A 144,179-nucleotide genomic window follows, 5' to 3' on the forward strand; every position below is an offset into this window, starting at 1 on the left:
CAAAAAACTACGAGTTTCCTGAAATCTCAGCAAATGTTATTTCACCCAATCTTGATGATACTTGGAGGTAATGATCAGTACACCATTCCCACTTGACTCACCAAATTTCGTTCTTATAGCTTGAAGCATTCCTCTGCAGTAACAGTTTGAATTTTTAGGTTTCACTCTGTTTTCTCCTATATTGATAGATGAATTTGGAACTCTAAATCCAACACGGTTTGTGCTAGCTCCTTGAAACTTGACACAATAAAATAGTTCTAAGTTCTAAGTATACAGTTTGTTTCCTATTCAAGTAACCCTAAGCACAGCCTGAGAAAAACCACTTTCGTCAGAAAGGGGTTGCCTAGCTTCCAAAAAACTACGAGTTTCCTGAAATCTCAGCAAATGTTATTTCACCCAATCTTGATGATACTTGGAGGTAATGATCAGTACACCATTCCCACTTGACTCACCAAATTTCGTTCTTATAGCTTGAAGCATTCCTCTGCAGTAACAGTTTGAATTTTTAGGTTTCACTCTGTTTTCTCCTCTATTGATAGATGAATTTGGAACTCTAAATCCAACACGGTTTGTGCTAGCTCCTTGATACTTGACACAGTAAAGTAGTTCTAAGTTCTAACTATACAGTTTGTTTTCTATTCAAGTAACCCTAAGCACAGCCAGAGAAAAACCACTTTCATCTGAAAGGGGTTGCCTAGCTTCCAAAAAACTACGATTTCCTGAAATCTCAGCAAATGTTATTTCACCCAATCTTGATGATACTTGGAGGTAATGATCAGTACACCATTCCCACTTGACTCACCAAATTTCGTTCTTATAGCTTGAAGTGTCGCGACCCCCTTGCCCGCAAGGAAGACGCAACACCGGGAATCTTCTTACAGCTGTTTATTCAAGCTCTCGAGAGTTCTTCTAATCTTCCAGAAGCCCCTCCCAGCCTTAATAAAGTATCCAAACACCCAATGCGAAGCTGCCACGTGGAGCTTTCTCGTAGGGTGTCAAAGAACCATGTGCCAACTCTCCCAGAGAAGGAGTTGTTTATCACAGACCACCACAAGGCCAGCGCCATCTTGTAATGGCGACCACAGTCCGCAGAAGCGGCTCGCCACAGTTCCCCCTTTCGTTTACTAAAAACAAAACAGGCAAGAGTAGAGGTGAATCGCCATTACTCATACGAAGCCTTCAACCAGGAACCTCATCAGACCCAAGCAGGTCAGGACGTTCCCACATGACCGTTATTGGCTGAATATGAAAACAGACACCACAAAGCTGTTAAGGCCCTGTGAGCTGGCCTCCTTGACGTGCATACAAATCAGGGCTGGATCCAAGCCCTGGGGGCCGGGGGGAATCCACTGCCAGCAGTTTTTTCCTTCTGTTTATAGCACGTCAAAGGGAATCAAGTAGCCCCTGTCTTAGGTCGTTCACTGCCCTTACATTGCTTACCCGTCTTTGGGGAGGCCCCATTCCCCTGTCTTAGGTTGCAGTGCAAGCGTGAAAGTTGCCCGTCTCTGGGTACTACAAGATCAGCTCGTTGTTGCCAAGGCGTTTAATGGTATCTACTCAGCCAGTCATGATTAGGTCTCTGAGGCTGAACTGTGGCTGTATAGAAATACAACGACAAACAAGTTGGCAACACCCTAAAAGAAAGGCACGGGTCATAGAGCGATAGAAAAGTACTAGCGTGGAAACCCATCTGTGTGCAATGGCAGTAAAGCCGGCAGAGTGCAAAGGCTTTCCAACACTAGGAGAATAACAAGGAAGGACATGTCGTTTCCAGTGCAATGTCCATAAAACTTGGGGTGCAACGACCATGTCAAAGGTTTACTGTTTAATTTGTGCAAGCCAAACTTGAGGTGAGTTGCCAGTTTCTAAAGCTGCAAGTGCTTGTATAATCATAGCTTTATCGCGAGCATTGCGGGCCTTAAGGCGGCAGAGAAACCACAAACAGAGAACCATACTGAAGCAACACATTGCGCCAAAAATGCCTACCCCCACCCACTCTTTAAAAAAGGAAAAGGCAGAAGATATCCAATCAGTGAATTGACCCAACGTTATGGGATCAACGCGGGTACTATTCAAGACAGCTATCTGGGTTAGTTGAGACTGGATCATGTCTTCCGCTGCCATGGACCAATTTCCGGCCAAGTATTCTCCGATGATACGGGAGGCATTCCTGGAATCATTAAATCTGACAGAGGTTATGCATAAATGTGCACGTTGATCAACACAGCCCAAAAGCACCAAATCAGCCAATTCTTCTACCTGAGCTTGGAGTAAATCTATTCTTTGGTTGGCAGCTAAGATCCCTGACAAAATATGTTGATTAATTGCATTTTGGGACTCAAGTATCATAGAAGTTTGTTGAACAACTTGATTAACGGAGGCAGCAGTCTGCACTTGATTGGCCATGGCCACTCCGGCCGCGACCGCTGCAGCAGCAGATACCGCCACGGCTGTCACTATAGCAGCTGTGATTCCAAAATCCCTGCGGACTCTAAGTAGCTCAACAATGGGGAATTTATCAGGGTCCGCAATAACTGGGATTGGAACAAAGGTTGGAATTTTCATAACCACTGCTACAGCCGAAGAACCATCCCAACATTCAGATAAGAAACAATTAACATTAAAACAATCCAGCATTTCTGACGAGGTGACATTAGCCAAAAGGAGTAAGAACGGAGATTGAACACAAACCGCTGCAGGGGGCAATGTGGCATTATCCAACAGAGAGTTGAACGAAACAGATGTGAGTCTACTACCTCGCTCACTCTCGTAAACAGTGCCAGAAACATTAGCCAACCAACTTTTGGCTCCCAGCAATTGAGCCAGTGCAGAAATATCAGCTGAAGCCCCCTTTGTGTTGGAAATCAGCCATTGAAACCAGGACCAACCCACTCCTGTAGAGGAGTTGGCACTGTTGCTAAAGTCATAAACATACCTCTTAAGAGAGGGGGAAAGGGAGAAACCTTTAGCAACTTGACGTTTCTCCCAAGAATAATCCTGACAAGGCGTGAATGTTGGGGGGAAACCAAGATTAGGGGTACAGTAAGGAGAAGCCTTAAAATGAGTGGCACAAGGAAGTCCACTAGAATATGGGGGCATTGGAATTAGTACCTCGGAGATACTAGCCAAGGTAGTTATGGTTAAAGCAGAGCTATTTACAGAGGTTCCTGAGCCTGATTGTTCCCCTGAGACTACTTGGCCCAATACAGTACTGAGAATGCTCCCTGAGACTTGACTGGACTGCAATGGATTGTCCCAGTTAGTCAAATTCTTGGTCTTAAGACGGATACAATGAGCGTTCCCAAGGCTAAAACAAAACACTCCTGTGAGATTAACTTGAGATTGATTGTAAATGCGTTCCACGTCCCCTCTAGGAGAGGCACAGGGCGCAGACATCTCACACGAGGTAGAGAAAAGAGTGGGAAGGACACTGGAATTACCGTGAACCGGCATCGGCATTGGCCAAGCCCGTGCCACCGCCCACCATTGCATTGGTGTCGTCTGTGTCATCGGCATCAGCACCAGAGCCAGAGCACTCAGCAGAATGAAGATCCTCATCACGGGATTGCTGTGGTAATTCTTGTTGCTGAGTAGCTGGCGTCAGGACTCTTCTTGTCAGGCGTTCAGGGACCCACAATGGTTCCGTGCGATCCTGGGGAAAAACACATACGGATCCTCGTGCCCATGTCAGCACGGGGTCGGGGCTGTTCCATTGGCCCGTAAGAACATCTTTCCACTTAACATAGCCAATCACAGAGGGCTGAGGGAACACATGTCTATCGGCCGCAGAGCGACCATGAATATCCAAAGTCAAAAAATTAATAGTAAAGAGAGCTAAGGACAAGCATTCTTTAGGAGTATGTCCAGCTCCTATTCCCCCTTTTTGTTTTTGTAAAGTTTCCTTTAAGGTGCGATGAGCACGCTCAACAATGCCTTGTCCTTGAGGATTGTAAGGCAGACCATGAGTAAGTTGCACTCCCATAGTAGAACAAAAGGACGTGAATTGTCTGCCAGTATAAGCAGGTCCATTGTCAGTCTTAAGGGACGTGGGCGCACCCCACGCCGCCCAGGCTTCCAGGCAATGAGTGATGACATTACGTGCCTTTTCTCCTGATAACGCAGAAGCATGAATAACTCCAGAGCACGTATCAACAGAAACATGGACATACTTGAGGTTACCAAAGTCAGGTATATGTGTCACATCCATTTGCCAGACAACCAGTGGCTTCAACCCCCGTGGGTTCACTCCATAAGTAGGGGGATGAAGAAATGTGACACAATGGGGACAGTGCAATACTATCTGCCGAGCATCTGCTCTAGAAATGGAAAAACGCCTGCGCAGTGTTAAAGCATTAACATGGAAATTTTGGTGAAACAATTTAGCCTCTTCTAAGGAGGAAGCCAAACAGATCAACTGACCTCGAGTGGCTGAGTCCGCACAGGCATTACCCTGTGATAATGGACCAGGGAGAGAGGTGTGAGCCCGGATGTGCATTGGATAAAAGGGAGCAGTGCGGCTACAGATAAGCCGTCGAAGCTGATTAAAGTAAGCAGATACATTACGGGCATCACTAATAGCTCCCACAGCCTCTAGGATTTTTAGTGCTTGCACCACATAGATGGAGTCCGAAATGAGATTAAAAGGAAAAGAACACTGTTTAAACACCTCAATAACAATTTGCAGTTCTACCCATTGTGGATTTCCAGGAGCAAATTGATGCTGGACAGGGGGAGAATCATTAATGACATAAGCTCCCATTCCAGACTTGGAACCATCAGTAAAAATATTAACAGCCCCCGGAATTGGACTGGATGAAGTTACTTTAGGGAAAATAATAGGATGTTCCTTAACAAAATGGAGTAACGGATGAGAAGGGTAATGATTATCAATAACCCCTTGAAACGAACAACATAGAATAGCCCAGTTATCTAGAGTAGCACACAAAACATTAAGTTGAGCTTTAGTATAGGGTATAATAAGAGAAGAAGGTGATTGTCCGAAAAATTGAATGCTTTGTTGAATCCCTTTAAGTGCTAATGCTGCAACAGCATCAGGATAATATTCTAAGGATTTTCCTGGGGATACATGTGGGTGTATCCATAGCAAAGGTCCATCTTGACATAGTACTCCAGTAGGCTGCCGCATAGTGGCAAGCACACATAATTGAAAAGGGTTATCACTCTGGAGCCTGCATAAAGTGGCATGTTGTATAGCTTCTTCTACTGTCATAAGGGCCGCTCTAGCCTCTTTGGTGAGGCTACGAGGGGAAGTAAGATCTGGATCACCTTTAAGAGTAGCATACAAAGGCTGTAGTACAACATTAGAAATATGTAAATATCCTCGTATCCAATTAATATCTCCCAGCAGTTTCTGAAAATCATTTAGAGTTTGAAGATCCTGAGTTCGTATGGTGATTTTTTGTGGTTGTAATTTGTCATACCCAATTGTTGCTCCCAAATACTTAATAGAATCTCCTGTTTGAACCTTTTCAGGTGCTATATGCAGCCCACATTGTGCTAACAACTTCACGAGGTCGTCATAGGCCTCATGAACTGTTTGTTCTGATTTAGCAGCCAATAATACATCATCCATATAATGAATGATCTTGATGGAGGAGTACTTTTGTCTGAGGGGCACAAGTGTCTTCCCTACATACATCTGACACATTGTGGGACTATTAGCCATTCCCTGCGGCAACACTATCCACTCAAACCTTTGATCTGGTTCCTCGTGGTTACACGAGGGAAGGGTAAAGGCAAAACGCTGCGAGTCTTTAGGATGTAAAGGAATAGAAAAGAAACAGTCTTTAATGTCAATAACAATAATGTGCCAGCCTTGAGGAACAGAAGAGAGCAGAGGCAGCCCTCTCTGAATGGGCCCCATAGGTTGCATTTGAGCATTAACCGCTCGTAGATCATGCAGTAGGCGCCACTTCCCTGATTTTTTCCTAATGACAAATATGGGAGTATTCCATGGAGAAGTAGAGGGTTGGATGTGACCCAAGTCAAGTTGTTCTTTAACTAGAGCATGGGCTGCTGCCAGTTTAACCGAGGGAAGAGGCCACTGAGGCACCCAAACAGGCTCCTCGGTGAGCCATGTTATGGGTATTTGAGCCTCAGCGGCCCCTAGGAAAAACCCAGACCAAATCTGTCAAGCTTTTGATGACCTTGTACAGGATGCTTACGTCCCTGTAAATGTTTTCCTAGTCCTAAACCTGGCCTATACCCCATATTGTGCATAATTTGTTGGGACACTGGGGAATAGTCATTACTAAGAGTGAACCCCATGTCTTTCATCAGGTCACGGCCCCATAAAGAGATAGGTAAATTAAGTACATAAGGCTGAAAAGTACCATGATGTCCTTCCGGGTCCTTCCAGGAAAGATGTCTACAGCTAACCTGAGGAGCCTGGGCATATCCAAGTCCTCTCAGAGATTGATCAGAAGTCTGCACTGGCCATCCCTTAGACCAGTCCTTAAGTGCAATGATGCTACGATCTGCACCTGTATCAAGTAAGCCCACAATTGATTTACCTTCTATGCTTAATTCCAAAGTAGGGCGATTACTCATATCTAGTGACAAATAAGCACAATTCCCTCCGGTGGTACCAATCTCATTCCCTGTCCGTGACTTTGAGTCTGCAGGGAAATGATCATGTAAACTAGGCAAAACCAGTAATTGAGCAATCCGATCTCCTGGGGAGATGGACACAATGCCTTTTGGAGCTTCCACCATAACCTTTACTATCCCTACAGTATCAGGACTTATGACTCCAGGGAAAACATGAAGACCTTGCAAAATGGAAGATGCACGTCCAATTAGCAAACCTACAGTGCCAGGTGGTAGAGGCCCTTTGAACTCAGTTTCCACCAATTGGACTCCCATCTTAGGTGTTAACACGAGTCTGGAGGTGGAACAGAGGTCCAATCCCGCGGCACCTGTAGTGGCTCTCCGCGTTTCATGGGATGGCGTAGAGATGGCCATGTCTCGGGTTCGGGTGTGACATTCTCCACTGCCCCATATATTTGCGGGCCCTGGGGTCGGGGGCCCCGTCGGCCGTTTTTTGGCCCAGCTGAAATAAGCTGTCCATGGATGTCCCTCACTGATGTACACTCTTTTGCCCAATGCTTCCCCCTTTTGCACCTTGGACACAATCCCGGTGATCGAAGGCCAGTGGAAGGGCCACCGTGAGGAGGTCCAGTAAAATTGACATTTTTGGGACACTCACGTCTGATATGACCGGGTTGACCACAATGGAAGCATGTTCTGGCGGCAGGATTGCCCCCTTTTGCAATCCGAAGGACAGCAGCTGCAAGACCTGCATTAGTTAAAGGCCCTCCAATCTCTCTACACACTTTCATCCATACTTCTATGCCTTTGTTCTTATAAGGAGCGATTGCTGCTTTACATTCCTTGGTGCATTGCTCAAAGACCAATTGCTTAACAAGGGGCATGGCTCTATCAGGATCCCCAAAAATCTTTCCAGCAGCATCCACCATCCTTGCTACGAAATCTGAAAAGGGTTCTGTAGGGCCTTGTAAAATCTTGGTCAAATTACCAGACACTTCTCCTCTATTTGGAAGTGACTTCCATGCCCGAATGCAAATGTTATTAATTTGATCATATACCTCAGGAGGGAATCCTGTCTGTTGATTAGCAAATCTACCTTGCCCCAAAAGCATGTCCTTATCCCAATGAGGATGTCCTGCTGCATGGTTTTGGGCGGCCTGCTCTATTGCGCCCTCTAGCATAAATGCTCTCCAGTCCAAATACTTGCCCGGAGAAACACAAGCCCGAACAAGGCTAGCCCAATCAGAGGGAGTCATACAGAATCTAGACAGACTCTCCACCTGAGTTAATGTGAAGGCGGCATCCACCCCATAAGTGCGTACAGACTCTGCCAGGGTCTTCACAATTTTGAAATCTAAAGGCTCCGAAAATCTTCCCCTATTCTCATCCTGAAAAACTGGATAAGCAAGACCCATCTCAGCGTTAACAGCCTTCCATGTTTGAGCATGGAAAGCTCTCCCCGAAACACCCCCACCATACGGCGGTGGGTCCGGAGGATCACATTTCTTGAGCCCCGGTCTATCTTCGTTCCCTTCTCCAGCAGCTAAACTCCCTAGCTGGCGAGACAGCCTCCCAAGCTCCTCCTCCTCATCCTCCTCTTCTTCTGACCCGCTTCCACATGGGGGTGTGCGCAGCGCACTGAGATCTGGATACAAGCGTTTCCTCCCCTGCTTCACGCTCCGCACGCTCCCATCCTCCCGAGATACCTCACCTTTTGTCAGAGATAATCGTCTCCTCCCCTGTTTCACGCTCCGCACACTCCCATCCTCCTGAGATATCGCACTGCCTGCTGTCTCCGATTTCTCCTCATGTAACTTTTCTAAAACCTCCTGTCCTTTAGCAAGTGCGTCATGACATCTGCCATCTGTGAGGCAACTACGGACTATCTTCCAAAGGGGAATCACCCCACCCTCCAATATGCCCTGCTCACAAGCAAAGTCAAGATCCTTGCCCAATTTATCCCAACAAGGCATAGTAAGGCTGCCCGAATATGCAAACCACGGTGCAGCAACATCTACTTTCTGCAAAAATCTCTGTAAGATACTATGTTTCACTTTCAGGCCTTTGGAACGTAACAGGCCGTCTAGTGCCAGAAGAAGCGGGCTTGAAGATGTGACACCCATGACACAGCAACAGAACAGATACAGAGGACAAAACGAAAGTACACAGAAACAAAAGAAAAGTACACAGTGCAGCTGCAATAAAATATGAGGCTCTCTCTGTCTTTGTAGAGGAGCTGACTCCGCTTTGATTGCGGGTCCCACTAACCGGGACTATCAGGTCCCGCCCACCGGGACTATCGGGTCCCACTCACCGGGACTGTCGGGTCCCACCCACGGGGACTATGGGGTCCCACTTACCGGGACTGTTCAGTGCACCACCTCTGACGACTTGCAAGTTTTGATTTTCCCGGGTTTCGGCACCACTTGTCGCGACCCCCTTGCCCGCAAGGAAGACGCAACACCGGGAATCTTCTTACAGCTGTTTATTCAAGCTCTCGAGAGTTCTTCTAATCTTCCAGAAGCCCCTCCCAGCCTTAATAAAGTATCCAAACACCCAATGCGAAGCTGCCACGTGGAGCTTTCTCGTAGGGTGTCAAAGAACCATGTGCCAACTCTCCCAGAGAAGGAGTTGTTTATCACAGACCACCACAAGGCCAGCGCCATCTTGTAATGGCGACCACAGTCCGCAGAAGCGGCTCGCCACATTGAAGCATTCCTCTGCAGTAACAGTTTGAATTTTTAGGTTTCACTCTGTTTTCTCCTATATTGATAGATGAATTTGGAACTCTAAATCCAACACGGTTTGTGCTAGCTCCTTGAAACTTGACAAAATAAAGCAGTCTAAGTTCTAACTATACAGTTTGTTTCCTATTCAAGTAACCCTAAGTACAGCCTGAGAAAAACCACTTTCGTCAGAAAGGGGTTGCCTAGCTTCCAAAAAACTACGAGTTTTCTGAAATCTCAGCAAATGTTATTTCACCCAATCTTGATGATACTTAAAGGTAATGATCAGTACACCATTCCCACTTGACTCACCAAATTTCGTTCTTATAGCTTGAAGCATTCCTCTGCAGTAACAGTTTGAATTTTTAGGTTTCACTGTTTTCTCCTATATTGATAGATGAATTTGGAACTCTAAATCCAACACGGTTTTTGCTAGCTCCTGGATACTTGACTCAATAAAGTAGTTCTAAGTTCTAACTATACAGTTTGTTTCCTATTCAAGTAACCCTAAGCACAGCCTGAGAAAAACCACTTTCGTCAGAAAGGGGTTGCCTAGCTTCCAAAAAACTACGAGTTTCCTGAAATCTCAGCAAATGTTATTTCACCCAATCTTGATGATACTTGGAGGTACTGATCAGTACACCGTTCCCACTTGACTCACCAAATTTCGTTCTTATATTTTGAAGCATTCCTCTGCAGGAACAGTTTGAATTTTTAGGTTCCACTCTGTTTTCTCCTATATTCATAGATGAATTTGGAACTCTAAATCCAACACGGTTTGTGCTAGCTCCTTGAAATGTGACAAAATAAAGCAGTTCTAAGTTCTGTCTGTACTGTTTGTTTCCTTTTCAAGTAGCCCTAAGCTGAGACTGATGAAAACCAAATTCGTCTGAAAGGGGTTGCCTAGCTTCCAAAAAAACTACGAGTTTCCTGAAATCTCAGCAAATGTTATTTCACCCAATCTTGATGATACTTGGAGGTAATGATCAGTACACCATTCCCACTTGACTCACCAAATTTCGTTCTTATAGCTTGAAGCATTCCTCTGCAGTAACAGTTTGAATTTTTAGGTTTCACTCTGTTTTCTCCTATATTGATAGATGAATTTGGAACTCTAAATCCAACACGGTTTGTGCTAGCTCCTTGAAACTTGACAAAATAAAGCAGTTCTAAGTTCTGTCTGTACTGTTTGTTTCCTATTCAAGTAGCCCTAAGCAGAGATTGATGAAAACCAAATTCGTCTGAAAGGGGTTGCCTAGCTTCCAAAAAACTACGAGTTTCCTGAAATCTCAGCAAATGTTATTTCACCCAATCTTGATGATACTTGGAGGTAATGATTAGTACACCATTCCCACTTGACTCACCAAATTTCGTTCTTATAGCTTGAAGCATTCCTCTGCAGTAACAGTTTGAATTTTTATGTTTCACTCTGTTTTCTCCTATATTGATAGATGAATTTGGAACTCTAAATCCAACACTGTTTGTGCTAGCTCCTTGAAACTTGACAAAATAAAGCAGTTCTAAGTTCTGTCTGAACTGTTTGTTTCCTATTCAAGTAGCCCTAAGCAGAGACTGATGAAAACCAAATTCGTCTGAAAGGAGTTGCCTAGCTTCCAAAAATCTACGAGTTTTCTGAAATCTCAGCAAATGTTATTTCACCCAATCTTGATGATACTTAAAGGTAATGATCAGTACACCATTCCCACTTGACTCACCAAATTTCGTTCTTATAGCTTGAAGCATTCCTCTGCAGTAACAGTTTGAATTTTTAGGTTTCACTGTTTTCTCCTATATTGATAGATGAATTTGGAACTCTAAATCCAACACGGTTTTTGCTAGCTCCTGGATACTTGACTCAATAAAGTAGTTCTAAGTTCTAACTATACAGTTTGTTTCCTATTCAAGTAACCGTAAGCACAGCCTGAGAAAAACCACTTTCGTCAGAAAGGGGTTGCCTAGCTTCCAAAAAACTACGAGTTTCCTGAAATCTCAGCAAATGTTATTTCACCCAATCTTGATGATACTTGGAGGTACTGATCAGTACACCGTTCCCACTTGACTCACCAAATTTCGTTCTTATATTTTGAAGCATTCCTCTGCAGGAACAGTTTGAATTTTTAGGTTCCACTCTGTTTTCTCCTATATTCATAGATGAATTTGGAACTCTAAATCCAACACGGTTTGTGCTAGCTCCTTGAAATGTGACAAAATAAAGCAGTTCTAAGTTCTGTCTGTACTGTTTGTTTCCTTTTCAAGTAGCCCTAAGCTGAGACTGATGAAAACCAAATTCGTCTGAAAGGGGTTGCCTAGCTTCCAAAAAAACTACGAGTTTCCTGAAATCTCAGCAAATGTTATTTCACCCAATCTTGATGATACTTGGAGGTAATGATCAGTACACCATTCCCACTTGACTCACCAAATTTCGTTCTTATAGCTTGAAGCATTCCTCTGCAGTAACAGTTTGAATTTTTAGGTTTCACTCTGTTTTCTCCTATATTGATAGATGAATTTGGAACTCTAAATCCAACACGGTTTGTGCTAGCTCATTGAAACTTGACAAAATAAAGCAGTTCTAAGTTCTGTCTGTACTGTTTGTTTCCTATTCAAGTAGCCCTAAGCAGAGATTGATGAAAACCAAATTCGTCTGAAAGGGGTTGCCTAGCTTCCAAAAAACTACGAGTTTCCTGAAATCTCAGCAAATGTTATTTCACCCAATCTTGATGATACTTGGAGGTAATGATTAGTACACCATTCCCACTTGACTAACCAAATTTCGTTCTTATAGCTTGAAGCATTCCTCTGCAGTAACAGTTTGAATTTTTAGGTTTTACTCTGTTTTCTCGTATATTGATAGATGAATTTGGAACTCTAAATCCAACACGGTTTGTGCTAGCTCCTTGAAACTTGACAAAATAAAGCAGTTCTACGTTCTGTCTGAACTGTTTGTTTCCTATTCAAGTAGCCCTAAGCAGAGACTGATGAAAACCAAATTCGTCTGAAAGGAGTTGCCTAGCTTCCAAAAATCTACGAGTTTCCTGAAATCTCAGCAAATGTTATTTCACCCAATCTTGATGATACTTGGAGGTAATGATCAGTACACCATTCCCACTTGACTCACCAAATTTCGTTCTTAGAGCTTGAAGCATTCCTCTGCAGTAACAGTTTGAATTTTTAGGTTTCACTCTGTTTTCTCCTATATTGATAGATGGATTTGGAACTCTAAATCCAACACGGTTTGTGCTAGCTCCTTGAAACTTGACAAAATAAAGCAGTTCTAAGTTCTAACTATACAGTTTGTTTCCTATTCAAGTAACCCTAAGCACAGCCTGAGAAAAACCGCTTTCGTCAGAAAGGGGTTGCCTATCTTCCAAAAAGTATGATTTCCTGAAATATCAGCAAATGTTATTTCACCCAATCTTGATGATACTTGGAGGTAATGATCAGTACACCATTCCCACTTGACTCACCAAATTTCCATTATATAGCTTGAAGCATTCCTCTGCAGTAACAGTTTGAATTTTTAGGTTTCACTCTGTTCTCTCCTATATTGATAGATGGATTTGGAACTCTAAATCCAACACGGTTTGTGCTAGCTCCTTGAAACTTGACAAAATAAAGCACTTCTAAGTTCTAACTATACAGTTTGTTTCCTATTCAAGTAACCCTAAGCACAGCCTGAGAAAAACCACTTTCGTCAGAAAGGGGTTGCCTAGCTTCCAAAAAGTATGATTTCCTGAAATATCAGCAAATGTTATTTCACCCAATCTTGATGATACTTGGAGGTAATGATCAGTACACCATTCCCACTTGACTCACCAAATTTCGATTATATAGCTTGAAGCATTCCTCTGCAGTAACAGTTTGAATTTTTAGGTTTCACTCTGTTTTCTCCTATATTGATAGATGAATTTGGAACTCTAAATCCAACACGGTTTGTGCTAGCTCCTTGAAACTTGACAAATAAAGCAGTTCTAAGTTCTGTCTGTACTGTTTGTTTCCTATTCAAGTAACCCTAAGCACAGCCTGAGAAAAACCACTTTTGTCAGAAAGGGGTTGCCTAGCTTCCAAAAAACTACGAGTTTCCTGAAATCTCAGCAAATGTTATTTCACCCAATCTTGATGATACTTGGAGGTAATGATCAGTACACCATTCCCACTTGACTCACCAAATTTCGTTCTTATAGCTTGAAGCATTCCTCTGCAGTAACAGTTTGAATTTTTAAGTTTCACTCTGTTTTCTCCTATATGGATAGATGGATTTGGAACTCTAAATCCAACACGGTTGTGCTAGCTCCTTGAAACTTGACAAAATAAAGCAGTTCTAAGTTCTGTCTGTACTGTTTGTTTCCTATTTAAGTAGCCCTAAGCAGAGACTGATGAAAACCAAATTCGTCTGAAAGGGGTTGCCTAGCTTCCAAAAAACCACGAGTTTCCTGAAATCTCAGCAAATGTTATTTCACCCAATCTTGATGATACTTGGAGGTAATGATCAGTACACCATTCCCACTTGACTCACCAAATTTTGTTATTATAGCTTGAAGCATTCCTCTGCCGTAACAGTTTGAATTTTTAGGTTTCACTCTGTTTTCTCCTATATTGATAGATGAATTTGGAACTCTAAATTCAACACGGTTTGTGCTAGCTCTTTAAAATTCGACACAATAAAGTAGTTTTAAGTTCTAACTATACAGTTTGTTTCCTATTCAAGTAACCCTAAGCACAGCCTGAGAAAAACCACTTTCGTCAGAAAGGGGTTGCCTAGCTTCCAAAAAACTAGGATTTCCTGAAATGTCAGCAAATGTTATTTCACCCAATCTTGATGATACTTGGAGGTAATGATCAGTACACCATTCCCACTTGACTCACCAAATTTCGTTCTTATAGCTTGAAGCATTCCTCTGCAGTAACAGTTTGAATTTTTAGGTTTCACTCTGTTTTCTCCTATATTGATAGATGAATTTGGAACTCTAAATTCAACACGGTTTGTGCTAGCTCCTTGAAACTTGACAAAATAAAGCAGTTCTAAGTTCTAACTATACAGTTTGTTTCCTATTCAAGTAACACTAAGCACAGCCTGAGAAAAACCACTTTCGTCAGAAAGGGTGGCCTAGCTTCCAAAAAACTATGATTTCCTGAAATGTCAGCAAATGTTATTTCACCCAATCTTGATGATACTTGGAGGTAATGATCAGTACACAATTCCCACTTGACTCACCAAATTTCGTTCTTATAGCTTGAAGCATTCCTCTGCAGTAACAGTTTGAATTTTTAGGTTTCACTCTGTTTTCTCCTATATTGATAGATGAATTTGGAACTCTAAATCCAACACGGTTTGTGCTAGCTCCTTGAAACTTGACAAAATAAAGCAGTTCTAAGTTCTGTCTGTACTGTTTGTTTCCTATTCAAGTAGCCCAAAGCAGAGACTGATGAAAACCAAATTCGTCTGAAAGGGGTTGCCTAGCTTCCAAAAAACCACGAGTTTCCTGAAACCTCAGCAAATGTTATTTCACCCAATCTTGATGATACTTGGAGGTAATGATCAGTACACCATTCCCACTTGACTCACCAAATTTCGTTCTTATAGCTTGAAGCATTCCTCTGCAGTAACAGTTTGAATTTTTAGGTTTCACTCTGTTTTCTCCTATATTGACAGATGAATTTGGAACTCTAAATCCAACACGGTTTGTGCTAGCTCCTTGAAACTTGACAAAATAAAGCAGTTCTAAGTTCTGTCTGTACTGTTTGTTTCCTATTCAAGTAGCCCAAAGCAGAGACTGATGAAAACCAAATTCGTCTGAAAGGGGTTGCCTAGCTTCCAAAAAACCACGAGTTTCCTGAAACCTCAGGAAATGTTATTTCACCCAATCTTGATGATACTTGGAGGTAATGATCAGTACACCATTCCCACTTGACTCACCAAATTTCGTTCTTATAGCTTGAAGCATTCCTCTGCAGTAACAGTTTGAATTTTTAGGTTTCACTCTGTTTTCTCCTATATTGACAGATGAATTTGGAACTCTAAATCCAACACGGTTTGTGCTAGCTCTTTAAAATTCGACACAATAAAGTAGTTCTAAGTTCTAACTATACAGTTTGTTTCCTATTCAAGTAACCCTAAGCACACCCTGAGAAAAACCACTTTCATCAGAAAGGGGTTGCCTAGCTTCCAAAAAACTATGATTTCCTGAAATGTCAGCAAATGTTATTTCACCCAATCTTGATGATACTTGGAGGTAATGATCAGTACACCATTCCCACTTGACTCACCAAATTTCGTTCTTATACCTTGAAGCATTCCTCTGCAGTAACAGTTTGAATTTTTAGGTTTCACTCTGTTTTCTCCTATATTGATAGATGAATTTGGAACTCTAAATCCAACACGGTTTGTGCTAGCTCCTTGAAACTTGAAAAAATAAAGCAGTTCTAAGTTCTGTCTGTACTGTTTGTTTCCTATTCAAGTAGCCCAAAGCAGAGACTGATGAAAACCAAATTCGTCTGAAAGGGGTTGCCTAGCTTCCAAAAAACCACGAGTTTCCTGAAATCTCAGCAAATGTTATTTCACCCAATCTTGATGATACTTGGAGGTAATGATCAGTACACCATTCCCACTTGACTCACCAAATTTCGTTCTTATAGCTTGAAGCATTCCTCTGCAGTAACAGTTTGAATTTTTAGGTTTCACTCTGTTTTCTCCTATATTGACAGATGAATTTGGAACTCTAAATCCAACACGGTTTGTGCTAGCTCTTTAAAATTTGACACAATAAAGTAGTTCTAAGTTCTGTCTGTACTGTTTGTTTCCTATTCAAGTAACCCTAAGCACAGCCTGAGAAAAACCACTTTCGTCAGAAAGGGGTTGCCTAGCTTCCAAAAAACTATCATTTCCTGAAATGTCAGCAAATGTTATTTCACCCAATCTTGATGATACTTGGAGGTAATGATCAGTACACCATTCCCACTTGACTCACCAAATTTCGTTCTTATAGCTTGAAGCATTCCTCTGCAGTAACAGTTTGAATTTTTAGGTTTCACTCTGTTTTCTCCTATATTGATAGATGAATTTGGAACTCTAAATCCAACACGGTTTGTGCTAGCTCCTTGAAACTTGAAAAAATAAAGCAGTTCTAAGTTCTGTCTGTACTGTTTGTTTCCTATTCAAGTAGCCCAAAGCAGAGACTGATGAAAACCAAATTCGTCTGAAAGGGGTTGCCTAGCTTCCAAAAAAACCACGAGTTTCCTGAAATCTCAGCAAATGTTATTTCACCCAATCTTGATGATACTTGGAGGTAATGATCAGTACACCATTCCCACTTGACTCACCAAATTTCGTTCTTATAGCTTGAAGCATTCCTCTGCAGTAACAGTTTGAATTTTTAGGTTTCACTCTGTTTTCTCCTATATTGACAGATGAATTTGGAACTCTAAATCCAACACGGTTTGTGCTAGCTCTTTAAAATTTGACACAATAAAGTAGTTCTAAGTTCTGTCTGTATGTTTGTTTCCTATTCAAGTAACCCTAAGCACAGCCTGAGAAAAACCACTTTCGTCAGAAAGGGGTTGCCTAGCTTCCAAAAAACTATGATTTCATGAAATGTCAGCAAATGTTATTTCACCCAATCTTGATGATACTTGGAGGTAATGATCAGTACACCATTCCCACTTGACTCACCAAATTTCGTTCTTATAGCTTGAAGCATTCCTCTGCAGTAACAGTTTGAATTTTTAGGTTTCACTATGTTTTCTCCTATATTGATAGATGAATTTGGAACTCTAAATCCAACAAGGTTTGTGCTAGCTCTTTAAAATTTGACAAAAAAAGTAGTTCTAAGTTCTAACTATACAGTTTGTTTCCTATTCAAGTAACCCTAAGCACAGCCTGAGAAAAACCACTTTCGTCAGAAAGGGGTTGCCTAGCTTCCAAAAAACTATGATTTCCTGAAATGTCAGCAAATGTTATTTCACCCAATCTTGATGATACTTGGAGGTAATGATCAGTACACCATTCCCACTTGACTCACCAAATTTCGTTCTTATAGCTTGAAGCATTCCTCTGCAGTAACAGTTTGAATTTTTAGGTTTCACTATGTTTTCTCCTATATTGATAGATGAATTTGGAACTCTAAATCCAACACGGTTTGTGCTAGCTCCTTGAAACTTGACAAAATAAAGCAGTTCTAAGTTCTGTCTGTACTGTTTGTTTCCTATTCAAGTAGCCCAAAGCAGAGACTGATGAAAACCAAATTCTTCTGAAAGGGGTTGCCTAGCTTCCAAAAAACTACGAGTTTCCTGAAATCTCAGCAAATGTTATTTCACCCAATCTTGATGGTACTTGGAGGTAATGATCAGTACACCATTCCCACTTGACTCACCAAATTTCGTTCTTATAGCTTGAAGCATTCCTCTGCAGTAACAGTTTGAATTTTTAGGTTTCACTCTGTTTTCTCCTATATTGATAGAGGAATTTGGAACTCTAAATCCAACACGGTTTGTGCTAGCACCTTGATACTTGACACAGTAAAGTAGTTCTAACTTCTAACTATACAGTTTGTTTCCTATTCAAGTAACCCTAAGCACACCCTGAGAAAAACCACTTTCATCAGAAAGGGGTTGCCTAGCTTCCAAAAAACTACGAGTTTCCTGAAATCTCGGAAAATGTTATTTCACCTAATCTTGATGATACTTGGAGGTAATGATCAGTACACCATTCCCACTTGACTCACCAAATTTCGTTCTTATAGCTTGAAGCATTCCTCTGCAGTAACAGTTTGAATTTTTAGGTTTCACTCTGTTTTCTCCTATATGGATAGATGGATTTGGAACTCTAAATCCAACACGGTTTGTGCTAGCTCCTTGAAACTTGACAAAATAAAGCAGTTCTAAGTTCTGTCTGTACTGTTTGTTTCCTATTTAAGTAGCCCTAAGCAGAGACTGATGAAAACCAAATTCGTCTGAAAGGGGTTGCCTAGCTTCCAAAAAACCACGAGTTTCCTGAAATCTCAGCAAATGTTATTTCACCCAATCTTGATGATACTTGGAGGTAATGATCAGTACACCATTCCCACTTGACTCACCAAATTTTGTTATTATAGCTTGAAGCATTCCTCTGCAGTAACAGTTTGAATTTTTAGGTTTCACTCTGTTTTCTCCTATATTGATAGATGAATTTGGAACTCTAAATTCAACACGGTTTGTGCTAGCTCTTTAAAATTCGACACAATAAAGTAGTTCTAAGTTCTAACTATACAGTTTGTTTCCTATTCAAGTAACCCTAAGCACAGCCTGAGAAAAACCACTTTCGTCAGAAAGGGGTTGCCTAGCTTCAAAAAACTAGGATTTCCTGAAATGTCAGCAAATGTTATTTCACCCAATCTTGATGATACTTGGAGGTAATGATCAGTACACCATTCCCACTTGACTCACCAAATTTCGTTCTTATAGCTTGAAGCATTCCTCTGCAGTAACAGTTTGAATTTTTAGGTTTCACTATGTTTTCTCCTATATTGATAGATGAATTTGGAACTCTAAATCCAACAAGGTTTGTGCTAGCTCTTTAAAATTTGACAAAAAAAGTAGTTCTAAGTTCTAACTATACAGTTTGTTTCCTATTCAAGTAACCCTAAGCACAGCCTGAGAAAAACCACTTTCGTCAGAAAGGGGTTGCCTAGCTTCCAAAAAACTATGATTTCCTGAAATGTCAGCAAATGTTATTTCACCCAATCTGGATGATACTTGGAGGTAATGATCAGTACACCATTCCCACTTGACTCACCAAATTTCGTTCTTATAGCTTGAAGCATTCCTCTGCAGTAACAGTTTGAATTTTTAGGTTTCACTATGTTTTCTCCTATATTGATAGATGAATTTGGAACTCTAAATCCAACACTGTTTGTGCTAGCTCCTTGAAACTTGACAAAATAAAGCAGTTCTAAGTTCTGTCTGAACTGTTTGTTTCCTATTCAAGTAGCCCTAAGCAGAGACTGATGAAAACCAAATTCGTCTGAAAGGAGTTGCCTAGCTTCCAAAAATCTACGAGTTTTCTGAAATGTCAGCAAATGTTATTTCACCCAATCTTGATGATACTTGGAGGTAATGATCAGTACACCATTCCCACTTGACTCACCAAATTTCGTTCTTATAGCTTGAAGCATTCCTCTGCAGTAACAGTTTGAATTTTTAGGTTTCACTATGTTTTCTCCTATATTGATAGATGAATTTGGAACTCTAAATCCAACAAGGTTTGTGCTAGCTCTTTAAAATTTGACAAAAAAAGTAGTTCTAAGTTCTAACTATACAGTTTGTTTCCTATTCAAGTAACCCTAAGCACAGCCTGAGAAAAACCACTTTCGTCAGAAAGGGGTTGCCTAGCTTCCAAAAAACTATGATTTCCTGAAATGTCAGCAAATGTTATTTCACCCAATCTGGATGATACTTGGAGGTAATGATCAGTACACCATTCCCACTTGACTCACCAAATTTCGTTCTTATAGCTTGAAGCATTCCTCTGCAGTAACAGTTTGAATTTTTATGTTTCACTCTGTTTTCTCCTATATTGATAGATGAATTTGGAACTCTAAATCCAACACTGTTTGTGCTAGCTCCTTGAAACTTGACAAAATAAAGCAGTTCTAAGTTCTGTCTGAACTGTTTGTTTCCTATTCAAGTAGCCCTAAGCAGAGACTGATGAAAACCAAATTCGTCTGAAAGGAGTTGCCTAGCTTCCAAAAATCTACGAGTTTTCTGAAATCTCAGCAAATGTTATTTCACCCAATCTTGATGATACTTAAAGGTAATGATCAGTACACCATTCCCACTTGACTCACCAAATTTCGTTCTTATAGCTTGAAGCATTCCTCTGCAGTAACAGTTTGAATTTTTAGGTTTCACTGTTTTCTCCTATATTGATAGATGAATTTGGAACTCTAAATCCAACACGGTTTTTGCTAGCTCCTGGATACTTGACTCAATAAAGTAGTTCTAAGTTCTAACTATACAGTTTGTTTCCTATTCAAGTAACCGTAAGCACAGCCTGAGAAAAACCACTTTCGTCAGAAAGGGGTTGCCTAGCTTCCAAAAAACTACGAGTTTCCTGAAATCTCAGCAAATGTTATTTCACCCAATCTTGATGATACTTGGAGGTACTGATCAGTACACCGTTCCCACTTGACTCACCAAATTTCGTTCTTATATTTTGAAGCATTCCTCTGCAGGAACAGTTTGAATTTTTAGGTTCCACTCTGTTTTCTCCTATATTCATAGATGAATTTGGAACTCTAAATCCAACACGGTTTGTGCTAGCTCCTTGAAATGTGACAAAATAAAGCAGTTCTAAGTTCTGTCTGTACTGTTTGTTTCCTTTTCAAGTAGCCCTAAGCTGAGACTGATGAAAACCAAATTCGTCTGAAAGGGGTTGCCTAGCTTCCAAAAAAACTACGAGTTTCCTGAAATCTCAGCAAATGTTATTTCACCCAATCTTGATGATACTTGGAGGTAATGATCAGTACACCATTCCCACTTGACTCACCAAATTTCGTTCTTATAGCTTGAAGCATTCCTCTGCAGTAACAGTTTGAATTTTTAGGTTTCACTCTGTTTTCTCCTATATTGATAGATGAATTTGGAACTCTAAATCCAACACGGTTTGTGCTAGCTCATTGAAACTTGACAAAATAAAGCAGTTCTAAGTTCTGTCTGTACTGTTTGTTTCCTATTCAAGTAGCCCTAAGCAGAGATTGATGAAAACCAAATTCGTCTGAAAGGGGTTGCCTAGCTTCCAAAAAACTACGAGTTTCCTGAAATCTCAGCAAATGTTATTTCACCCAATCTTGATGATACTTGGAGGTAATGATTAGTACACCATTCCCACTTGACTAACCAAATTTCGTTCTTATAGCTTGAAGCATTCCTCTGCAGTAACAGTTTGAATTTTTAGGTTTTACTCTGTTTTCTCGTATATTGATAGATGAATTTGGAACTCTAAATCCAACACGGTTTGTGCTAGCTCCTTGAAACTTGACAAAATAAAGCAGTTCTACGTTCTGTCTGAACTGTTTGTTTCCTATTCAAGTAGCCCTAAGCAGAGACTGATGAAAACCAAATTCGTCTGAAAGGAGTTGCCTAGCTTCCAAAAATCTACGAGTTTCCTGAAATCTCAGCAAATGTTATTTCACCCAATCTTGATGATACTTGGAGGTAATGATCAGTACACCATTCCCACTTGACTCACCAAATTTCGTTCTTAGAGCTTGAAGCATTCCTCTGCAGTAACAGTTTGAATTTTTAGGTTTCACTCTGTTTTCTCCTATATTGATAGATGGATTTGGAACTCTAAATCCAACACGGTTTGTGCTAGCTCCTTGAAACTTGACAAAATAAAGCAGTTCTAAGTTCTAACTATACAGTTTGTTTCCTATTCAAGTAACCCTAAGCACAGCCTGAGAAAAACCGCTTTCGTCAGAAAGGGGTTGCCTATCTTCCAAAAAGTATGATTTCCTGAAATATCAGCAAATGTTATTTCACCCAATCTTGATGATACTTGGAGGTAATGATCAGTACACCATTCCCACTTGACTCACCAAATTTCCATTATATAGCTTGAAGCATTCCTCTGCAGTAACAGTTTGAATTTTTAGGTTTCACTCTGTTTTCTCCTATATTGATAGATGGATTTGGAACTCTAAATCCAACACGGTTTGTGCTAGCTCCTTGAAACTTGACAAAATAAAGCACTTCTAAGTTCTAACTATACAGTTTGTTTCCTATTCAAGTAACCCTAAGCACAGCCTGAGAAAAACCACTTTCGTCAGAAAGGGGTTGCCTAGCTTCCAAAAAGTATGATTTCCTGAAATATCAGCAAATGTTATTTCACCCAATCTTGATGATACTTGGAGGTAATGATCAGTACACCATTCCCACTTGACTCACCAAATTTCGATTATATAGCTTGAAGCATTCCTCTGCAGTAACAGTTTGAATTTTTAGGTTTCACTCTGTTTTCTCCTATATTGATAGATGAATTTGGAACTCTAAATCCAACACGGTTTGTGCTAGCTCCTTGAAACTTGACAAATAAAGCAGTTCTAAGTTCTGTCTGTACTGTTTGTTTCCTATTCAAGTAACCCTAAGCACAGCCTGAGAAAAACCACTTTTGTCAGAAAGGGGTTGCCTAGCTTCCAAAAAACTACGAGTTTCCTGAAATCTCAGCAAATGTTATTTCACCCAATCTTGATGATACTTGGAGGTAATGATCAGTACACCATTCCCACTTGACTCACCAAATTTCGTTCTTATAGCTTGAAGCATTCCTCTGCAGTAACAGTTTGAATTTTTAAGTTTCACTCTGTTTTCTCCTATATGGATAGATGGATTTGGAACTCTAAATCCAACACGGTTGTGCTAGCTCCTTGAAACTTGACAAAATAAAGCAGTTCTAAGTTCTGTCTGTACTGTTTGTTTCCTATTTAAGTAGCCCTAAGCAGAGACTGATGAAAACCAAATTCGTCTGAAAGGGGTTGCCTAGCTTCCAAAAAACCACGAGTTTCCTGAAATCTCAGCAAATGTTATTTCACCCAATCTTGATGATACTTGGAGGTAATGATCAGTACACCATTCCCACTTGACTCACCAAATTTTGTTATTATAGCTTGAAGCATTCCTCTGCCGTAACAGTTTGAATTTTTAGGTTTCACTCTGTTTTCTCCTATATTGATAGATGAATTTGGAACTCTAAATTCAACACGGTTTGTGCTAGCTCTTTAAAATTCGACACAATAAAGTAGTTTTAAGTTCTAACTATACAGTTTGTTTCCTATTCAAGTAACCCTAAGCACAGCCTGAGAAAAACCACTTTCGTCAGAAAGGGGTTGCCTAGCTTCCAAAAAACTAGGATTTCCTGAAATGTCAGCAAATGTTATTTCACCCAATCTTGATGATACTTGGAGGTAATGATCAGTACACCATTCCCACTTGACTCACCAAATTTCGTTCTTATAGCTTGAAGCATTCCTCTGCAGTAACAGTTTGAATTTTTAGGTTTCACTCTGTTTTCTCCTATATTGATAGATGAATTTGGAACTCTAAATTCAACACGGTTTGTGCTAGCTCCTTGAAACTTGACAAAATAAAGCAGTTCTAAGTTCTAACTATACAGTTTGTTTCCTATTCAAGTAACACTAAGCACAGCCTGAGAAAAACCACTTTCGTCAGAAAGGGTGGCCTAGCTTCCAAAAAACTATGATTTCCTGAAATGTCAGCAAATGTTATTTCACCCAATCTTGATGATACTTGGAGGTAATGATCAGTACACAATTCCCACTTGACTCACCAAATTTCGTTCTTATAGCTTGAAGCATTCCTCTGCAGTAACAGTTTGAATTTTTAGGTTTCACTCTGTTTTCTCCTATATTGATAGATGAATTTGGAACTCTAAATCCAACACGGTTTGTGCTAGCTCCTTGAAACTTGACAAAATAAAGCAGTTCTAAGTTCTGTCTGTACTGTTTGTTTCCTATTCAAGTAGCCCAAAGCAGAGACTGATGAAAACCAAATTCGTCTGAAAGGGGTTGCCTAGCTTCCAAAAAACCACGAGTTTCCTGAAACCTCAGCAAATGTTATTTCACCCAATCTTGATGATACTTGGAGGTAATGATCAGTACACCATTCCCACTTGACTCACCAAATTTCGTTCTTATAGCTTGAAGCATTCCTCTGCAGTAACAGTTTGAATTTTTAGGTTTCACTCTGTTTTCTCCTATATTGACAGATGAATTTGGAACTCTAAATCCAACACGGTTTGTGCTAGCTCCTTGAAACTTGACAAAATAAAGCAGTTCTAAGTTCTGTCTGTACTGTTTGTTTCCTATTCAAGTAGCCCAAAGCAGAGACTGATGAAAACCAAATTCGTCTGAAAGGGGTTGCCTAGCTTCCAAAAAACCACGAGTTTCCTGAAACCTCAGGAAATGTTATTTCACCCAATCTTGATGATACTTGGAGGTAATGATCAGTACACCATTCCCACTTGACTCACCAAATTTCGTTCTTATAGCTTGAAGCATTCCTCTGCAGTAACAGTTTGAATTTTTAGGTTTCACTCTGTTTTCTCCTATATTGACAGATGAATTTGGAACTCTAAATCCAACACGGTTTGTGCTAGCTCTTTAAAATTCGACACAATAAAGTAGTTCTAAGTTCTAACTATACAGTTTGTTTCCTATTCAAGTAACCCTAAGCACACCCTGAGAAAAACCACTTTCATCAGAAAGGGGTTGCCTAGCTTCCAAAAAACTATGATTTCCTGAAATGTCAGCAAATGTTATTTCACCCAATCTTGATGATACTTGGAGGTAATGATCAGTACACCATTCCCACTTGACTCACCAAATTTCGTTCTTATACCTTGAAGCATTCCTCTGCAGTAACAGTTTGAATTTTTAGGTTTCACTCTGTTTTCTCCTATATTGATAGATGAATTTGGAACTCTAAATCCAACACGGTTTGTGCTAGCTCCTTGAAACTTGAAAAAATAAAGCAGTTCTAAGTTCTGTCTGTACTGTTTGTTTCCTATTCAAGTAGCCCAAAGCAGAGACTGATGAAAACCAAATTCGTCTGAAAGGGGTTGCCTAGCTTCCAAAAAACCACGAGTTTCCTGAAATCTCAGCAAATGTTATTTCACCCAATCTTGATGATACTTGGAGGTAATGATCAGTACACCATTCCCACTTGACTCACCAAATTTCGTTCTTATAGCTTGAAGCATTCCTCTGCAGTAACAGTTTGAATTTTTAGGTTTCACTCTGTTTTCTCCTATATTGACAGATGAATTTGGAACTCTAAATCCAACACGGTTTGTGCTAGCTCTTTAAAATTTGACACAATAAAGTAGTTCTAAGTTCTGTCTGTACTGTTTGTTTCCTATTCAAGTAACCCTAAGCACAGCCTGAGAAAAACCACTTTCGTCAGAAAGGGGTTGCCTAGCTTCCAAAAAACTATCATTTCCTGAAATGTCAGCAAATGTTATTTCACCCAATCTTGATGATACTTGGAGGTAATGATCAGTACACCATTCCCACTTGACTCACCAAATTTCGTTCTTATAGCTTGAAGCATTCCTCTGCAGTAACAGTTTGAATTTTTAGGTTTCACTCTGTTTTCTCCTATATTGATAGATGAATTTGGAACTCTAAATCCAACACGGTTTGTGCTAGCTCCTTGAAACTTGAAAAAATAAAGCAGTTCTAAGTTCTGTCTGTACTGTTTGTTTCCTATTCAAGTAGCCCAAAGCAGAGACTGATGAAAACCAAATTCGTCTGAAAGGGGTTGCCTAGCTTCCAAAAAAACCACGAGTTTCCTGAAATCTCAGCAAATGTTATTTCACCCAATCTTGATGATACTTGGAGGTAATGATCAGTACACCATTCCCACTTGACTCACCAAATTTCGTTCTTATAGCTTGAAGCATTCCTCTGCAGTAACAGTTTGAATTTTTAGGTTTCACTCTGTTTTCTCCTATATTGACAGATGAATTTGGAACTCTAAATCCAACACGGTTTGTGCTAGCTCTTTAAAATTTGACACAATAAAGTAGTTCTAAGTTCTGTCTGTATGTTTGTTTCCTATTCAAGTAACCCTAAGCACAGCCTGAGAAAAACCACTTTCGTCAGAAAGGGGTTGCCTAGCTTCCAAAAAACTATGATTTCATGAAATGTCAGCAAATGTTATTTCACCCAATCTTGATGATACTTGGAGGTAATGATCAGTACACCATTCCCACTTGACTCACCAAATTTCGTTCTTATAGCTTGAAGCATTCCTCTGCAGTAACAGTTTGAATTTTTAGGTTTCACTATGTTTTCTCCTATATTGATAGATGAATTTGGAACTCTAAATCCAACAAGGTTTGTGCTAGCTCTTTAAAATTTGACAAAAAAAGTAGTTCTAAGTTCTAACTATACAGTTTGTTTCCTATTCAAGTAACCCTAAGCACAGCCTGAGAAAAACCACTTTCGTCAGAAAGGGGTTGCCTAGCTTCCAAAAAACTATGATTTCCTGAAATGTCAGCAAATGTTATTTCACCCAATCTTGATGATACTTGGAGGTAATGATCAGTACACCATTCCCACTTGACTCACCAAATTTCGTTCTTATAGCTTGAAGCATTCCTCTGCAGTAACAGTTTGAATTTTTAGGTTTCACTATGTTTTCTCCTATATTGATAGATGAATTTGGAACTCTAAATCCAACACGGTTTGTGCTAGCTCCTTGAAACTTGACAAAATAAAGCAGTTCTAAGTTCTGTCTGTACTGTTTGTTTCCTATTCAAGTAGCCCAAAGCAGAGACTGATGAAAACCAAATTCTTCTGAAAGGGGTTGCCTAGCTTCCAAAAAACTACGAGTTTCCTGAAATCTCAGCAAATGTTATTTCACCCAATCTTGATGGTACTTGGAGGTAATGATCAGTACACCATTCCCACTTGACTCACCAAATTTCGTTCTTATAGCTTGAAGCATTCCTCTGCAGTAACAGTTTGAATTTTTAGGTTTCACTCTGTTTTCTCCTATATTGATAGAGGAATTTGGAACTCTAAATCCAACACGGTTTGTGCTAGCACCTTGATACTTGACACAGTAAAGTAGTTCTAACTTCTAACTATACAGTTTGTTTCCTATTCAAGTAACCCTAAGCACACCCTGAGAAAAACCACTTTCATCAGAAAGGGGTTGCCTAGCTTCCAAAAAACTACGAGTTTCCTGAAATCTCGGAAAATGTTATTTCACCTAATCTTGATGATACTTGGAGGTAATGATCAGTACACCATTCCCACTTGACTCACCAAATTTCGTTCTTATAGCTTGAAGCATTCCTCTGCAGTAACAGTTTGAATTTTTAGGTTTCACTCTGTTTTCTCCTATATGGATAGATGGATTTGGAACTCTAAATCCAACACGGTTTGTGCTAGCTCCTTGAAACTTGACAAAATAAAGCAGTTCTAAGTTCTGTCTGTACTGTTTGTTTCCTATTTAAGTAGCCCTAAGCAGAGACTGATGAAAACCAAATTCGTCTGAAAGGGGTTGCCTAGCTTCCAAAAAACCACGAGTTTCCTGAAATCTCAGCAAATGTTATTTCACCCAATCTTGATGATACTTGGAGGTAATGATCAGTACACCATTCCCACTTGACTCACCAAATTTTGTTATTATAGCTTGAAGCATTCCTCTGCAGTAACAGTTTGAATTTTTAGGTTTCACTCTGTTTTCTCCTATATTGATAGATGAATTTGGAACTCTAAATTCAACACGGTTTGTGCTAGCTCTTTAAAATTCGACACAATAAAGTAGTTCTAAGTTCTAACTATACAGTTTGTTTCCTATTCAAGTAACCCTAAGCACAGCCTGAGAAAAACCACTTTCGTCAGAAAGGGGTTGCCTAGCTTCAAAAAACTAGGATTTCCTGAAATGTCAGCAAATGTTATTTCACCCAATCTTGATGATACTTGGAGGTAATGATCAGTACACCATTCCCACTTGACTCACCAAATTTCGTTCTTATAGCTTGAAGCATTCCTCTGCAGTAACAGTTTGAATTTTTAGGTTTCACTATGTTTTCTCCTATATTGATAGATGAATTTGGAACTCTAAATCCAACAAGGTTTGTGCTAGCTCTTTAAAATTTGACAAAAAAAGTAGTTCTAAGTTCTAACTATACAGTTTGTTTCCTATTCAAGTAACCCTAAGCACAGCCTGAGAAAAACCACTTTCGTCAGAAAGGGGTTGCCTAGCTTCCAAAAAACTATGATTTCCTGAAATGTCAGCAAATGTTATTTCACCCAATCTGGATGATACTTGGAGGTAATGATCAGTACACCATTCCCACTTGACTCACCAAATTTCGTTCTTATAGCTTGAAGCATTCCTCTGCAGTAACAGTTTGAATTTTTAGGTTTCACTATGTTTTCTCCTATATTGATAGATGAATTTGGAACTCTAAATCCAACACGGTTTGTGCTAGCTCCTTGAAACTTGACAAAATAAAGCAGTTCTAAGTTCTGTCTGTACTGTTTGTTTCCTATTCAAGTAGCCCAAAGCAGAGACTGATGAAAACCAAATTCTTCTGAAAGGGGTTGCCTAGCTTCCAAAAAACTATGAGTTTCCTGAAATCTCAGCAAATGTTATTTCACCCAATCTTGATGGTACTTGGAGGTAATGATCAGTACACCATTCCCACTTGACTCACCAAATTTCGTTCTTATAGCTTGAAGCATTCCTCTGCAGTAACAGTTTGAATTTTTAGGTTTCACTCTGTTTTCTCCTATATTGATAGAGGAATTTGGAACTCTAAATCCAACACGGTTTGTGCTAGCACCTTGATACTTGACACAGTAAAGTAGTTCTAACTTCTAACTATACAGTTTGTTTCCTATTCAAGTAACCCTAAGCACACCCTGAGAAAAACCACTTTCATCAGAAAGGGGTTGCCTAGCTTCCAAAAAACTACGAGTTTCCTGAAATCTCGGAAAATGTTATTTCACCTAATCTTGATGATACTTGGAGGTAATGATCAGTACACCATTCCCACTTGACTCACCAAATTTCGTTCTTATAGCTTGAAGCATTCCTCTGCAGTAACAGTTTGAATTTTTAGGTTTCACTCTGTTTTCTCCTATATGGATAGATGGATTTGGAACTCTAAATCCAACACGGTTTGTGCTAGCTCCTTGAAACTTGACAAAATAAAGCAGTTCTAAGTTCTGTCTGTACTGTTTTTTTCCTATTTAAGTAGCCCTAAGCAGAGACTGATGAAAACCAAATTCGTCTGAAAGGGGTTGCCTAGCTTCCAAAAAACCACGAGTTTCCTGAAATCTCAGCAAATGTTATTTCACCCAATCTTGATGATACTTGGAGGTAATGATCAGTACACCATTCCCACTTGACTCACCAAATTTTGTTATTATAGCTTGAAGCATTCCTCTGCAGTAACAGTTTGAATTTTTAGGTTTCACTCTGTTTTCTCCTATATTGATAGATGAATTTGGAACTCTAAATTCAACATGGTTTGTGCTAGCTCTTTAAAATTCGACACAATAAAGTAGTTCTAAGTTCTAACTATACAGTTTGTTTCCTATTCAAGTAACCCTAAGCACAGCCTGAGAAAAACCACTTTCGTCAGAAAGGGGTTGCCTAGCTTCAAAAAACTAGGATTTCCTGAAATGTCAGCAAATGTTATTTCACCCAATCTTGATGATACTTGGAGGTAATGATCAGTACACCATTCCCACTTGACTCACCAAATTTCGTTCTTATAGCTTGAAGCATTCCTCTGCAGTAACAGTTTGAATTTTTAGGTTTCACTCTGTTTTCTCCTATATTGATAGATGAATTTGGAACTCTAAATCCAACACGGTTTGTGCTAGCTCTTTAAAATTTGACACAATAAAGTAGTTCTAAGTTCTGTATGTACTGTTTGTTTCCTATTCAAGTAGCCCTAAGCAGAGACTGATGAAAACCAAATTCGTCTGAAAGGGGTTGCCTAGCTTCCAAAAAACCACGAGTTTCCTGAAATCTCAGCAAATGTTATTTCACCCAATCTTGATGATACTTGGAGGTAATGATCAGTACACCATTCCCACTTGACTCACCAAATTTCGTTCTTATAGCTTGAAGCATTCCTCTGCAGTAACAGTTTGAATTTTTAGGTTTCACTCTGTTTTCTCCTATATTGACAGATGAATTTGGAACTCTAAATCCAACACGGTTTGTGCTAGCTCTTTAAAATTTGACACAATAAAGTAGTTCTAAGTTCTGTCTGTATGTTTGTTTCCTATTCAAGTAACCCTAAGCACAGCCTGAGAAAAACCACTTTCGTCAGAAAGGGGTTGCCTAGCTTCCAAAAAACTATGATTTCATGAAATGTCAGCAAATGTTATTTCACCCAATCTTGATGATACTTGGAGGTAATGATCAGTACACCATTCCCACTTGACTCACCAAATTTCGTTCTTATAGCTTGAAGCATTCCTCTGCAGTAACAGTTTGAATTTTTAGGTTTCACTATGTTTTCTCCTATATTGATAGATGAATTTGGAACTCTAAATCCAACAAGGTTTGTGCTAGCTCTTTAAAATTTGACAAAAAAAGTAGTTCTAAGTTCTAACTATACAGTTTGTTTCCTATTCAAGTAACCCTAAGCACAGCCTGAGAAAAACCACTTTCGTCAGAAAGGGGTTGCCTAGCTTCCAAAAAACTATGATTTCCTGAAATGTCAGCAAATGTTATTTCACCCAATCTTGATGATACTTGGAGGTAATGATCAGTACACCATTCCCACTTGACTCACCAAATTTCGTTCTTATAGCTTGAAGCATTCCTCTGCAGTAACAGTTTGAATTTTTAGGTTTCACTATGTTTTCTCCTATATTGATAGATGAATTTGGAACTCTAAATCCAACACGGTTTGTGCTAGCTCCTTGAAACTTGACAAAATAAAGCAGTTCTAAGTTCTGTCTGTACTGTTTGTTTCCTATTCAAGTAGCCCAAAGCAGAGACTGATGAAAACCAAATTCTTCTGAAAGGGGTTGCCTAGCTTCCAAAAAACTACGAGTTTCCTGAAATCTCAGCAAATGTTATTTCACCCAATCTTGATGGTACTTGGAGGTAATGATCAGTACACCATTCCCACTTGACTCACCAAATTTCGTTCTTATAGCTTGAAGCATTCCTCTGCAGTAACAGTTTGAATTTTTAGGTTTCACTCTGTTTTCTCCTATATTGATAGAGGAATTTGGAACTCTAAATCCAACACGGTTTGTGCTAGCACCTTGATACTTGACACAGTAAAGTAGTTCTAACTTCTAACTATACAGTTTGTTTCCTATTCAAGTAACCCTAAGCACACCCTGAGAAAAACCACTTTCATCAGAAAGGGGTTGCCTAGCTTCCAAAAAACTACGAGTTTCCTGAAATCTCGGAAAATGTTATTTCACCTAATCTTGATGATACTTGGAGGTAATGATCAGTACACCATTCCCACTTGACTCACCAAATTTCGTTCTTATAGCTTGAAGCATTCCTCTGCAGTAACAGTTTGAATTTTTAGGTTTCACTCTGTTTTCTCCTATATGGATAGATGGATTTGGAACTCTAAATCCAACACGGTTTGTGCTAGCTCCTTGAAACTTGACAAAATAAAGCAGTTCTAAGTTCTGTCTGTACTGTTTGTTTCCTATTTAAGTAGCCCTAAGCAGAGACTGATGAAAACCAAATTCGTCTGAAAGGGGTTGCCTAGCTTCCAAAAAACCACGAGTTTCCTGAAATCTCAGCAAATGTTATTTCACCCAATCTTGATGATACTTGGAGGTAATGATCAGTACACCATTCCCACTTGACTCACCAAATTTTGTTATTATAGCTTGAAGCATTCCTCTGCAGTAACAGTTTGAATTTTTAGGTTTCACTCTGTTTTCTCCTATATTGATAGATGAATTTGGAACTCTAAATTCAACACGGTTTGTGCTAGCTCTTTAAAATTCGACACAATAAAGTAGTTCTAAGTTCTAACTATACAGTTTGTTTCCTATTCAAGTAACCCTAAGCACAGCCTGAGAAAAACCACTTTCGTCAGAAAGGGGTTGCCTAGCTTCAAAAAACTAGGATTTCCTGAAATGTCAGCAAATGTTATTTCACCCAATCTTGATGATACTTGGAGGTAATGATCAGTACACCATTCCCACTTGACTCACCAAATTTCGTTCTTATAGCTTGAAGCATTCCTCTGCAGTAACAGTTTGAATTTTTAGGTTTCACTATGTTTTCTCCTATATTGATAGATGAATTTGGAACTCTAAATCCAACAAGGTTTGTGCTAGCTCTTTAAAATTTGACAAAAAAAGTAGTTCTAAGTTCTAACTATACAGTTTGTTTCCTATTCAAGTAACCCTAAGCACAGCCTGAGAAAAACCACTTTCGTCAGAAAGGGGTTGCCTAGCTTCCAAAAAACTATGATTTCCTGAAATGTCAGCAAATGTTATTTCACCCAATCTGGATGATACTTGGAGGTAATGATCAGTACACCATTCCCACTTGACTCACCAAATTTCGTTCTTATAGCTTGAAGCATTCCTCTGCAGTAACAGTTTGAATTTTTAGGTTTCACTATGTTTTCTCCTATATTGATAGATGAATTTGGAACTCTAAATCCAACACGGTTTGTGCTAGCTCCTTGAAACTTGACAAAATAAAGCAGTTCTAAGTTCTGTCTGTACTGTTTGTTTCCTATTCAAGTAGCCCAAAGCAGAGACTGATGAAAACCAAATTCTTCTGAAAGGGGTTGCCTAGCTTCCAAAAAACTATGAGTTTCCTGAAATCTCAGCAAATGTTATTTCACCCAATCTTGATGGTACTTGGAGGTAATGATCAGTACACCATTCCCACTTGACTCACCAAATTTCGTTCTTATAGCTTGAAGCATTCCTCTGCAGTAACAGTTTGAATTTTTAGGTTTCACTCTGTTTTCTCCTATATTGATAGAGGAATTTGGAACTCTAAATCCAACACGGTTTGTGCTAGCACCTTGATACTTGACACAGTAAAGCAGTTCTAACTTCTAACTATACAGTTTGTTTCCTATTCAAGTAACCCTAAGCACACCCTGAGAAAAACCACTTTCATCAGAAAGGGGTTGCCTAGCTTCCAAAAAACTACGAGTTTCCTGAAATCTCGGAAAATGTTATTTCACCTAATCTTGATGATACTTGGAGGTAATGATCAGTACACCATTCCCACTTGACTCACCAAATTTCGTTCTTATAGCTTGAAGCATTCCTCTGCAGTAACAGTTTGAATTTTTAGGTTTCACTCTGTTTTCTCCTATATGGATAGATGGATTTGGAACTCTAAATCCAACACGGTTTGTGCTAGCTCCTTGAAACTTGACAAAATAAAGCAGTTCTAAGTTCTGTCTGTACTGTTTGTTTCCTATTTAAGTAGCCCTAAGCAGAGACTGATGAAAACCAAATTCGTCTGAAAGGGGTTGCCTAGCTTCCAAAAAACCACGAGTTTCCTGAAATCTCAGCAAATGTTATTTCACCCAATCTTGATGATACTTGGAGGTAATGATCAGTACACCATTCCCACTTGACTCACCAAATTTTGTTATTATAGCTTGAAGCATTCCTCTGCAGTAACAGTTTGAATTTTTAGGTTTCACTCTGTTTTCTCCTATATTGATAGATGAATTTGGAACTCTAAATTCAACATGGTTTGTGCTAGCTCTTTAAAATTCGACACAATAAAGTAGTTCTAAGTTCTAACTATACAGTTTGTTTCCTATTCAAGTAACCCTAAGCACAGCCTGAGAAAAACCACTTTCGTCAGAAAGGGGTTGCCTAGCTTCAAAAAACTAGGATTTCCTGAAATGTCAGCAAATGTTATTTCACCCAATCTTGATGATACTTGGAGGTAATGATCAGTACACCATTCCCACTTGACTCACCAAATTTCGTTCTTATAGCTTGAAGCATTCCTCTGCAGTAACAGTTTGAATTTTTAGGTTTCACTCTGTTTTCTCCTATATTGATAGATGAATTTGGAACTCTAAATCCAACACGGTTTGTGCTAGCTCTTTAAAATTTGACACAATAAAGTAGTTCTAAGTTCTGTATGTACTGTTTGTTTCCTATTCAAGTAGCCCTAAGCAGAGACTGATGAAAACCAAATTCGTCTGAAAGGGGTTGCCTAGCTTCCAAAAAACCACGAGTTTCCTGAAATCTCAGCAAATGTTATTTCACCCAATCTTGATGATACTTGGAGGTAATGATCAGTACACCATTCCCACTTGACTCACCAAATTTCGTTCTTATAGCTTGAAGCATTCCTCTGCAGTAACAGTTTGAATTTTTAGGTTTTACTCTGTTTTCTCCTATATTGATAGATGAATTTGGAACTCTAAATCCAACACGGTTTGTGCTAGCTCCTTGAAACTTGACAAAATAAAGCAGTTCTAAGTTCTGTCTGTACTGTTTATTTCCTATTCAAGTAGCCCTAAGCAGAGACTGATGAAAACCAAATTCGTCTGAAAGGGGTTGCCTAGCTTCCAAAAAACAATGAGTTTCCTGAAATCTCAGCAAATGTTATTTCACCCAATCTTGATGATACTTGGAGGTAATGATCAGTACACCATTCCCACTTGACTCACCAAATTTCGTTCTTATAGCTTGAAGCATTCCTCTGCAGTAACAGTTTGAATTTTTAGGTTTCACTCTGTTTTCTCCTATATTGATAGATGAATTTGGAACTCTAAATCCAACACGGTTTGTGCTAGCTCCTTGAAACTTGACAAAATACAGTAGTTCTAAGTTCTAAGTATACAGTTTGTTTCCTATTCAAGTAACCCTAAGCACAGCCTGAGAAAAACCACTTCCGTCAGAAAGGGGTTGCCTAGCTTCCAAAAAACTACGAGTTTCCTGAAATCTCAGCAAATGTTATTTCACCCAATCTTGGTGATACTTGGAGGTAATGATCAGTACACCATTCCCACTTGACTCACCCAATTTCGTTCTTATAGCTTGAAGCATTCCTCTGCAGTAACAGTTTGAATTTTTAGGTTTCACTCTGTTTTCTCCTATATTGATAGATGAATTTGGAACTCTAAATCCAACACGGTTTGTGCTAGCTCCTTGATACTTGACACAGTAAAGTAGTTCTAAGTTCTAACTATACAGTTTGTTTCCTATTCAAGTAACACTAAGCACACCCTGAGAAAAACCACTTTCATCAGAAAGGGGTTGCCTAGCTTCCAAAAAACTACGAGTTTCCTGAAATCTCGGAAAATGTTATTTCACCTAATCTTGATGATATATGGAGGTAATGATCAGTACACCATTCCCACTTGACTCACCAAATTTCGTTCTTATAGCTTGAAGCATTCCTCTGCAGTAACAGTTTGAATTTTTAGGTTTCACTCTGTTTTCTCCTATATTGATAGATGTATTTGGAACTCTAAATCCAACACGGTTTGTGCTAGCTCCTTGAATCTTGACAAAATAAAGCAGTTCTAAGTTCTGTCTGTACTGTTTGTTTCCTATTCAAGTAGCCCTAAGAAGAGACTGATGAAAACCAAATTCGTCTGAAAGGGGTTGCCTAGCTTCCAAAAAACCACGAGTTTCCTGAAATCTCAGCAAATGTTATTTCACCCAATCTTGATGATACTTGGAGGTAATGATCAGTACACCATTCCCACTTGACTCACCAAATTTCGTTCTTATAGCTTGAAGCATTCCTCTGCAGTAACAGTTTGAATTTTTAGGTTTTACTCTGTTTTCTCCTATATTGATAGATGAATTTGGAACTCTAAATCCAACACGGTTTGTGCTAGCTCCTTGAAACTTGACAAAATAAAGCAGTTCTAAGTTCTGTCTGTACTGTTTGTTTCCTATTCAAGTAGCCCTAAGCAGAGACTGATGAAAACCAAATTCGTCTGAAAGGGGTTGCCTAGCTTCCAAAAAACTACGAGTTTCCTGAAATCTCAGCAAATTTTATTTCACCCAATCTTGATGATACTTGGAGGTAATGATCAGTACACCATTCCCACTTGACTCACCAAATTTCGTTCTTATAGCTTGAAGCATTCCTCTGCAGTAACAGTTTGAATTTTTAGGTTTCACTCTGTTTTCTCCTATATTGATAGATGAATTTGGAACTCTAAATCCAACACGGTTTGTGCTAGCTCCTTGAAACTTGAAAAAATAAAGCAGTTCTATGTTCTGTCTGTACTGTTTGTTTCCTATTCAAGTAGCCCAAAGCAGAGACTGATGAAAACCAAATTCGTCTGAAAGGGGTTGCCTAGCTTCCAAAAAAACCACGAGTTTCCTGAAATCTCAGCAAATGTTCTTTCACCCAATCTTGATGATACTTGGAGGTAATGATCAGTACACCATTCCCACTTGACTCACCAAATTTCGTTCTTATAGCTTGAAGCATTCCTCTGCAGTAACAGTTTGAATTTTTAGGTTTCACTCTGTTTTCTCCTATATTGACAGATGAATTTGGAACTCTAAATCCAACACGGTTTGTGCTAGCTCTTTAAAATTTGACACAATAAAGTAGTTCTAAGTTCTGTCTGTACTCTTTGTTTCCTATTCAAGTAACCCTAAGCACAGCCTGAGAAAAACCACTTTCTTCAGAAAGGGGTTGCCTAGCTTCCAAAAAACTATGATTTCATGAAATGTCAGCAAATGTTATTTCACCCAATCTTGATGATACTTGGAGGTAATGATCAGTACACCATTCCCACTTGACTCACCAAATTTCGTTCTTATAGCTTGAAGCATTCCTCTGCAGTAACAGTTTGAATTTTTAGGTTTCACTCTGTTTTCTCCTATATGGATAGATGGATTTGGAACTCTAAATCCAACACGGTTTGTGCTAGCTCCTTGAAACTTGACAAAATAAAGCAGTTCTAAGTTCTGTCTGTACTGTTTGTTTCCTATTTAAGTAGCCCTAAGCAGAGACTGATGAAAACCAAATTCGTCTGAAAGGGGTTGCCTAGCTTCCAAAAAACCACGAGTTTCCTGAAATCTCAGCAAATGTTATTTCACCCAATCTTGATGATACTTGGAGGTAATGATCAGTACACCATTCCCACTTGACTCACCAAATTTTGTTATTATAGCTTGAAGCATTCCTCTGCAGTAACAGTTTGAATTTTTAGGTTTCACTCTGTTTTCTCCTATATTGATAGATGAATTTGGAACTCTAAATTCAACACGGTTTGTGCTAGCTCTTTAAAATTCGACACAATAAACTAGTTCTAAGTTCTAACTATACAGTTTGTTTCCTATTCAAGTAACCCTAAGCACAGCCTGAGAAAAACCACTTTCGTCAGAAAGGGGTTGCCTAGCTTCAAAAAACTAGGATTTCCTGAAATGTCAGCAAATGTTATTTCACCCAATCTTGATGATACTTGGAGGTAATGATCAGTACACCATTCCCACTTGACTCACCAAATTTCGTTCTTATAGCTTGAAGCATTCCTCTGCAGTAACAGTTTGAATTTTTAGGTTTCACTCTGTTTTCTCCTATATTGATAGATGAATTTGGAACTCTAAATCCAACACGGTTTGTGCTAGCTCTTTAAAATTTGACACAATAAAGTAGTTCTAAGTTCTGTCTGTACTGTTTGTTTCCTATTCAAGTAACCCTAAGCACAGCCTGAGAAAAACCACTTTCGTCAGAAAGGGGTTGCCTAGCTTCCAAAAAACTATGATTTCCTGAAATGTCAGCAAATGTTATTTCACCCAATCTTGATGATACTTGGAGGTAATGATCAGTACACCATTCCCACTTGACTCACCAAATTTCGTTCTTATAGCTTGAAGCATTCCTCTGCAGTAACAGTTTGAATTTTTAGGTTTCACTCTGTTTTCTCCAATATTGATAGATGAATTTGGAACTCTAAATCCAACACGGTTTGTGCTAGCTCCTTGATACTTGACACAGTAAAGTAGTTCTAACTTCTAACTATACAGTTTGTTTCCTATTCAAGTAACCCTAAGCACACCCTGAGAAAAACCACTTTCATCAGAAAGGGGTTGCCTAGCTTCCAAAAAACTACGAGTTTCCTGAAATCTCGGAAAATGTTATTTCACCTAATCTTGATGATACTTGGAGGTAATGATCAGTACACCATTCCCACTTGACTCACCAAATTTCGTTCTTATAGCTTGAAGCATTCCTCTGCAGTAACAGTTTGAATTTTTAGGTTTCACTCTGTTTTCTCCTATATTGATAGATGGATTTGGAACTCTAAATCCAACACGGTTTGTGCTAGCTCCTTGAAACTTGACAAAATAAAGCAGTTCTAAGTTCTGTATGTACTGTTTGTTTCCTATTCAAGTAGCCCTAAGCAGAGACTGATGAAAACCAAATTCGTCTGAAAGGGGTTGCCTAGCTTCCAAAAAACCACGAGTTTCCTGAAATCTCAGCAAATGTTATTTCACCCAATCTTGATGATACTTGGAGGTAATGATCAGTACACCATTCCCACTTGACTCACCAAATTTCGTTCTTATAGCTTGAAGCATTCCTCTGCAGTAACAGTTTGAATTTTTAGGTTTTACTCTGTTTTCTCCTATATTGATAGATGAATTTGGAACTCTAAATCCAACACGGTTTGTGCTAGCTCCTTGAAACTTGACAAAATAAAGCAGTTCTAAGTTCTGTCTGTACTGTTTGTTTCCTATTCAAGTAGCCCTAAGCAGAGACTGATGAAAACCAAATTCGTCTGAAAGGGGTTGCCTAGCTTCCAAAAAACAATGAGTTTCCTGAAATCTCAGCAAATGTTATTTCACCCAATCTTGATGATACTTGGAGGTAATGATCAGTACACCATTCCCACTTGACTCACCAAATTTCGTTCTTATAGCTTGAAGCATTCCTCTGCAGTAACAGTTTGAATTTTTAGGTTTCACTCTGTTTTCTCCTATATTGATAGATGAATTTGGAACTCTAAATCCAACACGGTTTGTGCTAGCTCCTTGAAACTTGACAAAATAAAGTAGTTCTAAGTTCTAAGTATACAGTTTGTTTCCTATTCAAGTAACCCTAAGCACAGCCTGAGAAAAACCACTTCCGTCAGAAAGGGGTTGCCTAGCTTCCAAAAAACTACGAGTTTCCTGAAATCTCAGCAAATGTTATTTCACCCAATCTTGATGATACTTGGAGGTAATGATCAGTACACCATTCCCACTTGACTCACCCAATTTCGTTCTTATAGCTTGAAGCATTCCTCTGCAGTAACAGTTTGAATTTTTAGGTTTCACTCTGTTTTCTCCTATATTGATAGATGAATTTGGAACTCTAAATCCAACACGGTTTGTGCTAGCTCCTTGATACTTGACACAGTAAAGTAGTTCTAAGTTCTAACTATACAGTTTGTTTCCTATTCAAGTAACACTAAGCACGCCCTGAGAAAAACCACTTTCATCAGAAAGGGGTTGCCTAGCTTCCAAAAAACTACGAGTTTCCTGAAATCTCGGAAAATGTTATTTCACCTAATCTTGATGATATATGGAGGTAATGATCAGTACACCATTCCCACTTGACTCACCAAATTTCGTTCTTATAGCTTGAAGCATTCCTCTGCAGTAACAGTTTGAATTTTTAGGTTTCACTCTGTTTTCTCCTATATTGATAGATGGATTTGGAACTCTAAATCCAACACGGTTTGTGCTAGCTCCTTGAATCTTGACAAAATAAAGCAGTTCTAAGTTCTGTCTGTACTGTTTGTTTCCTATTCAAGTAGCCCTAAGAAGAGACTGATGAAAACCAAATTCGTCTGAAAGGGGTTGCCTAGCTTCCAAAAAACCACGAGTTTCCTGAAATCTCAGCAAATGTTATTTCACCCAATCTTGATGATACTTGGAGGTAATGATCAGTACACCATTCCCACTTGACTCACCAAATTTCGTTCTTATAGCTTGAAGCATTCCTCTGCAGTAACAGTTTGAATTTTTAGGTTTTACTCTGTTTTCTCCTATATTGATAGATGAATTTGGAACTCTAAATCCAACACGGTTTGTGCTAGCTCCTTGAAACTTGACAAAATAAAGCAGTTCTAAGTTCTGTCTGTACTGTTTGTTTCCTATTCAAGTAGCCCTAAGCAGAGACTGATGAAAACCAAATTCGTCTGAAAGGGGTTGCCTAGCTTCCAAAAAACTACGAGTTTCCTGAAATCTCAGCAAATGTTATTTCACCCAATCTTGATGATACTTGGAGGTAATGATCAGTACACCATTCCCACTTGACTCACCAAATTTCGTTCTTATAGCTTGAAGCATTCCTCTGCAGTAACAGTTTGAATTTTTAGGTTTCACTCTGTTTTCTCCTATATTGATAGATGAATTTGGAACTCTAAATCCAACACGGTTTGTGCTAGCTCCTTGAAACTTGAAAAAATAAAGCAGTTCTATGTTCTGTCTGTACTGTTTGTTTCCTATTCAAGTAGCCCAAAGCAGAGACTGATGAAAACCAAATTCGTCTGAAAGGGGTTGCCTAGCTTCCAAAAAAACCACGAGTTTCCTGAAATCTCAGCAAATGTTCTTTCACCCAATCTTGATGATACTTGGAGGTAATGATCAGTACACCATTCCCACTTGACTCACCAAATTTCGTTCTTATAGCTTGAAGCATTCCTCTGCAGTAACAGTTTGAATTTTTAGGTTTCACTCTGTTTTCTCCTATATTGACAGATGAATTTGGAACTCTAAATCCAACACGGTTTGTGCTAGCTCTTTAAAATTTGACACAATAAAGTAGTTCTAAGTTCTGTCTGTACTCTTTGTTTCCTATTCAAGTAACCCTAAGCACAGCCTGAGAAAAACCACTTTCGTCAGAAAGGGGTTGCCTAGCTTCCAAAAAACTATGATTTCATGAAATGTCAGCAAATGTTATTTCACCCAATCTTGATGATACTTGGAGGTAATGATCAGTACACCATTCCCACTTGACTCACCAAATTTCGTTCTTATAGCTTGAAGCATTCCTCTGCAGTAACAGTTTGAATTTTTAGGTTTCACTCTGTTTTCTCCTATATTGATAGATGAATTTGGAACTCTAAATCCAACACGGTTTGTGCTAGCTCAATGAAACTTGACAAAATAAAGCAGTTCTAAGTTCTGTCTGTACTGTTTGTTTCCTATTCAAGTAGCCCAAAGCAGAGTCTGATGAAAAACAAATTCTTCTGAAAGGGGTTGCCTAGCTTCCAAAAAACTACGAGTTTCCTGAAATCTCAGCAAATGTTATTTCACCCAATCTTGATGATACTTGGAGGTAATGATCAGTACACCATTCCCACTTGACTCACCAAAGTTCGTTCTTATAGCTTGAAGCATTCCTCTGCAGTAACAGTTTGAATTTTTAGGTTTTACTCTGTTTTCTCGTATATTGATAGATGAATTTGGAACTCTAAATCCAACACGGTTTGTGCTAGCTCCTTGAAACTTGACAAAATAAAGCAGTTCTAAGTTCTGTCTGTACTGTTTGTTTCCTATTCAAGTAGCCCTAAGCAGAGACTGATGAAAACCAAATTCGTCTGAAAGGGGTTGCCTAGCTTCCAAAAAACTACGAGTTTCCTGAAATCTCAGCAAATGTTATTTCACCCAATCTTGATGATACTTGGAGGTAATGATCAGTACACCATTCCCACTTGACTCACCAAATTTCGTTCTTATAGCTTGAAGCATTCCTCTGCAGTAACAGTTTGAATTTTTAGGTTTCACTCTGTTTTCTCCTATATTGATAGATGAATTTGGAACTCTAAATCCAACACGGTTTGTGCTAGCTCCTTGAAACTTGACAAAATAAAGCAGTTCTAAGTTCTGTCTGTACTGTTTGTTTCCTATTCCAGTAGCCCTAAGCAGAGACTGATGAAAACCAAATTCGTCTGAAAGGGTTTGCCTAGCTTCCAAAAAACTACGAGTTTCCTGAAATCTCAGCAAATGTTATTTCACCCAATCTTGATGATACTTGGAGGTAATGATCAGTACACCATTCCCACTTGACTCACCAAATTTCGTTCTTATAGCTTGAAGCATTCCTCTGCAGTAACAGTTTGAATTTTTAGGTTTCACTCTGTTTTCTCCTATATTGATAGATGAATTTGGAACTCTAAATCCAGCACGGTTTGTGCTAGCTCCTTGAAACTTGACACAATAAAGTAGTTCTAAGTTCTAACTATACAGTTTGTTTCCTATTCAAGTAACCCTAAGCACAGCCTGAGAAAAACCACTTTCGTCAGAAAGGGGTTGCCTAGCATCCAAAAAACTACGAGTTTCCTGAAATCTCAGCAAATGTTATTTCACCCAATCTTGATGATACTTGGAGGTAATGATCAGTACACCATTCCCACTTGACTCACCAAATTTCGTTCTTATAGCTTGAAGAATTCCTCTGCAGTAACAGTTTGAATTTTTAGGTTTCACTCTGTTTTCTCCTATATTGATAGATGAATTTGGAACTCTAAATCCAACACGGTTTGTGCTAGCTCCTTGTTACTTGACACAGTAAAGTAGTTCTAAGTTCTAACTATACAGTTTGTTTCCTATTCAAGTAACCCTAAGCACAGCCTGAGAAAAACCACTTTCGTCAGAAAGGGGTTGCCTAGCTTCCAAAAAACTATGATTTCCTGAAATGTCAGCAAATGTTATTTCACCCAATCTTGATGATACTTGGAGGTAATGATCAGTACACCATTCCCACTTGACTCACCAAATTTCGTTCTTATAGCTTGAAGCATTCCTCTGCAGTAACAGTTTGAATTTTTAGGTTTCACTATGTTTTCTCCTATATTGATAGATGAATTTGGAACTCTAAATCCAACACGGTTTGTGCTAGCTCCTTGAAACTTGACAAAATAAAGCAGTTCTAAGTTCTGTCTGTACTGTTTGTTTCCTATTCAAGTAGCCCAAAGCAGAGACTGATGAAAACCAAATTCTTCTGAAAGGGGTTGCCTAGCTTCCAAAAAACTACGAGTTTCCTGAAATCTCGGAAAATGTTATTTCACCTAATCTTGATGATACTTGGAGGTAATGATCAGTACACCATTCCCACTTGACTCACCAAATTTCGTTCTTATAGCTTGAAGCATTCCTCTGCAGTAACAGTTTGAATTTTTAGGTTTCACTCTGTTTTCTCCTATATGGATAGATGGATTTGGAACTCTAAATCCAACACGGTTTGTGCTAGCTCCTTGAAACTTGACAAAATAAAGCAGTTCTAAGTTCTGTCTGTACTGTTTGTTTCCTATTTAAGTAGCCCTAAGCAGAGACTGATGAAAACCAAATTCGTCTGAAAGGGGTTGCCTAGCTTCCAAAAAACCACGAGTTTCCTGAAATCTCAGCAAATGTTATTTCACCCAATCTTGATGATACTTGGAGGTAATGATCAGTACACCATTCCCACTTGACTCACCAAATTTTGTTATTATAGCTTGAAGCATTCCTCTGCAGTAACAGTTTGAATTTTTAGGTTTCACTCTGTTTTCTCCTATATTGATAGATGAATTTGGAACTCTAAATTCAACACGGTTTGTGCTAGCTCTTTAAAATTCGACACAATAAAGTAGTTCTAAGTTCTAACTATACAGTTTGTTTCCTATTCAAGTAACCCTAAGCACAGCCTGAGAAAAACCACTTTCGTCAGAAAGGGGTTGCCTAGCTTCAAAAAACTAGGATTTCCTGAAATGTCAGCAAATGTTATTTCACCCAATCTTGATGATACTTGGAGGTAATGATCAGTACACCATTCCCACTTGACTCACCAAATTTCGTTCTTATAGCTTGAAGCATTCCTCTGCAGTAACAGTTTGAATTTTTAGGTTTCACTATGTTTTCTCCTATATTGATAGATGAATTTGGAACTCTAAATCCAACAAGGTTTGTGCTAGCTCTTTAAAATTTGACAAAAAAAGTAGTTCTAAGTTCTAACTATACAGTTTGTTTCCTATTCAAGTAACCCTAAGCACAGCCTGAGAAAAACCACTTTCGTCAGAAAGGGGTTGCCTAGCTTCCAAAAAACTATGATTTCCTGAAATGTCAGCAAATGTTATTTCACCCAATCTTGATGATACTTGGAGGTAATGATCAGTACACCATTCCCACTTGACTCACCAAATTTCGTTCTTATAGCTTGAAGCATTCCTCTGCAGTAACAGTTTGAATTTTTAGGTTTCACTATGTTTTCTCCTATATTGATAGATGAATTTGGAACTCTAAATCCAACACGGTTTGTGCTAGCTCCTTGAAACTTGACAAAATAAAGCAGTTCTAAGTTCTGTCTGTACTGTTTGTTTCCTATTCAAGTAGCCCAAAGCAGAGACTGATGAAAACCAAATTCTTCTGAAAGGGGTTGCCTAGCTTCCAAAAAACTATGAGTTTCCTGAAATCTCAGCAAATGTTATTTCACCCAATCTTGATGGTACTTGGAGGTAATGATCAGTACACCATTCCCACTTGACTCACCAAATTTCGTTCTTATAGCTTGAAGCATTCCTCTGCAGTAACAGTTTGAATTTTTAGGTTTCACTCTGTTTTCTCCTATATTGATAGAGGAATTTGGAACTCTAAATCCAACACGGTTTGTGCTAGCACCTTGATACTTGACACAGTAAAGTAGTTCTAACTTCTAACTATACAGTTTGTTTCCTATTCAAGTAACCCTAAGCACACCCTGAGAAAAACCACTTTCATCAGAAAGGGGTTGCCTAGCTTCCAAAAAACTACGAGTTTCCTGAAATCTCGGAAAATGTTATTTCACCTAATCTTGATGATACTTGGAGGTAATGATCAGTACACCATTCCCACTTGACTCACCAAATTTCGTTCTTATAGCTTGAAGCATTCCTCTGCAGTAACAGTTTGAATTTTTAGGTTTCACTCTGTTTTCTCCTATATGGATAGATGGATTTGGAACTCTAAATCCAACACGGTTTGTGCTAGCTCCTTGAAACTTGACAAAATAAAGCAGTTCTAAGTTCTGTCTGTACTGTTTGTTTCCTATTTAAGTAGCCCTAAGCAGAGACTGATGAAAACCAAATTCGTTTGAAAGGGGTTGCCTAGCTTCCAAAAAACCACGAGTTTCCTGAAATCTCAGCAAATGTTATTTCACCCAATCTTGAAGATACTTGGAGGTAATGATCAGTACACCATTCCCACTTGACTCACCAAATTTTGTTATTATAGCTTGAAGCATTCCTCTGCAGTAACAGTTTGAATTTTTAGGTTTCACTCTGTTTTCTCCTATATTGATAGATGAATTTGGAACTCTAAATTCAACATGGTTTGTGCTAGCTCTTTAAAATTCGACACAATAAAGTAGTTCTAAGTTCTAACTATACAGTTTGTTTCCTATTCAAGTAACCCTAAGCACAGCCTGAGAAAAACCACTTTCGTCAGAAAGGGGTTGCCTAGCTTCAAAAAACTAGGATTTCCTGAAATGTCAGCAAATGTTATTTCACCCAATCTTGATGATACTTGGAGGTAATGATCAGTACACCATTCCCACTTGACTCACCAAATTTCGTTCTTATAGCTTGAAGCATTCCTCTGCAGTAACAGTTTGAATTTTTAGGTTTCACTCTGTTTTCTCCTATATTGATAGATGAATTTGGAACTCTAAATCCAACACGGTTTGTGCTAGCTCTTTAAAATTTGACACAATAAAGTAGTTCTAAGTTCTGTATGTACTGTTTGTTTCCTATTCAAGTAGCCCTAAGCAGAGACTGATGAAAACCAAATTCGTCTGAAAGGGGTTGCCTAGCTTCCAAAAAACCACGAGTTTCCTGAAATCTCAGCAAATGTTATTTCACCCAATCTTGATGATACTTGGAGGTAATGATCAGTACACCATTCCCACTTGACTCACCAAATTTCGTTCTTATAGCTTGAAGCATTCCTCTGCAGTAACAGTTTGAATTTTTAGGTTTTACTCTGTTTTCTCCTATATTGATAGATGAATTTGGAACTCTAAATCCAACACGGTTTGTGCTAGCTCCTTGAAACTTGACAAAATAAAGCAGTTCTAAGTTCTGTCTGTACTGTTTATTTCCTATTCAAGTAGCCCTAAGCAGAGACTGATGAAAACCAAATTCGTCTGAAAGGGGTTGCCTAGCTTCCAAAAAACAATGAGTTTCCTGAAATCTCAGCAAATGTTATTTCACCCAATCTTGATGATACTTGGAGGTAATGATCAGTACACCATTCCCACTTGACTCACCAAATTTCGTTCTTATAGCTTGAAGCATTCCTCTGCAGTAACAGTTTGAATTTTTAGGTTTCACTCTGTTTTCTCCTATATTGATAGATGAATTTGGAACTCTAAATCCAACACGGTTTGTGCTAGCTCCTTGAAACTTGACAAAATACAGTAGTTCTAAGTTCTAAGTATACAGTTTGTTTCCTATTCAAGTAACCCTAAGCACAGCCTGAGAAAAACCACTTCCGTCAGAAAGGGGTTGCCTAGCTTCCAAAAAACTACGAGTTTCCTGAAATCTCAGCAAATGTTATTTCACCCAATCTTGGTGATACTTGGAGGTAATGATCAGTACACCATTCCCACTTGACTCACCCAATTTCGTTCTTATAGCTTGAAGCATTCCTCTGCAGTAACAGTTTGAATTTTTAGGTTTCACTCTGTTTTCTCCTATATTGATAGATGAATTTGGAACTCTAAATCCAACACGGTTTGTGCTAGCTCCTTGATACTTGACACAGTAAAGTAGTTCTAAGTTCTAACTATACAGTTTGTTTCCTATTCAAGTAACACTAAGCACACCCTGAGAAAAACCACTTTCATCAGAAAGGGGTTGCCTAGCTTCCAAAAAACTACGAGTTTCCTGAAATCTCAGCAAATGTTATTTCACCCAATCTTGATGATACTTGGAGGTAATGATCAGTACACCATTCCCACTTGACTCACCAAATTTCGTTCTTATAGCTTGAAGCATTCCTCTGCAGTAACAGTTTGAATTTTTAGGTTTCACTCTGTTTTCTCCTATATTGATAGATGGATTTGGAACTCTAAATCCAACACGGTTTGTGCTAGCTCCTTGAATCTTGACAAAATAAAGCAGTTCTAAGTTCTGTCTGTACTGTTTGTTTCCTATTCAAGTAGCCCTAAGAAGAGACTGATGAAAACCAAATTCGTCTGAAAGGGGTTGCCTAGCTTCCAAAAAACCACGAGTTTCCTGAAATCTCAGCAAATGTTATTTCACCCAATCTTGATGATACTTGGAGGTAATGATCAGTACACCATTCCCACTTGACTCACCAAATTTCGTTCTTATAGCTTGAAGCATTCCTCTGCAGTAACAGTTTGAATTTTTAGGTTTTACTCTGTTTTCTCCTATATTGATAGATGAATTTGGAACTCTAAATCCAACACGGTTTGTGCTAGCTCCTTGAAACTTGACAAAATAAAGCAGTTCTAAGTTCTGTCTGTACTGTTTGTTTCCTATTCAAGTAGCCCTAAGCAGAGACTGATGAAAACCAAATTCGTCTGAAAGGGGTTGCCTAGCTTCCAAAAAACTACGAGTTTCCTGAAATCTCAGCAAATGTTATTTCACCCAATCTTGATGATACTTGGAGGTAATGATCAGTACACCATTCCCACTTGACTCACCAAATTTCGTTCTTATAGCTTGAAGCATTCCTCTGCAGTAACAGTTTGAATTTTTAGGTTTCACTCTGTTTTCTCCTATATTGATAGATGAATTTGGAACTCTAAATCCAACACGGTTTGTGCTAGCTCCTTGAAACTTGAAAAAATAAAGCAGTTCTATGTTCTGTCTGTACTGTTTGTTTCCTATTCAAGTAGCCCAAAGCAGAGACTGATGAAAACCAAATTCGTCTGAAAGGGGTTGCCTAGCTTCCAAAAAAACCACGAGTTTCCTGAAATCTCAGCAAATGTTCTTTCACCCAATCTTGATGATACTTGGAGGTAATGATCAGTACACCATTCCCACTTGACTCACCAAATTTCGTTCTTATAGCTTGAAGCATTCCTCTGCAGTAACAGTTTGAATTTTTAGGTTTCACTCTGTTTTCTCCTATATTGACAGATGAATTTGGAACTCTAAATCCAACACGGTTTGTGCTAGCTCTTTAAAATTTGACACAATAAAGTAGTTCTAAGTTCTGTCTGTACTCTTTGTTTCCTATTCAAGTAACCCTAAGCACAGCCTGAGAAAAACCACTTTCGTCAGAAAGGGGTTGCCTAGCTTCCAAAAAACTATGATTTCATGAAATGTCAGCAAATGTTATTTCACCCAATCTTGATGATACTTGGAGGTAATGATCAGTACACCATTCCCACTTGACTCACCAAATTTCGTTCTTATAGCTTGAAGCATTCCTCTGCAGTAACAGTTTGAATTTTTAGGTTTCACTCTGTTTTCTCCTATATGGATAGATGAATTTGGAACTCTAAATCCAACACGGTTTGTGCTAGCTCAATGAAACTTGACAAAATAAAGCAGTTCTAAGTTCTGTCTGTACTGTTTGTTTCCTATTCAAGTAGCCCAAAGCAGAGTCTGATGAAAAACAAATTCTTCTGAAAGGGGTTGCCTAGCTTCCAAAAAACTACGAGTTTCCTGAAATCTCAGCAAATGTTATTTCACCCAATCTTGATGATACTTGGAGGTAATGATCAGTACACCATTCCCACTTGACTCACCAAAGTTCGTTCTTATAGCTTGAAGCATTCCTCTGCAGTAACAGTTTGAATTTTTAGGTTTTACTCTGTTTTCTCGTATATTGATAGATGAATTTGGAACTCTAAATCCAACACGGTTTGTGCTAGCTCCTTGAAACTTGACAAAATAAAGCAGTTCTAAGTTCTGTCTGTACTGTTTGTTTCCTATTCAAGTAGCCCTAAGCAGAGACTGATGAAAACCAAATTCGTCTGAAAGGGGTTGCCTAGCTTCCAAAAAACTACGAGTTTCCTGAAATCTCAGCAAATGTTATTTCACCCAATCTTGATGATACTTGGAGGTAATGATCAGTACACCATTCCCACTTGACTCACCAAATTTCGTTCTTATAGCTTGAAGCATTCCTCTGCAGTAACAGTTTGAATTTTTAGGTTTCACTCTGTTTTCTCCTATATTGATAGATGAATTTGGAACTCTAAATCCAACACGGTTTGTGCTAGCTCCTTGAAACTTGACAAAATAAAGCAGTTCTAAGTTCTGTCTGTACTGTTTGTTTCCTATTCCAGTAGCCCTAAGCAGAGACTGATGAAAACCAAATTCGTCTGAAAGGGTTTGCCTAGCTTCCAAAAAACTACGAGTTTCCTGAAATCTTAGCAAATGTTATTTCACCCAATCTTGATGATACTTGGAGGTAATGATCAGTACACCATTCCCACTTGACTCACCAAATTTCGTTCTTATAGCTTGAAGCATTCCTCTGCAGTAACAGTTTCAATTTTTAGGTTTCACTCTGTTTTCTCCTATATTGATAGATGAATTTGGAACTCTAAATCCAACACGGTTTGTGCTAGCTCCTTGATACTTGACACAATAAAGTAGTTCTAAGTTCTAACTATACAGTTTGTTTCCTATTCAAGTAACACTAAGCACACCCTGAGAAAAACCACTTTCATCAGAAAGGGGTTGCCTAGCTTCCAAAAAACTACGAGTTTCCTGAAATCTCGGAAAATGTTATTTCACCTAATCTTGATGATATATGGAGGTAATGATCAGTACACCATTCCCACTTGACTCACCAAATTTCGTTCTTATAGCTTGAAGCATTCCTCTGCAGTAACAGTTTGAATTTTTAGGTTTCACTCTGTTTTCTCCTATATTGATAGATGGATTTGGAACTCTAAATCCAACACGGTTTGTGCTAGCTCCTTGAATCTTGACAAAATAAAGCAGTTCTAAGTTCTGTCTGTACTGTTTGTTTCCTATTCAAGTAGCCCTAAGAAGAGACTGATGAAAACCAAATTCGTCTGAAAGGGGTTGCCTAGCTTCCAAAAAACCACGAGTTTCCTGAAATCTCAGCAAATGTTATTTCACCCAATCTTGATGATACTTGGAGGTAATGATCAGTACACCATTCCCACTTGACTCACCAAATTTCGTTCTTATAGCTTGAAGCATTCCTCTGCAGTAACAGTTTGAATTTTTAGGTTTTACTCTGTTTTCTCGTATATTGATAGATGAATTTGGAACTCTAAATCCAACACGGTTTGTGCTAGCTCCTTGAAACTTGACAAAATAAAGCAGTTCTAAGTTCTGTCTGTACTGTTTGTTTCCTATTCAAGTAGCCCTAAGCAGAGACTGATGAAAACCAAATTCGTCTGAAAGGGGTTGCCTAGCTTCCAAAAAACTACGAGTTTCCTGAAATCTCAGCAAATGTTATTTCACCCAATCTTGATGATACTTGGAGGTAATGATCAGTACACCATTCCCACTTGACTCACCAAATTTCGTTCTTATAGCTTGAAGCATTCCTCTGCAGTAACAGTTTGAATTTTTAGGTTTCACTCTGTTTTCTCCTATATTGATAGATGAATTTGGAACTCTAAATCCAACACGGTTTGTGCTAGCTCCTTGAAACTTGAAAAAATAAAGCAGTTCTATGTTCTGTCTGTACTGTTTGTTTCCTATTCAAGTAGCCCAAAGCAGAGACTGATGAAAACCAAATTCGTCTGAAAGGGGTTGCCTAGCTTCCAAAAAAACCACGAGTTTCCTGAAATCTCAGCAAATGTTCTTTCACCCAATCTTGATGATACTTGGAGGTAATGATCAGTACACCATTCCCACTTGACTCACCAAATTTCGTTCTTATAGCTTGAAGCATTCCTCTGCAGTAACAGTTTGAATTTTTAGGTTTCACTCTGTTTTCTCCTATATTGACAGATGAATTTGGAACTCTAAATCCAACACGGTTTGTGCTAGCTCTTTAAAATTTGACACAATAAAGTAGTTCTAAGTTCTGTCTGTACTCTTTGTTTCCTATTCAAGTAACCCTAAGCACAGCCTGAGAAAAACCACTTTCGTCAGAAAGGGGTTGCCTAGCTTCCAAAAAACTATGATTTCATGAAATGTCAGCAAATGTTATTTCACCCAATCTTGATGATACTTGGAGGTAATGATCAGTACACCATTCCCACTTGACTCACCAAATTTCGTTCTTATAGCTTGAAGCATTCCTCTGCAGTAACAGTTTGAATTTTTAGGTTTCACTCTGTTTTCTCCTATATTGATAGATGAATTTGGAACTCTAAATCCAACACGGTTTGTGCTAGCTCAATGAAACTTGACAAAATAAAGCAGTTCTAAGTTCTGTCTGTACTGTTTGTTTCCTATTCAAGTAGCCCAAAGCAGAGTCTGATGAAAAACAAATTCTTCTGAAAGGGGTTGCCTAGCTTCCAAAAAACTACGAGTTTCCTGAAATCTCAGCAAATGTTATTTCACCCAATCTTGATGATACTTGGAGGTAATGATCAGTACACCATTCCCACTTGACTCACCAAAGTTCGTTCTTATAGCTTGAAGCATTCCTCTGCAGTAACAGTTTGAATTTTTAGGTTTTACTCTGTTTTCTCGTATATTGATAGATGAATTTGGAACTCTAAATCCAACACGGTTTGTGCTAGCTCCTTGAAACTTGACAAAATAAAGCAGTTCTAAGTTCTGTCTGTACTGTTTGTTTCCTATTCAAGTAGCCCTAAGCAGAGACTGATGAAAACCAAATTCGTCTGAAAGGGGTTGCCTAGCTTCCAAAAAACTACGAGTTTCCTGAAATCTCAGCAAATGTTATTTCACCCAATCTTGATGATACTTGGAGGTAATGATCAGTACACCATTCCCACTTGACTCACCAAATTTCGTTCTTATAGCTTGAAGCATTCCTCTGCAGTAACAGTTTGAATTTTTAGGTTTCACTCTGTTTTCTCCTATATTGATAGATGAATTTGGAACTCTAAATCCAACACGGTTTGTGCTAGCTCCTTGAAACTTGACAAAATAAAGCAGTTCTAAGTTCTGTCTGTACTGTTTGTTTCCTATTCCAGTAGCCCTAAGCAGAGACTGATGAAAACCAAATTCGTCTGAAAGGGTTTGCCTAGCTTCCAAAAAACTACGAGTTTCCTGAAATCTCAGCAAATGTTATTTCACCCAATCTTGATGATACTTGGAGGTAATGATCAGTACACCATTCCCACTTGACTCACCAAATTTCGTTCTTATAGCTTGAAGCATTCCTCTGCAGTAACAGTTTGAATTTTTAGGTTTCACTCTGTTTTCTCCTATATTGATAGATGAATTTGGAACTCTAAATCCAGCACGGTTTGTGCTAGCTCCTTGAAACTTGACACAATAAAGTAGTTCTAAGTTCTAACTATACAGTTTGTTTCCTATTCAAGTAACCCTAAGCACAGCCTGAGAAAAACCACTTTCGTCAGAAAGGGGTTGCCTAGCATCCAAAAAACTACGAGTTTCCTGAAATCTCAGCAAATGTTATTTCACCCAATCTTGATGATACTTGGAGGTAATGATCAGTACACCATTCCCACTTGACTCACCAAATTTCGTTCTTATAGCTTGAAGAATTCCTCTGCAGTAACAGTTTGAATTTTTAGGTTTCACTCTGTTTTCTCCTATATTGATAGATGAATTTGGAACTCTAAATCCAACACGGTTTGTGCTAGCTCCTTGTTACTTGACACAGTAAAGTAGTTCTAAGTTCTAACTATACAGTTTGTTTCCTATTCAAGTAACCCTAAGCACAGCCTGAGAAAAACCACTTTCGTCAGAAAGGGGTTGCCTAGCTTCCAAAAAACTATGATTTCCTGAAATGTCAGCAAATGTTATTTCACCCAATCTTGATGATACTTGGAGGTAATGATCAGTACACCATTCCCACTTGACTCACCAAATTTCGTTCTTATAGCTTGAAGCATTCCTCTGCAGTAACAGTTTGAATTTTTAGGTTTCACTATGTTTTCTCCTATATTGATAGATGAATTTGGAACTCTAAATCCAACACGGTTTGTGCTAGCTCCTTGAAACTTGACAAAATAAAGCAGTTCTAAGTTCTGTCTGTACTGTTTGTTTCCTATTCAAGTAGCCCAAAGCAGAGACTGATGAAAACCAAATTCTTCTGAAAGGGGTTGCCTAGCTTCCAAAAAACTACGAGTTTCCTGAAATCTCAGCAAATGTTATTTCACCCAATCTTGATGGTACTTGGAGGTAATGATCAGTACACCATTCCCACTTGACTCACCAAATTTCGTTCTTATAGCTTGAAGCATTCCTCTGCAGTAACAGTTTGAATTTTTAGGTTTCACTCTGTTTTCTCCTATATTGATAGAGGAATTTGGAACTCTAAATCCAACACGGTTTGTGCTAGCACCTTGATACTTGACACAGTAAAGTAGTTCTAACTTCTAACTATACAGTTTGTTTCCTATTCAAGTAACCCTAAGCACACCCTGAGAAAAACCACTTTCATCAGAAAGGGGTTGCCTAGCTTCCAAAAAACTACGAGTTTCCTGAAATCTCGGAAAATGTTATTTCACCTAATCTTGATGATACTTGGAGGTAATGATCAGTACACCATTCCCACTTGACTCACCAAATTTCGTTCTTATAGCTTGAAGCATTCCTCTGCAGTAACAGTTTGAATTTTTAGGTTTTACTCTGTTTTCTCCTATATTGATAGATGAATTTGGAACTCTAAATCCAACACGGTTTGTGCTAGCTCCTTGAAACTTGACAAAATAAAGCAGTTCTAAGTTCTGTCTGTACTGTTTGTTTCCTATTCAAGTAGCCCTAAGCAGAGACTGATGAAAACCAAATTCGTCTGAAAGGGGTTGCCTATCTTCCAAAAAACAATGAGTTTCCTGAAATCTCAGCAAATGTTATTTCACCCAATCTTGATGATACTTGGAGGTAATGATCAGTACACCATTCCCACTTGACTCACCAAATTTCGTTCTTATAGCTTGAAGCATTCCTCTGCAGTAACAGTTTGAATTTTTAGGTTTCACTCTGTTTTCTCCTATATTGATAGATGAATTTGGAACTCTAAATCCAACACGGTTTGTGCTAGCTCCTTGAAACTTGACAAAATAAAGTAGTTCTAAGTTCTAAGTATACAGTTTGTTTCCTATTCAAGTAACACTAAGCACAGCCTGAGAAAAACCACTTCCGTCAGAAAGGGGTTGCCTAGCTTCCAAAAAACTACGAGTTTCCTGAAATCTCAGCAAATGTTATTTCACCCAATCTTGATGATACTTGGAGGTAATGATCAGTACACCATTCCCACTTGACTCACCCAATTTCGTTCTTATAGCTTGAAGCATTCCTCTGCAGTAACAGTTTGAATTTTTAGGTTTCACTCTGTTTTCTCCTATATTGATAGATGAATTTGGAACTCTAAATCCAACACGGTTTGTGCTAGCTCCTTGATACTTGACACAGTAAAGTAGTTCTAAGTTCTAACTATACAGTTTGTTTCCTATTCAAGTAACACTAAGCACACCCTGAGAAAAACCACTTTCATCAGAAAGGGGTTGCCTAGCTTCCAAAAAACTACGAGTTTCCTGAAATCTCTGAAATTGTTATTTCACCTAATCTTGATGATATATGGAGGTAATGATCAGTACACCATTCCCACTTGACTCACCAAATTTCGTTCTTATAGCTTGAAGCATTCCTCTGCAGTAACAGTTTGAATTTTTAGGTTTCACTCTGTTTTCTCCTATATTGATAGATGGATTTGGAACTCTAAATCCAACACGGTTTGTGCTAGCTCCTTGAATCTTGACAAAATAAAGCAGTTCTAAGTTCTGTCTGTACTGTTTGTTTCCTATTCAAGTAGCCCTAAGAAGAGACTGATGAAAACCAAATTCGTCTGAAAGGGGTTGCCTAGCTTCCAAAAAACCACGAGTTTCCTGAAATCTCAGCAAAAGTTTTTTCACCCAATCTTGATGATACTTGGAGGTAATGATCAGTACACCATTCCCACTTGACTCACCAAATTTCGTTCTTATAGCTTGAAGCATTCCTCTGCAGTAACAGTTTGAATTTTTAGGTTTTACTCTGTTTTCTCCTATATTGATAGATGAATTTGGAACTCTAAATCCAACACGGTTTGTGCTAGCTCCTTGAAACTTGACAAAATAAAGCAGTTCTAAGTTCTGTCTGTACTGTTTGTTTCCTATTCAACTAGCCCTAAGCAGAGACTGATGAAAACCAAATTCGTCTGAAAGGGGTTGCCTAGCTTCCAAAAAACTACGAGTTTCCTGAAATCTCAGCAAATGTTATTTCACCCAATCTTGATGATACTTGGAGGTAATGATCAGTACACCATTCCCACTTGACTCACCAAATTTCGTTCTTATAGCTTGAAGCATTCCTCTGCAGTAACAGTTTGAATTTTTAGGTTTCACTCTGTTTTCTCCTATATTGATAGATGAATTTGGAACTCTAAATCCAACACGGTTTGTGCTAGCTCCTTGAAACTTGAAAAAATAAAGCAGTTCTATGTTCTGTCTGTACTGTTTGTTTCCTATTCAAGTAGCCCAAAGCAGAGACTGATGAAAACCAAATTCGTCTGAAAGGGGTTGCCTAGCTTCCAAAAAAACCACGAGTTTCCTGAAATCTCAGCAAATGTTCTTTCACCCAATCTTGATGATACTTGGAGGTAATGATCAGTACACCATTCCCACTTGACTCACCAAATTTCGTTCTTATAGCTTGAAGCATTCCTCTGCAGTAACAGTTTGAATTTTTAGGTTTCACTCTGTTTTCTCCTATATTGACAGATGAATTTGGAACTCTAAATCCAACACGGTTTGTGCTAGCTCTTTAAAATTTGACACAATAAAGTAGTTCTAAGTTCTGTCTGTACTCTTTGTTTCCTATTCAAGTAACCCTAAGCACAGCCTGAGAAAAACCACTTTCGTCAGAAAGGGGTTGCCTAGCTTCCAAAAAACTATGATTTCATGAAATGTCAGCAAATGTTATTTCACCCAATCTTGATGATACTTGGAGGTAATGATCAGTACACCATTCCCACTTGACTCACCAAATTTCGTTCTTATAGCTTGAAGCATTCCTCTGCAGTAACAGTTTGAATTTTTAGGTTTCACTCTGTTTTCTCCTATATTGATAGATGAATTTGGAACTCTAAATCCAACACGGTTTGTGCTAGCTCAATGAAACTTGACAAAATAAAGCAGTTCTAAGTTCTGTCTGTACTGTTTGTTTCCTATTCAAGTAGCCCAAAGCAGAGTCTGATGAAAAACAAATTCTTCTGAAAGGGGTTGCCTAGCTTCCAAAAAACTACGAGTTTCCTGAAATCTCAGCAAATGTTATTTCACCCAATCTTGATGATACTTGGAGGTAATGATCAGTACACCATTCCCACTTGACTCACCAAAGTTCGTTCTTATAGCTTGAAGCATTCCTCTGCAGTAACAGTTTGAATTTTTAGGTTTTACTCTGTTTTCTCGTATATTGATAGATGAATTTGGAACTCTAAATCCAACACGGTTTGTGCTAGCTCCTTGAAACTTGACAAAATAAAGCAGTTCTAAGTTCTGTCTGTACTGTTTGTTTCCTATTCAAGTAGCCCTAAGCAGAGACTGATGAAAACCAAATTCGTCTGAAAGGGGTTGCCTAGCTTCCAAAAAACTACGAGTTTCCTGAAATCTCAGCAAATGTTATTTCACCCAATCTTGATGATACTTGGAGGTAATGATCAGTACACCATTCCCACTTGACTCACCAAATTTCGTTCTTATAGCTTGAAGCATTCCTCTGCAGTAACAGTTTGAATTTTTAGGTTTCACTCTGTTTTCTCCTATATTGATAGATGAATTTGGAACTCTAAATCCAACACGGTTTGTGCTAGCTCCTTGAAACTTGACAAAATAAAGCAGTTCTAAGTTCTGTCTGTACTGTTTGTTTCCTATTCCAGTAGCCCTAAGCAGAGACTGATGAAAACCAAATTCGTCTGAAAGGGTTTGCCTAGCTTCCAAAAAACTACGAGTTTCCTGAAATCTCAGCAAATGTTATTTCACCCATTCTTGATGATACTTGGAGGTAATGATCAGTACACCATTCCCACTTGACTCACCAAATTTCGTTCTTATAGCTTGAAGCATTCCTCTGCAGTAACAGTTTGAATTTTTAGGTTTCACTCTGTTTTCTCCTATATTGATAGATGAATTTGGAACTCTAAATCCAGCACGGTTTGTGCTAGCTCCTTGAAACTTGACACAATAAAGTAGTTCTAAGTTCTAACTATACAGTTTGTTTCCTATTCAAGTAACCCTAAGCACAGCCTGAGAAAAACCACTTTCGTCAGAAAGGGGTTGCCTAGCTTCCAAAAAACTACGAGTTTCCTGAAATCTCAGCAAATGTTATTTCACCCAATCTTGATGATACTTGGAGGTAATGATCAGTACACCATTCCCACTTGACTCACCAAATTTCGTTCTTATAGCTTGAAGAATTCCTCTGCAGTAACAGTTTGAATTTTTAGGTTTCACTCTGTTTTCTCCTATATTGATAGATGAATTTGGAACTCTAAATCCAACACGGTTTGTGCTAGCTCCTTGTTACTTGACACAGTAAAGTAGTTCTAAGTTCTAACTATACAGTTTGTTTCCTATTCAAGTAACCCTAAGCACAGCCTGAGAAAAACCACTTTCGTCAGAAAGGGGTTGCCTAGCTTCCAAAAAACTATGATTTCCTGAAATGTCAGCAAATGTTATTTCACCCAATCTTGATGATACTTGGAGGTAATGATCAGTACACCATTCCCACTTGACTCACCAAATTTCGTTCTTATAGCTTGAAGCATTCCTCTGCAGTAACAGTTTGAATTTTTAGGTTTCACTCTGTTTTCTCCTATATTGATAGATGAATTTGGAACTCTAAATCCAACACGGTTTGTGCTAGCTCCTTGAAACTTGACAAAATAAAGCAGTTCTAAGTTCTGTCTGTACTGTTTGTTTCCTATTCAAGTAGCCCAAAGCAGAGACTGATGAAAACCAAATTCTTCTGAAAGGGGTTGCCTAGCTTCCAAAAAACTACGAGTTTCCTGAAATCTCAGCAAATGTTATTTCACCCAATCTTGATGGTACTTGGAGGTAATGATCAGTACACCATTCCCACTTGACTCACCAAATTTCGTTCTTATAGCTTGAAGCATTCCTCTGCAGTAACAGTTTGAATTTTTAGGTTTCACTCTGTTTTCTCCTATATTGATAGAGGAATTTGGAACTCTAAATCCAACACGGTTTGTGCTAGCACCTTGATACTTGACACAGTAAAGTAGTTCTAACTTCTAACTATACAGTTTGTTTCCTATTCAAGTAACCCTAAGCACACCCTGAGAAAAACCACTTTCATCAGAAAGGGGTTGCCTAGCTTCCAAAAAACTACGAGTTTCCTGAAATCTCGGAAAATGTTATTTCACCTAATCTTGATGATACTTGGAGGTAATGATCAGTACACCATTCCCACTTGACTCACCAAATTTCGTTCTTATAGCTTGAAGCATTCCTCTGCAGTAACAGTTTGAATTTTTAGGTTTTACTCTGTTTTCTCCTATATTGATAGATGAATTTGGAACTCTAAATCCAACACGGTTTGTGCTAGCTCCTTGAAACTTGACAAAATAAAGCAGTTCTAAGTTCTGTCTGTACTGTTTGTTTCCTATTCAAGTAGCCCTAAGCAGAGACTGATGAAAACCAAATTCGTCTGAAAGGGGTTGCCTATCTTCCAAAAAACAATGAGTTTCCTGAAATCTCAGCAAATGTTATTTCACCCAATCTTGATGATACTTGGAGGTAATGATCAGTACACCATTCCCACTTGACTCACCAAATTTCGTTCTTATAGCTTGAAGCATTCCTCTGCAGTAACAGTTTGAATTTTTAGGTTTCACTCTGTTTTCTCCTATATTGATAGATGAATTTGGAACTCTAAATCCAACACGGTTTGTGCTAGCTCCTTGAAACTTGACAAAATAAAGTAGTTCTAAGTTCTAAGTATACAGTTTGTTTCCTATTCAAGTAACACTAAGCACAGCCTGAGAAAAACCACTTCCGTCAGAAAGGGGTTGCCTAGCTTCCAAAAAACTACGAGTTTCCTGAAATCTCAGCAAATGTTATTTCACCCAATCTTGATGATACTTGGAGGTAATGATCAGTACACCATTCCCACTTGACTCACCCAATTTCGTTCTTATAGCTTGAAGCATTCCTCTGCAGTAACAGTTTGAATTTTTAGGTTTCACTCTGTTTTCTCCTATATTGATAGATGAATTTGGAACTCTAAATCCAACACGGTTTGTGCTAGCTCCTTGATACTTGACACAGTAAAGTAGTTCTAAGTTCTAACTATACAGTTTGTTTCCTATTCAAGTAACACTAAGCACACCCTGAGAAAAACCACTTTCATCAGAAAGGGGTTGCCTAGCTTCCAAAAAACTACGAGTTTCCTGAAATCTCTGAAAATGTTATTTCACCTAATCTTGATGATATATGGAGGTAATGATCAGTACACCATTCCCACTTGACTCACCAAATTTCGTTCTTATAGCTTGAAGCATTCCTCTGCAGTAACAGTTTGAATTTTTAGGTTTCACTCTGTTTTCTCCTATATTGATAGATGGATTTGGAACTCTAAATCCAACACGGTTTGTGCTAGCTCCTTGAATCTTGACAAAATAAAGCAGTTCTAAGTTCTGTCTGTACTGTTTGTTTCCTATTCAAGTAGCCCTAAGAAGAGACTGATGAAAACCAAATTCGTCTGAAAGGGGTTGCCTAGCTTCCAAAAAACCACGAGTTTCCTGAAATCTCAGCAAAAGTTTTTTCACCCAATCTTGATGATACTTGGAGGTAATGATCAGTACACCATTCCCACTTGACTCACCAAATTTCGTTCTTATAGCTTGAAGCATTCCTCTGCAGTAACAGTTTGAATTTTTAGGTTTTACTCTGTTTTCTCCTATATTGATAGATGAATTTGGAACTCTAAATCCAACACGGTTTGTGCTAGCTCCTTGAAACTTGACAAAATAAAGCAGTTCTAAGTTCTGTCTGTACTGTTTGTTTCCTATTCAAGTAGCCCTAAGCAGAGACTGATGAAAACCAAATTCGTCTGAAAGGGGTTGCCTAGCTTCCAAAAAACTACGAGTTTCCTGAAATCTCAGCAAATGTTATTTCACCCAATCTTGATGATACTTGGAGGTAATGATCAGTACACCATTCCCACTTGACTCACCAAATTTCGTTCTTATAGCTTGAAGCATTCCTCTGCAGTAACAGTTTGAATTTTTAGGTTTCACTCTGTTTTCTCCTATATTGATAGATGAATTTGGAACTCTAAATCCAACACGGTTTGTGCTAGCTCCTTGAAACTTGAAAAAATAAAGCAGTTCTATGTTCTGTCTGTACTGTTTGTTTCCTATTCAAGTAGCCCAAAGCAGAGACTGATGAAAACCAAATTCGTCTGAAAGGGGTTGCCTAGCTTCCAAAAAAACCACGAGTTTCCTGAAATCTCAGCAAATGTTCTTTCACCCAATCTTGATGATACTTGGAGGTAATGATCAGTACACCATTCCCACTTGACTCACCAAATTTCGTTCTTATAGCTTGAAGCATTCCTCTGCAGTAACAGTTTGAATTTTTAGGTTTCACTCTGTTTTCTCCTATATTGACAGATGAATTTGGAACTCTAAATCCAACACGGTTTGTGCTAGCTCTTTAAAATTTGACACAATAAAGTAGTTCTAAGTTCTGTCTGTACTCTTTGTTTCCTATTCAAGTAACCCTAAGCACAGCCTGAGAAAAACCACTTTCGTCAGAAAGGGGTTGCCTAGCTTCCAAAAAACTATGATTTCATGAAATGTCAGCAAATGTTATTTCACCCAATCTTGATGATACTTGGAGGTAATGATCAGTACACCATTCCCACTTGACTCACCAAATTTCGTTCTTATAGCTTGAAGCATTCCTCTGCAGTAACAGTTTGAATTTTTAGGTTTCACTCTGTTTTCTCCTATATTGATAGATGAATTTGGAACTCTAAATCCAACACGGTTTGTGCTAGCTCAATGAAACTTGACAAAATAAAGCAGTTCTAAGTTCTGTCTGTACTGTTTGTTTCCTATTCAAGTAGCCCAAAGCAGAGTCTGATGAAAAACAAATTCTTCTGAAAGGGGTTGCCTAGCTTCCAAAAAACTACGAGTTTCCTGAAATCTCAGCAAATGTTATTTCACCCAATCTTGATGATACTTGGAGGTAATGATCAGTACACCATTCCCACTTGACTCACCAAAGTTCGTTCTTATAGCTTGAAGCATTCCTCTGCAGTAACAGTTTGAATTTTTAGGTTTTACTCTGTTTTCTCGTATATTGATAGATGAATTTGGAACTCTAAATCCAACACGGTTTGTGCTAGCTCCTTGAAACTTGACAAAATAAAGCAGTTCTAAGTTCTGTCTGTACTGTTTGTTTCCTATTCAAGTAGCCCTAAGCAGAGACTGATGAAAACCAAATTCGTCTGAAAGGGGTTGCCTAGCTTCCAAAAAACTAGGAGTTTCCTGAAATCTCAGCAAATGTTATTTCACCCAATCTTGATGATACTTGGAGGTAATGATCAGTACACCATTCCCACTTGACTCACCAAATTTCGTTCTTATAGCTTGAAGCATTCCTCTGCAGTAACAGTTTGAATTTTTAGGTTTCACTCTGTTTTCTCCTATATTGATAGATGAATTTGGAACTCTAAATCCAACACGGTTTGTGCTAGCTCCTTGAAACTTGACAAAATAAAGCAGTTCTAAGTTCTGTCTGTACTGTTTGTTTCCTATTCCAGTAGCCCTAAGCAGAGACTGATGAAAACCAAATTCGTCTGAAAGGGTTTGCCTAGCTTCCAAAAAACTACGAGTTTCCTGAAATCTCAGCAAATGTTATTTCACCCAATCTTGATGATACTTGGAGGTAATGATCAGTACACCATTCCCACTTGACTCACCAAATTTCGTTCTTATAGCTTGAAGAATTCCTCTGCAGTAACAGTTTGAATTTTTAGGTTTCACTCTGTTTTCTCCTATATTGATAGATGAATTTGGAACTCTAAATCCAACACGGTTTGTGCTAGCTCCTTGTTACTTGACACAGTAAAGTAGTTCTAAGTTCTAACTATACAGTTTGTTTCCTATTCAAGTAACCCTAAGCACAGCCTGAGAAAAACCACTTTCGTCAGAAAGGGGTTGCCTAGCTTCCAAAAAACTATGATTTCCTGAAATGTCAGCAAATGTTATTTCACCCAATCTTGATGATACTTGGAGGTAATGATCAGTACACCATTCCCACTTGACTCACCAAATTTCGTTCTTATAGCTTGAAGCATTCCTCTGCAGTAACAGTTTGAATTTTTAGGTTTCACTCTGTTTTCTCCTATATTGATAGATGAATTTGGAACTCTAAATCCAACACGGTTTGTGCTAGCTCCTTGAAACTTGACAAAATAAAGCAGTTCTAAGTTCTGTCTGTACTGTTTGTTTCCTATTCAAGTAGCCCAAAGCAGAGAGTGATGAAAACCAAATTCTTCTGAAAGGGGTTGCCTAGCTTCCAAAAAACTACGAGTTTCCTGAAATCTCAGCAAATGTTATTTCACCCAATCTTGATGGTACTTGGAGGTAATGATCAGTACACCATTCCCACTTGACTCACCAAATTTCGTTCTTATAGCTTGAAGCATTCCTCTGCAGTAACAGTTTGAATTTTTAGGTTTCACTCTGTTTTCTCCTATATTGATAGAGGAATTTGGAACTCTAAATCCAACACGGTTTGTGCTAGCACCTTGATACTTGACACAGTAAAGTAGTTCTAACTTCTAACTATACAGTTTGTTTCCTATTCAAGTAACCCTAAGCACACCCTGAGAAAAACCACTTTCATCAGAAAGGGGTTGCCTAGCTTCCAAAAAACTACGAGTTTCCTGAAATCTCGGAAAATGTTATTTCACCTAATCTTGATGATACTTGGAGGTAATGATCAGTACACCATTCCCACTTGACTCACCAAATTTCGTTCTTATAGCTTGAAGCATTCCTCTGCAGTAACAGTTTCAATTTTTAGGTTTTACTCTGTTTTCTCCTATATTGATAGATGAATTTGGAACTCTAAATCCAACACGGTTTGTGCTAGCTCCTTGAAACTTGACAAAATAAAGCAGTTCTAAGTTCTGTCTGTACTGTTTGTTTCCTATTCAAGTAGCCCTAAGCAGAGACTGATGAAAACCAAATTCGTCTGAAAGGGGTTGCCTATCTTCCAAAAAACAATGAGTTTCCTGAAATCTCAGCAAATGTTATTTCACCCAATCTTGATGATACTTGGAGGTAATGATCAGTACACCATTCCCACTTGACTCACCAAATTTCGTTCTTATAGCTTGAAGCATTCCTCTGCAGTAACAGTTTGAATTTTTAGGTTTCACTCTGTTTTCTCCTATATTGATAGATGAATTTGGAACTCTAAATCCAACACGGTTTGTGCTAGCTCCTTGAAACTTGACAAAATAAAGTAGTTCTAAGTTCTAAGTATACAGTTTGTTTCCTATTCAAGTAACACTAAGCACAGCCTGAGAAAAACCACTTCCGTCAGAAAGGGGTTGCCTAGCTTCCAAAAAACTACGAGTTTCCTGAAATCTCAGCAAATGTTATTTCACCCAATCTTGATGATACTTGGAGGTAATGATCAGTACACCATTCCCACTTGACTCACCCAATTTCGTTCTTATAGCTTGAAGCATTCCTCTGCAGTAACAGTTTGAATTTTTAGGTTTCACTCTGTTTTCTCCTATATTGATAGATGAATTTGGAACTCTAAATCCAACACGGTTTGTGCTAGCTCCTTGATACTTGACACAGTAAAGTAGTTCTAAGTTCTAACTATACAGTTTGTTTCCTATTCAAGTAACACTAAGCACACCCTGAGAAAAACCACTTTCATCAGAAAGGGGTTGCCTAGCTTCCAAAAAACTACGAGTTTCCTGAAATCTCTGAAAATGTTATTTCACCTAATCTTGATGATATATGGAGGTAATGATCAGTACACCATTCCCACTTGACTCACCAAATTTCGTTCTTATAGCTTGAAGCATTCCTCTGCAGTAACAGTTTGAATTTTTAGGTTTCACTCTGTTTTCTCCTATATTGATAGATGGATTTGGAACTCTAAATCCAACACGGTTTGTGCTAGCTCCTTGAATCTTGACAAAATAAAGCAGTTCTAAGTTCTGTCTGTACTGTTTGTTTCCTATTCAAGTAGCCCTAAGAAGAGACTGATGAAAACCAAATTCGTCTGAAAGGGGTTGCCTAGCTTCCAAAAAACCACGAGTTTCCTGAAATCTCAGCAAAAGTTTTTTCACCCAATCTTGATGATACTTGGAGGTAATGATCAGTACACCATTCCCACTTGACTCACCAAATTTCGTTCTTATAGCTTGAAGCATTCCTCTGCAGTAACAGTTTGAATTTTTAGGTTTTACTCTGTTTTCTCCTATATTGATAGATGAATTTGGAACTCTAAATCCAACACGGTTTGTGCTAGCTCCTTGAAACTTGACAAAATAAAGCAGTTCTAAGTTCTGTCTGTACTGTTTGTTTCCTATTCAAGTAGCCCTAAGCAGAGACTGATGAAAACCAAATTCGTCTGAAAGGGTTTGCCTAGCTTCCAAAAAACTACGAGTTTCCTGAAATCTCAGCAAATGTTATTTCACCCATTCTTGATGATACTTGGAGGTAATGATCAGTACACCATTCCCACTTGACTCACCAAATTTCGTTCTTATAGCTTGAAGCATTCCTCTGCAGTAACAGTTTGAATTTTTAGGTTTCACTCTGTTTTCTCCTATATTGATAGATGAATTTGGAACTCTAAATCCAGCACGGTTTGTGCTAGCTCCTTGAAACTTGACACAATAAAGTAGTTCTAAGTTCTAACTATACAGTTTGTTTCCTATTCAAGTAACCCTAAGCACAGCCTGAGAAAAACCACTTTCGTCAGAAAGGGGTTGCCTAGCTTCCAAAAAACTACGAGTTTCCTGAAATCTCAGCAAATGTTATTTCACCCAATCTTGATGATACTTGGAGGTAATGATCAGTACACCATTCCCACTTGACTCACCAAATTTCGTTCTTATAGCTTGAAGAATTCCTCTGCAGTAACAGTTTGAATTTTTAGGTTTCACTCTGTTTTCTCCTATATTGATAGATGAATTTGGAACTCTAAATCCAACACGGTTTGTGCTAGCTCCTTGTTACTTGACACAGTAAAGTAGTTCTAAGTTCTAACTATACAGTTTGTTTCCTATTCAAGTAACCCTAAGCACAGCCTGAGAAAAACCACTTTCGTCAGAAAGGGGTTGCCTAGCTTCCAAAAAACTATGATTTCCTGAAATGTCAGCAAATGTTATTTCACCCAATCTTGATGATACTTGGAGGTAATGATCAGTACACCATTCCCACTTGACTCACCAAATTTCGTTCTTATAGCTTGAAGCATTCCTCTGCAGTAACAGTTTGAATTTTTAGGTTTCACTCTGTTTTCTCCTATATTGATAGATGAATTTGGAACTCTAAATCCAACACGGTTTGTGCTAGCTCCTTGAAACTTGACAAAATAAAGCAGTTCTAAGTTCTGTCTGTACTGTTTGTTTCCTATTCAAGTAGCCCAAAGCAGAGACTGATGAAAACCAAATTCTTCTGAAAGGGGTTGCCTAGCTTCCAAAAAACTACGAGTTTCCTGAAATCTCAGCAAATGTTATTTCACCCAATCTTGATGGTACTTGGAGGTAATGATCAGTACACCATTCCCACTTGACTCACCAAATTTCGTTCTTATAGCTTGAAGCATTCCTCTGCAGTAACAGTTTGAATTTTTAGGTTTCACTCTGTTTTCTCCTATATTGATAGAGGAATTTGGAACTCTAAATCCAACACGGTTTGTGCTAGCACCTTGATACTTGACACAGTAAAGTAGTTCTAACTTCTAACTATACAGTTTGTTTCCTATTCAAGTAACCCTAAGCACACCCTGAGAAAAACCACTTTCATCAGAAAGGGGTTGCCTAGCTTCCAAAAAACTACGAGTTTCCTGAAATCTCGGAAAATGTTATTTCACCTAATCTTGATGATACTTGGAGGTAATGATCAGTACACCATTCCCACTTGACTCACCAAATTTCGTTCTTATAGCTTGAAGCATTCCTCTGCAGTAACAGTTTGAATTTTTAGGTTTTACTCTGTTTTCTCCTATATTGATAGATGAATTTGGAACTCTAAATCCAACACGGTTTGTGCTAGCTCCTTGAAACTTGACAAAATAAAGCAGTTCTAAGTTCTGTCTGTACTGTTTGTTTCCTATTCAAGTAGCCCTAAGCAGAGACTGATGAAAACCAAATTCGTCTGAAAGGGGTTGCCTATCTTCCAAAAAACAATGAGTTTCCTGAAATCTCAGCAAATGTTATTTCACCCAATCTTGATGATACTTGGAGGTAATGATCAGTACACCATTCCCACTTGACTCACCAAATTTCGTTCTTATAGCTTGAAGCATTCCTCTGCAGTAACAGTTTGAATTTTTAGGTTTCACTCTGTTTTCTCCTATATTGATAGATGAATTTGGAACTCTAAATCCAACACGGTTTGTGCTAGCTCCTTGAAACTTGACAAAATAAAGTAGTTCTAAGTTCTAAGTATACAGTTTGTTTCCTATTCAAGTAACACTAAGCACAGCCTGAGAAAAACCACTTCCGTCAGAAAGGGGTTGCCTAGCTTCCAAAAAACTACGAGTTTCCTGAAATCTCAGCAAATGTTATTTCACCCAATCTTGATGATACTTGGAGGTAATGATCAGTACACCATTCCCACTTGACTCACCCAATTTCGTTCTTATAGCTTGAAGCATTCCTCTGCAGTAACAGTTTGAATTTTTAGGTTTCACTCTGTTTTCTCCTATATTGATAGATGAATTTGGAACTCTAAATCCAACACGGTTTGTGCTAGCTCCTTGATACTTGACACAGTAAAGTAGTTCTAAGTTCTAACTATACAGTTTGTTTCCTATTCAAGTAACACTAAGCACACCCTGAGAAAAACCACTTTCATCAGAAAGGGGTTGCCTAGCTTCCAAAAAACTACGAGTTTCCTGAAATCTCTGAAAATGTTATTTCACCTAATCTTGATGATATATGGAGGTAATGATCAGTACACCATTCCCACTTGACTCACCAAATTTCGTTCTTATAGCTTGAAGCATTCCTCTGCAGTAACAGTTTGAATTTTTAGGTTTCACTCTGTTTTCTCCTATATTGATAGATGGATTTGGAACTCTAAATCCAACACGGTTTGTGCTAGCTCCTTGAATCTTGACAAAATAAAGCAGTTCTAAGTTCTGTCTGTACTGTTTGTTTCCTATTCAAGTAGCCCTAAGAAGAGACTGATGAAAACCAAATTCGTCTGAAAGGGGTTGCCTAGCTTCCAAAAAACCACGAGTTTCCTGAAATCTCAGCAAAAGTTTTTTCACCCAATCTTGATGATACTTGGAGGTAATGATCAGTACACCATTCCCACTTGACTCACCAAATTTCGTTCTTATAGCTTGAAGCATTCCTCTGCAGTAACAGTTTGAATTTTTAGGTTTTACTCTGTTTTCTCCTATATTGATAGATGAATTTGGAACTCTAAATCCAACACGGTTTGTGCTAGCTCCTTGAAACTTGACAAAATAAAGCAGTTCTAAGTTCTGTCTGTACTGTTTGTTTCCTATTCAAGTAGCCCTAAGCAGAGACTGATGAAAACCAAATTCGTCTGAAAGGGGTTGCCTAGCTTCCAAAAAACTACGAGTTTCCTGAAATCTCAGCAAATGTTATTTCACCCAATCTTGATGATACTTGGAGGTAATGATCAGTACACCATTCCCACTTGACTCACCAAATTTCGTTCTTATAGCTTGAAGCATTCCTCTGCAGTAACAGTTTGAATTTTTAGGTTTCACTCTGTTTTCTCCTATATTGATAGATGAATTTGGAACTCTAAATCCAACACGGTTTGTGCTAGCTCCTTGAAACTTGAAAAAATAAAGCAGTTCTATGTTCTGTCTGTACTGTTTGTTTCCTATTCAAGTAGCCCAAAGCAGAGACTGATGAAAACCAAATTCGTCTGAAAGGGGTTGCCTAGCTTCCAAAAAAACCACGAGTTTCCTGAAATCTCAGCAAATGTTCTTTCACCCAATCTTGATGATACTTGGAGGTAATGATCAGTACACCATTCCCACTTGACTCACCAAATTTCGTTCTTATAGCTTGAAGCATTCCTCTGCAGTAACAGTTTGAATTTTTAGGTTTCACTCTGTTTTCTCCTATATTGACAGATGAATTTGGAACTCTAAATCCAACACGGTTTGTGCTAGCTCTTTAAAATTTGACACAATAAAGTAGTTCTAAGTTCTGTCTGTACTCTTTGTTTCCTATTCAAGTAACCCTAAGCACAGCCTGAGAAAAACCACTTTCGTCAGAAAGGGGTTGCCTAGCTTCCAAAAAACTATGATTTCATGAAATGTCAGCAAATGTTATTTCACCCAATCTTGATGATACTTGGAGGTAATGATCAGTACACCATTCCCACTTGACTCACCAAATTTCGTTCTTATAGCTTGAAGCATTCCTCTGCAGTAACAGTTTGAATTTTTAGGTTTCACTCTGTTTTCTCCTATATTGATAGATGAATTTGGAACTCTAAATCCAACACGGTTTGTGCTAGCTCAATGAAACTTGACAAAATAAAGCAGTTCTAAGTTCTGTCTGTACTGTTTGTTTCCTATTCAAGTAGCCCAAAGCAGAGTCTGATGAAAAACAAATTCTTCTGAAAGGGGTTGCCTAGCTTCCAAAAAACTACGAGTTTCCTGAAATCTCAGCAAATGTTATTTCACCCAATCTTGATGATACTTGGAGGTAATGATCAGTACACCATTCCCACTTGACTCACCAAAGTTCGTTCTTATAGCTTGAAGCATTCCTCTGCAGTAACAGTTTGAATTTTTAGGTTTTACTCTGTTTTCTCGTATATTGATAGATGAATTTGGAACTCTAAATCCAACACGGTTTGTGCTAGCTCCTTGAAACTTGACAAAATAAAGCAGTTCTAAGTTCTGTCTGTACTGTTTGTTTCCTATTCAAGTAGCCCTAAGCAGAGACTGATGAAAACCAAATTCGTCTGAAAGGGGTTGCCTAGCTTCCAAAAAACTAGGAGTTTCCTGAAATCTCAGCAAATGTTATTTCACCCAATCTTGATGATACTTGGAGGTAATGATCAGTACACCATTCCCACTTGACTCACCAAATTTCGTTCTTATAGCTTGAAGCATTCCTCTGCAGTAACAGTTTGAATTTTTAGGTTTCACTCTGTTTTCTCCTATATTGATAGATGAATTTGGAACTCTAAATCCAACACGGTTTGTGCTAGCTCCTTGAAACTTGACAAAATAAAGCAGTTCTAAGTTCTGTCTGTACTGTTTGTTTCCTATTCCAGTAGCCCTAAGCAGAGACTGATGAAAACCAAATTCGTCTGAAAGGGTTTGCCTAGCTTCCAAAAAACTACGAGTTTCCTGAAATCTCAGCAAATGTTATTTCACCCAATCTTGATGATACTTGGAGGTAATGATCAGTACACCATTCCCACTTGACTCACCAAATTTCGTTCTTATAGCTTGAAGAATTCCTCTGCAGTAACAGTTTGAATTTTTAGGTTTCACTCTGTTTTCTCCTATATTGATAGATGAATTTGGAACTCTAAATCCAACACGGTTTGTGCTAGCTCCTTGTTACTTGACACAGTAAAGTAGTTCTAAGTTCTAACTATACAGTTTGTTTCCTATTCAAGTAACCCTAAGCACAGCCTGAGAAAAACCACTTTCGTCAGAAAGGGGTTGCCTAGCTTCCAAAAAACTATGATTTCCTGAAATGTCAGCAAATGTTATTTCACCCAATCTTGATGATACTTGGAGGTAATGATCAGTACACCATTCCCACTTGACTCACCAAATTTCGTTCTTATAGCTTGAAGCATTCCTCTGCAGTAACAGTTTGAATTTTTAGGTTTCACTCTGTTTTCTCCTATATTGATAGATGAATTTGGAACTCTAAATCCAACACGGTTTGTGCTAGCTCCTTGAAACTTGACAAAATAAAGCAGTTCTAAGTTCTGTCTGTACTGTTTGTTTCCTATTCAAGTAGCCCAAAGCAGAGAGTGATGAAAACCAAATTCTTCTGAAAGGGGTTGCCTAGCTTCCAAAAAACTACGAGTTTCCTGAAATCTCAGCAAATGTTATTTCACCCAATCTTGATGGTACTTGGAGGTAATGATCAGTACACCATTCCCACTTGACTCACCAAATTTCGTTCTTATAGCTTGAAGCATTCCTCTGCAGTAACAGTTTGAATTTTTAGGTTTCACTCTGTTTTCTCCTATATTGATAGAGGAATTTGGAACTCTAAATCCAACACGGTTTGTGCTAGCACCTTGATACTTGACACAGTAAAGTAGTTCTAACTTCTAACTATACAGTTTGTTTCCTATTCAAGTAACCCTAAGCACACCCTGAGAAAAACCACTTTCATCAGAAAGGGGTTGCCTAGCTTCCAAAAAACTACGAGTTTCCTGAAATCTCGGAAAATGTTATTTCACCTAATCTTGATGATACTTGGAGGTAATGATCAGTACACCATTCCCACTTGACTCACCAAATTTCGTTCTTATAGCTTGAAGCATTCCTCTGCAGTAACAGTTTCAATTTTTAGGTTTTACTCTGTTTTCTCCTATATTGATAGATGAATTTGGAACTCTAAATCCAACACGGTTTGTGCTAGCTCCTTGAAACTTGACAAAATAAAGCAGTTCTAAGTTCTGTCTGTACTGTTTGTTTCCTATTCAAGTAGCCCTAAGCAGAGACTGATGAAAACCAAATTCGTCTGAAAGGGGTTGCCTATCTTCCAAAAAACAATGAGTTTCCTGAAATCTCAGCAAATGTTATTTCACCCAATCTTGATGATACTTGGAGGTAATGATCAGTACACCATTCCCACTTGACTCACCAAATTTCGTTCTTATAGCTTGAAGCATTCCTCTGCAGTAACAGTTTGAATTTTTAGGTTTCACTCTGTTTTCTCCTATATTGATAGATGAATTTGGAACTCTAAATCCAACACGGTTTGTGCTAGCTCCTTGAAACTTGACAAAATAAAGTAGTTCTAAGTTCTAAGTATACAGTTTGTTTCCTATTCAAGTAACACTAAGCACAGCCTGAGAAAAACCACTTCCGTCAGAAATGGGTTGCCTAGCTTCCAAAAAACTACGAGTTTCCTGAAATCTCAGCAAATGTTATTTCACCCAATCTTGATGATACTTGGAGGTAATGATCAGTACACCATTCCCACTTGACTCACCCAATTTCGTTCTTATAGCTTGAAGCATTCCTCTGCAGTAACAGTTTGAATTTTTAGGTTTCACTCTGTTTTCTCCTATATTGATAGATGAATTTGGAACTCTAAATCCAACACGGTTTGTGCTAGCTCCTTGATACTTGACACAGTAAAGTAGTTCTAAGTTCTAACTATACAGTTTGTTTCCTATTCAAGTAACACTAAGCACACCCTGAGAAAAACCACTTTCATCAGAAAGGGGTTGCCTAGCTTCCAAAAAACTACGAGTTTCCTGAAATCTCTGAAAATGTTATTTCACCTAATCTTGATGATATATGGAGGTAATGATCAGTACACCATTCCCACTTGACTCACCAAATTTCGTTCTTATAGCTTGAAGCATTCCTCTGCAGTAACAGTTTGAATTTTTAGGTTTCACTCTGTTTTCTCCTATATTGATAGATGGATTTGGAACTCTAAATCCAACACGGTTTGTGCTAGCTCCTTGAATCTTGACAAAATAAAGCAGTTCTAAGTTCTGTCTGTACTGTTTGTTTCCTATTCAAGTAGCCCTAAGAAGAGACTGATGAAAACCAAATTCGTCTGAAAGGGGTTGCCTAGCTTCCAAAAAACCACGAGTTTCCTGAAATCTCAGCAAAAGTTTTTTCACCCAATCTTGATGATACTTGGAGGTAATGATCAGTACACCATTCCCACTTGACTCACCAAATTTCGTTCTTATAGCTTGAAGCATTCCTCTGCAGTAACAGTTTGAATTTTTAGGTTTTACTCTGTTTTCTCCTATATTGATAGATGAATTTGGAACTCTAAATCCAACACGGTTTGTGCTAGCTCCTTGAAACTTGACAAAATAAAGCAGTTCTAAGTTCTGTCTGTACTGTTTGTTTCCTATTCAAGTAGCCCTAAGCAGAGACTGATGAAAACCAAATTCGTCTGAAAGGGGTTGCCTAGCTTCCAAAAAACTACGAGTTTCCTGAAATCTCAGCAAATGTTATTTCACCCAATCTTGATGATACTTGGAGGTAATGATCAGTACACCATTCCCACTTGACTCACCAAATTTCGTTCTTATAGCTTGAAGCATTCCTCTGCAGTAACAGTTTGAATTTTTAGGTTTCACTCTGTTTTCTCCTATATTGATAGATGAATTTGGAACTCTAAATCCAACACGGTTTGTGCTAGCTCCTTGAAACTTGAAAAAATAAAGCAGTTCTATGTTCTGTCTGTACTGTTTGTTTCCTATTCAAGTAGCCCAAAGCAGAGACTGATGAAAACCAAATTCGTCTGAAAGGGGTTGCCTAGCTTCCAAAAAAACCACGAGTTTCCTGAAATCTCAGCAAATGTTCTTTCACCCAATCTTGATGATACTTGGAGGTAATGATCAGTACACCATTCCCACTTGACTCACCAAATTTCGTTCTTATAGCTTGAAGCATTCCTCTGCAGTAACAGTTTGAATTTTTAGGTTTCACTCTGTTTTCTCCTATATTGACAGATGAATTTGGAACTCTAAATCCAACACGGTTTGTGCTAGCTCTTTAAAATTTGACACAATAAAGTAGTTCTAAGTTCTGTCTGTACTCTTTGTTTCCTATTCAAGTAACCCTAAGCACAGCCTGAGAAAAACCACTTTCGTCAGAAAGGGGTTGCCTAGCTTCCAAAAAACTATGATTTCATGAAATGTCAGCAAATGTTATTTCACCCAATCTTGATGATACTTGGAGGTAATGATCAGTACACCATTCCCACTTGACTCACCAAATTTCGTTCTTATAGCTTGAAGCATTCCTCTGCAGTAACAGTTTGAATTTTTAGGTTTCACTCTGTTTTCTCCTATATTGATAGATGAATTTGGAACTCTAAATCCAACACGGTTTGTGCTAGCTCAATGAAACTTGACAAAATAAAGCAGTTCTAAGTTCTGTCTGTACTGTTTGTTTCCTATTCAAGTAGCCCAAAGCAGAGTCTGATGAAAAACAAATTCTTCTGAAAGGGGTTGCCTAGCTTCCAAAAAACTACGAATTTCCTGAAATCTCAGCAAATGTTATTTCACCCAATCTTGATGATACTTGGAGGTAATGATCAGTACACCATTCCCACTTGACTCACCAAAGTTCGTTCTTATAGCTTGAAGCATTCCTCTGCAGTAACAGTTTGAATTTTTAGGTTTTACTCTGTTTTCTCGTATATTGATAGATGAATTTGGAACTCTAAATCCAACACGGTTTGTGCTAGCTCCTTGAAACTTGACAAAATAAAGCAGTTCTAAGTTCTGTCTGTACTGTTTGTTTCCTATTCAAGTAGCCCTAAGCAGAGACTGATGAAAACCAAATTCGTCTGAAAGGGGTTGCCTAGCTTCCAAAAAACTACGAGTTTCCTGAAATCTCAGCAAATGTTATTTCACCCAATCTTGATGATACTTGGAGGTAATGATCAGTACACCATTCCCACTTGACTCACCAAATTTCGTTCTTATAGCTTGAAGCATTCCTCTGCAGTAACAGTTTGAATTTTTAGGTTTCACTCTGTTTTCTCCTATATTGATAGATGAATTTGGAACTCTAAATCCAACACGGTTTGTGCTAGCTCCTTGAAACTTGACAAAATAAAGCAGTTCTAAGTTCTGTCTGTACTGTTTGTTTCCTATTCCAGTAGCCCTAAGCAGAGACTGATGAAAACCAAATTCGTCTGAAAGGGTTTGCCTAGCTTCCAAAAAACTACGAGTTTCCTGAAATCTCAGCAAATGTTATTTCACCCAATCTTGATGATACTTGGAGGTAATGATCAGTACACCATTCCCACTTGACTCACCAAATTTCGTTCTTATAGCTTGAAGCATTCCTCTGCAGTAACAGTTTGAATTTTTAGGTTTCACTCTGTTTTCTCCTATATTGATAGATGAATTTGGAACTCTAAATCCAGCACGGTTTGTGCTAGCTCCTTGAAACTTGACACAATAAAGTAGTTCTAAGTTCTAACTATACAGTTTGTTTCCTATTCAAGTAACCCTAAGCACAGCCTGAGAAAAACCACTTTCGTCAGAAAGGGGTTGCCTAGCTTCCAAAAAACTACGAGTTTCCTGAAATCTCAGCAAATGTTATTTCACCCAATCTTGATGATACTTGGAGGTAATGATCAGTACACCATTCCCACTTGACTCACCAAATTTCGTTCTTATAGCTTGAAGAATTCCTCTGCAGTAACAGTTTGAATTTTTAGGTTTCACTCTGTTTTCTCCTATATTGATAGATGAATTTGGAACTCTAAATCCAACACGGTTTGTGCTAGCTCCTTGTTACTTGACACAGTAAAGTAGTTCTAAGTTCTAACTATACAGTTAGTTTCCTATTCAAGTAACCCTAAGCACAGCCTGAGAAAAACCACTTTCGTCAGAAAGGGGTTGCCTAGCTTCCAAAAAACTATGATTTCCTGAAATGTCAGCAAATGTTATTTCACCCAATCTTGATGATACTTGGAGGTAATGATCAGTACACCATTCCCACTTGACTCACCAAATTTCGTTCTTATAGCTTGAAGCATTCCTCTGCAGTAACAGTTTGAATTTTTAGGTTTCACTATGTTTTCTCCTATATTGATAGATGAATTTGGAACTCTAAATCCAACACGGTTTGTGCTAGCTCCTTGAAACTTGACAAAATAATGCAGTACTAAGTTCTGTCTGTACTGTTTGTTTCCTATTCAAGTAGCCCAAAGCAGAGACTGATGAAAACCAAATTCTTCTGAAGGGGTTGCCTAGCTTCCAAAAAACTACGAGTTTCCTGAAATCTCAGCAAATGTTATTTCACCCAATCTTGATGGTACTTGGAGGTAATGATCAGTACACCATTCCCACTTGACTCACCAAATTTCGTTCTTATAGCTTGAAGCATTCCTCTGCAGTAACAGTTTGAATTTTTAGGTTTCACTCTGTTTTCTCCTATATTGATAGAGGAATTTGGAACTCTAAATCCAACACGGTTTGTGCTAGCACCTTGATACTTGACACAGTAAAGTAGTTCTAACTTCTAACTATACAGTTTGTTTCCTATTCAAGTAACACTAAGCACACCCTGAGAAAAACCACTTTCATCAGAAAGGGGTTGCCTAGCTTCCAAAAAACTACGAGTTTCCTGAAATCTCGGAAAATGTTATTTCACCTAATCTTGATGATACTTGGAGGTAATGATCAGTACACCATTCCCACTTGACTCACCAAATTTCGTTCTTATAGCTTGAAGCATTCCTCTGCAGTAACAGTTTGAATTTTTAGGTTTCACTCTGTTTTCTCCTATATGGATAGATGGATTTGGAACTCTAAATCCAACACGGTTTGTGCTAGCTCCTTGAAACTTGACAAAATAAAGCAGTTCTAAGTTCTGTCTGTACTGTTTGTTTCCTATTTAAGTAGCCCTAAGCAGAGACTGATGAAAACCAAATTCGTCTGAAAGGGGTTGCCTAGCTTCCAAAAAACCACGAGTTTCCTGAAATCTCAGCAAATGTTATTTCACCCAATCTTGATGATACTTGGAGGTAATGATCAGTACTCCATTCCCACTTGACTCACCAAATTTTGTTATTATAGCTTGAAGCATTCCTCTTCAGTAACAGTTTGAATTTTTAGGTTTCACTCTGTTTTCTCCTATATTGATAGATGAATTTGGAACTCTAAATTCAACACGGTTTGTGCTAGCTCTTTAAAATTCGACACAATAAAGTAGTTCTAAGTTCTAACTATACAGTTTGTTTCCTATTCAAGTAACCCTAAGCACAGCCTGAGAAAAACCACTTTCGTCAGAAAGGGGTTGCCTAGCTTCAAAAAACTAGGATTTCCTGAAATGTCAGCAAATGTTATTTCACCCAATCTTGATGATACTTGGAGGTAATGATCAGTACTCCATTCCCACTTGACTCACCAAATTTTGTTATTATAGCTTGAAGCATTCCTCTGCAGTAACAGTTTGAATTTTTAGGTTTCACTCTGTTTTCTCCTATATTGATAGATGAATTTGGAACTCTAAATCCAACACGGTTTGTGCTAGCTCCTTGTTACTTGACACAGTAAAGTAGTTCTAAGTTCTAACTATACAGTTTGTTTCCTATTCAAGTAACCCTAAGCACACCCTGAGAAAAACCACTTTCATCAGAAAGGGGTTGCCTAGCTTCCAAAAACCTACGAGTTTCCTGAAATCTCGGAAAATGTTATTTCACCTAATCTTGATTATACTTGGAGGTAATGATCAGTACACCATTCCCACTTGACTCACCAAATTTCGTTCTTATAGCTTGAAGCATTCCTCTGCAGTAACAGTTTGAATTTTTAGGTTTCACTCTGTTTTCTCCTATATTGATAGAGGAATTTGGAACTCTAAATCCAACACGGTTTGTGCTAGCACCTTGATACTTGACACAGTAAAGTAGTTCTAAGTTCTAACTATACAGTTTGTTTCCTATTCAAGTAACCCTAAGCACACCCTGAGAAAAACCACTTTCATCAGAAAGGGGTTGCCTAGCTTCCAAAAAACTACGAGTTTCCTGAAATCTCGGAAAATGTTATTTCACCTAATCTTGATGATACTTGGAGGTAATGATCAGTACACCATTCCCACTTGACTCACCAAATTTCGTTCTTATAGCTTGAAGCATTCCTCTGCAGTAACAGTTTGAATTTTTAGGTTTCACTCTGTTTTCTCCTATATGGATAGATGGATTTGGAACTCTAAATCCAACACGGTTTGTGCTAGCTCCTTGAAACTTGACAAAATAAAGCAGTTCTAAGTTCTGTCTGTACTGTTTGTTTCCTATTTAAGTAGCCCTAAGCAGAGACTGATGAAAACCAAATTCGTCTGAAAGGGGTTGCCTAGCTTCCAAAAAACCACGAGTTTCCTGAAATCTCAGCAAATGTTATTTCACCCAATCTTGATGATACTTGGAGGTAATGATCAGTACACCATTCCAACTTGACTCAGCAAATTTTGTTATTATAGCTTGAAGCATTCCTCTGCAGTAACAGTTTGAATTTTTAGGTTTCACTCTGTTTTCTCCTATATTGATAGATGAATTTGGAACTCTAAATTCAACACGGTTTGTGCTAGCTCTTTAAAATTCGACACAATAAAGTAGTTCCAAGTTCTAACTATACAGTTTGTTTCCTATTCAAGTAACCCTAAGCACAGCCTGAGAAAAACCACTTTCGTCAGAAAGGGGTTGCCTAGCTTCAAAAAACTAGGATTTCCTGAAATGTCAGCAAATGTTTTTTCACCCAATCTTGATGATACTTGGAGGTAATGATCAGTACACCATTCCCACTTGACTCACCAAATTTCGTTCTTATAGCTTGAAGCATTCCTCTGCAGTAACAGTTTGAATTTTTAGGTTTCACTCTGTTTTCTCCTATATTGATAGATGAATTTGGAACTCTAAATCCAACACGGTTTGTGCTTGCTCTTTAAAATTTGACACAATAAAGTAGTTCTAAGTTCTGTCTGTACTGTTTGTTTCCTATTCAAGTAACCCTAAGCACAGCCTGAGAAAAACCACTTTCGTCAGAAAGGGGTTGCCTAGCTTCTAAAAAACTATGATTTCCTGAAATGTCAGCAAATGTTATTTCACCCAATCTTGATGATACTTGGAGGTAATGATCAGTACACCATTCCCACTTGACTCACCAAATTTCGTTCTTATAGCTTGAAGCATTCCTCTGCAGTAACAGTTTGAATTTTTAGGTTTCACTCTGTTTTCTACTATATTGATAGATGAATTTGGAACTCTAAATCCAACACGGTTTGTGCTAGCTCCTTGAAACTTGACAAAATAAAGCAGTTCTAAGTTCTGTCTGTACTGTTTGTTTCCTATTCAAGTAGCCCAAAGCAGAGACTGATGAAAACCAAATTCGTCTGAAAGGGGTTGCCTAGCTTCCAAAAAACCACGAGTTTCCTGAAATCTCAGCAAATGTTATTTCACCCAATCTTGATGATACTTGGAGGTAATGATCAGTACACCATTCCCACTTGACTCACCAAATTTCGTTCTTATAGCTTGAAGCATTCCTCTGCAGTAACAGTTTGAATTTTTAGGTTTCACTCTGTTTTCTCCTATATTGACAGATGAATTTGGAACTCTAAATCCAACACGGTTTGTGCTAGCTCCTTGAAACTTGACAAAATAAAGCAGTTCTAAGTTCTGTCTGTACTGTTTGTTTCCTATTCAAGTAGCCCTAAGCAGAGACTGATGAAAACCAAATTCGTCTGAAAGGGGTTGCCTAGCTTCCGAAAAACTACGAGTTTCCTGAAATCTCAGCAAATGTTATTTCACACAATCTTGATGATACTTGGAGGTAATGATCAGTACACCATTCCCACTTGACTCACCCAATTTCGTTCTTATAGCTTGAAGCATTCCTCTGCAGTAACAGTTTGAATTTTTAGGTTTCACTCTGTTTTCTCCTATATTGATAGATGAATTTGGAACTCTAAATCCAACACGGTTTGTGCTAGCTCCTTGATACTTGACACAGTAAAGTAGTTCTAAGTTCTAACTATACAGTTTGTTTCCTATTCAAGTAACACTAAGCACACCCTGAGAAAAACCACTTTCATCAGAAAGGGGTTGCCTAGCTTCCAAAAAACTACGAGTTTCCTGAAATCTCGGAAAATGTTATTTCACCTAATCTTGATGATATATGGAGGTAATGATCAGTACACCATTCCCACTTGACTCACCAAATTTCGTTCTTATAGCTTGAAGCATTCCTCTGCAGTAACAGTTTGAATTTTTAGGTTTTACTCTGTTTTCTCCTATATTGATAGATGAATTTGGAACTCTAAATCCAACACGGTTTGTGCTAGCTCCTTGAAACTTGACAAAATAAAGCAGTTCTAAGTTCTGTCTGTACTGTTTGTTTCCTATTCAAGTAGCCCTAAGCAGAGACTGATGAAAACCAAATTCGTCTGAAAGGGGTTGCCTAGCTTCCAAAAAACTACGAGTTTCCTGAAATCTCAGCAAATGTTATTTCGCCCAATCTTGATGATACTTGGAGGTAATGATCAGTACACCATTCCCACTTGACTCACCAAATTTCGTTCTTATAGCTTGAAGCATTCCTCTGCAGTAACAGTTTGAATTTTTAGGTTTCACTCTGTTTTCTCCTATATTGATAGATGAATTTGGAACTCTAAATCCAACACGGTTTGTGCTAGCTCCTTGAAACTTGAAAAAATAAAGCAGTTCTAAGTTCTGTCTGTACTGTGTGTTTCCTATTCAAGTAGCCCAAAGCAGAGACTGATGAAAACCAAATTTGTCTGAAAGGGGTTGCCTAGCTTCCAAAAAACCACGAGTTTCCTGAAATCTCAGCAAATGTTATTTCACCCAATCTTGATGATACTTGGAGGTAATGATCAGTACACCATTCCCACTTGACTCCCCAAATTTCGTTCTTATAGCTTGAAGCATTCCTCTGCAGTAACAGTTTGAATTTTTAGGTTTCACTCTGTTTTCTCCTATATTGACAGATGAATTTGGAACTCTAAATCCAACACGGTTTGTGCTAGCTCTTTAAAATTTGACACAATAAAGTAGTTCTAAGTTCTGTCTGTACTGTTTGTTTCCTATTCAAGTAACCCTAAGCACAGCCTGAGAAAAACCACTTTCGTCAGAAAGGGGTTGCCTAGCTTCCAAAAAACTATGATTTCCTGAAATGTCAGCAAATGTTATTTCACCCAATCTTGATGATACTTGGAGGTAATGATCAGTACACCATTCCCACTTGACTCACCAAATTTCGTTCTTATAGCTTGAAGCATTCCTCTGCAGTAACAGTTTGAATTTTTAGGTTTCACTCTGTTTTCTCCTATATTGATAGATGAATTTGGAACTCTAAATCCAACACGGTTTGTGCTAGCTCCTTGATACTTGACACAGTAAAGTAGTTCTAACTTCTAACTATACAGTTTGTTTCCTATTCAACTAACCCTAAGCACACCCTGAGAAAAACCACTTTCATCAGAAAGGGGTTGCCTAGCTTCCAAAAAACTACGAGTTTCCTGAAATCTCGGAAAATGTTATTTCACCTAATCTTGATGATACTTGGAGGTAATGATCAGTACACCATTCCCACTTGACTCACCAAATTTCGTTCTTATAGCTTGAAGCATTCCTCTGCAGTAACAGTTTGAATTTTTAGGTTTCACTCTGTTTTCTCCTATATGGATAGATGGATTTGGAACTCTAAATCCAACACGGTTTGTGCTAGCTCCTTGAAACTTGACAAAATAAAGCAGTTCTAAGTTCTGTATGTACTGTTTGTTTCCTATTCAAGTAGCCCTAAGCAGAGACTGATGAAAACCAAATTCGTCTGAAAGGGGTTGCCTAGCATCCAAAAAACCACGAGTTTCCTGAAATCTCAGCAAATGTTATTTCACCCAATCTTGATGATACTTGGAGGTAATGATCAGTACACCATTCCCACTTGACTCACCAAATTTCGTTCTTATAGCTTGAAGCATTCCTCTGCAGTAACAGTTTGAATTTTTAGGTTTTACTCTGTTTTCTCCTATATTGATAGATGTATTTGGAACTCTAAATCCAACACGGTTTGTGCTAGCTCCTTGAAACTTGACAAAATAAAGCAGTTCTAAGTTCTGTCTGTACTGTTTGTTTCCTATTCAAGTAGCCCTAAGCAGAGACTGATGAAAACCAAATTCGTCTGAAAGGGGTTGCCTAGCTTCCAAAAAACAATGAGTTTCCTGAAATCTCAGCAAATGTTATTTCACCCAATCTTGATGATACTTGGAGGTAATGATCAGTACACCATTCCCACTTGACTCACCAAATTTCGTTCTTATAGCTTGAAGCATTCCTCTTCAGTAACAGTTTGAATTTTTAGGTTTCACTCTGTTTTCTCCTATATTGATAGATGAATTTGGAACTCTAAATCCAACACGGTTTGTGCTAGCTCCTTGAAACTTGACAAAATAAAGTAGTTCTAAGTTCTAACTATACAGTTTGTTTCCTATTCAAGTAACCCTAAGCACAGCCTGAGAAAAACCACTTTCGTCAGAAAGGGGTTGCCTAGCTTCCAAAAAACTACGAGTTTCCTGAAATCTCAGCAAATGTTATTTCACCCAATCTTGATGATACTTGGAGGTAATGATCAGTACACCATTCCCACTTGACTCACCAAATTTCGTTCTTATAGCTTGAAGCATTCCTCTGCAGTAACAGTTTGAATTTTTAGGTTTCACTCTGTTTTCTCCTATATTGATAGATGAATTTGGAACTCTAAATCCAACACGGTTTGTGCTAGCTCCTTGAAACTTGACAAAATAAAGCAGTTCTAAGTTCTGTCTGTACTGTGTGTTTCCTATTCAAGTAGCCCTAAGCAGAGACTGATGAAAACCAAATTCGTCTGAAAGGGGTTGCCTAGTTTCCAAAAAACTACGAGATTCCTGAAATCTCAGCAAATGTTACTTCACCCAATCTTGATGATACTTGGAGGTAATGATCAGTACACCATTCCCACTTGACTCACCAAATTTCGTTCTTATAGCTTGAAGCATTCCTCTGCAGTAACAGTTTGAATTTTTAGGTTTCACTCTGTTTTCTCCTATATTGACAGATGAATTTGGAACTCTAAATCCAACACGGTTTGTGCTAGCTCCTTGAAACTTGACAAAATAAAGCAGTTCCAAGTTCTGTCTGTACTGTTTGTTTCCTATTCAAGTAGCCCTAAGCAGAGACTGATGAAAACCAAATTCGTCTGAAAGGGGTTGCCTAGCTTCCGAAAAACTACGAGTTTTCTGAAATCTCAGCAAATGTTATTTCACCCAATCTTGATGATACTTGGAGGTAATGATCAGTACACCATTCCCACTTGACTGACCAAATTCCGTTCTTATAGCTTGAAGCATTCCTCTGCAGTAACAGTTTGAATTTTTAGGTTTCACTCTGTTTTCTCCTATATTGATAGATGAATTTGGAACTCTAAATCCAACAGAGTTTGTGCTAGCTCCTTGAAACTTGACACAATAATGTAGTTCTAAGTTCTAAGTATACAGTTTGTTTCCTATTCAAGTAACCCTAAGCACAGCCTGAGAAAAACCACTTTCGTCAGAAAGGGGTTGCCTAGCTTCCAAAAAACTACGAGTTTCCTGAAATCTCAGCAAATGTTATTTCACCCAATCTTGATGATACTTGGAGGTAATGATCAGTACACCATTCCCACTTGACTCACCAAATTTTGTTCTTATAGCTTGAAGCATTCCTCTGCAGTAACAGTTTGAATTTTTAGGTTTCACTCTGTTTTCTCCTATATTGATAGATGAATTTGGAACTCTAAATCCAACACGGTTTGTGCTAGCTCTTTCAAATTCGACACAATAAAGTAGTTCTAAGTTCTAACTATACAGTTTGTTTCCTATTCAAGTAACCCTAAGCACAGCCTGAGAAAAACCACTTTCATCAGAAAGGGGTTGCCTAGCTTCCAAAAAACTATGATTTTCTGAAATGTCAGCAAATGTTATTTCACCCAATCTTGATGATACTTGGAGGTAATGATCAGTACACCATTCCCACTTGACTCACCAAATTTCGTTCTTATAGCTTGAAGCATTCCTCTGCAGTAACAGTTTGAATTTTTAGGTTTCACTCTGTTTTCTCCTATATTGATAGATGAATTTGGAACTCTAAATCCAACACGGTTTGTGCTAGCTCCTTGAAACTTGACAAAATAAAGCAGTTCTAAGTTCTGTGTGTACTGTTTGTTTCCTATTCAAGTAGCCCAAAGGAGAGACTGATGAAAACCAAATTCGTCTGAAAGGGGTTGCCTAGCTTCCAAAAAACCACGAGTTTCCTGAAATCTCAGCAAATGTTATTTCACCCAATCTTGATGATACTTGGAGGTAATGATCAGTACACCATTCCCACTTGACTCCCCAAATTTAGTTCTTATAGCTTGAAGCATTCCTCTGCAGTAACAGTTTGAATTTTTAGGTTTCACTCTGTTTTCTCCTATATTGACAGATGAATTTGGAACTGTAAATCCAACACGGTTTGTGCTAGCTCTTTAAAATTTGACACTATAAAGTAGTTCTAAGTTCTGTCTGTACTGTTTGTTTCCTATTCAAGTAACCCTAAGCACAGCCTGAGAAAAACCACTTTCGTCAGAAAGGGGTTGCCTAGCTTCCAAAAAACTATGATTTCCTGAAATGTCAGCAAATGTTATTTCACCCAATCTTGATGATACTTGGAGGTAATGATCAGTACACCATTCCCACTTGACTCACCAAATTTCGTTCTTATAGCTTGAAGCATTCCTCTGCAGTAACAGTTTGAATTTTTAGGTTTCACTCTGTTTTCTCCTATATTGATAGATGAATTTGGAACTCTAAATCCAACACGGTTTGTGCTAGCTCCTTGATACTTGACACAGTAAAGTAGTTCTAACTTCTAACTATACAGTTTGTTTCCTATTCAAGTAACCCTAAGCACACCCTGAGAAAAACCACTTTCATCAGAAAGGGGTTGCCTAGCTTCCAAAAAACTACGAGTTTCCTGAAATCTCGGAAAATGTTATTTCACCTAATCTTGATGATACTTGGAGGTAATGATCAGTACACCATTCCCACTTGAATCACCAAATTTCGTTCTTATAGCTTGAAGCATTCCTCTGCAGTAACAGTTTGAATTTTTAGGTTTCACTCTGTTTTCTCCTATATTGATAGATGGATTTGGAACTCTAAATCCAACACGGTTTGTGCTAGCTCCTTGAAACTTGACAAAATAAAGCAGTTCTAAGTTCTGTATGTACTGTTTGTTTCCTATTCAAGTAGCCCTAAGCAGAGACTGATGAAAACCAAATTCGTCTGAAAGGGGATGCCTAGCTTCCAAAAAACCACGAGTTTCCTGAAATCTCAGCAAATGTTATTTCACCCAATCTTGATGATACTTGGAGGTAATGATCAGTACACCATTCCCACTTGACTCACCAAATTTCGTTCTTATAGCTTGAAGCATTCCTCTGCAGTAACAGTTTGAATTTTTAGGTTTTACTCTGTTTTCTCCTATATTGATAGATGAATTTGGAACTCTAAATCCAACACGGTTTGTGCTAGCTCCTTGAAACTTGACAAAATAAAGCAGTTCTAAGTTCTGTCTGTACTGTTTGTTCCCTATTCAAGTAGCCCTAAGCAGAGACTGATGAAAACCAAATTCGTCTGAAAGGGGTTGCCTAGCTTCCAAAAAACAATGAGTTTCCTGAAATCTCAGCAAATGTTATTTCACCCAATCTTGATGATACTTGGAGGTAATGATCAGTACACCATTCCCACTTGACTCACCAAATTTTGTTCTTATAGCTTGAAGCATTCCTCTGCAGTAACAGTTTGAATTTTTAGGTTTCACTCTGTTTTCTCCTATATTGATAGATGAATTTGGAACTCTAAATCCAACACGGTTTGTGCTAGCTCCTTGAAACTTGACAAAATAAAGTAGTTCTAAGTTCTAACTATACAGTTTGTTTCCTATTCAAGTAACCCTAAGCACAGCCTGAGAAAAACCACTTTCGTCAGAAAGGGGTTGCCTAGCTTCCAAAAAACTACGAGTTTCCTGAAATCTCAGCAAATGTTATTTCACCCAATCTTGATGATACTTGGAGGTAATGATCAGTACACCATTCCCACTTGACTCACCAAATTTCGTTCTTATAGCTTGAAGCATTCCTCTGCAGTAACAGTTTGAATTTTTAGGTTTCACTCTGTTTTCTCCTATATTGATAGGTGAATTTGGAACTCTAAATCCAACACGGTTTGTGCTAGCTCCTTGAAACTTGACAAAATAAAGCAGTTCTAAGTTCTGTGTGTACTGTTTGTTTCCTATTCAAGTAGCCCAAAGGAGAGACTGATGAAAACCAAATTCGTCTGAAAGGGGTTGCCTAGCTTCCAAAAAACCACGAGTTTCCTGAAATCTCAGCAAATGTTATTTCACCCAATCTTGATGATACTTGGAGGTAATGATCAGTACACCATTCCCACTTGACTCCCCAAATTTCGTTCTTATAGCTTGAAGCCTTCCTCTGCAGTAACAGTTTGAATTTTTAGGTTTCACTCTGTTTTCTCCTATATTGACAGATGAATTTGGAACTGTAAATCCAACACGGTTTGTGCTAGCTCTTTAAAATTTGACACTATAAAGTAGTTCTAAGTTCTGTCTGTACTGTTTGTTTCCTATTCAAGTAACCCTAAGCACAGCCTGAGAAAAACCACTTTCGTCAGAAAGGGGTTGCCTAGCTTCCAAAAAACTATGATTTCCTGAAATGTCAGCAAATGTTATTTCACCCAATCTTGATGATACTTGGAGGTAATGATCAGTACACCATTCCCACTTGACTCACCAAATTTCGTTCTTATAGCTTGAAGCATTCCTCTGCAGTAACAGTTTGAATTTTTAGGTTTCACTCTGTTTTCTCCTATATTGATAGATGAATTTGGAACTCTAAATCCAACACGGTTTGTGCTAGCTCCTTGATACTTGACACAGTAAAGTAGTTCTAACTTCTAACTATACAGTTTGTTTCCTATTCAAGTAACCCTAAGCACACCCTGAGAAAAACCACTTTCATCAGAAAGGGGTTGCCTAGCTTCCAAAAAACTACGAGTTTCCTGAAATCTCGGAAAATGTTATTTCAACTAATCTTGATGATACTTGGAGGTAATGATCAGTACACCATTCCCACTTGAATCACCAAATTTCGTTCTTATAGCTTGAAGCATTCCTCTGCAGTAACAGTTTGAATTTTTAGGTTTCACTCTGTTTTCTCCTATATTGATAGATGGATTTGGAACTCTAAATCCAACACGGTTTGTGCTAGCTCCTTGAAACTTGACAAAATAAAGCAGTTCTAAGTTCTGTATGTACTGTTTGTTTCCTATTCAAGTAGCCCTAAGCAGAGACTGATGAAAACCAAATTCGTCTGAAAGGGGTTGCCTAGCTTCCAAAAAACCACGAGTTTCCTGAAATCTCAGCAAATGTTATTTCACCCAATCTTGATGATACTTGGAGGTAATGATCAGTACACCATTCCCACTTGACTCACCAAATTTCGTTCTTATAGCTTGAAGCATTCCTGTGCAGTAACAGTTTGAATTTTTAGGTTTTACTCTGTTTTCTCCTATATTAACAGATGAATTTGGAACTCTAAATCCAACACGGTTTGTGCTAGCTCCTTGAAACTTGACAAAATAAAGCAGTTCTAAGTTCTGTCTGTACTGTTTGTTTCCTATTCAAGTAGCCCTAAGCAGAGACTGATGAAAACCAAATTCGTCTGAAAGGGGTTGCCTAGCTTCCAAAAAACTACGAGTTTCCTGAAATCTCAGCAAATGTTATTTCAGCCAATCTTGATGATACTTGGAGGTAATGATCAGTACACCATTCCCACTTGACTCACCAAATTCCGTTCTTATAGCTTGAAGCATTCCTCTGCAGTAACAGTTTGAATTTTTAGGTTTCACTCTGTTTTCTCCTATATTGATAGATGAATTTGGAACTCTAAATCCAACACGGTTTGTGCTAGCTCCTTGAAACTTGACAAAATAAAGCAGTTCTAAGTTCTGTCTGTACTGTTTGTTTCCTATTCAAGTAGCCCTAAGCAGAGACTGATGAAAACCAAATTCGTCTGAAAGGGGTTGCCTAGCTTCCAAAAAACCACGAGTTTCCTGAAATCTCAGATGTTATTTCACCCAATCTTGATGATACTTGATGGTAATGATCATTACACCATTCCCACTTGACTCACCAAATTTCGTTCTTATAGCTTGAAGCATTCCTCTGCAGTAAAAGTTTGAATTTTTAGGTTTACTCTGTTTTCTCCTATATTGATAGATGAATTTGGAACTCTAAATCCAACACGGTTTGTGCTAGCTCCTTGAAACTTGACAAAATAAAGCAGTTCTAAGTTCTGTATGTACTGTTTATTTCCTATTCAAGTAGCCCTAAGCAGAGACTGATGAAAACCAAATTCGTCTGAAAGGGGTTGCCTAGCTTCCAAAAAACTACGAGTTTCCTGAAATCTCAGCAAATGTTATTTCACCCAATCTTGATGATACTTGGAGGTAATGATCAGTACACCATTCCCACTTGACTCACCAAATTTCGTTCTTATAGCTTGAAGCATTCCTCTGCAGTAACAGTTTGAATTTTTAGGTTTCACTCTGTTTTCTCCTATATTGATAGATGAATTTGGAACTCTAAATCCAACACGGTTTGTGCTAGCTCCTTGATACTTGACACAGTAAAGTAGTTCTAAGTTCTAACTATACAGTTTGTTTCCTATTCAAGTAACCCTAAGCACACCCTGAGAAAAACCACTTTCATCAGAAAGGGGTTGCCTAGCTTCCAAAAAACTACGAGTTTCCTGAAATCTCGGAAAATGTTATTTCACCCAATCTTGATGATACTTGGAGGTAATGATCAGTACACCATTCTCACTTGACTCAGCAAATTTCGTTCTTATAGCTTGAAGCATTCCTCTGAAGTAACAGTTTGAATTTTTAGGTTTCACTCTGTTTTCTCCTATATTGATAGATGAATTTGGAACTCTAAATCCAACACCGTTTGTGCTAGCTCCTTGAAACTTGACACAATAAAGTAGTTCTAACTTCTAACTATACAGTTTGTTTCCTATTCAAGTAACCCTAAGCACAGCCTGAGAAAAAACACTTTCGTCAGAAAGGGGTTGCCTAGCTTCCAAAAAACTACGAGTTTCCTGAAATCTCAGCAAATGTTATTTCACCCAATCTTGATGATACTTGGAGGTAATGATCAGTACACCATTCCCACTTGACTCACCAAATTTTGTTCTTATAGCTTGAAGCATTCCTCTGCAGTAACAGTTTGAATTTTTAGGTGTCACTCTGTTTTCTCCTATATTGATAGATGGATTTTGAACTCTAAATCCAACACGGTTTGTGCTAGCTCCTTGATACTTGACACAGTAAAGTAGTACCAAGTTCTAACTATACAGTTTGTTTTCTATTCAAGTAACCCTAAGCACAGCCTGAGAAAAACCACTTTCATCTGAAAGGGGTTGCCACGCTTCCAAAAAACTACGAGTTTCCTGAAATCTCAGCAAATGTTATTTCACCCAATCTTGATGATACTTGGAGGTAATGATCAGTACACCATTCCCACTTGACTCAACAAATTTCGTTCTTATAGCTTGAAGCATTCCTCTGCAGTAACAGTTTGAATTTTTAGGTTTCACTCTGTTTTCTCCTATATTGATAGATGAATTTGGAACTCTAAATCCAACACGGTTTGTGCTAGCTCCTTGAAACTTGACAAAATAAAGCAGTTCTAAGTTCTGTCTGTACTGTGTGTTTCCTATTCAAGTAGCCCTAAGGAGAGACTGATGAAAACCAAATTCGTCTGAAAGGGGTTGCCTAGTTTCCAAAAAACTACGAGATTCCTGAAATCTCAGCAAATGTTACTTCACCCAATCTTGATGATACTTGGAGGTAATGATCAGTACACCATTCCCACTTGACTCACCAAATTTCGTTCTTATAGCTTGAAGCATTCCTCTGCAGTAACAGTTTGAATTTTTAGTTGTCACTCTGTTTTCTCCTATATTGATAGATGAATTTGGAACTCTAAATCCAACACGGTTTGTGCTAGCTCCTTGAAACTTGACAAGATAAATTAGTTCTAAGTTCTGTCTATACTGTGTGTTTCCTATTCAAGTAGCCCTAAGCAGAGACTGATGAAAACCAAATACGTCTGAAAGGGGTTGCCTAGCTTCCAAAAAACTACGAGTTTCCTGAAATCTCGGCAAATGTTATTTCACCTAATCTTGATGATACTTGGAGGTAATGATCAGTACACCATTCCCACTTGACTCACCAAATTTCGTTCTTATAGCTTGAAGCATTCCTCTGCAGTAACAGTTTGAATTTTTAGGTTTCACTCTGTTTTCTCCTATATTGATAGATGGATTTGGAACTCTAAATCCAACACGGTTTGTGCTAGCTCCTTGAAACTTGACAAAATAAAGCAGTTCTAAGTTCTGTCTGTACTGTTTGTTTCCTATTCAAGTAGCCCTAAGCGGAGACTGATGAAAACCAAATACGTCTGAAAGGGGTTGCCTAGCTTCCAAAAAACTACGAGTTTCCTGAAATCTCAGCAAATGTTACTTCACCCAATCTTGATGATACTTGGAGGTAATGATCAGTACACCATTCCCACTTGACTCACCAAATTTCGTTCTTATAGCTTGAAGCATTCCTCTGCAGTAACAGTTTGAATTTTTAGGTTTCACTCTGTTTTCTCCTATATTGATAGATGAATTTGGAACTCTAAATCCAACACGGTTTGTGCTAGCTCCTTGAAACTTGAAAAAATAAAGCAGTTCTAAGTTCTGTCTGTACTGTGTGTTTCCTATTCAAGTAGCCCTAAGCAGAGACTGATGAAAACCAAATTCGTCTGAAAGGGGTTGCCTAGTTTCCAAAAAACTACGAGATTCCTGAAATCTCAGCAAATGTTACTTCACCCAATCTTGATGATACTTGGAGGTAATGATCAGTACACCATTCCCACTTGACTCACCAAATTTCGTTCTTATAGCTTGAAGCATTCCTCTGCAGTAACAGTTTGAATTTTTAGGTGTCACTCTGTTTTCTCCTATATTGATAGATGAATTTGGAACTCTAAATCCAACACGGTTTGTGCTAGCTCCTTGAAACTTGACAAGATAAATTAGTTCTAAGTTCTGTCTATACTGTGTGTTTCCTATTCAAGTAGCCCTAAGCAGAGACTGATGAAAACCAAATACGTCTGAAAGGGGTTGCCTAGCTTCCAAAAAACTACGAGTTTCCTGAAATCTCGGCAAATGTTATTTCACCTAATCTTGATGATACTTGGAGGTAATGATCAGTACACCATTCCCACTTGACTCACCAAATTTCGTTCTTATAGCTTGAAGCATTCCTCTGCAGTAACAGTTTGAATTTTTAGGTTTCACTCTGTTTTCTCCTATATTGATAGATGGATTTGGAACTCTAAATCCAACACGGTTTGTGCTAGCTCCTTGAAACTTGACAAAATAAAGCAGTTCTAAGTTCTGTCTGTACTGTTTGTTTCCTATTCAAGTAGCCCTAAGCGGAGACTGATGAAAACCAAATACGTCTGAAAGGGGTTGCCTAGCTTCCAAAAAACTACGAGTTTCCTGAAATCTCAGCAAATGTTACTTCACCCAATCTTGATGATACTTGGAGGTAATGATCAGTACACCATTCCCACTTGACTCACCAAATTTCGTTCTTATAGCTTGAAGCATTCCTCTGCAGTAACAGTTTGAATTTTTAGGTTTCACTCTGTTTTCTCCTATATTGATAGATGAATTTGGAACTCTAAATCCAACACGGTTTGTGCTAGCTCCTTGAAACTTGAAAAAATAAAGTAGTTCTAAGTTCTAACTATACAGTTTGTTTCCTATTCAAGTAACCCTAAGCACAGCCTGAGAAAAACCACTTTCGTCAGAAAGGGGTTGCCTAGCTTCCAAAAAACTACGAGTTTCCTGAAATCTCAGCAAATGTTATTTCACCCAATCTTGATGATACTTGGAGGTAATGATCAGTACACCATTCCCACTTGAATCACCAAATTTCGTTCTTATAGATTGAAGCATTCCTCTGCAGTAACAGTTTGAATTTTTAGGTGTCACTCTGTTTTCTCCTATATTGATAGATGAATTTGGAACTCTAAATCCAACACAGTTTGTGCTAGCTCCTTGAAACTTGACAAAATAAAGTACTTCTAAGTTCTAACTATACAGTTTGTTTCTTATTCAAGTAACCCTAAACACAGCCTGAGAAAAACCACTGTGGTCAGAAAGGGGTTGCCTAGCTTCCAAAAAACTACGAGTTTCCTGAAATCTCAGCAAATGTTATTTCACCCAATCTTGATGATTCTGGGAGGTAATGATCAGTACACCATTCCCACTTGACTCACCAAATTTCGTTCTTATAGCTTGAAGCATTCCTCTGCAGTAACAGTTTGAATTTTTAGGTTTCACTCTGTTTTCTCCTATATTGATAGATGAATTTGGAACTCTAAATCCAACACGGTTTGTGCTAGCTCCTTGATACTTGACACAGTAAAGTAGTTCTAAGTTCTAACTATACAGTTTGTTTCCTATTCAAGTAACCCTAAGCACACCCTGAGAAAAACCACTTTCATCAGAAAGGGGTTGCCTAGCTTCCAAAAAACTACGAGTTTCCTGAAATCTCGGAAAATGTTATTTCACCCAATCTTGATGATACTTGGAGGTAATGATCAGTACACCATTCTCACTTGACTCAGCAAATTTCGTTCTTATAGCTTGAAGCATTCCTCTGAAGTAACAGTTTGAATTTTTAGGTTTCACTCTGTTTTCTCCTATATTGATAGATGAATTTGGAACTCTAAATCCAACACCGTTTGTGCTAGCTCCTTGAAACTTGACACAATAAAGTAGTTCTAACTTCTAACTATACAGTTTGTTTCCTATTCAAGTAACCCTAAGCACAGCCTGAGAAAAAACACTTTCGTCAGAAAGGGGTTGCCTAGCTTCCAAAAAACTACGAGTTTCCTGAAATCTCAGCAAATGTTATTTCACCCAATCTTGATGATACTTGGAGGTAATGATCAGTACACCATTCCCACTTGACTCACCAAATTTTGTTCTTATAGCTTGAAGCATTCCTCTGCAGTAACAGTTTGAATTTTTAGGTGTCACTCTGTTTTCTCCTATATTGATAGATGGATTTTGAACTCTAAATCCAACACGGTTTGTGCTAGCTCCTTGATACTTGACACAGTAAAGTAGTACTAAGTTCTAACTATACAGTTTGTTTTCTATTCAAGTAACCCTAAGCACAGCCTGAGAAAAACCACTTTCATCTGAAAGGGGTTGCCACGCTTCCAAAAAACTACGAGTTTCCTGAAATCTCAGCAAATGTTATTTCACCCAATCTTGATGATACTTGGAGGTAATGATCAGTACACCATTCCCACTTGACTCAACAAATTTCGTTCTTATAGCTTGAAGCATTCCTCTGCAGTAACAGTTTGAATTTTTAGGTTTCACTCTGTTTTCTCCTATATTGATAGATGAATTTGGAACTCTAAATCCAACACGGTTTGTGCTAGCTCCTTGAAACTTGACAAAATAAAGCAGTTCTAAGTTCTGTCTGTACTGTGTGTTTCCTATTCAAGTAGCCCTAAGCAGAGACTGATGAAAACCAAATTCGTCTGAAAGGGGTTGCGTAGTTTCCAAAAAACTACGAGATTCCTGAAATCTCAGCAAATGTTACTTCACCCAATCTTGATGATACTTGGAGGTAATGATCAGTACACCATTCCCACTTGACTCACCAAATTTCGTTCTTATAGCTTGAAGCATTCCTCTGCAGTAACAGTTTGAATTTTTAGGTTTCACTCTGTTTTCTCCTATATTGATAGATGAATTTGGAACTCTAAATCCAACACGGTTTGTGCTAGCTCCTTGAAACTTGAAAAAATAAAGCAGTTCTAAGTTCTGTCTGTACTGTGTGTTTCCTATTCAAGTAGCCCTAAGCAGAGACTGATGAAAACAAAATTTGTCTGAAAGGGGTTGCCTAGCTTCCAAAAAACTACGAGTTTCCTGAAATCTCAGCAAATGTTATTTCACCCAATCTTGATGATACTTGGAGGTAATGATCAGTACACCATTCCCACTTGACTCACCAAATTTCGTTCTTATAGCTTGAAGCATTCCTCTGCAGTAACAGTTTGAATTTTTAGGTTTCACTCTGTTTTCTCCTATATTGATAGATGAATTTGGAACTCAAAATCCAACACGGTTTGTGCTAGCTCCTTGATACTTGACACAGTAAAGTAGTTCTAAGTTCTAACTATACAGTTTGTTTCCTATTCAAGTAACCCTAAGCACACCCTGAGAAAAACCACTTTCATCAGAAAGGGGTTGCCTAGCTTCCAAAAAACTACGAGTTTCCTGAAATCTCGGAAAATGTTATTTCACCCAATCTTGATGATACTTGGAGGTAATGATCAGTACACCATTCTCACTTGACTCAGCAAATTTCGTTCTTATAGCTTGAAGCATTCCTCTGAAGTAACAGTTTGAATTTTTAGGTTTCACTCTGTTTTCTCCTATATTGATAGATGAATTTGGAACTCTAAATCCAACACCGTTTGTGCTAGCTCCTTGAAACTTGACACAATAAAGTAGTTCTAACTTCTAACTATACAGTTTGTTTCCTATTCAAGTAACCCTAAGCACAGCCTGAGAAAAAACACTTTCGTCAGAAAGGGGTTGCCTAGCTTCCAAAAAACTACGAGTTTCCTGAAATCTCAGCAAATGTTATTTCACCCAATCTTGATGATACTTGGAGGTAATGATCAGTACACCATTCCCACTTGACTCACCAAATTTTGTTCTTATAGCTTGAAGCATTCCTCTGCAGTAACAGTTTGAATTTTTAGGTGTCACTCTGTTTTCTCCTATATTGATAGATGGATTTTGAACTCTAAATCCAACACGGTTTGTGCTAGCTCCTTGATACTTGACACAGTAAAGTAGTACTAAGTTCTAACTATACAGTTTGTTTTCTATTCAAGTAACCCTAAGCACAGCCTGAGAAAAACCACTTTCATCTGAAAGGGGTTGCCACGCTTCCAAAAAACTACGAGTTTCCTGAAATCTCAGCAAATGTTATTTCACCCAATCTTGATGATACTTGGAGGTAATGATCAGTACACCATTCCCACTTGACTCAACAAATTTCGTTCTTATAGCTTGAAGCATTCCTCTGCAGTAACAGTTTGAATTTTTAGGTTTCACTCTGTTTTCTCCTATATTGATAGATGAATTTGGAACTCTAAATCCAACACGGTTTGTGCTAGCTCCTTGAAACTTGAAAAAATAAAGCAGTTCTAAGTTCTGTCTGTACTGTGTGTTTCCTATTCAAGTAGCCCTAAGCAGAGACTGATGAAAACAAAATTTGTCTGAAAGGGGTTGCCTAGCTTCCAAAAAACTACGAGTTTCCTGAAATCTCAGCAAATGTTATTTCACCCAATCTTGATGATACTTGGAGGTAATGATCAGTACACCATTCCCACTTGACTCACCAAATTTCGTTCTTATAGCTTGAAGCATTCCTCTGCAGTAACAGTTTGAATTTTTAGGTTTCACTCTGTTTTCTCCTATATTGATAGATGAATTTGGAACTCAAAATCCAACACGGTTTGTGCTAGCTCCTTGATACTTGACACAGTAAAGTAGTTCTAAGTTCTAACTATACAGTTTGTTTCCTATTCAAGTAACCCTAAGCACACCCTGAGAAAAACCACTTTCATCAGAAAGGGGTTGCCTAGCTTCCAAAAAACTACGAGTTTCCTGAAATCTCGGAAAATGTTATTTCACCCAATCTTGATGATACTTGGAGGTAATGATCAGTACACCATTCTCACTTGACTCAGCAAATTTCGTTCTTATAGCTTGAAGCATTCCTCTGAAGTAACAGTTTGAATTTTTAGGTTTCACTCTGTTTTCTCCTATATTGATAGATGAATTTGGAACTCTAAATCCAACACCGTTTGTGCTAGCTCCTTGAAACTTGACACAATAAAGTAGTTCTAACTTCTAACTATACAGTTTGTTTCCTATTCAAGTAACCCTAAGCACAGCCTGAGAAAAAACACTTTCGTCAGAAAGGGGTTGCCTAGCTTCCAAAAAACTACGAGTTTCCTGAAATCTCAGCAAATGTTATTTCACCCAATCTTGATGATACTTGGAGGTAATGATCAGTACACCATTCCCACTTGACTCACCAAATTTTGTTCTTATAGCTTGAAGCATTCCTCTGCAGTAACAGTTTGAATTTTTAGGTGTCACTCTGTTTTCTCCTATATTGATAGATGGATTTTGAACTCTAAATCCAACACGGTTTGTGCTAGCTCCTTGATACTTGACACAGTAAAGTAGTACTAAGTTCTAACTATACAGTTTGTTTTCTATTCAAGTAACCCTAAGCACAGCCTGAGAAAAACCACTTTCATCTGAAAGGGGTTGCCACGCTTCCAAAAAACTACGAGTTTCCTGAAATCTCAGCAAATGTTATTTCACCCAATCTTGATGATACTTGGAGGTAATGATCAGTACACCATTCCCACTTGACTCAACAAATTTCGTTCTTATAGCTTGAAGCATTCCTCTGCAGTAACAGTTTGAATTTTTAGGTTTCACTCTGTTTTCTCCTATATTGATAGATGAATTTGGAACTCTAAATCCAACACGGTTTGTGCTAGCTCCTTGAAACTTGACAAAATAAAGCAGTTCTAAGTTCTGTCTGTACTGTGTGTTTCCTATTCAAGTAGCCCTAAGCAGAGACTGATGAAAACCAAATTCGTCTGAAAGGGGTTGCCTAGTTTCCAAAAAACTACGAGATTCCTGAAATCTCAGCAAATGTTACTTCACCCAATCTTGATGATACTTGGAGGTAATGATCAGTACACCATTCCCACTTGACTCACCAAATTTCGTTCTTATAGCTTGAAGCATTCCTCTGCAGTAACAGTTTGAATTTTTAGGTGTCACTCTGTTTTCTCCTATATTGATAGATGAATTTGGAACTCTAAATCCAACACGGTTTGTGCTAGCTCCTTGAAACTTGACAAGATAAATTAGTTCTAAGTTCTGTCTATACTGTGTGTTTCCTATTCAAGTAGCCCTAAGCAGAGACTGATGAAAACCAAATACGTCTGAAAGGGGTTGCCTAGCTTCCAAAAAACTACGAGTTTCCTGAAATCTCGGCAAATGTTATTTCACCTAATCTTGATGATACTTGGAGGTAATGATCAGTACACCATTCCCACTTGACTCACCAAATTTCGTTCTTATAGCTTGAAGCATTCCTCTGCAGTAACAGTTTGAATTTTTAGGTTTCACTCTGTTTTCTCCTATATTGATAGATGGATTTGGAACTCTAAATCCAACACGGTTTGTGCTAGCTCCTTGAAACTTGACAAAATAAAGCAGTTCTAAGTTCTGTCTGTACTGTTTGTTTCCTATTCAAGTAGCCCTAAGCGGAGACTGATGAAAACCAAATACGTCTGAAAGGGGTTGCCTAGCTTCCAAAAAACTACGAGTTTCCTGAAATCTCAGCAAATGTTACTTCACCCAATCTTGATGATACTTGGAGGTAATGATCAGTACACCATTCCCACTTGACTCACCAAATTTCGTTCTTATAGCTTGAAGCATTCCTCTGCAGTAACAGTTTGAATTTTTAGGTTTCACTCTGTTTTCTCCTATATTGATAGATGAATTTGGAACTCTAAATCCAACACGGTTTGTGCTAGCTCCTTGAAACTTGAAAAAATAAAGTAGTTCTAAGTTCTAACTATACAGTTTGTTTCCTATTCAAGTAACCCTAAGCACAGCCTGAGAAAAACCACTTTCGTCAGAAAGGGGTTGCCTAGCTTCCAAAAAACTACGAGTTTCCTGAAATCTCAGCAAATGTTATTTCACCCAATCTTGATGATACTTGGAGGTAATGATCAGTACACCATTCCCACTTGAATCACCAAATTTCGTTCTTATAGATTGAAGCATTCCTCTGCAGTAACAGTTTGAATTTTTAGGTGTCACTCTGTTTTCTCCTATATTGATAGATGAATTTGGAACTCTAAATCCAACACAGTTTGTGCTAGCTCCTTGAAACTTGACAAAATAAAGTACTTCTAAGTTCTAACTATACAGTTTGTTTCTTATTCAAGTAACCCTAAACACAGCCTGAGAAAAACCACTGTGGTCAGAAAGGGGTTGCCTAGCTTCCAAAAAACTACGAGTTTCCTGAAATCTCAGCAAATGTTATTTCACCCAATCTTGATGATTCTGGGAGGTAATGATCAGTACACCATTCCCACTTGACTCACCAAATTTCGTTCTTATAGCTTGAAGCATTCCTCTGCAGTAACAGTTTGAATTTTTAGGTTTCACTCTGTTTTCTCCTATATTGATAGATGGATTTTGAACTCTAAATCCAGCACGGTTTGTGGTAGCTCCTTGATACTTGACACAGTAAAGTAGTTCTAAGTTCTAACTATACAGTTTGTTTCCTATTCAAGTAACCCTAAGCACAACCTGAGAAAAACCACTTTCATCAGAAAGGGGTTGCCTAGCTTCCAAAAAACTACGAGTTTCCTGAAATCTTGGCAAATGTTATTTCACCTAATCTTGATGATACTTGGAGGTAATGATCAGTACACCATTCCCACTTGACTCACCAAATTTCGTTCTTATAGCTTGAAGCATTCCTCTGCAGTAACAGTTTAATTTTTTAGGTTTCACTCTGTTTTCTCCTATATTGATAGATGGATTTGAAACTCTAAATCCAACACGGTTTGTGCTAGCTCCTTGAAACTTGACAAAATAAAGCAGTTCTAAGTTCTGTCTGTACTGTTTGTTTCCTATTCAAGTAGCCCTAAGCGGAGACTGATGAAAACCAAATTCGTCTGAAAGGGGTTGCCTAGCTTCCAAAAAACCACGAGTTTCCTGAAATCTCAGCAAATGTTATTTCACCCAATCTTGATGATACTTGGAGGTAATGATCAGTACACCATTCCCACTTGACTCACCAAATTTCATTCTTATATCTTGAAGCATTCCTCTGCAGTAACAGTTTGAATTTTTAGGTTTCACTCTGTTTTCTCCCATATTGATAGATGAATTTGGAACTCTAAATCCAACACAGTTTGTGCTAGCTCCTTGAAACTTGAAAAAATAAAGTACTTCTAAGTTCTAACTATACAGTTTGTTTCTTATTCAAGTAACCCTAAACACAGCCTGAGAAAAACCACTTTCGTAAGAAAGGGGTTGTCTAGCTTCCAAAAAACTACGAGTTTCCTGAAATGTCAGCAAATGTTATTTCACCCAATCTTGATGATACTTGGAAGTAATGATCAGTACACCATTCCCACTTGACTCACCAAATTTCGTTCTTATAGCTTGAAGCATTCCTCTGCAGTAACAGTTTGAATTTTTAGGTTTCACTCTGTTTTCTCCTATATTGATAGATGAATTTGGAACTCTAAATCCAACACGGTTTGTGCTAGCTCCTGAAACTTGACAAAATAAAGCAGTTCTAAGTTCTGTCTGTACTGTTTGTTTCCTATTCAAGTAGCCCTAAGCAGAGACTGATGAAAACCAAATTCGTCTGAAAGGGGTTGCCTAGCTTCCAAAAAACTACGAGTTTCCTGAAATCTCAGCAAATGTTATTTCACCCAATCTTGATGATACTTGGAGGTAATGATCAGTACACCATTCCCACTTGACTCACCAAATTTCGTTCTTATAGCTTGAAGCATTCCTCTGCAGTAACAGTTTGAATTTTTAGGTTTCACTCTGTTTTCTCTATATTGATAGATGAATTTGGAACTCTAAATCCAACACGGTTTGTGCTAGCTCCTTGAAACTTGACAAAATAAAGCAGTTCTAAGTTCTGTCTGTACTGTTCGTTTCCTATTCAAGTAGCCCTAAGCAGAGACTGATGAAAACCAAATTCGTCTGAAAGGGGTTGCCTAGCTTCCAAAAAACCACGAGTTTCCTGAAATCTCAGCAAATGTTATTTCACCCAATCTTGATGATACTTGGAGGTAATGATCAGTACACCATTCCCACTTGACTCATCAAATTTCGTTCTTATAGCTTGAAGCATTCCTCTGCAGTAACAGTTTGAATTTTTAGGTGTCACTCTGTTTTCTCCTATATTGATAGATGAATTTGGATCTCTAAGTCCAGCACGGTTTGTGCTAGGTCCTTGATACTTGACACAGTAAAGTAGTTCTAAGTTCTAACTATACAGTTTGTTTCCTCTTCAAGTAACCCTAAGCACACCCTGAGAAAAACCACTTTCATCAGAAAGGGGTTGCCTAGCTTCCAAAAAACTACGAGTTTCCTGAAATATCAGCAAATGTTATTTCACCCAATCTTGATGATACTTGGAGGTAATGATCAGTACACCATTCCCACTTGACTCACCAAATTTCGTTCTTATAGCTTGAAGCATTCCTCTGCAGTAACTGTTTGAATTTTTAGGTTTCACTCTGTTTTCTCCTATATTGATAGATGGATTTGGAACTCTAAATCCAACACGGTTTGTGCTAGCTCCTTGAAACCTGACAAAATAAAGCAGTTCTAAGTTCTGTCTGTACTGTTTGTTTCCTATTCAAGTAGCCCTAAGCAGAGACTGATGAAAACCAAATTCGTCTGAAAGGGGTTGCCTAGCTTCCAAAAAACCACGAGTTTCCTGAAATCTCAGCAAATGTTATTTCACCCAATCTTGATGATACTTGGAGGTAATGATCAGTACACCATTCCCACTTGACTCACCAAATTTCGTTTTTATAGCTTGAAGCATTCCTCTGCAGTAACAGTTTGAATTTTTAGGTTTCACTCTGTTTTCTCCTATATTGATAGATGAATTTGGAACTCTAAATCCAACACGGTTTGTGCTAGCTCCTTGAAACTTGACAAAATAAAGCAGTTATAAGTTCTGTCTGTACTGTTTGATTCCTATTCAAGTAACCCTAAGCACAGCCTGAGAAAAACCACTTTTGTCAGAAAGGGGTTGCCTAGCTTCCAAAAAACTACGAGTTTCCTGAAATCTCAGCAAATGTTATTTCACCCAATCTTGATGATACTTGGAGGTAATGATCAGTACACCATTCCCACTTGACTCACCAAATTTCGTTCTTATAACTTGAAGCATTCCTCTGCAGTATCAGTTTGAATTTTTAGGTGTCACTCTGTTTTCTCCTATATTGATAGATGAATTTGGAACTCTAAATCCAACACGGTTTGTGCTAGCTCCTTGATACTTGACACAGTAAAGTAGTACTAAGTTCTAACTATACAGTTTGTTTTCTATTCAAGTAACCCTAAGCACAGCCTGAGAAAAACACTTTCATCTGAAAGGGGTTGCCTAGCTTCCAAAAAACTACGAGTTTCCTGAAATCTCAGCAAATGTTATTTCACCCAATCTTGATGATACTTGGAGGTAATGATCAGTACACCATTCCCACTTGACTCACCAAATTTCCTTCTTATAGCTTGAAGCATTCCTCTGCAGTAACAGTTTAATTTTTTAGGTTTCACTCTGTTTTCTCCTATATTGATAGATGAATTTGGAACTCTAAATCCAACACGGTTTGTGCTAGCTCCTTGAAACTTGACAAAATAAAGCAGTTCTAAGTTCTGTCTGTACTGTTTGTTTCCTATTCAAGTAGCCCTAAGCAGAGACTGATGAAAACCAAATTCGTCTGAAAGGGGTTGCCTAGCTTCCAAAAAACTACGAGTTTCCTGAAATCTCAGAAAATGTTACTTCACCCAATCTTGATGATACTTGGAGGTAATGATCAGTACACCATTCCCACTTGACTCACCAAATTTCGTTCATATAGCTTGAAGCATTCATCTGCAGTAACAGTTTGAATTTTTAGGTTTCACTCTGTTTTCTCCTATATTGATAGATGAATTTGGAACTCTAAATCCAACACAGTTTGTGCTAGCTCCTTGAAACTTGACACAATAAAGTAGTTCTTAGTTCTAACTATACAGTTTGTTTTCTATTCAAGTAGCCCTAAGCAGAGACTGATGAAAACCAAATTATTCTGAAAGGGGTTGCCTAGCTTCCAAAAAACTACGAGTTTCCTGAAATCTCAGCAAATGTTATTTCACCTAATCTTGATGATACTTGGAGGTAATGATCAGTACACCATTCCCACTTGACTTACCAAATTTTGTTCTTATAGCTTGAAGCATTCCTCTGCAGTAACTGTTTGAATTTTTAGGTTTCACTCTGTTTTCTCATATATTGATAGATGAATTTGGAACTCTAAATCCAACATGGTTTGTGCTAGCTCCTTGATACTTAACACAGTAAAGTAGTTCTAAGTTCTAACTATACAGTTTGTTTTCTATTCAAGTAACCCTAAGCACAGCCTGAGAAAAACCACTTTCGTCAGAAAGGGGTTGCCTAGCTTCCAAAAAACTATGATTTCCTGAAATGTCAGCAAATGTTATTTCACCCAATCTTGATGATACTTGGAAGTAATGATCAGTACACCATTCCCACTTGACTCACCAAATTTCGTTTTTATAGCTTGAAGCATTCCTCTGCAGTAACAGTTTGAATTTTTAGGTTTCACTCTGTTTTCTCCTATATTGATAGATGAATTTGGAACTCTAAATCCAACACGGTTTGTGCTAGCTCCTGAAACTTGACAAAATAAAGCAGTTCTAAGTTCTGTCTGTACTGTTTGTTTCCTATTCAAGTAGCCCTAAGCAGAGACTGATGAAAACCAAATTCGTCTGAAAGGGGTTGCCTAGCTTCCAAAAAACTACGAGTTTCCTGAAATCTCAGCAAATGTTATTTCACCCAATCTTGATGATACTTGGAGGTAATGATCAGTACACCATTCCCACTTGACTCACCAAATTTCGTTCTTATAGCTTGAAGCATTCCTCTGCAGTAACAGTTTGAAATTTTAGGTTTCACTCTGTTTTCTCCTATATTGATAGATGAATTTGGAACTCTAAATCCAACACGGTTTGTGCTAGCTCCTTGAAACTTGACAAAATAAAGCAGTTCTAAGTTCTGTCTGTACTGTTCGTTTCCTATTCAAGTAGCCCTAAGCAGAGACTGATGAAAACCAAATTCGTCTGAAAGGGGTTGCCTAGCTTCCAAAAAACCACGAGTTTCCTGAAATCTCAGCAAATGTTATTTCACCCAATCTTGACGATACTTGGAGGTAATGATCAGTACACCATTCCCACTTGACTCACCAAATTTCGTTCTTATAGCTTGAAGCATTCCTCTGCAGTAACAGTTTGAATTTTTAGGTGTCACTCTGTTTTCTCCTATATTGATAGATGAATTTGGATCTCTAAATCCAGCACGGTTTGTGCTAGGTCCTTGATACTTGACACAGTAAAGTAGTTCTAAGTTCTAACTATACAGTTTGTTTCCTATTCAAGTAACCCTAAGCACACCCTGAGAAAAACCACTTTCATCAGAAAGGGGTTGCCTAGCTTCCAAAAAACTACGAGTTTCCTGAAATATCAGCAAATGTTATTTCACCCAATCTTGATGATACTTGGAGGTAATGATCAGTACACCATTCCCACTTGACTCACCAAATTTCGTTCTTATAGCTTGAAGCATTCCTCTGCAGTAACTGTTTGAATTTTTAGGTTTCACTCTGTTTTCTCCTATATTGATAGATGGATTTGGAACTCTAAATCCAACACGGTTTGTGCTAGCTCCTTGAAACCTGACAAAATAAAGCAGTTCTAAGTTCTGTCTGTACTGTTTGTTTCCTATTCAAGTAGCCCTAAGCAGAGACTGATGAAAACCAAATTCGTCTGAAAGGGGTTGCCTAGCTTCCAAAAAACCACGAGTTTCCTGAAATCTCAGCAAATGTTATTTCACCCAAACTTGATGATACTTGGAGGTAATGATCAGTACACCATTCCCACTTGACTCACCAAATTTCGTTTTTATACCTTGAAGCATTCCTCTGCAGTAACAGTTTGAATTATTAGGTGTCACTCTGTTTTCTCCTATATTGATAGATGAATTTGGAACTCTAAATCCAACACGGTTTGTGCTAGCTCCTTGAAACTTGACAAAATAAAGCAGTTGTAAGTTCTGTCTGTACTGTTTGTTTCCTATTCAAGAAGCCCTAAGCAGAGACTGATGAAAACCAAATTCGTCTGAAAGGGGTTGCCTAGCTTCCAAAAAACTACGAGTTTCCTGAAATCTCAGCAAATCTTATTTCACCCAATCTTGATGATACTTGGAGGTAATGATCAGTACACCATTCCCACTTGACTCACCAAATTTCGTTTTTATAGCTTGAAGCATTCCTCTGCAGTAACAGTTTGAATTTTTAGGTTTCACTCTGTTTTCTCCTATATTGATAGATGAATTTGGAACTCTAAATCCAACACGGTTTGTGCTAGCTCCTTGAAACTTGACAAAATAAAGCAGTTATAAGTTCTGTCTGTACTGTTTGTTTCCTATTCAAGTAACCCTAAGCACAGCCTGAGAAAAACCACTTTCGTCAGAAAGGGGTTGCCTAGCTTCCAAAAAACTACGAGTTTCCTGAAATCTCAGCAAATGTTATTTCACCCAATCTTGATGATACTTGGAGGTAATGATCAGTACACCATTCCCACTTGACTCACCAAATTTCGTTCTTATAACTTGAAGCATTCCTCTGCAGTATCAGTTTGAATTTTTAGGTGTCACTCTGTTTTCTCCTATATTGATAGATGAATTTGGAACTCTAAATCCAACACGGTTTGTGCTAGCTCCTTGATACTTGACACAGTAAAGTAGTACTAAGTTCTAACTATACAGTTTGTTTTCTATTCAAGTAACCCTAAGCACAGCCTGAGAAAAACCACTTTCATCTGAAAGGGGTTGCCTAGCTTCCAAAAAACTACGAGTTTCCTGAAATCTCAGCAAATGTTATTTCACCCAATCTTGATGATACTTGGAGGTAATGATCAGTACACCATTCCCACTTGACTCACCAAATTTCGTTCTTATAGCTTGAAGCATTCCTCTGCAGTAACTGTTTAATTTTTTAGGTTTCACTCTGTTTTCTCCTATATTGATAGATAAATTTGGAACTCTAAATCCAACACGGTTTGTGCTAGCTCCTTGAAACTTGACAAAATAAAGCAGTTCTAAGTTCTGTCTGTACTGTTTGTTTCCTATTCAAGTAGCCCTAAGCAGAGACTGATGAAAACCAAATTCGTCTGAAAGGGGTTGCCTAGCTTCCAAAAAACTACGAGTTTCCTGAAATCTCAGCAAATGTTACTTCACCAAATCTTGATGATACTTGGAGGTAATGATCAGTACACCATTCCCACTTGACTCACCAAATTTCGTTCTTATAGCTTGAAGCATTCATCTGCAGTAACAGTTTGAATTTTTAGGTTTCACTCTGTTTTCTCCTATATTGATAGATGAATTTGGAACTCTAAATCCAACACAGTTTGTGCTAGCTCCTTGAAACTTTACACAATAAAGTAGTTCTTAGTTCTAACTATACAGTTTGTTTCCTATTCAAGTAGCCCTAAGCAGAGACTGATGAAAACCAAATTCGTCTGAAAGGGGTTGCCTAGCTTCCAAAAACCACGAGTTTCCTGAAATCCCAGCAAATGTTATTTCACCCAATCTTTATGATACTTGGAGGTAATGATCAGTACACCATTCCCACTTGACTTACCAAATTTCGTTCTTATAGCTTGAAGCATTCCTCTGCAGTAACAGTTTGAATTTTTAGGTTTCACTCTGTTTTCTCCTATATTGATAGATGAATTTGGAACTCTAAATCCAACAAAGTTTGTGCTAGCTCCTTGAAACTTGACACAATAAAGTAGTTCTAAGTTCTAAGTATACAGTTTGTTTCCTATTCAAGTAACCCTAAGCACAGCCTGAGAAAAACCACTTTTGTCAGAAAGGGGTTGCCTAGCTTCCAAAAAACTACCAGTTTCCTGAAATCTCAGCAAATGTTATTTCACCCAATCTTGATGATACTTGGAGGTAATGATCAGTACACCATTCCCACTTGACTCACCAAATTTCGTTCTTATAGCTTGAAGCATTCCTCTGCAGTAACAGTTTGAATTTTTAGGTTTCACTCTGTTTTCTCCTATATTGATAGATGAATTTGGAAGTCTAAATCCAACAGGGTTTGTGCTAGCTCCTTGATACTTGACACAATAAAGTAGTTCTAAGTTCTAACTATACAGTTTGTTTCCTATTCAAGTAACCCTAAGGACAGCCTGAGAAAAACCACTTTCTACAGAAAGGGGTTGCCTAGCTTCCAAAAAACTACGAGTTTCCTGAAATCTCAGCAAATGTTATTTCACCCAATCTTGATGATACTTGGAGGTAATGATCAGTACACCATTCCCACTTGACTCACCAAATTTTGTTCTCATACCTTGAAGCATTCCTCTGCAGTAACAGTTTGAATTTTTAGGTTTCACTCTGTTTTCTCCTATATTGATAGATGAATTTGGAACTCTAAATCCAACACGGTTTGTGCTAGCTTTTTGAAACTTGACAAAATAAAGCAGTTCTAAGTTCTGTCTGTACTGTTTGTTTCCTATTCAAGTAGACCTAAGCGGAGACTGATGAAAACCAAATTCGTCTGAAAGGGGTTGCCTAGCTTCCAATAAACTACCAGTTTCCTGAAATCTCAGCAAATGTTATTTCACCCAATCTTGATGATACTTGGAGGTAATGATCAGTACACCATTCCCACTTGACTCACCAAATTTCGTTCTTATAGCTTGAAGCATTCCTCTGCAGTAACAGTTTGAATTTTTAGGTTTCACTCTGTTTTCTCCTATATTGATAGATGAATTTGGAACTCTAAATCCAACACGGTTTGTGCTAGCTCCTTGAAACTTGACAAAATAAAGTAGTTCTAAGATCTGTCTGTACTGTTTGTTTCCTATTCAAGTAGCCCTAAGCAGAGACTGATGAAAACCAAATTCGTCTGAAAGGGGTTGCCTAGCTTCCAAAAAACTACGAGTTTCCTGAAATCTCAGCAAATGTCATTTCACCCAATCTTGATGATACTTGGAGGTAATGATCAGTACACCATTCCCACTTGACTCACCAAATTTCGTTCTTATAGCTTGAAGCATTCCTCTGCAGTAACAGTTTGAATTTTTAGGTTTCACTCTGTTTTCTCCTATATTGATAGATGAATTTGGAACTCTAAATCCAACACGGTTTGTGCTAGCTCCTTGAAACTTAACAAAATAAAGCAGTCCTAAGTTCTGTCTGTACTGTTTGTTTCCTATTCAAGTAGCCCTAAGCAGAGACTGATGAAAACCAAAGTCGTCTGAAAGGGGTTGCCTAGCTTCCAAAAAACTACGAGTTTCCTGAAATCTCAGCAAATGTTATTTCACCCAATCTTGATGATACTTGGAGGTAATGATCAGTACACCATTCCCACTTGACTCACCAAATTTCGTTCTTATAGCTTGAAGCATTCCTCTGCAGTAACAGTTTGAATTTTTAGGTTTCACTCTGTTTTCTCCTATATTGATAGATGAATTTGGAACTCTAAATCCAACACGGTTTGTGCTAGCTCCTTGAAACTTGACACAATAAAGTAGTTCTAAGTTCTAACTATACATTTTGTTTCCTATTCAAGTAACCCTAAGCACAGCCTGAGAAAAACCACTTTCGTCAGAAAGGGGTTGCCTAGCTTCCAAAAAACTACGAGTTTCCTGAAATCTCAGCAAATGTTATTTCACCCAATCTTGATGATACTTGGAGGTAATGATCAGTACACCATTCCCACTTGAATCACAAAATTTCGTTCTTATAGATTGAAGCATTCCTCTGCAGTAACAGTTTGAATTTTTAGGTGTCACTCTGTTTTCTCCTATACTGATAGATGAATTTGGAACTCTAAATCCAACACAGTTTGTGCTAGCTACTTGAAACTTGACAAAATAAAGTACTTCTAAGTTCTAACTATACAGTTTGTTTCTTATTCAAGTAACCCTAAACACAGCCTGAGAAAAACCACTGTCGTCAGAAAGGGGTTGCCTAGCTTCCAAAAAACTACGAGTTTCCTGAAATCTCAGCAAATGTCATTTCACCCAATCTTGATGATACTTGGAGGTAATGATCAGTACACCATTCCCACTTGACTCACCAAATTTCGTTCTTATAGCTTGAAGCATTCCTCTGCAGTAACAGTTTGAATTTTTAGGTTTCACTCTGTTTTCTCCTATATTGATAGATGAATTTGGAACTCTAAATCCAACACGGTTTGTGCTAGCTCCTTGAAACTTAACAAAATAAAGCAGTCCTAAGTTCTGTCTGTACTGTTTGTTTCCTATTCAAGTAGCCCTAAGCAGAGACTGATGAAAACCAAAGTCGTCTGAAAGGGGTTGCCTAGCTTCCAAAAAACTACGAGTTTCCTGAAATCTCAGCAAATGTTATTTCACCCAATCTTGATGATACTTGGAGGTAATGATCAGTACACCATTCCCACTTGACTCACCAAATTTCGTTCTTATAGCTTGAAGCATTCCTCTGCAGTAACAGTTTGAATTTTTAGGTTTCACTCTGTTTTCTCCTATATTGATAGATGAATTTGGAACTCTAAATCCAACACGGTTTGTGCTAGCTCCTTGAAACTTGACACAATAAAGTAGTTCTAAGTTCTAACTATACAGTTTGTTTCCTATTCAAGTAACCCTAAGCACAGCCTGAGAAAAACCACTTTCGTCAGAAAGGGGTTGCCTAGCTTCCAAAAAACTACGAGTTTCCTGAAATCTCAGCAAATGTTATTTCACCCAATCTTGATGATACTTGGAGGTAATGATCAGTACACCATTCCCACTTGAATCACAAAATTTCGTTCTTATAGATTGAAGCATTCCTCTGCAGTAACAGTTTGAATTTTTAGGTGTCACTCTGTTTTCTCCTATATTGATAGATGAATTTGGAACTCTAAATCCAACACAGTTTGTGCTAGCTACTTGAAACTTGACAAAATAAAGTACTTCTAAGTTCTAACTATACAGTTTGTTTCTTATTCAAGTAACCCTAAACACAGCCTGAGAAAAACCACTGTCGTCAGAATGGGGTTGCCTAGCTTCCAAAAAACTACGAGTTTCCTGAAATCTCAGCAAATGTTATTTCACCCAATCTTGATGATTCTGGGAGGTAATGATCAGTACACCATTCCCACTTGACTCACCAAATTTCGTTCTTATAGCTTGAAGCATTCCTCTCCAGTAACAGTTTGAATTTTTAGGTTTCACTCTGTTTTCTCCTATATTGATAGATGGATTTTGAACTCTAAATCCAGCACGGTTTGTGCTAGCTCCTTGATACTTGACACAGTAAAGTAGTTCTAAGTTCTAACTATACAGTTTGTTTCCTATTCAAGTAACCCTAAGCACACCCTGAGAAAAACCACTTTCATCAGAAAGGGGTTGCCTAGCTTCCAAAAAACTACGAGTTTCCTGAAATCTCGGCAAATGTTATTTCACCTAATCTTGATGATACTTGGAGGTAATGATCAGTACACCATTCCCACTTGACTCACCAAATTTTGTTCTTATACCTTGAAGCATTCCTCTGCAGTAAAAGTTTGAATTTTTAGGTTTCACTCTGTTTTCTCCTATATTGATAGATGGATTTGGAACTCTAAATCCAACACGGTTTGTGCTAGCTCCTGAAACTTGACAAAATAAAGCAGTTCTAAGTTCTGTCTGTACTGTTTGTTTCCTATTCAAGTAGCCCTAAGCAGAGACTGATGAAAACCAAATTCGTCTGAAAGGGGTTGCCTAGCTTCCAAAAAACTACGAGTTTCCTGAAATGTCAGCAAATGTTATTTCACCCAATCTTGATGATACTTGGAGGTAATGATCAGTACACCATTCCCACTTGACTCACCAAATTTCGTTCTTATAGCTTGAAGCATTCCTCTGCAGTAACAGTTTGAATTTTTAGGTTTCACTCTGTTTTCTCCTATATTGATAGATGAATTTGGAACTCTAAATCCAACACGGTTTGTGCTAGCTCCTTGAAACTTGACAAAATAAAGCAGTTCTAAGTTCTGTCTGTACTGTTTGTTTCCTATTCAAGTAACCCTAAGCACAGCCTGAGAAAAACCACTTTTGTCAGAAAGGGGTTGCCTAGCTTCCAAAAAACTACGAGTTTCCTGAAATCTCAGCAAATGTTATTTCACCCAATCTTGATGATACTTGGAGGTAATGATCAGTACACCATTCCCACTTGACTCACCAAATTTCGTTCTTATAGCTTGAAGCATTCCTTTGCAGTATCAGTTTGAATTTTTAGGTGTCACTCTGTTTTCTCCTATATTGATAGATGAATTTGGAACTCTAAATCCAACACGGTTTGTGCTAGCTCCTTGAAACTTGACAAAATAAAGCAGTTCTAGGTTCTGTCTGTACTGTTTGTTTCCTATTCAAGAAGCCCTAAGCAGAGACTGATGAAAACCAAATTCGTCTGAAAGGGGTTGCCTAGCTTCCAAAAAACTACGAGTTTCCTGAAATCTCAGCAAATGTTATTTCACCCAATCTTGATGATACTTGGAGGTAATGATCAGTACACCATTCCCACTTGACTCACCAAATTTCGTTCTTACAGCTTGAAGCCTTCCTCTGCAGTAACAGTTTGAATTTTTAGGTTTCACTCTGTTTTCTCCTATATTGATAGATGAATTTGGAACTCTATATCCAACACGGTTTGTGCTAGCTCCTTGAAACTTGACAAAATAAAGCAGTTATAAGTTCTGTCTGTACTGTTTGTTTCCTATTCAAGTAACCCTAAGCACAGCCTGAGAAAAACCACTTTTGTCAGAAAGGGGTTGCCTAGCTTCCAAAAAACTACGAGTTTCCTGAAATCTCAGCAAATGTTATTTCACCCAATCTTGATGATACTTGGAGGTAATGATCAGTACACCATTCCCACTTGACTCACCAAATTTCGTTCTTATAGCTTGAAGCATTCCTCTGCAGTATCAGTTTGAATTTTTAGGTGTCGCTCTGTTTTCTCCTATATTGATAGATGAATTTGGAACTCTAAATCCAACACGGTTTGTGCTAGCTCCTTGATACTTGACACAGTAAAGTAGTTCTAAGTTCTAACTATACAGTTTGTTTTCTATTCAAATAACCCTAAGCACAGCCTGAGAAAAACCACTTTCATCTGAAAGGGGTTGCCTAGCTTCCAAAAAACTACGAGTTTCCTGAAATCTCAGCAAATGTTATTTCACCCAATCTTGATGATACTTGGAGGTAATGATCAGTACACCATTCCCACTTGACTCAACTAATTTCGTTCTTATAGTTTGAAGCATTCCTCTGCAGTAACAGTTTGAATTTTTAGGTTTCACTCTGTTTTCTCCTATATTGATAGATGAATTTGGAACTCTAAATCCAACACGGTTTGTGCTAGCTCCTTGAAACTTGACAAAATAAAGCAGTTCTAAGTTCTGTCTGTACTGTTTGTTTCCTATTCAAGTAGCCCTAAGCTGAGACCGATGAAAACCAAATTCGTCTGAAAGGGGTTGCCTAGCTTCCAAAAAACTACGAGTTTCCTGAAATCTCAGCAAATGTTACTTCACCCAATCTTGATGATACTTGGAGGTAATGATCAGTACACCATTCCCACTTGACTCACCAAATTTCGTTCTTATAGCTTGAAGCATTCCTCTGCAGTAACAGTTTGAATTTTTAGGTTTCACTCTGTTTTCTCCTATATTGATAGATGAATTTGGAACTCTAAATCCAACACAGTTTGTGCTAGCTCCTTGAAACTTGACACAATAAAGTAGTTCTTAGTTCTAACTATACAGTTTGTTTCCTATTCAAGTAGCCCTAAGCAGAGACTGATGACAACCAAATTATTCTGAAAGGGGTTGCCTAGCTTCCAAAAAACTACGAGTTTCCTGAAATCTCAGCAAAGGTTATTTCACCTAATCTTGATGATACTTGGAGGTAATGATCAGTACACCATTCCCACTTGACTTACCAAATTTCGTTCTTATAGCTTGAAGCATTCCTCTGCAGTAACAGTTTGAATTTTTAGGTTTCACTCTGTTTTCTCATATATTGGTAGATGAATTTGGAACTCTAAATCCAACATGGTTTGTGCTAGCTCCTTGATACTTGACACAGTAAAGTAGTTCTAAGTTCTAACTATACTGTTTGTTTCCTATTCAAGTAACCCTAAGCACAGCCTGAGAAAAACCACTTTCGTCAGAAAGGGGTTGCCTAGCTTCCAAAAAACTATGATTTCCTGAAATGTCAGCAAATGTTATTTCACCCAATCTTTATGATACTTGGAGGTAATGATCAGTACACCATTCCCACTTGACTCACCAAATTTCGTTCTTATAGCTTGAAGCATTCCTCTGCAGTAACAGTTTGAATTTTTAGGTTTCACTCTGTTTTCTCCTATATTGATAGATGAATTTGGAACTCTAAATCCAACACGGTTTGTGCTAGCTCCTTGAAACTTGACAAAATAAAGCAGTTCTAAGTTCTGTCTGTACTGTTTGTTTCGTATTCAAGTAGCCCAAAGCAGAGACTGATGAAAACCAAATTCGTCTGAAAGGGGTTGCCTAGCTTCCAAAAAACTACGAGTTTCCTGAAATCTCAGCAAATGTTATTTCACCCAATCTTGATGATACTTGGAGGCAATGATCAGTACACCATTCCCACTTGACTCACCAAATTTTGTTCTTATAGCTTGAAGCATTCCTCTGCAGTAACAGTTTGAATTTTTAGGTTTCACTCTGTTTTCTCCTAATTGATAGATGAATTTGGAACTCTAAATCCAACACAGTTTGTGCTAGCTCCTTGAAACTTGACACAATAAAGTACTTCTAAGTTCTAACTATACAGTTTGTTTCCTATTCAAGTAACCCTAAGCACAGCCTGAGAAAAACCACTTTCGTCAGAAAGGGGTTGCCTAGCTTCCAAAAAACTACGAGTTTCCTGAAATCTCAGCAAATGTTACTTCACCCAATCTTGATGATACTTGGAGGTAATGATCAGTACACCATTCCCACTTGACTCACCAAATTTCGTTCTTATAGCTTGAAGCATTCCTCTGCAGTAACAGTTTGAATTTTTAGGTTTCACTCTGTTTTCTCCTATATTGATAGATGAATTTGGAACTCTAAATCCAACACAGTTTGTGCTAGCTCCTTGAAACTTGACACAATAAAGTAGTTCTTAGTTCTAACTATACAGTTTGTTTCCTATTCAAGTAGCCCTAAGCAGAGACTGATGAAAACCAAATTATTCTGAAAGGGGTTGCCTAGCTTCCAAAAAACTACGAGTTTCCTGAAATCTCAGCAAATGTTATTTCACCTAATCTTGATGATACTTGGAGGTAATGATCAGTACACCATTCCCACTTGACTTACCAAATTTCGTTCTTATAGCTTGAAGCATTCCTCTGCAGTAACAGTTTGAATTTTTAGGTTTCACTCTTTTTTCTCATATATTGATAGATGAATTTGGAACTCTAAATCCAACATGGTTTGTGCTAGCTCCTTGATACTTGACACAGTAAAGTAGTTCTAAGTTCTAACTATACAGTTTGTTTCCTATTCAAGTAACCCTAAGCACAGCCTGAGAAAAACCACTTTCGTCAGAAAGGGGTTGCCTAGCTTCCAAAAAACTATGATTTCCTGAAATGTCAGCAAATGTTATTTCACCCAATCTTGAAGATACTTGGAGGTAATGATCAGTACACCATTCCCACTTGACTCACCAAATTTCGTTCTTATAGCTTGAAGCATTCCTCTGCAGTAACAGTTTGAATTTTTAGGTTTCACTCTGTTTTCTCCTATATTGATAGATGAATTTAGAACTCTAAATCCAACACGGTTTGTGCTAGCTCCTTGAAACTTGACAAAATAAAGCAGTTCTAAGTTCTGACTGTACTGTTTGTTTCGTATTCAAGTAGCCCAAAGCAGAGACTGATGAAAACCAAATTCGTCTGAAAGAGGTTGCCTAGCTTCCAAAAAACTACGAGTTTCCTGAAATCTCAGCAAATGTTATTTCACCCAATCTTGATGATACTTGGAGGTAATGATCAGTACACCATTCCCACTTGACTCACCAAATTTCGTTCTTATAGCTTGAAGCATTCCTCTGCAGTAACAGTTTGAATTTTTAGGTTTCACTCTGTTTTCTCCTATATTGATAGATGGATTTTGAACTCTAAATCCAGCACGGTTTATGCTAGCTCCTTGATACTTGACACAGTAAAGTAGTTCTAAGTTCTAATTATACAGTTTGTTTCCTATTCAAGTAACCCTAAGCACACCCTGAGAAAATCCACTTTCATCAGAAAGGGGTTGCCTAGCTTCCAAAAAACTACGAGTTTCCTGAAATCTCGGCAAATGTTATTTCACCTAATCTTGATGATACTTGGAGGTAATGATCAGTACACCATTCCCACTTGACTCACCAAATTTCGTTCTTATAGCTTGAAGCATTCATCTGCAGTAACAGTTTGAATTTTTAGGTTTCACTCTGTTTTCTCCTATATTGATAGATGAATTTGGAACTCTAAATCCAACACAGTTTGTGCTAGCTCCTTGAAACTTGAAAAAATAAAGTACTTCTAAGTTCTAACTATACAGTTTGTTTCTTATTCAAGTAACCCTAAACACAGCCTGAGAAAAACCACTTTCGTAAGAAAGGGGTTGTCTAGCTTCCAAAAAACTACGAGTTTCCTGAAATCTCAGCAAATGTTATTTCACCCAATCTTGATGATACTTGGAAGTAATGATCAGTACACCATTCCCACTTGACTCACCAAATTTCGTTCTTATAGCTTGAAGCATTCCTCTGCAGGAACAGTTTGAATTTTTAGGTTTCACTCTGTTTTCTCCTATATTGATAGATGAATTTGGAACTCTAAATCCAACACGGTTTGTGCTAGCTCCTGAAACTTGACAAAATAAAGCAGTTCTAAGTTCTGTCTGTACTGTTTGTTTCCTATTCAAGTAGCCCTAAGCAGAGACTGATGAAAACCAAATTCGTCTGAAAGGGGTTGCCTAGCTTCCAAAAAACTACGAGTTTCCTGAAATCTCAGCAAATGTTATTTCACCCAATCTTGATGATACTTGGAGGTAATGATCAGTACACCATTCCCACTTGACTCACCAAATTTCGTTCTTATAGCTTGAAGCATTCCTCTGCAGTAACAGTTTGAATTTTTAGGTTTCACTCTGTTTTCTCCTATATTGATAGATGAATTTGGAACTCTAAATCCAACACGGTTTGTGCTAGCTCCTTGAAACTTGACAAAATAAAGCAGTTCTAAGTTCTGTCTGTACTGTTCATTTCCTATTCAAGTAGCCCTAAGCAGAGACTGATGAAAACCAAATTCGTCTGAAAGGGGTTGCCTAGCTTCCAAAAAACCACGAGTTTCCTGAAATCTCAGCAAATGTTATTTCACCCAATCTTGATGATACTTGGAGGTAATGATCAGTACACCATTCCCACTTGACTCACCAAATTTCGTTTTTATACCTTGAAGCATTCCACTGCAGTAACAGTTTGAATTTTTAGGTTTCACTCTGTTTTCTCCTATATTGATAGATGAATTTGGAACTCTAAATCCAACACGGTTTGTGCTAGCTCCTTGAAACTTGACAAAATAAAGCAGTTCTAGGTTCTGTCTGTACTGTTTGTTTCCTATTCAAGAAGCCCTAAGCAGAGACTGATGAAAACCAAATTCGTCTGAAAGGGGTTGCCTAGCTTCCAAAAAACTACGAGTTTCCTGAAATCTCAGCAAATGTTATTTCACCCAATCTTGATGATACTTGGAGGTAATGATCAGTACACCATTCCCACTTGACTCACCAAATTTCGTTCTTATAGCTTGAAGCATTCCTCTGCAGTAACAGTTTGAATTTTTAGGTTTCACTCTGTTTTCTCCTATATTGATAGATGAATTTGGAACTCTATATCCAACACGGTTTGTGCTAGCTCCTTGAAACTTGACAAAATAAAGCAGTTATAAGTTCTGTCTGTACTGTTTGTTTCCTATTCAAGTAACCCTAAGCACAGCCTGAGAAAAACCACTTTTGTCAGAAAGGGGTTGCCTAGCTTCCAAAAAACTACGAGTTTCCTGAAATCTCAGCAAATGTTATTTCACCCAATCTTGATGATACTTGGAGGTAATGATCAGTACACCATTCCCACTTGACTCACCAAATTTCGTTCTTATAGCTTGAAGCATTCCTCTGCAGTATCAGTTTGAATTTTTAGGTGTCGCTCTGTTTTCTCCTATATTGATAGATGAATTTGGAACTCTAAATCCAACACGGTTTGTGCTAGCTCCTTGATACTTGACACAGTAAAGTAGTTCTAAGTTCTAACTATACAGTTTGTTTTCTATTCAAATAACCCTAAGCACAGCCTGAGAAAAACCACTTTCATCTGAAAGGGGTTGCCTAGCTTCCAAAAAACTACGAGTTTCCTGAAATCTCAGCAAATGTTATTTCACCCAATCTTGATGATACTTGGAGGTAATGATCAGTACACCATTCCCACTTGACTCAACTAATTTCGTTCTTATAGTTTGAAGCATTCCTCTGCAGTAACAGTTTGAATTTTTAGGTTTCACTCTGTTTTCTCCTATATTGATAGATGAATTTGGAACTCTAAATCCAACACGGTTTGTGCTAGCTCCTTGAAACTTGACAAAATAAAGCAGTTCTAAGTTCTGTCTGTACTGTTTGTTTCCTATTCAAGTAGCCCTAAGCTGAGACCGATGAAAACCAAATTCGTCTGAAAGGGGTTGCCTAGCTTCCAAAAAACTACGAGTTTCCTGAAATCTCAGCAAATGTTACTTCACCCAATCTTGATGATACTTGGAGGTAATGATCAGTACACCATTCCCACTTGACTCACCAAATTTCGTTCTTATAGCTTGAAGCATTCCTCTGCAGTAACAGTTTGAATTTTTAGGTTTCACTCTGTTTTCTCCTATATTGATAGATGAATTTGGAACTCTAAATCCAACACAGTTTGTGCTAGCTCCTTGAAACTTGACACAATAAAGTAGTTCTTAGTTCTAACTATACAGTTTGTTTCCTATTCAAGTAGCCCTAAGCAGAGACTGATGACAACCAAATTATTCTGAAAGGGGTTGCCTAGCTTCCAAAAAACTACGAGTTTCCTGAAATCTCAGCAAATGTTATTTCACCTAATCTTGATGATACTTGGAGGTAATGATCAGTACACCATTCCCACTTGACTTACCAAATTTCGTTCTTATAGCTTGAAGCATTCCTCTGCAGTAACAGTTTGAATTTTTAGGTTTCACTCTGTTTTCTCATATATTGGTAGATGAATTTGGAACTCTAAATCCAACATGGTTTGTGCTAGCTCCTTGATACTTGACACAGTAAAGTAGTTCTAAGTTCTAACTATACTGTTTGTTTCCTATTCAAGTAACCCTAAGCACAGCCTGAGAAAAACCACTTTCGTCAGAAAGGGGTTGCCTAGCTTCCAAAAAACTATGATTTCCTGAAATGTCAGCAAATGTTATTTCACCCAATCTTTATGATACTTGGAGGTAATGATCAGTACACCATTCCCACTTGACTCACCAAATTTCGTTCTTATAGCTTGAAGCATTCCTCTGCAGTAACAGTTTGAATTTTTAGGTTTCACTCTGTTTTCTCCTATATTGATAGATGAATTTGGAACTCTAAATCCAACACGGTTTGTGCTAGCTCCTTGAAACTTGACAAAATAAAGCAGTTCTAAGTTCTGTCTGTACTGTTTGTTTCGTATTCAAGTAGCCCAAAGCAGAGACTGATGAAAACCAAATTCGTCTGAAAGGGGTTGCCTAGCTTCCAAAAAACTACGAGTTTCCTGAAATCTCAGCAAATGTTATTTCACCCAATCTTGATGATACTTGGAGGCAATGATCAGTACACCATTCCCACTTGACTCACCAAATTTTGTTCTTATAGCTTGAAGCATTCCTCTGCAGTAACAGTTTGAATTTTTAGGTTTCACTCTGTTTTCTCCTAATTGATAGATGAATTTGGAACTCTAAATCCAACACAGTTTGTGCTAGCTCCTTGAAACTTGACACAATAAAGTACTTCTAAGTTCTAACTATACAGTTTGTTTCCTATTCAAGTAACCCTAAGCACAGCCTGAGAAAAACCACTTTCGTCAGAAAGGGGTTGCCTAGCTTCCAAAAAACTACGAGTTTCCTGAAATCTCAGCAAATGTTATTTCACCCAATCTTGATGATACTTGGAGGTAATGATCAGTACACCATCCCCACTTGACTCACCAAATTTAGTTCTTATATCTTGAAGCATTCCTCTGCTGTAACAGTTTGAATTTTTAGGTTTCACTCTGTTTTCTCCTATATTGATAGATGAATTTGGAACTCTAAATCCAACACGGTTTGTGCTAGCTCCTTGAAACTTGACACAGTAAAGTACTTCTAAGTTCTAACTATACAGTTTGTTTCCTATTCAAGTAACCCTAAGCACAGCCTGAGAAAAACCACTTTCGTCAGAAAGGGGTTGCCTAGCTTCCAAAAAACTACGAGTTTCCTGAAATCTCAGCAAATGTTATTTCACCCAATCTTGGTGATACTTGGAGGTAATGATCAGTACACCATTCCCACTTGACTCACAAAATTTCGTTCTTATAGCTTGAAGCATTCCTCTGCTGTAAAAGTTTGAATTTTTAGGTTTCACTCTGTTTTCTCCTATATTGATAGATGAATTTGGAACTCTAAATCCAACACGGTTTGTGCTAGCTCCTTGAAACTTGACAAAATAAAGCAGTTCTAAGTTCTGTCTGTACTGTTCATTTCCTATTCAAGTAGCCCTAAGCAGAGACTGATGAAAACCAAATTCGTCTGAAAGGGGTTGCCTAGCTTCCAAAAAACCACGAGTTTCCTGAAATCTCAGCAAATGTTATTTCACCCAATCTTGATGATACTTGGAGGTAATGATCAGTACACCATTCCCACTTGACTCACCAAATTTCGTTCTTATAGCTTGAAGCATTCCTCTGCAGTAACAGTTTGAATTTTTAGGTTTTACTCTGTTTTCTCCTATATTGATAGATGAATTTGGAACTCTAAATCCAACACGGTTTGTGCTAGCTCCTTGAAACTTGACAAAATAAAGCAGTTCTAAGTTCTGTCTGTACTGTTTGTTTCCTATTCAAGTAGCCCTAAGCAGAGACTGATGAAAACCAAATTCATCTGAAAGGGGTTGCCTAGCTTCCAAAAACCACGAGTTTCCTGAAATCTCAGCAAATGTTATTTCACCCAATCTTGATGATACTTGGAGGTAATGATCAGTACACCATTCCCACTTGACTCACCAAATTTCGTTTTTATAGCTTAAAGCATTCCTATGCAGTAACAGTTTGAATTTTTAGGTTTCACTCTGTTTTCTCCTATATTGATAGATGAATTTGGAACTCTAAATCCAACACAGTTTGTGCTAGCTCCTTGAAACTTGACACAATAAAGTACTTCTAACAATACAGTTTGTTTCCTATTCAAGTAACCCTAAGCACAGCCTGAGAAAAACCACTTTCGTCAGAAATGGGTTGCCTAGCTTCCAAAAAACTACGAGTTTCCTGAAATCTCAGCAAATGTTATTTCACCCAATCTTGATGATACTTGGAGGTAATGATCAGTACACCATTCCCACTTGACTCACCAAATTTTGTTCTTATAGCTTGAAGCATTCCTCTGCAGTAACAGTTTGAATTTTTAGGTTTCACTCTGTTTACTCCTATATTGATAGATGAATTTGGAACTCTAAATCCAACACGGTTTGTGCTAGCTCCTTGAAACTTGACAAAATAAAGCAGTTCTAAGTTCTGTCTGTACTGTTTGTTTCCTATTCAAGTAGCCCTAAGCAGAGACTGATGAAAACCAAATTCGTCTGAAAGGGGTTGCCTAGCTTCCAAAAACCACGAGTTTCCTGAAATCTTAGCAAACATTATTTCACCCAATCTTGATGATACTTGGAGGTAATGATCAGTACACCATTCCCACTTGACTCACCAAATTTCGTTCTTATAACTTGAAGCATTCCTCTGCAGTAACAGTTCGAATTTTTAGGTTTCACTCTGTTTTCTCCTATATTGATAGATGAATTTGGAACTCTAAATCCAACTCGGTTTGTGCTAGCTCTTTAAAACTTGACACAATAAAGTAGTTCTAAGTTCTAACTATACAATTTGTTTCCTATTCAAGTAACCCTAAGCACAGCCTGAGAAAAACCACTTTCGTCAGAAAGGGGTTGCCTAGCTTCCAAAAAACTATGATTTCCTGAAATGTCAGCAAGTGTTATTTCACCCAATCTTGATGATACTTGGAGGTAATGATCAGGACACCATTCCCACTTGACTCACCAAATTTCGTTCTTATAGCTTGAAGCATTCCTCTGCAGTAACAGTTTGAATTTTTAGGTTTCACTCTGTTTTCTCCTATATTGATAGATGAATTTGGAACTCTAAATCCAACACGGTTTGTGCTAGCTCCTTGAAACTTGACAAAATAAAGCAGTTCTAAGTTCTGTCTGTACTGTTTGTTTCCTATTCAAGTAGCCCAAAGTAGAGACTGATGAAAACCAAATTAGTCTGAAAGGGGTTGCCTAGCTTCCAAAAAACTACAAGTTTCCTGAAATCTCAGCAAATGTTATTTCACCCAATCTTGATGATACTTGGAGGTAATGATCAGTACACCATTCCCACTTGACTCACCAAATTTCGTTCTTATAGCTTGAAGCATTCCTCTGCAATAACAGTTTGAATTTTTAGGTTTCACTCTGTTTTCTCCTATATTGATAGATGAATTTGGAACTCTAAATCCAACTCGGTTTGTGCTAGCTCTTTAAAACTTGACACAATAAAGTAGTTCTAAGTTCTAACTATACAGTTTTTTTCCTATTCAAGTAACCCTAAGCACAGCCTGAGAAAAACCACTTTCGTCAGAAAGGGGTTGCCTAGCTTCCAAAAAAATACCAGTTTCCTGAAATCTCAGCAAATGTTATTTCACCCAATCTTGATGATACTTGGAGGTAATGATCAGTACACCATTCCCACTTGACTCACCAAATTTCGTTCTTATAGCTTGAAGCATTCCTCTGCAGTAACAGTTTGAATTTTTAGGTTTCACTCTGTTTTCTCCTATATTGATAGATGAATTTGAAAGTCTAAATCCAACAGGGTTTGTGCTAGCTCCTTGATACTTGACACAATAAAGTAGTTCCAAGTTCTAACTATACAGTTTGTTTCCTATTCAAGTAACCCTAAGGACAGCCTGAGAAAAACCACTTTCTACAGAAAGGGGTTGCCTAGCTTCCAAAAAACTACGAGTTTCCTGAAATCTCAGCAAATGTTATTTCACCCAATCTTGATGATACTTGGAGGTAATGATCAGTACACCATTCCTACTTGACTCACCAAATTTTGTTCTTGTACCTTGAAGCATTCCTCTGCAGTAACAGTTTGAATTTTTAGGTTTCACTCTGTTTTCTCCTATATTGATAGATGAATTTGGAACTCTAAATCCAACACGGTTTGTGCTAGCTCCTTGAAACTTGACAAAATAAAGCAGTTCTAAGTTCTGTCTGTACTATTTGTTTCCTATTCAAGTAGACCTAAGCGGAGACTGATGAAAACCAAATTCGTCTGAAAGGGGTTGCCTAGCTTCCAAAAAACTACCAGTTTCCTGAAATCTCAGCAAATGTTATTTCACCCAATCTTGATGATACTTGGAGGTAATGATCAGTACACCATTCCCACTTGACTCACCAAATTTCGTTCTTATAGCTTGAAGCATTCCTCTGCTGTAACAGTTTGAATTTTTAGGTTTCACTCTGTTTTCTCCTATATTGATAGATGAATTTGGAACTCTAAATCCAACACGGTTTGTGCTAGCTCCTTGAAACTTGACACAATAAAGTACTTCTAAGTTCTAACTATACAGTTTGTTTCCTATTCAAGTAACCCTAAGCACAGCCTGAGAAAAACCACTTTCGTCAGAAAGGGGTTGCCTAGCTTCCAAAAACTACGAGTTTCCTGAAATCTCAGCAAATGTTATTTCACCCAATCTTGATGATACTTGGAGGTAATGATCACTACACCATTCCCACTTGACTCACCAAATTTCGTGCTTATAGGTTGAAGCATTCCTCTGCAGTAACAGTTTGAATTTTTAGGTTTCACTCTGTTTTCTCCTATAGTGATAGATGAATTTGGAACTCTAAATCAAACATGGTTTGTGCTAGCTCCTTGAAACTTGACACAGTAAAGTAGTTCTAAGTTCTAACTACACAGTTTGTTTCCTATTCAAGTAACCCTAAGCACACCCTTAGAAAAACCACTTTCATCAGAAAGGGGTTGCCTAGCTTCCAAAAAACTACGAGTTTCCTGAAATCTCAGCAAATGTTATTTCACCTAATCTTGATGATACTTGGAGGTAATGATCAGTACACCATTCCCACTTGACTCTCCAAATTTCGTTCTTATAGCTTGAAGCATTCCTCTGCAGTAACAGTTTGAATTTTTAGGTTTCACTCTGTTTGCTCGTATATTGATAGATGAATTTGGAACTCTAAATCCAACACGGTTTGTGCTAGCTCCTTGAAACTTGACAAAATAAAGCAGTTCTAAGTTCTGTCTGTACTTTTTGTTTCCTATTCAAGTAGCCCTAAGCAGAAACTGATGAAAACCAAATTAGTCTGAAAGGGGTTGCCTAGCTTCCAAAAAACCACGAGTTTCCTGAAATCTCAGCAAATGTTATTTCACCCAATCTTGATGATACTTGGAGGTAATGATCAGTACACCATTCCCACTTGACTCACCAAATTTCGTTCTTATAGCTTGAAGCATTCCTCTGCAGTAACAGTTTGAATTTTTAGGTTTCACTCTGTTTTCTCCTATATTGATAGATGAATTTGGAACTCTAAATCCAACACGGTTTGTGCTAGCTCTTTAAAACTTGACACAATAAAGTAGTTCTAAGTTCTAACTATACAGTTTGTTTCCTATTCAAGTAACCCTAAACACAGCCTGAGAAAAACCACTTTCATCAGAAAGGGGTTGCCTAGCTTCCCAAAAACTATGATTTCCTGAAATGTCAGCAAATGTTATTTCACCCAATCTTGATGATACTTGGAGGTAATGATCAGTACACCATTCCCACTTGACTCACCAAATTTTGTTCTTATAGCTTGAAGCATTCCTCTGCAGTAACAGTTTGAATTTTTAGGTTTCACTCTGTTTTCTCCTATATTGATAGATGAATTTGGAACTCTAAATCCAACACGGTTTGTGCTAGCTCCTTAAAACTTGACAAAATAAAGCAGTTCTAGTTCTGTCTGTACTGTTTGTTTCCTATTCAAGTAGCCCTAAGCAGAGACTGATGAAAACCAAATTCGTCTGAAAGGAGTTGCCTAGCTTCCAAAAAACTACGAGTTTTTTGTAATCTCAGCAAATGTTATTTCACCCAATCTTGATGATACTTGGAGGTAATGATCAGTACACCATTCCCAATTGACTGACCAAATTTCGTTCTTATAGCTTGAAGCATTCCTCTGCTGTAACAGTTTGAATTTTTAGGTTTCACTCTGTTTTCTCCTATATTGATAGATGAATTTGGAACTCTAAATCCAACACGGTTTGTGCTAGCTCCTTGAAACTTGACACAATAAAGTACTTCTAAGTTCTAACTATACAGTTTGTTTCTTATTCAAGTAACCCTAAACACAGCCTGAGAAAAACCACTTTCGTCAGAAAGGGGTTGCCTAGCTTCCAAAAAACTACGAGTTTCCTGAAATCTCAGCAAATGTTATTTCACCCAATCTTGATGATACTTGGAGGTAAAGATCAGTACACCATTCCCAATTGACTCACCAAATTTTGTTCTTATAGCTTGAAGCATTCCTCTGCAGTAACAGTTTGAATTTTTAGGTGTCACTCTGTTTTCTCCTATAATGATAGATGAATTTGGAACTCTAAATCCAACACGGTTTGTGCTAGCTCCTTGATACTTGACACAGTAAAGTAGTACTAAGTTCTAACTATACAGTTTGTTTTCTATTCAAGTAACCCTAAGCACAGCCTGAGAAAAACCACTTTCATCTGAAAGGGGTTGCCTCGCTTCCAAAAAACTACGAGTTTCCTGAAATCTCAGCAAATGTTATTTCACCCAATCTTGATGATACTTGGAGGTAATGATCAGTACACCATTCCCACTTGACTCACCAAATTTCGTTCTTATAGCTTGAAGCATTCCTCTGCAGTAACAGTTTGAATTTTTAGGTTTCACTCTGTTTTCTCCTATATTGATAGATGAATTTGGAACTCTAAATCCAACACGGTTTGTGCTAGCTCCTTGAAACTTGACAAAATAAAGCAGTTCTAAGTTCTGTCTGTACTGTGTGTTTCCTATTCAAGTAGCCCTAAGCAGAGACTGATGAAAACCAAATTCGTCTGAAAGGGGTTGCCTAGTTTTCAAAAAACTACGAGATTCCTGAAATCTCAGCAAATGTTACTTCACCCAATCTTGATGATACTTGGAGGCAATGATCAGTACACCATTCCCACTTGACTCACCAAATTTCGTTCTTATAGCTTGAAGCATTCCTCTGCAGTAACAGTTTGAATTTTTAGGTTTCACTCTGTTTTCTCCTATATTGACAGAAGAATTTGGAAGTCTAAATCCAACACGGTTTGTGCTAGCTCCTAGAAACTTGACAAAATAAAGCAGTTCTAAGTTCTGTCTATACTGTGTGTTTCCTATTCAAGTAGCCCTAAGCAGAGACTGATGAAAACCAAATAAATACGTCTGAAAGGGGTTGCCTAGCTTCCAAAAAACTACGAGTTTCCTGAAATCTCAGCAAATGTTACTTCACCCAATCTTGATGATACTTGGAGGTAATGATCAGTACACCATTCCCACTTTACTCACCAAATTTCGTTCTTATAGCTTGAAGCATTCCTCTGCAGTAACAGTTTGAATTTTTAGGTTTCACTCTGTTTTCTCCTATATTGATAGATGAATTTGGAACTCTAAATCCAACACGGTTTGTGCTAGCTCCTTGAAACTTGACACAATAAAGTAGTTCTAAGTTCTAACTATACAGTTTGTTTCCTATTCAAGTAACCCTAAGCACAGCCTGAGAAAAACCACTTTCGTCAGAAAGGGGTTGCCTAGCTTCCAAAAAACTACCAGTTTCCTGAAATCTCAGCAAATGTTATTTCACCCAATATTGATGATACTTGGAGGTAATGATCAGTACACCATTCCCACTTGAATCACCAAATTTCGTTCTTATAGATTGAAGCATTCCTCTGCAGTAACAGTTTGAATTTTTAGGTGTCACTCTGTTTTCTCCTATATTGATAGATGAATTTGGAACTCTAAATCCAACACAGTTTGTGCTAGCTACTTGAAACTTGACAAAATAAAGTACTTCTAAGTTCTAACTATACAGTTTGTTTCTTATTCAAGTAACCCTAAACACAGCCTGAGAAAAACCACTGTCGTCAGAAAGGGGTTGCCTAGCTTCCAAAAAACTACGAGTTTCCTGAAATCTCAGCAAATGTTATTTCACCCAATCTTGATGATTCTGGGAGGTAATGATCAGTACACCATTCCCACTTGACTCACCAAATTTCGTTCTTATAGCTTGAAGCATTCCTCTGCAGTAACAGTTTGAATTTTTAGGTTTCACTCTGTTTTCTCCTATATTGATAGATGGATTTTGAACTCTAAATCCAGCACGGTTTGTGGTAGCTCCTTGATACTTGACACAGTAAAGTAGTTCTAAGTTCTAACTATACAGTTTGTTTCCTATTCAAGTAACCCTAAGCACACCCTGAGAAAAACCACTTTCATCAGAAAGGGGTTGCCTAGCTTCCAAAAAACTACGAGTTTCCTGAAATCTCGGCAAATGTTATTTCACCTAATCTTGATGATACTTGGAGGTAATGATCAGTACACCATTCCCACTTGACTCACCAAATTTCGTTCTTATAGCTTGAAGCATTCCTCTGCAGTAACAGTTTGAATTTGTAGGTTTCACTCTGTTTTCTCCTATATTGATAGATGAATTTGGAACTCTAAATCCAACACGGTTTGTGCTAGCTCTTTAAAACTTGACACAATAAAGTAGTTCTAAGTTCTAACTATACAGTTTGTTTCCTATTCAAGTAACCCTAAGCACAGCCTGAGAAAAACCACTTTCGTCAGAAAGGGGTTGCCTAGCTTCCAAAAAACTATGATTTCCTGAAATGTCAGCAAGTGTTATTTCACCCAATCTTGATGATACTTGGAGGTAATGATCAGGACACCATTCCCACTTGACTCACCAAATTTTGTTCTTATAGCTTGAAGCATTCCTCTGCAGTAACAGTTTGAATTTTTAGGTTTCACTCTGTTTTCTCCTATATTGATAGATGAATTTGGAACTCTAAATCCAACACGGTTTGTGCTAGCTCCTTGAAACTTGACAAAATAAAGCAGTTCTAAGTTCTGTCTGTACTGTTTGTTTCCTATTCAAGTAGCCCTAAGCAGAGACTGATGAAAACCAAATATGTCTGAAAGGGGTTGCCTAGCTTCCAAAAATCTACGAGTTTCCTGAAATCTCAGCAAATGTTATTTCACCCAATCTTGATGATACTTGGAGGTAATGATCAGTACACCATTCCCACTTGACTCACCAAATTTCGTTCTTATAGCTTGAAGCATTCCTCTGCAGTAACAGTTTGAATTTTTAGGTTTCACTCTGTTTTCTCCTATATTGATAGATGAATTTGGAACTCTAAATCCAACACAGTTTGTGCTAGCTCCTTGAAACTTGACACAATAAAGTACTTCTAAGTTCTAACTATACAGTTTGTTTCCTATTCAAGTAACCCTAAGCACAGCCTGAGAAAAACCACTTTCGTCAGAAAGGGGTTGCCTAGCTTCCAAAAAACTACCAGTTTCCTGAAATCTCAGCAAATGTTATTTCACCCAATCTTGATGATACTTGGAGGTAATGATCAGTACACCATTCCCACTTGACTCACCAAATTTCGTTCTTATAGCTTGAAGCATTCCTCTGCAGTAACAGTTTGAATTTTTAGGTTTCACTCTGTTTTCTCCTATATTGATAGATGAATTTGGAAGTCTAAATCCAACAGGGTTTGTGCTAGCTCCTTGAAACTTGACACAATAAAGTAGTTCCAAGTTCTAACTATACAGTTTGTTTCCTATTCAAGTAACCCTAAGGACAGCCTGAGAAAAACCACTTTCTACAGAAAGGGGTTGCCTAGCTTCCAAAAAACTACGAGTTTCCTGAAATCTCAGCAAATGTTATTTCACCCAATCTTGATGATACTTGGAGGTAATGATCAGTACACCATTCCTACTTGACTCACCAAATTTTGTTCTTATACCTTGAAGCATTCCTCTGCAGTAACAGTTTGAATTTTTAGGTTTCACTCTGTTTTCTCCTATATTGATAGATGAATTTGGAACTCTAAATCCAACACGGTTTGTGCTAGCTCCTTGAAACTTGACAAAATAAAGCAGTTCTAAGTTCTGTCTGTACTGTTTGTTTCCTATTCAAGTAGACCTAAGCGGAGACTGATGAAAACCAAATTCGTCTGAAAGGGGTTGCCTAGCTTCCAAAAAACTACCAGTTTCCTGAAATCTCAGCAAATGTTATTTCACCCAATCTTGATGATACTTGGAGGTAATGATCAGTACACCATTCCCACTTGACTCACCAAATTTCGTTCTTATAGCTTGAAGCATTCCTCTGCTGTAACAGTTTGAATTTTTAGGTTTCACTCTGTTTACTCCTATATTGATAGATGAATTTGGAACTCTAAATCCAACACGGTTTGTGCTAGCTCCTTGAAACTTGAAACAATAAAGTACTTCTAAGTTCTAACTATACAGTTTGTTTCCTATTCAAGTAACCCTGAGAACAGCCTGAGAAAAACCACTTTCGTCAGAAAGGGGTTGCCTAGCTTCTAAAAACTACGAGTTTCCTGAAATCTCAGCAAATGTTATTTCACCCAATCTTGATGATACTTGGAGGTAATGATCACTACACCATTCCCACTTGACTCACCAAATTTCGTGCTTATAGGTTGAAGCATTCCTCTGCAGTAACATTTGAATTTTTAGGTTTCACTCTGTTTTCTCCTATAGTGATAGATGAATTTGGAACTCTAAATCAAACATGGTTTGTGCTAGCTCCTTGAAACTTGACACAGTAAAGTAGTTCTAAGTTCTAACTACACAGTTTGTTTCCTATTCAAGTAACCCTAAGCACACCCTTAGAAAAACCACTTTCATCAGAAAGGGGTTGCCTAGCTTCCAAAAAACTACGAGTTTCCTGAAATCTCAGCAAATGTTATTTCACCTAATCTTGATGATACTTGGAGGTAATGATCAGTACACCATTCCCACTTGACTCACCAAATTTCGTTCTTATAGCTTGAAGCATTCCTCTGCAGTAACAGTTTGAATTTTTAGGTTTCACTCTGTTTTCTCCTATATTGATAGATGAATTTGGAACTCTAAATCCAACAAAGTTTGTGCTAGCTCCTTGAAACTTGACACAATAAAGTAGTTCTAAGTTCTAACTATACAGTTTGTTTCCTATTCAAGTAGCCCTAAGCAGAGACTGATGAAAACCAAATTCGTCTGAAAGGGGTTGCCTAGCTTCCAAAAACCACGAGTTTCCTGAAATCTCAGCAAATGTTATTTCACCCAATCTTTATGATACTTGGAGGTAATGATCAGTACACCATTCCCACTTGACTCACCAAATTTCGTTCTTATAGCTTGAAGCATTCCTCTGCAGTAACAGTTTGAATTTTTAGGTTTCACTCTGTTTTCTCCTATATTGATAGATGAATTTGGAACTCTAAATCCAACAAAGTTTGTGCTAGCTCCTTGAAACTTGACACAATAAAGTAGTTCTAAGTTCTAACTATACAGTTTGTTTCCTATTCAAGTAGCCCTAAGCAGAGACTGATGAAAACCATATTCGTCTGAAAGGGGTTTCCTAGCTTCCAAAAAACTACGAGTTTCCTGAAATCTTAGCAAACATTATTTCACCCAATCTTGATGATACTTGGAGGTAATGATCAGTACACCATTCCCACTTGACTCACCAAATTTCGTTCTTATAGCTTGAAGCATTCCTCTGCAGTAACAGTTTGAATTTTTAGGTTTCACTCTGTTTTCTCCTATATTGATAGATGAATTTGGAACTCTAAATCCAACACAGTTTGTGCTAGCTCCTTGAAACTTGACACAATAAAGTACTTCTAAGTTCTAACTATACAGTTTGTTTCCTATTCAAGTAACCCTAAGCACAGCCTGAGAAAAACCACTTTCGTCAGAAAGGGGTTGCCTAGCTTCCAAAAAACTACCAGTTTCCTGAAATCTCAGCAAATGTTATTTCACCCAATCTTGATGATACTTGGAGGTAATGATCAGTACACCATTCCCACTTGACTCACCAAATTTCGTTCTTATAGCTTGAAGCATTCCTCTGCAGTAACAGTTTGAATTTTTAGGTTTCACTCTGTTTTCTCCTATATTGATAGATGAATTTGGAAGTCTAAATCCAACAGGGTTTGTGCTAGCTCCTTGATACTTGACACAATAAAGTAGTTCCAAGTTCTAACTATACAGTTTGTTTCCTATTCAAGTAACCCTAAGGACAGCCTGAGAAAAACCACTTTCTACAGAAAGGGGTTGCCTAGCTTCCAAAAAACTACGAGTTTCCTGAAATCTCAGCAAATGTTATTTCACCCAATCTTGATGATACTTGGAGGTAATGATCAGTACACCATTCCTACTTGACTCACCAAATTTTGTTCTTATACCTTGAAGCATTCCTCTGCAGTAACAGTTTGAATTTTTAGGTTTCACTCTGTTTTCTCCTATATTGATAGATGAATTTGGAACTCTAAATCCAACACGGTTTGTGCTAGCTCCTTGAAACTTGACAAAATAAAGCAGTTCTAAGTTCTGTCTGTATTGTTTGTTTCCTATTCAAGTAGACCTAAGCGGAGACTGATGAAAACAAAATTCGTCTGAAAGGGGTTGCCTAGCTTCCAAAAAACTACCAGTTTCCTGAAATCTCAGCAAATGTTATTTCACCCAATCTTGATGATACTTGGAGGTAATGATCAGTACACCATTCCCACTTGACTCACCAAATTTCGTTCTTATAGCTTGAAGCATTCCTCTGCTGTAACAGTTTGAATTTTTAGGTTTCACTCTGTTTACTCCTATATTGATAGATGAATTTGGAACTCTAAATCCAACACGGTTTGTGCTAGCTCCTTGAAACTTGACACAATAAAGTACTTCTAAGTTCTAACTATACAGTTTGTTTCCTATTCAAGTAACCCTAAGCACAGCCTGAGAAAAACCACTTTCGTCAGAAAGGGGTTGCCTAGCTTCCAAAAACTACGAGTTTCCTGAAATCTCAGCAAAAGTTATTTCACCCAATCTTGATGATACTTGGAGGTAATGATCACTACACCATTCCCACTTGACTCACCAAATTTCGTGCTTATAGGTTGAAGCATTCCTCTGCAGTAACAGTTTGAATTTTTAGGTTTCACTCTGTTTTCTCCTATAGTGATAGATGAATTTGGAACTCTAAATCAAACATGGTTTGTGCTAGCTCCTTGAAACTTGACACAGTAAAGTAGTTCTAAGTTCTAACTACACAGTTTGTTTCCTATTCAAGTAACCCTAAGCACACCCTTAGAAAAACCACTTTCATCAGAAAGGGGTTGCCTAGCTTCCAAAAAACTACGAGTTTCCTGAAATCTCAGCAAATGTTATTTCACCCAATCTTGATGATACTTGGAGGTAATGATCAGTACACCATTCCCACTTGACTCACCAAATTTCGTTCTTATAGCTTGAAGCATTCCTCTGCAGTAACAGTTTGAATTTTTAGGTTTCACTCTGTTTACTCGTATATTGATAGATGAATTTGGAACTCTAAATCCAACACGGTTTGTGCTAGCTCCTTGAAACTTGACAAAATAAAGCAGTTCTAAGTTCTGTCTGTACTTTTTGTTTCCCATTCAAGTAGCCCTAAGCAGAAACTGATGAAAACCAAATTCGTCTGAAAGGGGTTGCCTAGCTTCCAAAAAACCACGAGTTTCCTGAAATCTCAGCAAATGTTATTTCACCCAATCTTGATGATACTTGGAGGTAATGATCAGTACACCATTCCCACTTGACTCACCAAATTTCGTTCTTATAGCTTGAAGCATTACTCTGCAGTAACAGTTTGAATTTTTAGGTTTCACTCTGTTTTCTCCTATATTGATAGATGAATTTGGAACTCTAAATCCAACACGGTTTGTGCTAGCTCTTTAAAACTTGACACAATAAAGTAGTTCTAAGTTCTAACTATACAGTTTGTTTCCTATTCAAGTAATCCTAAACACAGCCTGAGAAAAACCACTTTCATCAGAAAGGGGTTGCCTAGCTTCCCAAAAACTATGATTTCCTGAAATCTCAGCAAATGTTATTTCACCCAATCTTGATGATACTTGGAGGTAATGATCAGTACACCATTCCCACTTGACGCACCAAATTTCGTTCTTATAGCTTGAAGCATTACTCTGCAGTAACAGTTTGAATTTTTAGGTTTCACTCTGTTTTCTCCTATATTGATAGATGAATTTGGAACTCTAAATCCAACACGGTTTGTGCTAGCTCTTTAAAACTTGACACAATAAAGTAGTTCTAAGTTCTAACTATACAGTTTGTTTCCTATTCAAGTAACCCTAAACACAGCCTGAGAAAAACCACTTTCATCAGAAAGGGGTTGCCTAGCTTCCCAAAAACTATGATTTCCTGAAATCTCAGCAAATGTTATTTCACCCAATCTTGATGATACTTGGAGGTAATGATCAGTACACCATTCCCACTTGACTCACCAAATTTTGTTCTTATAGCTTGAAGCATTCCTCTGCAGTAACAGTTTGAATTTTTAGGTTTCACTCTGTTTTCTCCTATATTGATAGATGAATTTGGAACTCTAAATCCAACACGGTTTGTGCTAGCTCCTTAAAACTTGACAAAATAAAGCAGTTCTAGTTCTGTCTGTACTGTTTGTTTCCTATTCAAGTAGCCCTAAGCAGAGACTGATGAAAACCAAATTCGTCTGAAAGGGGTTGCCTAGCTTCCAAAAAACTACGAGTTTTTTGAAATCTCAGCAAATGTTATTTCACCCAATCTTGATGATACTTGGAGGTAATGATCAGTACACCATTCCCACTTGACTCACCAAATTTCGTTCTTATAGCTTGAAGCATTCCTCTGCTGTAACAGTTTGAATTTTTAGGTTTCACTCTGTTTTCTCCTATATTGATAGATGAATTTGGAACTCTAAATCCAACACGGTTTGTGCTAGCTCCTTGAAACTTGACACAATAAAGTACTTCTAATTTCTAACTATACAGTTTGTTTCCTATTCAAGTAACCCTAAGCACAGCCTGAGAAAAACCACTTTCGTTAGAAAGGGGTTGCCTAGCTTCCAAAAAACTACGAGTAACCTGAAATCTCAGCAAATGTTATTTCACCCAATCTTGATGATACTTGGAGGTAATGATCAGTACACCATTCCCACTTGACTCACCAAATTTCGTTCTTATAGCTTGAAGCATTCCTCTGCAGTAACAGTTTAAATTTTTAGGTTTCACTCTGTTTTCTCCTATATTGATAGATGAATTTGGAACTCTAAATCCAACACGGTTTGTGCTAGCTCCTTGAAACTTGACAAAATAAAGCAGTTCTAAGAACTGTCTGTACTGTTTGTTTCCTATTCAAGTAGCCCTAAGCAGAGACTGATGAAAACCAAATTCGTCTGAAAGGGGTTGCCTAGCTTCCAAAAAACTACGAGTTTCCTGAAATCTCAGAAAATGTTATTTCACCCAATCTTGATGATACTTGGAGGTAATGATCAGTACACCATTCCCACTTGACTCACCAAATTTCGTTCTTATAGCTTGAAGCATTCCTCTGCAGTAACAGTTTGAATTTTTAGGTTTCACTCTGTTTTCTCCTATATTGATAGATGAATTTGGAACTCTAAATCCAACACGGTTTGTGCTAGCTCCTTAAAACTTGACAAAATAAAGCAGTTCTAAGTCCTGTCTGTACTGTTTGTTTCCTATTCATGTAGCCCTAAGCAGAGACTGACGAAAACCAAATTCGTCTGAAAGGGGTTGCCTAGCTTCCAAAAAACTACGAGTTTCCTGAAATCTCAGCAAAAGTTATTTCACCCAATCTTGATGATACTTGGAGGTAATGATCAGTACACCATTCCCACTTGACTCACCAAATTTTGTTCTTATAGCTTGAAGCATTCCTCTGCAGTAACAGTTTGAATTTTTAGGTTTCACTCTGTTTTCTCCTATATTGATAGATGAATTTGGAACACTAAATCCAACACGGTTTGTGCTAGCTCCTTGATACTTGACATAATAAAGTAGTTCTATATTCTAACTGTACAGTTTGTTTCCTATTCAAGTAACCCTAAGCACAGCCTGAGAAAAACCACTTTCGTCAGAAAGGGGTTGCCTAGCTTCCAAAAAACTACGAGTTTCCTGAAATCTCAGCAAATGTTACTTCACCCATTCTTGATGATACTTGGAGGTAATGATCAGTACACCATTCCCACTTGACTCACCAAATTTCGTTCTTATAGCTTGAAGCATTCCTCTGCAGTAACAGTTTAAATTTTTAGGTTTCACTCTGTTTTCTCCTATATTGATAGATGAATTTGGAACTCTGAATCCAACACGGTTTGTGCTAGCTCCTTGAAACTTGACAAAATAAAGCAGTTCTAAGAACTGTCTGTACTGTTTGTTTCCTATTCAAATAGCCCTAAGCAGAGACTGATGAAAACCAAATTCGTCTGAAAAGGGTTGCCTAGCTTCCAAAAAACTACGAGTTTCCTGAAATCTCAGAAAATGTTATTTCACCCAATCTTGATGATACTTGGAGGTAATGATCAGTACACCATTCCCACTACTCACCAAATTTCGCTCTTATAGCTTGAAGCATTCCTCTGCAGTAACAGTTTGAATTTTTAGGTTTCACTCTGTTTTCTCCTATATTGATAGATGAATTTGGAACTCTAAATCCAACACGGTTTGTGCTAGCTCCTTAAAACTTGACAAAATAAAGCAGTTCTAATTCCTGTCTGTACTGTTTGTTTCCTATTCAAGTAGCCCTAAGCAGAGACTGACGAAAACCAAATTCGTCTGAAAGGGGTTGCCTAGCTTCCAAAAAACTACGAGTTTCCTGAAATCTCAGCAAAAGTTATTTCACCCAATCTTGATGATACTTGGAGGTAATGATCAGTACACCATTCCACTTGACTCACCAAATTTCTTTCTTATAGCTTGAAGCATTCCTCTGAAGTAACAGTTTGAATTTTTAGGTTTCACTCTGTTTTCTCCTATATTGATAGATGAATTTGGAACACTAAATCCAACACGGTTTGTGCTAGCTCCTTGATACTTGACATAATAAAGTAGTTCTACGTTCTAACTGTACAGTTTGTTTCCTATTCAAGTAACCCTAAGCACAGCCTGAGAAATACCACTTTCGTCAGAAAAAGGTTGCCTAGCTTCCAAAAAACTACGAGTTTCCTGAAATCTCAGCAAATGTTATTTCACCCAATCTTGATGATACTTGGAGGTAATGATCAGTACTCCACTCCCACTTGATTCACCAAATTTCGTTCTTATAGCTTGAAGCATTCCTCTGCAGTAACAGTTTGAATTTTTAGGTTTCACTCTGTTTTCTCCTATATTGATAGATGAATTTGGAACTCTAAATCCAACACGGTTTGTGCTAGCTCCTTGATACTTGACACAGTAAAGTAGTTCTAAGTTCTAACTATACAGTTTGTTTCCTATTCAAGTAACCCTAAGCACAGCCTGAGAAAAACCACTTTCGTCAGAAAGGGGTTGCCTAGCTTCCAAAAAACTATGATTTCCTGAAATGTCAGCAAGTGTTATTTCACCCAATCTTGATGATACTTGGAGGTAATGATCAGTACACCATTTCCACTTGACTCACCAAATTTCGTTCTTATAGCTTGAAGCATTCCTCTGCAGTAACAGTTTCAATTTTTAGGTTTCTCTCTGTTTTCGCCTATATTGATAGATGAATTTGGAACTCTAAATCCAACACGGTTTGTGCTAGCTCCTTGAAACTTGACAAAATAAAGCAGTTCTAAGTTCTGTCTGTACTGTTTGTTTCCTATTCAAGTAGCCCAAAGCAGAGAATTATGAAAACCAAATTCGTCTGAAAGGGGTTGCCTAGCTTCCAAAAAACTACGAGTTTCCTGAAATCTCAGGAAATGTTATTTCACCCAATCTTGATGATACTTGGAGGTAATGATCAGGACACCATTCCCACTTGACTCACCAAATTTTGTTCTTATACCTTGAAGCATTCCTCTGCAGTAACTGTTTGAATTTTTAGGTTTCACTCTGTTTTCTCCTATATTGATAGATGAATTTGGAACTCTAAATCCAACAAAGTTTGTGCTAGCTCCTTGAAACTTGACACAATAAAGTAGTTCTAAGTTCTAACTATACAGTTTGTTTCCTATTCAAGTAGCCCTAAGCAGAGACTGATGAAAACCAAATTCGTCTGAAAGGGGTTGCCTAGCTTCCAAAAAACTACGAGTTTCCTGAAATCTCAGCAAATGTTATTTCACCCAATCTTGATGATACTTGGAGGTAATGATCAGTACACCATTCCCACTTGACTCACCAAATATCGTTCTTATAGCTTGAAGCATTCCTCTGCAGTAACAGTTTGAATTTTTAGGTTTCACTCTGTTTTCTCCTATATTGATAGATGAATTTGGAACTCTAAATCCAACACGGTTTGTGCTAGCTCCTTAAAACTTGACAAAATAAAGCAGTTCTAAGTTCTGTCTGTACTGCGTGTTTCCTATTCAAGTAGCCCTAAGCAGAGACTGACGAAAACCAAATTCGTCTCAAAGGGGTTGCCTAGCTTCCAAAAAACTACGAGTTTCCTGAAATCTCAGCAAATGTTATTTCACCCAATCTTGATGATACTTGGAGGTAATGATCAGTACACCATTCCCACTTGACTCACCAAATTTTGTTCTTATAGCTTGAAGCATTCCTCTGCAGTAACAGTGTGAATTTTTAGGTTTCACTCTGTTTTCTCCTATATTGATAGATGAATTTGGAACTCTCAATCCAACAGGGTTTGTGCTAGCTCCTTGATACTTGACATAATAAAGTAGTTCTAAGTTCTAACTGTACAGTTTGTTTTCTATTTAAGTAACCCTAAGCACAGCCTGAGAAAAACCACTTTCGTCAGAAAGGGGTTGCCTAGCTTCCAAAAAACTATGATTTCCAGAAATGTCAGCAAATGTTTTTTCACCCAATCTTGATGATACTTGGAGGTAATAATCAGTACACCATTCCCACTTGACTCACCAAATTTCGTTCTTGTAGCATGAAGCATTCCTCTGCAGTAACAGTTTGAATTTTTAGGTTTCACTCTGTTTTCTCCTATATTGATAGATGAATTTGGAACTCTAAATCCAACACGGTTTGTGCTAGCTCCTTGAACCTTGACAAAATAAATCAGTCTAAGTTCTGTCTGTACTGTTTGTTTCGTATTCAAGTAGCCCTAAGCAGAGACTGATGAAAACCAAATTCATCTGAAAGGGGTTGCGTAGCTTCCAAAAAACTACGAGTTTCCTGAAATCTCAGCAAATGTTATTTCACCCAATCTTGATGATACTTGGAGGTAATGATCAGTACACCATTCCCACTTGACTCACCAAATTTCGTTCTTATAGCTTGAAGCATTCCTCTGCAGTAACAGTTTGAATTTTTAGGTTTCACTCTGTTTTCTCCTATATTGATAGATGAATTTGGAACTCTAAATCCAACACGGTTTGTGCTAGCTCCATAAAACTTGACAAAATAAAGCAGTTCTAAGTTCTGTCTGTACTGTTTGTTTCCTATTCAAGTAGCCCTAAGCAGAGACTGATGAAAACCAAATTCGTCTCAAAGGGGTTGCCTAGCTTCCAAAAAACTACGAGTTTCCTGAAATCTCAGCAAATGTTATTTCACCCAATCTTGATGATACTTGGAGGTAATGATCAGTACACCATTCCCACTTGACTCACCAAATTTTGTTCTTATAGCTTGAAGCATTCCTCTGCAGTAACAGTGTGAATTTTTAGGTTTCACTCTGTTTTCTCCTATATTGATAGATGAATTTGGAACTCTAAATCCAACACAGTTTGTGCTAGCTCCTTGAAACATGACACAATAAAGTAGTTCTAAGTTCTAACTATACAGTTTGTTTCCTATTCAAGTAACCCTAAGCACAGCCTGAGAAAAACCACTTTCGTCAGAAAGGGGTTGCCTAGCTTCCAAAAAACTACGAGTTTCCTGAAATCTCAGCAAATGTTATTTCACCCATTCTTGATGATACTTGGAGGTAATGATCAGTACACCATTCCCACTTGACTCACGAAATTTCGTTCTTATAGCTTGAAGCATTCCTCTGCAGTAACAGTTTAAATTTTTAGGTTTCACTCTGTTTTCTCCTATATTGATAGATGAATTTGGAACTCTAAATCCAACACGGTTTGTGCTAGCTCCTTGAAACTTGACAAAATAAAGCAGTTCTAAGAACTGTCTGTACTGTTTGTTTCCTATTCAAGTAGCCCTAAGCAGAGACTGATGAAAACCAAATTCGTCTGAAAGGGGTTGCCTAGCTTCCAAAAAACTACGAGTTTCCTGAAATCTCAGCAAATGTTATTTCACCCAATCTTGATGATACTTGGAGGTAATGATCAGTACTCCACTCCCACTTGATTCACCAAATTTCGTTCTTATAGCTTGAAGCATTCCTCTGCAGTAACAGTTTGAATTTTTAGGTTTCACTCTGTTTTCTCCTATATTGATAGATGAATTTGGAACTCTAAATCCAAAACAGTTTGTGCTAGCTCCTTGAAATTTGACACAATAAAGTACTTCTAAGTTCTAACTATACAGTTTGTTTCCTATTCAAGTAACCCTAAGCACAGCCTGAGAGATACCACTTTCGTCAGAAAGGGGTTGCCTAGCTTCCAAAAAACTACGAGTTTCCTGAAATATCAGCAAATGTTACTTCACCCAATCTTGATGATACTTGGAGGTAATGATCAGTACACCATTCCCACTTGACTCACCAAATTTCGTTCTTATAGCTTGAAGCATTCCTCTGCAGTAACAGTTTGAATTTTTAGGTTTCACTCTGTTTTCTCCTATATTGATAGATGAATTTGGAACTCTAAATCCAACACGGTTTGTGCTAGCTCCTTAAAACTTGACAAAATAAAGCAGTTCTAAGTTCTGTCTGTACTGCGTGTTTCCTATTCAAGTAGCCCTAAGCAGAGACTGACGAAAACCAAATTCGTCTCAAAGGGGTTGCCTAGCTTCCAAAAAACTACGAGTTTCCTGAAATCTCAGCAAATGTTATTTCACCCAATCTTGATGATACTTGGAGGTAATGATCAGTACACCATTCCCACTTGACTCACCAAATTTTGTTCTTATAGCTTGAAGCATTCCTCTGCAGTAACAGTGTGAATTTTTAGGTTTCACTCTGTTTTCTCCTATATTGATAGATGAATTTGGAACTCTAAATCCAACACAGTTTGTGCTAGCTCCTTGAAACATGACACAATAAATTAGTTCTAAGTTCTAACTATACAGTTTGTTTCCTATTCAAGTAACCCTAAGCACAGCCTGAGAAAAACCACTTTCGTCAGAAAGGGGTTGCCTAGCTTCCAAAAAACTACGAGTTTCCTGAAATCTCAGCAAATGTTACTTCACCCATTCTTGATGATACTTGGAGGTAATGATCAGTACACCATTCCCACTTGACTCACCAAATTTCGTTCTTATAGCTTGAAGCATTCCTCTGCAGTAACAGTTTAAATTTTTAGGTTTCACTCTGTTTTCTCCTATATTGATAGATGAATTTGGAACTCTAAATCCAACACGGTTTGTGCTAGCTCCTTGAAACTTGACAAAATAAAGCAGTTCTAAGAACTGTCTGTACTGTTTGTTTCCTATTCAAGTAGCCCTAAGCAGAGACTGATGAAAACCAAATTCGTCTGAAAGGGGTTGCCTAGCTTCCAAAAAACTACGAGTTTCCTGAAATCTCAGAAAATGTTATTTCACCCAATCTTGATGATACTTGGAGGTAATGATCAGTACACCATTCCCACTTGACTCACCAAATTTCGTTCTTATAGCTTGAAGCATTCCTCTGCAGTAACAGTTTGAATTTTTAGGTTTCACTCTGTTTTCTCCTATATTGATAGATGAATTTGGAACTCTAAATCCAACACGGTTTGTGCTAGCTCCTTAAAACTTGACAAAATAAAGCAGTTCTAAGTCCTGTCTGTACTGTTTGTTTCCTATTCATGTAGCCCTAAGCAGAGACTGACGAAAACCAAATTCGTCTGAAAGGGGTTGCCTAGCTTCCAAAAAACTACGAGTTTCCTGAAATCTCAGCAAAAGTTATTTCACCCAATCTTGATGATACTTGGAGGTAATGATCAGTACACCATTCCCACTTGACTCACCAAATTTTGTTCTTATAGCTTGAAGCATTCCTCTGCAGTAACAGTTTGAATTTTTAGGTTTCACTCTGTTTTCTCCTATATTGATAGATGAATTTGGAACACTAAATCCAACACGGTTTGTGCTAGCTCCTTGATACTTGACATAATAAAGTAGTTCTATATTCTAACTGTACAGTTTGTTTCCTATTCAAGTAACCCTAAGCACAGCCTGAGAAAAACCACTTTCGTCAGAAAGGGGTTGCCTAGCTTCCAAAAAACTACGAGTTTCCTGAAATCTCAGCAAATGTTACTTCACCCATTCTTGATGATACTTGGAGGTAATGATCAGTACACCATTCCCACTTGACTCACCAAATTTCGTTCTTATAGCTTGAAGCATTCCTCTGCAGTAACAGTTTAAATTTTTAGGTTTCACTCTGTTTTCTCCTATATTGATAGATGAATTTGGAACTCTGAATCCAACACGGTTTGTGCTAGCTCCTTGAAACTTGACAAAATAAAGCAGTTCTAAGAACTGTCTGTACTGTTTGTTTCCTATTCAAATAGCCCTAAGCAGAGACTGATGAAAACCAAATTCGTCTGAAAAGGGTTGCCTAGCTTCCAAAAAACTACGAGTTTCCTGAAATCTCAGAAAATGTTATTTCACCCAATCTTGATGATACTTGGAGGTAATGATCAGTACACCATTCCCACTACTCACCAAATTTCGCTCTTATAGCTTGAAGCATTCCTCTGCAGTAACAGTTTGAATTTTTAGGTTTCACTCTGTTTTCTCCTATATTGATAGATGAATTTGGAACTCTAAATCCAACACGGTTTGTGCTAGCTCCTTAAAACTTGACAAAATAAAGCAGTTCTAATTCCTGTCTGTACTGTTTGTTTCCTATTCAAGTAGCCCTAAGCAGAGACTGACGAAAACCAAATTCGTCTGAAAGGGGTTGCCTAGCTTCCAAAAAACTACGAGTTTCCTGAAATCTCAGCAAAAGTTATTTCACCCAATTTTGATGATACTTGGAGGTAATGATCAGTACACCATTCCACTTGACTCACCAAATTTCTTTCTTATAGCTTGAAGCATTCCTCTGAAGTAACAGTTTGAATTTTTAGGTTTCACTCTGTTTTCTCCTATATTGATAGATGAATTTGGAACACTAAATCCAACACGGTTTGTGCTAGCTCCTTGATACTTGACATAATAAAGTAGTTCTACGTTCTAACTGTACAGTTTGTTTCCTATTCAAGTAACCCTAAGCACAGCCTGAGAAATACCACTTTCGTCAGAAAAAGGTTGCCTAGCTTCCAAAAAACTACGAGTTTCCTGAAATCTCAGCAAATGTTATGTCACCCAATCTTGATGATACTTGGAGGTAATGATCAGTACTCCACTCCCACTTGATTCACCAAATTTCGTTCTTATAGCTTGAAGCATTCCTCTGCAGTAACAGTTTGAATTTTTAGGTTTCACTCTGTTTTCTCCTATATTGATAGATGAATTTGGAACTCTAAATCCAACACGGTTTGTGCTAGCTCCTTGATACTTGACACAGTAAAGTAGTTCTAAGTTCTAACTATACAGTTTGTTTCCTATTCAAGTAACCCTAAGCACAGCCTGAGAAAAACCACTTTCGTCAGAAAGGGGTTGCCTAGCTTCCAAAAAACTATGATTTCCTGAAATGTCAGCAAGTGTTATTTCACCCAATCTTGATGATACTTGGAGGTAATGATCAGTACACCATTTCCACTTGACTCACCAAATTTCGTTCTTATAGCTTGAAGCATTCCTCTGCAGTAACAGTTTCAATTTTTAGGTTTCTCTCTGTTTTCGCCTATATTGATAGATGAATTTGGAACTCTAAATCCAACACGGTTTGTGCTAGCTCCTTGAAACTTGACAAAATAAAGCAGTTCTAAGTTCTGTCTGTACTGTTTGTTTCCTATTCAAGTAGCCCAAAGCAGAGAATTATGAAAACCAAATTCGTCTGAAAGGGGTTGCCTAGCTTCCAAAAAACTACGAGTTTCCTGAAATCTCAGGAAATGTTATTTCACCCAATCTTGATGATACTTGGAGGTAATGATCAGGACACCATTCCCACTTGACTCACCAAATTTTGTTCTTATACCTTGAAGCATTCCTCTGCAGTAACTGTTTGAATTTTTAGGTTTCACTCTGTTTTCTCCTATATTGATAGATGAATTTGGAACTCTAAATCCAACAAAGTTTGTGCTAGCTCCTTGAAACTTGACACAATAAAGTAGTTCTAAGTTCTAACTATACAGTTTGTTTCCTATTCAAGTAGCCCTAAGCAGAGACTGATGAAAACCAAATTCGTCTGAAAGGGGTTGCCTAGCTTCCAAAAAACTACGAGTTTCCTGAAATCTCAGCAAATGTTATTTCACCCAATCTTGATGATACTTGGAGGTAATGATCAGTACACCATTCCCACTTGACTCACCAAATATCGTTCTTATAGCTTGAAGCATTCCTCTGCAGTAACAGTTTGAATTTTTAGGTTTCACTCTGTTTTCTCCTATATTGATAGATGAATTTGGAACTCTAAATCCAACACGGTTTGTGCTAGCTCCTTAAAACTTGACAAAATAAAGCAGTTCTAAGTTCTGTCTGTACTGCGTGTTTCCTATTCAAGTAGCCCTAAGCAGAGACTGACGAAAACCAAATTCGTCTCAAAGGGGTTGCCTAGCTTCCAAAAAACTACGAGTTTCCTGAAATCTCAGCAAATGTTATTTCACCCAATCTTGATGATACTTGGAGGTAATGATCAGTACACCATTCCCACTTGACTCACCAAATTTTGTTCTTATAGCTTGAAGCATTCCTCTGCAGTAACAGTGTGAATTTTTAGGTTTCACTCTGTTTTCTCCTATATTGATAGATGAATTTGGAACTCTAAATCCAACACAGTTTGTGCTAGCTCCTTGAAACATGACACAATAAATTAGTTCTAAGTTCTAACTATACAGTTTGTTTCCTATTCAAGTAACCCTAAGCACAGCCTGAGAAAAACCACTTTCGTCAGAAAGGGGTTGCCTAGCTTCCAAAAAACTACGAGTTTCCTGAAATCTCAGCAAATGTTACTTCACCCATTCTTGATGATACTTGGAGGTAATGATCAGTACACCATTCCCACTTGACTCACCAAATTTCGTTCTTATAGCTTGAAGCATTCCTCTGCAGTAACAGTTTAAATTTTTAGGTTTCACTCTGTTTTCTCCTATATTGATAGATGAATTTGGAACTCTAAATCCAACACGGTTTGTGCTAGCTCCTTGAAACTTGACAAAATAAAGCAGTTCTAAGAACTGTCTGTACTGTTTGTTTCCTATTCAAGTAGCCCTAAGCAGAGACTGATGAAAACCAAATTCGTCTGAAAGGGGTTGCCTAGCTTCCAAAAAACTACGAGTTTCCTGAAATCTCAGAAAATGTTATTTCACCCAATCTTGATGATACTTGGAGGTAATGATCAGTACACCATTCCCACTTGACTCACCAAATTTCGTTCTTATAGCTTGAAGCATTCCTCTGCAGTAACAGTTTGAATTTTTAGGTTTCACTCTGTTTTCTCCTATATTGATAGATGAATTTGGAACTCTAAATCCAACACGGTTTGTGCTAGCTCCTTAAAACTTGACAAAATAAAGCAGTTCTAAGTTCTGTCTGTACTGTTTGTTTCCTATTCAAGTAGCCCAAAGCAGAGAATTATGAAAACCAAATTCGTCTGAAAGGGGTTGCCTAGCTTCCAAAAAACTACGAGTTTCCTGAAATCTCAGCAAATGTTACTTCACCCAATCTTGATGATACTTGGAGGTAATGATCAGTACACCATTCCCACTTGACTCACCAAATTTTGTTCTTATACCTTGAAGCATTCCTCTGCAGTAACAGTTTGAATTTTTAGGTTTCACTCTGTTTTCTCCTATATTGATAGATGAATTTGGAACTCTAAATCCAACAAAGTTTGTGCTAGCTCCTTGAAACTTGACACAATAAAGTAGTTCTAAGTTCTAACTATACAGTTTGTTTCCTATTCAAGTAGCCCTAAGCAGAGACTGATGAAAACCAAATTCGTCTGAAAGGGGTTGCCTAGCTTCCAAAAAACTACGAGTTTCCTGAAATCTCAGCAAATGTTATTTCACCCAATCTTGATGATACTTGGAGGTAATGATCAGTACACCATTCCCACTTGACTCACCAAATATCGTTCTTATAGCTTGAAGCATTCCTCTGCAGTAACAGTTTGAATTTTTAGGTTTCACTCTGTTTTCTCCTATATTGATAGATGAATTTGGAACTCTAAATCCAACACGGTTTGTGCTAGCTCCTTAAAACTTGACAAAATAAAGCAGTTCTAAGTCCTGTCTGTACTGTTTGTTTCCTATTCATGTAGCCCTAAGCAGAGACTGACGAAAACCAAATTCGTCTGAAAGGGGTTGCCTAGCTTCCAAAAAACTACGAGTTTCCTGAAATCTCAGCAAAAGTTATTTCACCCAATCTTGATGATACTTGGAGGTAATGATCAGTACACCATTCCACTTGACTCACCAAATTTCTTTCTTATAGCTTGAAGCATTCCTCTGAAGTAACAGTTTGAATTTTTAGGTTTCACTCTGTTTTCTCCTATATTGATAGATGAATTTGGAACACTAAATCCAACACGGTTTGTGCTAGCTCCTTGATACTTGACATAATAAAGTAGTTCTACGTTCTAACTGTACAGTTTGTTTTCTATTCAAGTAACCCTAAGCACAGCCTGAGAAAAACCACTTTCGTCAGAAAGGGGTTGCCTAGCTTCCAAAAAACTACGAGTTTCCTGAAATCTCAGCAAATGTTACTTCACCCATTCTTGATGATACTTGGAGGTAATGATCAGTACACCATTCCCACTTGACTCACCAAATTTCGTTCTTATAGCTTGAAGCATTCCTCTGCAGTAACAGTTTAAATTTTTAGGTTTCACTCTGTTTTCTCCTATATTGATAGATGAATTTGGAACTCTGAATCCAACACGGTTTGTGCTAGCTCCTTGAAACTTGACAAAATAAAGCAGTTCTAAGAACTGTCTGTACTGTTTGTTTCCTATTCAAATAGCCCTAAGCAGAGACTGATGAAAACCAAATTCGTCTGAAAAGGGTTGCCTAGCTTCCAAAAAACTACGAGTTTCCTGAAATCTCAGAAAATGTTATTTCACCCAATCTTGATGATACTTGGAGGTAATGATCAGTACACCATTCCCACTACTCACCAAATTTTGCTCTTATAGCTTGAAGCATTCCTCTGCAGTAACAGTTTGAATTTTTAGGTTTCACTCTGTTTTCTCCTATATTGATAGATGAATTTGGAACTCTAAATCCAACACGGTTTGTGCTAGCTCCTTAAAACTTGACAAAATAAAGCAGTTCTAATTCCTGTCTGTACTGTTTATTTCCTATTCAAGTAGCCCTAAGCAGAGACTGACGAAAACCAAATTCTTCTGAAAGGTGTTGCCTAGCTTCCAAAAAACTACGAG

This window comes from Spermophilus citellus, assembly GCF_964194105.1.
Source record: "Spermophilus citellus genome assembly, chromosome: 18".
In the NCBI taxonomy this organism is placed as follows: domain Eukaryota; kingdom Metazoa; phylum Chordata; class Mammalia; order Rodentia; family Sciuridae; genus Spermophilus; species Spermophilus citellus.